The 144,179-nt window shown below is 41.6% G+C and overlaps 2 protein-coding genes across 5 annotated transcripts; both read left to right on the top strand.

Moving 5' to 3' along the window:
• Window positions 1-34,238: 34,238 nt before the first annotated feature.
• On the top strand, window positions 34,239-108,546 carry med13a (mediator complex subunit 13a). Of its 3 annotated transcripts, XM_029447424.1 has the most exons (31): window positions 34,239-34,626; window positions 34,740-34,842; window positions 41,795-42,029; window positions 51,736-51,904; window positions 69,172-69,317; window positions 77,005-77,205; window positions 77,300-77,494; window positions 77,639-77,801; window positions 79,562-79,672; window positions 81,192-81,932; window positions 83,834-84,050; window positions 88,167-88,197; window positions 88,630-88,751; window positions 89,091-89,181; window positions 90,547-90,752; window positions 91,627-91,823; window positions 94,494-95,413; window positions 96,075-96,242; window positions 96,608-96,831; window positions 97,304-97,493; window positions 97,763-98,198; window positions 99,023-99,254; window positions 100,822-101,013; window positions 101,821-102,044; window positions 103,583-103,725; window positions 103,883-104,041; window positions 104,994-105,182; window positions 105,519-105,661; window positions 105,836-106,000; window positions 107,047-107,147; window positions 107,462-107,594. In XM_029447424.1, the coding sequence occupies exons 2-31, from the start codon at window positions 34,777-34,779 to the stop codon at window positions 107,592-107,594; spliced, it is 6,510 nt and encodes a 2,169-aa protein (XP_029303284.1). In that variant the 5' UTR covers window positions 34,239-34,626; window positions 34,740-34,776. The 3 variants fall into 3 exon arrangements, with proteins under 3 accessions (XP_029303284.1, XP_029303283.1, XP_029303285.1); XM_029447423.1 differs by lacking the exon at window positions 34,239-34,626 and having other exon boundaries at window positions 34,777-34,842; window positions 107,462-108,546; XM_029447425.1 differs by lacking the exons at window positions 34,239-34,626; window positions 34,740-34,842 and adding an exon at window positions 43,493-44,078 and having other exon boundaries at window positions 41,941-42,029.
• A 1,263-nt stretch (window positions 108,547-109,809) lies between these two features.
• On the top strand, window positions 109,810-128,740 carry ints2 (integrator complex subunit 2). Of its 2 annotated transcripts, XM_029448736.1 has the most exons (26): window positions 109,810-110,111; window positions 110,643-110,667; window positions 111,010-111,318; window positions 111,488-111,626; window positions 112,210-112,312; window positions 112,539-112,652; window positions 113,753-113,883; window positions 115,882-116,052; window positions 116,994-117,214; window positions 117,449-117,574; window positions 117,864-117,935; window positions 118,800-118,914; window positions 119,360-119,428; window positions 119,951-120,085; window positions 120,195-120,371; window positions 121,021-121,135; window positions 121,865-121,969; window positions 122,314-122,478; window positions 123,118-123,319; window positions 124,648-124,773; window positions 125,231-125,432; window positions 125,798-126,079; window positions 126,702-126,809; window positions 127,013-127,118; window positions 127,443-127,619; window positions 128,147-128,740. In XM_029448736.1, coding segments are annotated over exons 2-26 (3,654 nt in total). In that variant the 5' UTR covers window positions 109,810-110,111; window positions 110,643-110,665; the 3' UTR covers window positions 128,329-128,740. The 2 variants fall into 2 exon arrangements, with proteins under 2 accessions (XP_029304596.1, XP_029304597.1); XM_029448737.1 differs by lacking the exon at window positions 110,643-110,667.
• The last annotated feature ends 15,439 nt before the right edge of the window (window positions 128,741-144,179 follow it).

Raw genomic sequence — 144,179 nt, 5'->3', positions numbered from 1 at the left:
ATCTGATATTTCACACCAGTTTGTTTGGTCACTATTCTCCTTAACATCCAGCAGGTGGTGCTGTATGATAAGTGATGAAAGAAAGCTTAAACTGAGCACAGACGACTGATTCTTTCAGTAGCACACAATATAACTACCCAGCCACCACTGCTGCTAAATGATGAGTGTAAACGATTCATATATTTTTAAGGCTGCTAATTGATTCTCAACAATGGCCAGACGAATTAAGGCCCACACAGTGATGTATTGTGAGATGCAAACACAAGTGTTTCTTCTTATAATTGACTGTCTTTAATCAGCCATCACAAATCATCTGAATTTACTGAAACACATAACTCCATATTAGCTCCAAAGGGAATAAGGTATATATATATATATATATATATACACTGTATATATATATATATATATATATATATATATATATATATATTCAGTATATATATATATATATATATATATATATATATATATATATATATATGTACTGTATATATGTATATACACACATATATATATATACTCTATATATGTATATATATACTGTATATATGTATATATATACTGTATATATGTATATATATATATATATATATATATATATATATATATATATATATATGTACTGTATACTGTATATATGTATATATACACACATATATATATATATATATATATATATATACTGTATATATGTATATACACACATATATATATACACACATATATATATATATACACATATATATACATATATATATATATATATATATATATGTGTATATATATATATGTATAAGTTATTTTTTGTATTACAAGTTTTCTGAAATGTTCTGTTTAAATATGCAAACGAGACATAATTTTACTGAATATGTGCTGATTTGCATACATTTTTGTAGCTTAAATCTGGTTAGAGCCAGGTTCAAAATTCTCGTTTCATGTTTGTCTGTAGTGTCTCTTCCTATTGTCGTGCTGTGCTCTTTGCACATCCTCACGGCATGCAGTCTGTGGGCACACCGATGGCCACCAAGGTGAAACGAATGGTTCCACAGTGACCTCTGTGTGCCTCTGCTTATTCACAACATGCCCTTCCACCTCCCCTGTCCTCCTCTTCAGGCCTGGTAGCCATTTATACTAGTACAATGCCACTGGCACAACTTGTCGTCCTTTTCCTTTTCATCTTAATAGATGGGCTTCTCACCAGACTCCATTGGAGAAAAAAAACGTATCTGCCACAACACGGCCTCTCAATTGTCAATCTGATCGATGTGTGCAGCCTGGATCTAGGCCACTGCATTAGTTGTGGAGGCTCCTAGCCACTCACCATGGATACACATCGCTGCCCACATCTTGTTGCTGTTGTGATGTAATTGTTTTGTTATTGCTGCCCAGACTGGGTATAACACGGTGTCCATTTAAATGTTCATATAGCACTGGTCGGCTTAATGCCCATGACATTTGTTTAATGTCATCGTTGACAGAGACACAATGGAGGTTCCAGCTACAAACAATCTACCTTTATTTGTTAAATAGAGTTTAGTGACATGATACTGAGGAGCTATAATACATTTTGGTTCTGTACTGTTGGCTGATTGTGTGCATTCATCTCAAATTGGAGGTCATATCCAGTGGGGGAGTGTAACTTAGTACATGTGGCTCTTTACTTTTCATGCCACTTTCTACTTCTTCTCCATTACATTTCAGAGGGAAACTCCACTACATCTGACAGCTTTACTTTACAAATGAGGATTTATGCAAAATGAAAATTGCTGCATTTTCTTTGAATTATTTTAAGAAATGTTTTATATTTTTGAGGTTATTTACTGTTGGTTGGACCAAACAAACATTGTGTCACTTTGGGCTTTGTGTGAAATTGTGAGGACATTTCTCACAATTTTCTATTTATTTTACAAACCAAACAATCAATCAATTAATGGAGAACAGATTAGTTCAAAATGAACTCCACCTCAACCAACTACAACAGTAAAATCCTGCTTTTACATTAATACATGAATAGGAGTACATTTCCCTGATTGTACTTACATACTTTATGTGTTTTTATTGTGAGTATTTTGTAGTATTAGTACTTTTATTCAAGTAAAGGATCTGAATACTTCCTCTGCCTATGGTCATGTATTTTACTTTCCATTAATTGAAACCTCACTCCCATAACTTTTAAGCATTTAACAACCACCTATGGCTGTCAGAGTTAAGAAAGCTGTGTGAAGAAGGCACCTCAATCAACTCAAACACGGGTTAAAAAGCTCCTGCGGTCCTTGAGAAGCACCATGATGTTTTGTATTGATAGCATGTAATATCTCAGCAATGGTCCTCCTCTTCCACCACCTTCTCGCTTCTCTCTCTCCTTCTAGCTGGAGGCCAAAAGCCTGGGATGCCATGCCAGTCCTAATAAATCCTCAGCTGAGAGTGGCGGCGGCAGCAGCAGGACTGCATTCTTCAGGAGCCAGCACTTCCCCTAATCTGCCCCGGAGATGGAGCAACAGTTGGCCGGGCCTGTGGGGAAGGAAAAGGAGAAGAGGGGAGGGGGGCTCCCTGGTGACAAGAGCATGATGTGTTTGTAAAAACATCGGGAATGGTGGAATTGGATACGCTCACACTCTCGCACTCCCTTAAGCGGCCTTGTGTTGAGATGCAGAGGCTGATTTTGGCAGGGATGTTCATTTTCTCAGTGTCCTGTGCTTAACACAGAGACAAACAGAAAGCATTACCCTACCTGCCACACGTTTGTTTTTTTCCCATGATGTTCGACACTTTGATCCCATCTGGTGTGTGTGTTTGTGTTGGAGAAAGCATAAGCAAGAAAAGAGAAGAGAGATCTCAGAGGCACTGGACTAGGAAATGTCTTGCAGATGTGTGCAGCAAAGTAACCATTTGTGTCAGCCAAGAGATTTTTGTTGGCGTCATGCAGGGATTGAAGGGTTTCATATACAACATGAAATAGCTGAATTGTATTTGCATCTCTTTATAAGTGCATGCCATTAGCTGACTGAAGGTGATTAACAGACTGATTATGTGACATACCCTGGTCAATAGGCACGGGTTTTATCCAGTTATATAGCTGACACAGCCTGTGCGGTCTTTATAGAGGAGATCAGGACCCCGTGAATGAATTCCTCTCTGCTGGTCTCTAGTTTCAATTGATTGCTTTAATTTGGCCTATAATGAGTAGGATGCGTCCTGCCTACAATTAGTGTATGTGTGTGTATACTTGTGGGCTGTGTTTAATTACTGCAGTAGATGGATACTGTGTGGCCCAGCAGGAGCCTGCAGAAGGATCCAGGACTGCGCTTGGCATCCACAGACACCTCTACCCTCAGTGTGTCAGGGCCAGGACTTACCTTAATGCCTTCCTGTCTAAGGGAAGTAGCCAGATTTTTTTTAACCTTAATATCATGAATCCCAGTGTTTAACCTGGTGAACTAAACTCCGATAGACAAGCGTCTTGAAGTTTGTGAATCGGGTCAAAGTGTGTGTGAGTAGAACATTTCACATATCTTTATCTTTTTGTTTTATACAATTAGACCTCAGCAGCCGAAGATCTGGAATATATTTATCAAAATAAAAAAGAGGAATTGGTGTGATCAAGTAGGAGGTGTGTCCTGCTGGTTCAGTTGGCTACAAACCATAAACTCACGGCGCCATGGATTCAATCCACCACATGTTTAAACACATTTACTCATATAGTTACTAGTTATGCTTTGACTTAAGATTTTTCATAAACACATTATAAGCTTATAAAAATACAACACATTGTTAAAGATTAAACCAGTGGTTTCCAACCTTTTTCTCTTGTGACCCCATGCAAAGAAGCATCTAACTGGTGCCCATTGTCACATGTCAGATATCTATTAGTTGTTAAAAAAGAGAAGTGAATGTGTCAAAAACTAATTGTTCTACAGGTTGTATATAAGTCATTTTAAATATTTTTCAGACAGTAAAACATAGAAATACATTTCAGTCGGTCCTGTGGAGACACAGCCACACCGTGAATACTAATATTACATACAGAAGTTTACATAAAGACACTGCATCTGTTATTGTGATTGTTTGCTCAATTTTGAGTGCATGTAGCAAAACAGGAGGGAGTTTATAGACACCAACAATGACAATTGTGAAACCTGCATCCAGATGGTATGTTACTGAAGGAGCTCATGTCCTCAGCATAATTAGAACAAGATTCACCCCCAGACACCCTCCCTCTGTCTCTCATTTGTCTCCCTATCACTCTGTTTGTATTTAATAAAATCCTGCTTGCTCAATAGTAGAGGAGGCCGGGCGTCTTTCTGGGTGACACCAGCAGCAGCAGCTCCCTTGGGGGATGGTGCTGGTGGGCTTGGTTCTGTGTGTGCCACTGCTGCTATCGGTCTGTAGTGAATGCAAATGAGGCTCTGCTCTCTCTCATATACTCTCCGTGCACTAACTTTATCTCTTACTATCACACTCTCTCCCTCACTGTCTCTCGTCTCATCTATCTCAAGGTCCTGAGGGTGCACACACCCTCCTCCACCTTTTTTAAAATCATGATAACAGGGTGCACTTTATTACACTGTAGGCATGCAGATTACTTGTTAGAGATACAAGATCGTGATCATGCAGATCAGGAATGGTTTTTGACACAATGCCTGACAAGGTTGTAGTAATAGTCCGGCCTGACAATATATAATAATGCATGACACCTTTCCTTGTTTCATCATTGGATCCCAGACAGTGGGGCACTTGCTCCCTGGTTCTAGTTCATCAGGTTGAAGGAGTGAAACGTCATAGGGAGAATGGAACTGTTCCCCGGAGTCCTTGATCGGATTTGAATGCTCGTATTAGCTGTAATCAAGTAGACCTCTCAAGCATGAATAGCCCATCTTAGTATGTGGAAATATATTCAACTTCGGATGATTGTTTATGCCTCATTAATGAGCGACTGTGATTATTTGTTCACAAATCTCCTATCTCCAGTAGGCATAACCTCCACCTCAACTTAATTATGTTCGAGCTGCTTCATGCTAATTTGAAGTGTAAAGCAAGCTTCTTAATGATGTTGTGTGGTTGAAGCTCCTCCAGCAGTAGGATGGATACCATTTGTTTTTCTCAGTCATTAAGCAGATAATCTTATGTTGATTGCCAAAAGCTAATTACAATAGCCAATGCTGGAGTATTCTGCGTAGTGTAGAATAAAACAGCCATACAGGTAAAGCTAAAGAGTTTATTGCAGCGCGGCCCTGCTGTTCCGCTCTCCATATTCTTTTTATGATCCTCATAAATATGACTTATTGTTTCCAGAAGAAAAGGAAACCATATAGCTTTTTTTATTCACTGCAGCTCATCAGCAGCGCAGACTTGATTGACCTTGCATCCAAATGTGTTTTTATAAGATAGCCTACAGGACCTTTGTGCCCAGGGAGACTAAAATAAGAATCATTAAACAACAGTGTAGTCAACTATTTATGACCTGCTCAGATCGTGTGATACAACCTGACACAAGGAAACCATATTGCAGATGAAAAACGTGTTCTTTCTCCAAGCTGCTGGTTATTGAAAGCATATATAATAGTTATCATGAAGTCATGCCACTGTTATATTTTACAGTGTGGATGTTTAAGTGTTACATGGAAGTTAAAAAGATAAGTCAGATTAAAAAGAGACTGTCTAAGGTCCCTCTAGAGGTCTTTATGCCTTTAATGGAGAAAAACTTGTGATTTGATTCGTCAGTTTGAGGCAAAACATATTTTATGCTTCACAAGAAGTTGAGTCGGCTCTAAAATATGATCCTGTCCTTGTACAAAGTTTGTTCCTCCATGCCGTTCTCACAGGCCGGCAAAATGATAGTATTATCAGTGACCTCCAGCCGTACCTGCAGCGGCGATGTATCTCTTTAAAAGCAGGGAGAGGATGCAGCAATGGCCAGCCCTAGTGCATTCAACTCAGTCAAGTTGTGACATCAGTGATAAAATATTCAAATAACAAGTCGAGTCAGTTCTTCTCAAGAATCTGACATGTTATCCTTATTCATTTTTACAAGTTTTTAAGTGTTTAAATGTTTGCACCATTAATGCAGGAGGAAAAGGCTTTTGGTTTTGGTGAAATCAACTTAAAACCATTTGTATGTCAATTACTCACCCCATGTAAACCTTGAATTTGTGAAGAAATCTTTGCTTTTCTGGCATGCCTCTATGGTGAATGAAGAATCCAAAAACGGAGAGTTTGTAGTTATAGTTTGCTGTCGTTGGCCTCCGTTTACTTAAATTCATCTCTGTTTTTTTCTCACTGTAGAGGTATGCGAGAAAAATGTTGTTTTCTTCAAGAATTCAAAGGAACAGAAAACGAGTAATATATATACCAGTGGTCATTTAGTTGATGAAGTGTTCCTTAAAGCCAAATAAAATGTGGTCAGCTATCATTTTTATGTGTTGTCGTGGATTAAATAATGATTTTAAGTCATAAATAGATTCAATCTTTTATTTTTACAGTGTGCAAAAACACTCAGTGTTTCCTGCGATCCTCCTTGAGTGTCTGCGGTTATTTCAGGACATCCACTGGCAGCCATTCACCTTAGGGGAAGTCTTACTAGTCTTATTTTCAACAACTCTCTCTCTTTCTCTTTCTCTTTAACATTCTCTTTGTGTATGTCATCCATTTATCCCCATGTTCCAATCCCTCAATACCATCATAATTGTTGTTTTTGCCCTTGGCCTCAGCCCTGGTGGCAGATATCTCTGAGATAACAGCTTACTCTATCTCTCCTCCTCCGTCCTCAGGGACAAACACAGACTGATGCTCCTGGCCTTGGAAAACACTGGCTAGCAGGACGGTAAAACATTCCTGTTAGTGTAGCGTACCTATGTAAAGGAGTACTTAGTGTATTTATATTGTAAGATTAATCACACTAACTAGAATGGATTTAGTATGCATCCCAGTATCTAAAGCATGAGGGTAATGCTTCCATGCAGGTTAACTGCTTGTGTAAAGGAATGCAGCAATGCACAGCAGCGCTGCACTGCTGTATAAATAGTTTGTGTGTGTTTGCAAATGAGCCCACACAGCAAAAAATTGAACAAAATAGATGTGTGCGTGTGCTTTTGTGAACTTGCACTTGCACCACATGCATTTGTCTTTGCACCTGTGTGCGTGTGCGTGTGCGTGTGCGTGTGCGTGTGCGTGTGCGTGTGCGTGTGAATTGACTTCTCTCGCCCGGCTGTGTTTTTATAAGCTGAATGTTGTTGCCTCGGAGACCTGGCCCTTCCAGCGCCTCCAGCTGTGGGCTTTAACCCAAGTTGCTTTGGGCTGTGTGACCCACCACATCAAACACACACACACACACACACACACACACACACACACACACACACACACACACACACACACACACACACACACACACACACACACACTCATGCATCTCTAAACACACATCTTAAACTCTAATTTATGCTATCACTGCTCTCAATTTACATACATTACCATAGATCATACATGTTTAGGCTGCTTGCAAGGTCAGAGCTGAAACGCTCGCTCCTGTTTAAAAGGGAGGATAACATGTATGATGGCTGCAACAGTATATCCATGATTTATTTAAGAGCTCGTGCCTGGGATTTCTGACACTAGAGATAGAAGTAGCTGTGATATGCATAGACCTTATTACCACATAATTGCAGGGTGCACCAGTGAGGATGTCTCTCTTAGCATAAGAGCCCTTAATGTTAAACAATGGGATGTGTGTTTCCTCAGTGAAGGTATGTAATGGCATGTGAGTTGGTGAAAAAGGGGGCTGGAGCCAGTGATGTCACCCTCATTCCCCTTTTCCGATCCCTACTTCCCTCCCGCCCTCTCAGCTGGTTATTATGCATTTCATTAGGCGGCCTGCTGTTGGGGAACCATGCTCTTTTGGCCCGCCTCCTCCGCGTGGCTTCCTCCAGGATCAGAAATAATGATTCTACGAGATGGCAGCAGGTCCAAGCCCACTTTTTACTTTGCATCCAGCCAGAGAGGAAGCTGTGGATAATTCACCTCTCCCCACTCCCCTGTCTCTAACTGAGATGGATGCAGATGAGCTTTCTATACTCCCATTATGTGCGTGTGTGTGTGTGTGTGTGTGTGTGTGTGTGTGTGTGTGTGTGTGTGTGTGTGTGTGTGTGTGTGTGTGTGTGTATGTGTGTGTGTGTGCGGGTGCAGGTGCATGTGTGTGTAGGAGACGGTGTGCCTTAAGCCAGAAATGGATTGGTCTGTGTCTTTAGACTGGGCCCGGTGAGGCAGGCGGAGAGTATAATCTGATTTAAAGCATGTCAAGGATTGTGAATAATTTCCTCATTACCCCCACCCCTCCCGTTATTTTCGGGGCATATTTAATTTAACAAGAAGAAGGCTTGTGTGTGTGTGCATGCATGTATGTGTGTGTATTCGTGCATTTCTCTTTGTGTGTATGTCACGTCTATGCTGAAGACTGTCTCCTATCTTCCCGCTCGAGGAGGAAAGAATTACTCCTTGCATACTCTCTCACTTTGCCTCTCTCTCTCTCTCTCCGACCCCCTGAGAGCTACAGCTGTCACAGTGTCACTTTTTCCATCCATAATTGAGGAGTGCGCACTGCACAAAGCCCATGAAACCATGTCAACCACTTCCAGTTGCTCCTGTTAAATAATCAGGCAGAACCAACAGTGCCAGGGGAGAATCTGCCTGCACAGCTGCCTGTATCGCTGGCTTGTGCAATCAGTCCTCAACTTCCCCCTCTTCTATCTTTTCCACCCGACTACACCTTGCACTCACCCCCAAACACGCAAGATGCAAACCACTGGCCCAGTTGCTAGACTTGTGCAGTCAAAGTTGGGTCACAGTGTCATGGTGAAGTTGAACACTAGCTTTGTTTGGTTGTCAGGTAACACCGGGGAAGGAGTGGAAGAGAGAGTCCACGGTGACATTAAGACTAAGAGCAGCAGCCCCCCTCACTGTAACGCGTTGCCACTTCACATGGCACTGAATCGACGTGTGTATTGTAAATAATAGTTCAAGCACACATAATGTAAATATAAATGTAAAGAGTGGGACCTTTATCACTATCTTAAGTTCAGTAAATACAGTATTTGTCTATTACGCCCTAACCAATGGAAAGAGCTGAATCTCACTTGTCTTCATTGTAAGATGTCGAATGTAGAAAGAATTTCCAGACTTTGACCCACTCGTGGCTCTGGCGGAAAATTCTTAGAATCACCAAATTCATTTTAATGCATCCTCTAGGGCAGGGGTCCCCAACCTGGGGTCCATGTAACCCTTAGAGGGACGCCAGAGATCACAGAAGGTGCACCAAGATTTGTCTGCTCTGAAATTGTCAAAATTAGACATACTTACTGGATATTTTAGACAAAAGTCTGTATATAAAATTAACTTAAAAGATATCGGGTTTTTTGGTCGTCTCTTGTAAGCTACCTAGTAGGGCACAACTCTTGACCTCTCAACCTCTCAGCGCTCTCAATCACTGTCATCACGTCAGCCAGTTAGAAGCTCACCCTCGTTTTTCCTGCAGTCAGAGCTGTTTACTAATCAGTATCAAAAAATTAAATAAAGCATCTTGAGAGTTACCTTAACCTTTTTGTCTGTACAAAATATGACGCCAATCCATCTAATACTAAAATATAAGCAAACGATGCTAACTGTGCACAATTTCAAATTTAATTACTGTTAGACGTTAGACTGTTAGAGACGAGTGTAAGTGGGGTTGAGTTGCTTTTCTATAACAATGGAATTTTTCATTTTTCCAAATTAAGTCTGATAATTAGATCACTATTAGCTCTGTTTTGTGAGCCAGGTATAATGGGTTTTTTTTGTTTTTCTCACCTTTTATTTATTTTTTATCCCTGCCTGTCATCACAGTCGCCGCCCGCATCCTTCTGTTTACATTTCCTTCTCAGCCACCCCTCTTCTCTCCTGACCCCACCTCAGTTTCTCTCTCCTGATGGCAGGTTCTCACCGGCATCTTGCAGTGTCAGGAATCAAAGCAGGCGGAAAGCTCCCAGGAAGGCATATAGCATGCTGTGTAACAGGCGCCGAGCACCTACCCCTTCCCCGCCCCTCCTTAGGTCTCTGTATAATTAAGCATCACAACCTTCACCGAGGAACTGCAATGACTCACACTGTTTACAGATACAGCATCCATTAGACTACCTACCCTGATGATTGTTAGACACACACTCACGGCGAGGTCGCTTATTGGAGTGCGTCTTAAGATAGGAATAAAGAAAAAACAAAAGCTGTGAGTAGCTTGACAAGAAAGCAAACCTTCAATCAGTTCAAAAGTAAAGAGAACAGCTTACATTTAGAAAAATGTGTGATCATAAGAGCTGTCTAGAAATGTACACCCTCTACTACAGAAAGGTAGACTATGGAGAGGGTTAGTGAAAGATCTGTAATTACTGTGTAGTGAACGGTAATGGTAACCTCCCACTCTACAGGCTTTTGACAGCCCTACAGCTCTCTCTGGGGAGCACGTATTTCTTTATATAACAACGCTCCGTATTCCAAGTCCTATAGGAGCTGAGATATACTATGCCAGGCACAGTCTGAAATGATCATTGAACACAAACTGGGTACGACATTGGAGCAGTCTGGTGTTGAGAGCATTCTGCATTCTTGGTATTTATCCTATAAGGGAATCACGCACTGAGGGAGAGATGCCTGAAATACATTTTTGGTACTCATTTTATTATTATATTATTATTTATTATTAAGGCTTTCTTTATAAATACTTTATAACTACCATACTTCTCACTTAACACTGGTATTGTTATTTATATAATAATGTTATGGTTAATAAATACATTTCTGTAATTAATGTCATAGATTAGTTACTAAGAAGAACAACATGGGTTGCCATGTTGTGAAAAATCCCTTTCCTGGTGTCTAACCTTTTCTAGTTTCTAAGTTCAAATTTGAGGTACTTGTTCTGCTACTTTATACTTATATTCCACTATATATCACATGACATCATATAAAGTAGGTAACATTAACTTGACGCTGACCAAATACAGTAAATTGAAACTTCCATTCAACATCTACTTCCATTCACATACCGGTTACATAATACTGTTAGAGTCACATGGGCCATTTTTCTGCATGGCTTATGATTGCTTACGTAATTAATTACATATGAACTAATTAGTTTTCTTCCTTTGATAATCAATCAATTCTGCAGTTGTGAATGTTTGTAATTATTCCTAGTCCTTATTACTGATTTATGAAACATTTATAAATAATTAATTAAACATTAATAAATAATAAATTGTGTTTGCGTTGTGTCAGTACTTTTAGTTACATTTTGATAAGCCATTATTCAGTGTTTCTGACACAGTTTCTACAAAAATTGCACTTTTACTTTATGTTGCACAAGCTTAGTATTTATCAGTAGCATTACAATGTATTGGACTGCATTACAGTGTGGTTGTCGTTTTGTTCACGAAATCCACTTGCAAGCCTCCAGTACAACTACAGTCGTTGGTCGGATTATTCACAAAACCAGGTTTTTCCAGCTGGTGCTCAGAATCAAACCAGCAACATGTCTTTAGTCCTGGTGTTTGCTCTTCCTGAGACATCTCAGTGATCTTTCATATCGCTGTATAACTCCATTGCTTTTATACTGTATACTAATATATTGTTCTTGTGTGATGAATTTCTCTATGATCTGCTCTTGTATGTAACCTGAATGATGATGTCTGGGCCACAGTGCCTCCCTGCCAAGCTACTGCTTTGTTGTTATTTGCAGTGACACATGCAGGGACTGCAAAAGGTCAATGGCTTCTCCCATAGAAGGAAATAAGAGAACCTCTTGATCATAACATCTGCATATCTACAGGCCACAGAGAGGGGCTGTGACTCGCTTCCGTGGATTTATTGACTAGCATATGAGTGTAAATGAGGAGTCGTAACTGTGTGGCGACGAAGAATCCTAGCAGGCTATATTATGTTAATGTGGCGTCTGCTCGAAGAGAAGAAAGGACTGTGTCCTAGTATTAGTGTTTTCCTGCCACTCAGATTCTGCATCTCATGAAAGCAGTCAGCTTCAAGGTTTTCGCTCTCTGTGTGTACTAACCAAAGCTATTCATAGCTTTGTTGCCCCTGAGCAGAGCTTTGTCTGTGAAAGTGACTTACTAAACTGTGCAAGATGCAATATGTCTGAGGAAGTGCTGTGTTTGTGTCATTTATTTTTATTTCGGTGTGTGTGAGAATTTATTAATGAATAATTTATTCATTTTTAGGAATTATTTTTAAGAATTGGGAGTGATGTTAAACACACAATATGTCTTTTTCCTCCATTAGGGGTCTTTCATCAACATTTAGAAAAGATGGAGTCGTTGTCTTCATCACGACTGCCGTTCTTGAGGCCGTCAGCTTCTCCCGGTTAGGACACCTTCAGTATCGTTCAAGAGGTTTTTGCATGGAGCCGATATAATAAGTGTAGCATAAAAATGTGGCTTAAAACTGGATAAAAAGTCAATTTATGGCTTCTGGCAGCGCTGACACATGCTCGGAGAGGATACGTCAGCCTTGCAGAAGACCAAATGAAACTCTGAGTGAAAGAGCTGACTCCCCGAGAACTGATCTCACAGCTTATGGTGTCTGTTCATATTTGCGTGAGGCCTATACTGTGTAATGGTGTCGACATGTTCAGTGACTAGGTCTGTCGCCATATACTGGTATTGACAATAACTGTGATATTTAAAAACTGAAATATCGATTTCATACACATGAGATGATATCATGTTGGCAGATGTCAAGCCTTGTGGATTTTTCTTTTATCAGTTAATCTGGTTGCCTTTTCACTATCCATTAGTGTAATTGTTCTCTTTGTATGCTCTTGTACAGTTACAGGTCTGTCCTCTGACCTACACTCGTATTTTGAATGCAATTCATTTGTTAAAATAAAAAAATAAACAAAGTTAAAGATGAATTGATAGCATTATTATTTTTAAAAGTTTATCACAATAATGACAATTATTTTGGCCACGATAATCGTGTTGTGAATATCTGATATTGTAACAGCCCTAGCAGTGATTGGACAAAGTAGTAAGACTATAAGAAAATATATTGTTAAAAATGTGCAAAAGGGCAAACTTGAAGCACTCACACGTAGAGGAGCAGGAGTGATGTGAAGTTCTGTTTAAAAGCAATCACCTTCTACCGTAGCATGTCTTCATCAGCGTTCAAATCAGGAGACATAACTGGAGTCTTTAAGTATTGGACAAAAGGAGATTATGAGTGTCATTCAGAAAATACTGCCTTTGCTTCCCTTCATTTTCTGTTTTTGATTTATTGTTTTTAAAGGGTTTTTTCTTTTTTTGGTTTGTGGGTTTCAGTGAAGCTCATTCTGAACGCTGCTCATTATCCTCCCACCTGTTGTGCCCATTCACTTAATCACTGAATGATTGCATAAAAAGACCAAGCTCTGATATGTTCTCCTGATTTAAAGATTTTAACCCTTGTTTTTCCTCTCCAGGAACCATCACCTTACCGTGGTGGAGAGGTTTGTGTGTCCCTATGAACCTGAGAGCTGTGTTGTCTGGAGCCTTGTGCTCCTGGTAGGGTCTCCCAAGGCAAATTGGTCTCAGGCGAGGGGCCAGACTAAGAATAGTTCAAAACAACCTCATGAAAAAAAGGGAAAGAGAAGGAGAGACCCTGCCCGGAGGAAGCCCAGGGCCCCGTCTGGAGCCAGGCCCAGAGAGACTCTGAATGGAGCCCTGTATGGTGCTCCAGTAGGGGACTCCGTAGTCTTGCTGGGAGACTTTAACACGCACATGGGAAACGATGGAGAAATCTGGAGAGGCGTGATTGGGAGGAACGGCCTCCCTGATCCCTGCGGAGCTGTCAACTGATCACCATCTGGTGGTGAGTTGTATCAAGGGGTGGGGGAAGACTCTGAACAGACCTGGTAAGCCCAAACGGGTAGTGCGGGTGAACTGGGAACGTCTGGAGGAAGACCCTGTCCGGGAGATCTTCAACTCACACCTCCGGCGGAGCTTTTCAGACATCCCTGTGGAGGTTTGGGGCATTGAACCTGAGTGGGCGATGTTCAAAACCTCTATTGCTGAAGCTGCAGTGAGGAGCTGTGGTCTCAAGGTCTTAGGTGCCTCAAGGGGCGGTAACCCTCGAACACCGTGGTGGACCCTGATGGTCAGGGAAGCCGTTTGACTGAAGAAGGAGTCCTTCTGGGTTATGTTTTCCGGGAGGACCTCCTGGAACCTCAAGAGGGTTACATTGTAATTCTTCAAATATTATATTTTGGGCTTTTTTTGTGCCTATAATGGATGGAACAACAGTAAAGAGATACGGGGGGAGAGAGAGAGGGGAGGTTGTTGTTAGATTGCACCTGGTTATTTTGTTCACACAATGCAAAGGAGATGGATGAAATATAACAAGAACATGTGTTTGGGGACCCCCTCTAGATGCTCATACATATTGCTGTTGAATAGACAAACCTGTCAAAACATTGAAACTTGGCTTTCAATCTCAAAACAAAGGTGAAATTAAATTGTAATTTTTACAGTCACGTTTTCCCCTGACAATGCCTTATATGTGCTAATACACAGGTGAGCAATCTACATTTCCTGTGAGTATGTGTAGCCTGGTCGGCTCAGTAAAGGGCAGATTGGGTTTAATTAGGGATGCATGATATATATGGGACAGATAACGGGAAATAAAAATGATTATGTATTATTCCGATAATGAAATTCTAGCTGATAAATTATCGGCCAATAATAAGAAGCGTTGCTTTAATTGACAGGTGTGCATAAACTACAGGTTATGAATTTATTTAAAAAAATACAATAATATGAGATTATCAGTTATTGTGTCTGTATCGGCCATGAGAAGCAGGTTAATTGTCGTTTATCGCTATTGGCAGAAAGAAATCCATATCGTGCATCGTGGTCTTATTGTGTGATTGAGAGAAACAGATATTAAAAAAAATTAATAAATAAACAAATATTCTCCCAGTTTTGCGGGAAGCCTTTTTACACATTGCTTCACAACCAAGCATTTTGTGTGCCATGTGTGGGATTAGATGTGACATGGCGGCGAATGGCAGAGATGTCATGGTGATTCCTTATGCGTTGTTTGTGTGTGCGTGTGGTTGATCATTGTGTAGATCGGGAGGCTGCTGAGCACATATGTAAGTACATATGTAAGTATTATTTAGAGGTCAAGTTGTGTATCATGAGGCGTACTGCAGGGGCCTTGCACAACATGATGATAATCTGATTCAAGTGTTTATTCAGACCATGGGGATAAGATCTGAATATCACATTACAACGTCCAGCTTCCTTTTTACAGCTTACTCTCTCCATGAATTGCCCTCAGGTAAACATTTCTCATCATAACAACCAGTTTAGGAGGATTATTTTGCTTCACACAGGGATGCTTTTTTGCTGAGATGTGTGTCAGGATCGTTCTTAATGACTTCCTTGTGTTGTCAATGGCCCACCAGTCAGTGTGTCCTTGACTCTGTCAGCTGCCTGGAGAACATAAGGAGAATATGATCCTCTGGGTGTGCGTGTGTGATGTGTTTGCGAGAGAGAGAGAGAGAGAGAGAGAGAGAGAGAGAGAGAGAGAGAGAGAGAGAGAGAGAGCTATCTATATGGAGTGTGTATGCGTGCTTAGTATGCGTTTGTCTCTTTGTGTTTGTGTGTCTGTACTGTGTGTGCAGCCAGTGCAGCAAGCCCGTCCTACACTACAGCGCAGGCCCAGGCTCTGCTCTTCAGACATCTTGTGCGTCTCTGGTGAGTAATCAGGTAATTGATCATACAGACAGGTAATTATTCCTGTGCCAAGCGCACTGGCAAATGAAAAGTCTGGCAAAAAGCATCCGTCTCATCCAACACAGCCTGGAGTAAGAGGACAAGGAAGGAGTAAAAATCGGGCTCTGGGAGGATAGATGGCCAAACAAAGAGGCCTTAAATAAGTGAGGTTTTTAGGACGTTGAGTTTAGAAGTATTAGAGAGGTGTCTGTTCCAGATGTTCATAACCACTACCCTTTGATACAGAGATTAAAGGGGCGGATTCTTAGGTCATTCAGAGCGGCTTCCTATAGAGTAACTTGAAAATACACTTCAGTTCCCATAGTCACCCTTTAGAGGTTTGAATAGAAGCCTGAAATCCAGTCATTACAACATTTCAGTGGCCATGTAGTGTGTTTTACTTGCGCCTGCATTCTTGCACAACCCTGCACTGGGTTGTAAAAGGTGAGCTACTGTTGGTGTGACAAAGTGCTTACAGGCAGAATCTTACCTCCCCCTGCATACATCTGTGATCTAGATTGCTTGCTTCATTGGTGTCATTTAGGTTTGTTCTGGAGCAGTGAGTAAACCAATCTTCTTACATACACCCCTGTCTGCAGTTTGCCTTGATTTATGAACAGGGAATAACCCAGCCGAACTTGAGGCTCATTTGTCACCTGTCATTAAGATGTACTGGTAAGGTGTTTTCCTGTTACAAATAGCCCCCCTCAGCCCCCTCAGTAGTTGTGCTGTTGCTGCTGCTCCTCAGGCTGTGCTGTGGAAGAAGAAGAAAAAAGTGGAGCTTCGCTGCCTCTCCAGCTGTGTGTAGCTCACACAGAAAGGAAGGGTATTATGTGTTGTCCAGTTTGTCTGCCCTAATTGCATCGCCGTCTACACCAGAAGATCTACGGTTCCCCTCGCGCCGATCACTCATTGTCATTTTTTATCTTTGCGTGTGAGTGTGCAGGGCATTTTTCTCCCTCTCCTCACCTCTCTTCTTTTCTCCCCCCCCCCACACACGCTTCCTCGCGCACCCCTCCACCACGCACAGAAGTGGTTGCGCTCTTGTGGGCTGAAACTCCCACTGGAGACAGACACTTATTTGGCTCCAGGATAAAGCTAGATGTGTGCTGAATTGTAATGCTAAGTCTAGCATGAAACTCGTAGGCCATGGGAGACTAATCAGTTGTTGAAAGGCAAATAAATAAATAAAGGTACACTGCAAATCTAATTTAGCCTGGACGTATGCTCCTGCATGTTGTGAGCCTGACTGCTGCTAGAGCCTTAGTTGTAAAACACAGGCAAGTGCATGAGTTTTTTCCCCGCTTTGTTTCAGTGTAGAGTGATGCCCCGGAGAGGTGACGTAGGCAGAAGAAGGAGTGAAGCTGTGAGTTTGAAAGAGGCACAGTTGCAGATTTGTCATTAAATATGTATTTCCTTCAGCAGAAAACCCTCTGTACACACTCCCTGAACTGACATTCAGTTAGTATCCTCCGAGCTGTATGGAGGGAGCGAAGCGGGTGGAAAGAGAGACACAGACACACAAAGAGAGAGAGACATACAGAAAAAGAGAAAGACAGGAGAATATGTTTGACAGGAATAAGAAACAAAGGCAAGAGAGGCTGAGAGGGGGAAGCTGAGCCAACAAACCAGTTAATGTATATTATGTTAATGTAGTCTTAAATATTCAGAAAGTAAACAATGACAGAAAATCTGTCAATGGAATTGGAGCATTGCTAAATGCAGCTTCAGCTCTTCAAGATTGTTCTTTCCAGTCAAAGCTGAAGCTACTGTTCCAGGAGTGAAATAACTGGAGCATGTGTGACAGCTAAGATTACACACAGCTAACACTCATTAATATCTGAGCCTAATTATAGCATTCAGAATTGAACTTGTAGGCTTAACAGAGGCTGTCAGTGTGCGTTCATTTACCTGTTCACACAGCACACAGGTGCTACGATGACTCCTAACAGTAAAAAGGGAAAACTTCAATGGCTTTTTAAAGACATACAGATGTGTAACAGTAAACAGATTTGGGATCAATCCCTCAGACTCAAATAACTTGGGCTTCCTTCCAGATTCATAATTTTGCATCAATATTCAACAATCATGCACAGAGGAATACGCCATGGAAGATACGCATGAATTAATTTCTCCACCTGCAGGAGCCTCAGTAGCCCAGAAGGCATGTTGACTTTTGAATGACACTGAAAACTAAATCTCTCTCTTTACAAGACTTTACAACGCATCCACCTCAGGTCGTGAGAGGGACAGAGGAGACATAGTGACCTGAGGTCCTCTCTCTCTCTCTCTCTCTCTCTCTCTCTCTCTCTCTCTCTCTCTCTCTCTCTCTCTCTCTCTCTCTCACCATCTCTTCTCTCTCTACCTACAGGTAAGACGACAACTGAAAGCAACATCTTAAAATCCATTCTTTGGTAGTTGATCAAATGTAGAACATTTCTAACATGGGTTAAGAGAAACTTGATTAACCAAAAAAGTTAATCAACAAGAGAAGAATAAATCCAGCTTTTGTACGCAGCCATGAAAGCGGAACTGCCAAAATAAAAAATACAAATAAATAAATGACTTAAATAATTATGCCATTAAATCTACCAAAATTTCATTACAATTTAACCATGCATGTTCAGCATCATGGTTAGGCTTGTTAGCATGCTAACATTAGGTAGGCTAATTGACCAACACAAAGTACTGCTGAGGCTGATGTGCATATCATTACTTTTGCAGGTATTTGACAATAAACATAAACAAAAGTATTGGACAAACAACAATTGTGACTTGTCCAACTGAAATGAAATTGCATCTTTATGTCTACAACAACATACATATCTGCTCTTTAAAACACTTGCCCTGTGTTCTCCTTTGCCCCCGTAGTTTAGCATTAATGTTAGCATCAGTAGACGTGAGGAGTGTCAGTACCTGTTACTTACAGTTTTTTACAATTGCTAAAACACATTTCTTGAAATCTTCACCCATTTTCTCAAAACTTTAAACACAAAACACAAAAATCAAGCTACATTCACAAAACCACAGACTCCTCTGGCACAAATCAAACAATGCTTTCAGATCATGCACTTTTCCAGTCAAAATAGAAACACCTACATAGCATTCATTAGACACTACATAAAACAAATTAAAACACTGCATCCAGTGCATGTAGTTTGATTTAGTTTGTTTAGTTTGCAAAATTAAAGTACAATTATCCCAACTTATATATATATATAGCAGCATCACACCTTTGTACTGGTTCCGGCCAGAGGACTTCATTTACATCACATGCAATGTTTTCTCTTGCTAAGCAACGAGGGAAAAATCCTCTGGCATGGCGGATCCAGGCTTGACAAGCATCCTATGTCATCACAGGCCAATGTCATTGCCTGTAGGAGGTTTACCCTGGTGTAGGGGTTCCAGTCAAAGACCCTCCAGCGCCACGCAGAAAAAAACTCCTTTATATGAGCTGTATGGTGGAAGGCAAACATTTATGAAGCGCTGGTTGATGTTGAATTATTCACATATGCGGACTGCACGGTGAAAGCTGACATTGTCCCACACTACAACATAAATAGGATGCCCAGCCTGATGAGGAACCTGAACCTCCCGAAGACCACTCAGATATGTGAGAAGATGCTCGGTGTTGTAAGGGTTTCATGATGGTGGAGAACCCGCCAATTACTTATGGCCGCACAAAGGGTGACATTACCACCAAGCTGGCCAGGGATTTCCACAATGGCCCGTTGGCCAATTATGTTCCTGCCTCTCCTTCTCCTCTTCGTCAGGTTGAACCCTGCTTCATCTACAAAAATGTATTTATGGGGCCTTTCCATAGTATCAAACTATCTCTAACTGTACCTGTTTCCTTCTCTGAATGCTCTTACGATGGTGGCCACAGAGAACCTACTCAAATTGTGTTGCACTCTTTGTCAAGCCATGAACAAGAACATGGTCTGTAACCGTTGCTCGGATTGCATCTGAAATGATGGTTCTGGTTCTTCCTCGGCCTTGATATCTTCATCTTGGCCCACCACCTCTTACTCGTACTCTTCCTCCTCTTCCTCCTCCTCTGCTTCCACCTCTTCCTCCTCTGCCTCTCAAAATGTTTTCATCCATTGTCGGTATTCACTCTGAACTTGCTTATATAGTGAGTTAAATCGGTTGATCTCATCATTAGAAACAAGCGTGTCCAATTTTGAGTCGTGTGTTTAAATGATGACCACTGTGTTGTAGTTGTGTTCAACTTTAGCTGCCTGTGTTTGGCATTTTGCAACACATGTGCATCATAGTGGTAATTGAGTTTTATAGTAAATGAGAATGTGTTTAGAGTTTTGCAAATAGTGTCTAACTACTTGAACTTGTTTAGGGTTTTGCTAAAAGAGAGGTTGATTCGACAAATGGGTTTAGGCAACTGATAATTTGCTTCAGAGAATGGGGTTTAGTGTTTTAGCAATTGTAAAAAACTGTAAGACTAAAGCTACCAGACACAACATGAGGATCTATGTCTGAGGAACACACGCCAGAAATAATGAGTGGTAAGGCACTGGGTTCCATGTTTGTAAAAACTACAAACTAAGAGACTACAGTTTATATAAGTGATGATCCATTTCCTTTCTATCAATCAGTGGTATATTTTAAGCAGAGCAAGCACAAGGGAACTTCAAGTTTCTTTCCAGCCCCTTTATTTTTTAATGTGTCGGCCATTTGGAAGCATTACGTCCATATCACATGTATTAACTTGCTATCCATAAAATAGTCAATTAGAGTATCCCTGGAACTCATGAAAACGGCTGCTGATGGAGATTAATTGCTTATCATCAAGGATCACCTGCTTTCAGGTATGTGCCCCAAATGTGTAGCATGTAATGTCTTCTACATGCATTTAACATCTTGTGAGATGTGGCTTCTTCTGTTTTACTGTATTTATTTTTTATTTAAGAAATTGCTTTTGCTATTTAATATACATTTAAAAAATGTTCGCTAACATTGAAATGCTGGCATGACATTATTTCATGCCAGCATTGTTCCAAAGAAGGGAATACCAATCTTATTCAATATTTACATAAACTACCAACTCAGGAGAGAGCTGTCTGAGTTAAATTATTTCCAAAAGTTATTTTCTGCCCAGGCATATAATAATGCCCGAGTGCTGACTACATGACATGTGTTGCAGGATCATATTTACAGTAATGACTTCCAGTGCAAGCTGCAGCGTGCAGTGATTCAAGTGCAGTCTGACTCACTGGCAGTTCTAAAAGTTATTGCATGCAAGATTGTTAGAAAATGTCCGCTTCAAGTCAAAATGCTTCATAGAACGCTCGGAACATTTCTCCTAAATGATTTAGCACTCACTCCGCTCCTCCGAGGTTCCTTCATCTATTTCTATAGGGAAGTAAAATCTACATTCTCCTGACAGTATAAACCAATATTTAAAATGCATTGCAGTGCATACATACACACAGATTTAATATCCCTGTAGAGAGCTGAATGTCGCAAATTCTCCATTAGAAAAGATGGATTTGTCATTTAAGCAATGCAGGGAAATGCTGTATTGGTTTATTTAAAGTCGTTGAAGGCTGAAGTTAGGTACTGCTATTGGAAGTATGTGACGTCACAAAACTCTATTTACTAGTAAGAATGATAACCAGTGGTGGAGGAAGTATTCAGATATTTAAGCAAAAGTACTATTACCACACTGTAAATACTCTGTTACAAGTGAAAGCATGTCCTGCATTGAAAATGTTTCTTCAGTAAAAGTATGTAATTATAATCAGGGAACTGTAGTTACAGTATTAAAAGTACTAAATTACTAGTATAGTAAATATTTCATTAGATTAATACTACTCATGCATTAATGTAAAAGCAGGATGTTATTGTAGTTGGTTGAGATGGAGCTCATTGTGAAATATTAATTTATGATTGGTTTGTAAAAATGTGTGACACCTTCACAATGTTTGTTTTGTCCAACCAACAGTCCAAACCTCAACACTATTAACAATACATTAAACATTAAAGCAACTCTTCACATTTGAGAAGTTGGAACCATGAAATGTTAGTTTTTTACTTAATAATTATCAAAATAGTTGCCAATTATTTTTCTGTTAATCAGATTATTTATTAATCGACTAATACAAGCTGTACTTGTATATACTGTTAGGTAGTTTAATTTATTAAAAAAAATGAAGTACAAGTACTTCAAAGTTTTACTTAAGTACAGTACTTGAGTAGATGTACTTAGTTACTTTCCATGTACACTCCCACACTGCGCTGAGATGAGGTGTTAACAGGTCACATAACTGAAAACACGTTGGTGTTGGTGCTGTAACTTCCAGTATTTGCCTTCCAGCACCCCTATGTGTTTTGCTTTAGGAAGTCCACCTCCTCTTACTTTGCAGACCACAAGAAGGCAAAGCTGTGGATACTGGGAAAGTTTTTGTATTTTAATCTCTCAAAGTGAAACGGGGAAGCAGGTCTACCGCTGTTTCCCTCAGAACTGGTATTTTAGCTTTTCACTGCTCATCTTGTCAAAACAGGCGTGAGAAGGCCAGTGAGTGAGGGTTTTAAAATGCTGTCTAAAGGCCAGCTCCTGTTCTGTGAAGGGGTTTAATCTTGAGCTGAGTGCAGCAAGACCTCTGTGACTGTAAGATGGAGCTCACCCTGATAAAAGCAGGTCGTGGGCTTCCAGTTTGCATGGCTCCCTGCTGTGACTGATGGTTGGACAAACATGGACGATGTATTCACAGGCTCACTGGGAGCTGCTCCATCCTCCCTGTTGATCCACAAACCCCAACTGTTTAGTACCAAAAATGGCTTTTTTCTGTTCCATTTTTCCAATCCTCACAAATTGCCCAAAAAGCTTTTAAATAATTGTTTTGATATGCCATATAATTGGCAACAAAATATCTGTAGGTGTGGTATATTTTACATATCTGCTCTCATAATGTTTCCACACATTGTGCTATTGTAACTACATTTCATTAAAACATATAGACTGTATATTAACTCCGACTGATTCTGCAAAGTCTGATGGCATTTCATTTATATTCCTAAAGGTTTTGAAATATTTAAATATTAAAAACCTTTGTTTTCATTTTGTTAGTTTTTCTCATAACATTATTTTCTAAACACAGCTATGTGCTACAAACTCCCAAATAAATGATTTTTTCTTTTAATGCACTTTTTATTTATTCAAATAATAGTTCTGTTCTGTTTTGTTTGAAATCTGTTTTTACTGTAAACACCTAATGAATCCAAGAGTTTCTCCTACTGCTGGTCATTAAAACTTATTTCAACAGAGAGACGTTGTTGCCTCTTCAGTCCCCGGGCACAAAGAAAAATATCCGCCAACGGATAATTTGAATGAAAATAAGACTTTATCTACATCATGTGATGAACAAACATTATCAGAGATCTTATGGAAACATACATCATGGGAAAGTATAATGTGTATTTGACATACAATATTGTTTGCATTAACCTCCACCCATCATTCATCCTCCGCTGGGTCCAACTCTGGCTTATCAAGTCACACGCAGCCATGAATCAGAGAGAAAAGGCCAGAGAGAATGATGTGTGTGTACGGTGTGTGTGGGCAGTGGGTGGAGGTGTCAGGAGCACAATAAAAGGTTTTAATATGTCCTCAAAACCACATCAACACACAGCCTCCGTGGCAGAGAGTATCGGGCAGATGTTTATCTCTAATCAAAATGAACACAATGAGATTGCAAAGTCCTATCATCTGTCATCTTTTACAGCGTGGCTGCAGAACATATACTGTTGTCTGCACTACCTGTTGTGAGGGGAAAAACCTGCAGCAGAGAAGGGTTAGCTTTGAGTTTCAGTGGCAGTGGTCCAGTCAGAGCTGTGGTGGTGGTGATGATGAAGCAAAGTCATCCGACTGTGACAGGCTTTGTAAGTGCTATCATGAAAGCACTCGAACATGTAAGGGCATATCTGATTTGCAAACCAAATACCCTCAACCCTCTTTCAGTTGTTCACAAGTGGAGTATATTAAAGAACCATTTGACACTAAATGATATCACTTACACTATGTATACAGGCTTTTTTTGTCTGCAGCTGCCACACGCTGCAGATAAGCTGACAGAATGAGGAGTTAAACATTTCTATTCCATCTGCAGGCATCTTGAGATCAGAGTGACGGAAGCTTTAGAAATAAGACTATTGCCGCTGTAAACATGGTGTGGTTTCCATGCTCTGCTTTTTCATACATAAATTGAACATGTGCATGATCAAGGCTGACAATTTAAAAACATGCTCTCTTAAAATGAACTTGCCTTTTTTCAGATAATGGACACTCATTTTGTAAAAATAATGAGACAATACATCCAAAGCTAACTCTGGGTTTATGTTCAGTAAATCCCATTCGGAGCAGGAAATGGTGCAGGCTGATCACACACATTATGCCAACCATATTGCCCCTCAGAACAAGACACTCTACACAGTAAATGTAAGACACAGATGCAGACATGCATAATGCATGAGTGTTGAGCAAGTGTTCACATTGCCATGCGAGTTTGCTATGTTGAGAGTACTTATGGCATATTGAACTGTGAATAACGACTCAAAACCCACATATACACACACACACACACACACACACGCACATTCATTTGCATGTTCGCTAATGCTTGCACGGCTGCAGACACACACACACACTGAACAAACTAGAGTCTGCTGGCAGCACAGACGGATGTCTTCTTGACAGCTTATAACCCATATCAAACTAACTGCTTGGCTTGCACTGAGAAAGTAATGCATAAACATGCACACTGTATTATTCCATGCATTAATAGAAATGTACACTGCAGTCCTCGCCAGGTTGTCAGTTCTAGTCAGTGTTAATAATGAGAAGTTATTACTATGCTGTTCTTTACATCCATAAATGATTTGGTGTACTGCATGTATTGATCAGTGAGCAGAGGAGGATGCTGTATCTGTCAGTTTTCTCTGTTGCGAGGAGGTTGTTTACGGAGGCCTTGGCTGCCGTACTTGGTAAACTTATTGACCAGTAACTAGTATGTTCCATTAAACCCTGCTCATGAATATTGACCGACGTCACATAAAATGTTGATGAGTGTGCTGTGCGGGTTCCTTGGGTGTGTGTTTTTGTTTGTTTCCCTGCAGACCTGTACTTAGTCTAAAAGGTATTATTTAGCTAAATGAAAAGATTAAAAAAAAGAGAATCATTTTAGTCGGTCACAGTGTTTCTGTACGATAAAGAATCTTCAAGCTGTTTCCCGAGCAACCTTCATTTCTTTTTACATTTTATTAATCGTTTAATGGCTCAATGTTTTATGTTATGTTATGTCTTCATTTACAGACCTAATGAATCCTGAAGTATCTCCTGCATTTCTGGTGAATTATTTGAATGTGGGTTTCACTGAGATTATTGAATCTTTAAAGTAGATGTTACTATCACAGATACAACTTTAATAAAGCTCATTATGCATCTATTCACTAACATTGAATTAAACTTTAATACAAGATTACAACTTTAGACATGGATGGATTACTGAACGCAGGCCCAGTAGGCCCAAAGTTCTAGTGGCCCCCCTGGCCCACCTTCAAAATGATCACTTTGACTACTTACGTTATACCAAACTTATAATTTATTATCAAACTATGATGATAAAAACTGAAACTGCTTGGGACAGACAAACCAAAGAAAGAAGTATTACAAAGAAATACCTTTACGTGATGTCAAATACAGTGATAGTGATCATTTTAATATTTAATGATAATAGGAATAGGAATTGATGAAATGTTGATATATATCTAACTAAACATAGCTTGTGACATAAGCAAAAGTCACATGATATATACTTTGATCTTACAAATATGAAAGCTTTGAACTTTTAATGAAACTTGTAACATACTCTTCATCACACTCTAAACGTGTGGCAGAAGGCATTTGACCCCACTTGTTTCACAACTTGTGACTTGACTTGACACTGGAGCTCACACTTTGACATTTATGAGCTGGAAATTGAATTGAGACTTGGACCTCACAAGTTAAGTGACTCAATCAAGGCTCGTTTCATCTCACAGCTGTTGTTTGTTTGAATAAGAGGTCTGGTGATATCCATCAATCACAGAGCTACTTTCATTTACACATTTCTGCAAGTGTTGCATTTTTTTGCAGCGTGATCAACTAATGTAATGAGCTCAATACAGGAAGGGGGCGGGGGTACTGATGTGTTCCTGATGGGGCAATGAAATCCTATGATGAGGGCTGGAGGCTTACTGGGTGGTAAACAGGCCTTCATATCAATCAGCTGAGGAGGAGAGGAGAACACTGGAGCCTCCTCCATCCCACACACAGCCTCCAATTAAACAATTAGGGGCCGAGGCTTCTGTAATTGGTAACATGGCTGTTCCTGTTGCATGAGGGCCTCCACTCCATCAACAGCCCCTTGGCAACACTACTCCATGCCACTCAGCATGCCCTTGAGTTGAACTCTAACAGCCCCATTGCACTCTGTCTCACTGCCCCCTCCTCCTCCTCTCTCTCTCTCTCTGTGTCTGCTTGTCTCTCTGTCTGCCTCTCTGCTTCTGTTTCTGATCTAATTACAGCAGTCCATATGAATGTTGGGAAAACTGCAGCGTCTGCAAACCTGGCTATGTTTCCTGTGGCGGCTGTGTCCTTTTTTATGGCACAAGCTGCTGTAAACCAAGAGTATAGATTCAGGATTGCATGTGTACATTCTGCACAACACTGGGTGTAGCCTCCTGCATGTGTCCTTTTAAATCGAACTTTTTTCCAAGTTAGAAGATATCATGACAAATATTCATGAAATCCACTCAATTAATGTATTTTACTTTGTTTATTTCTTTCATTTTCAGTGTATACATTTAATGAGAATTAAAGGATTTGTGTAATAAACTCAGTCTCACACCTTTTCGATCAGTTTAAATTTGCTATAGTTTCTCAATATTTCAAAATGATGTGAATGAAGGCAACATTATATATTATATATTTTATATATGTGTATTTTAGTTGAATATGTTGACAACAACCTAAATAAACAGAACAAAACTAATCTTGATCTGGAAAAATAACCCAGCAGACCTGAATAATCGTACCACCTTGAAACGCAATGTGAATGCTGCTTCCTTGGATGTGGTCCGTTCCCTCAGTGTCACTGGAAAGAAAATGACAAAGCACCATGTCACAGAGGAATGCCGGGCATGTTGTAGCCAGTCACCCAGGTCAGCCACCTGACAGTGAGGCCAGTTTTATGGCTTTGCTGACTGCTGCTTTTGATGGTGTAATTGTTACAATGATCTCATTCACTGCCTGCTCTCAAGGAGCCCTGTGCTCAGCCTTCCTCCCAGAGGCTGGCAGTCAGGAGGGAGAGGTGGGGGTGCACATTTCATTAGCTTTCAATTCATATTGAATTTATTAATCCCATGCTGGTTCTGCAGGATGGGAGGCTGCTTAGGAAGGGGGGAAATTTCTTCGATATAGACACCTTTCCCTCCATCTGCTTGCAATGTGTGTGCAAAAGTGTATGAAAGAGAGGAGGGGGGGAGCAAGAAGGCGGGAAGGGAGACTGAATAACAACGACAGACTAACAACAAGGGCTTGTGAAAAGACTGCAGCGGGGAAAAGGTGTGTCAGATCATTTACCAGCGGGGATGCACGACTTCACCTCTTTAAAGGCAGCAGCCCTGCAGAAACGCTCTTGTCTAGTCAGCACTGTAACAAAGGCACAGCTATGGCTTTATTTACGCGCCTGGAATGTTCCTATGTGCACCGGGGCAGCACCAGAACAACTAACCCTCAGCTCCATCAAGGGAGGGAACATGGCGATAACCTCAGCCAGACCTCACCCCAGATAGAGAAGCAAATAATTGTTGCAGCAACTGAGCTGACAAGCACGTCACACTATTTAACTACAGAAGTGACTCAACAAAGAGGAGCTCTCTGCCTAACTGCCTCTGAATAACACTGTTTGACGTCCTTCTGAAGAGACTCATGTTGTAGCACAGTGGTCCTGATACAAAGCAGGCTGTGGAGTTGGATTTGAGCAGGTGTTAGCTGACAAAGAACTCAGGTGTATCCATCCCGTGTGAGGACAGTTTACAAGCATTATTTTTTCATATTATATATTGCCTTGTTGACCTGCAGAATTACCAGGAGACTAGTTTTTCTTTGCTTGGAGTGCTTTTGGTTCACAATCTGCTTTGGCTGACCCCTCACTCAGCGAGCCTTTACACACTCCACCGGCTACTCAGATGGAGGCTGAGGGCAGGGAGCCAGCCCCTCTGCATCCTCAGCACTCTGCAGCCCTCTCAAGCTAATGATGAGGGCCGCTCCCACTTTGTCATACGAATAAAATCTCAATTTGCCATTTCTGTGCTTGTGTCTGAATGTGGCAGGGACGGGAGGGACGGGAGGGACGGGAGGGACGGGAGGGACGGGAGGGACGGGAGGGACGGGAGGTTTAGGTTCATTCAAGTTTAGGTGGTGTGCTAGAGTAAGTTCAGAAACTGCTGATACAGGTGTTGCCTTACAAACCTTTTAATGTTGATCATAAGACTTTTTTTCTGCACACCTAGCACCTGCCAATCAGCCGCCCCCTCACAGACTTGATCTGACAGCAATCAGACTGGAGCTGCAGGCCTCACACCAGCACACATCAATGCCAGATATTTCTTTTCATTCATTAAATTATAAACAGGTTTTATGGAAGATTATTGGGGCCAGGCAAAAGGGAAAGAAATCGCACGCAGTTTCTTATTTTATTTTGCATTTTGAGAATAAAGTGGAACTTTCTAACTAACGCTAGTAGTTTGATTTATTTCAGTTCAACTTTGATCTTGAAATGTCAACATTATTCTCGACATTTCGACTTTATGCAAAATATAAATAAAATCTTTCATTAAATTTTACCTCGTGCCTGACCTTAACAATTGTCCGTAGATTTAATGGGATGTTTTACTTCAAGGTGTACCAACAATTTAAAAAAAAAGCAACATTTATTCTGTAGAGATCGTCAATAAGAGAAGACTGCATGTTTATAAATGTCTTGAATATAAAACATTATTTTTAAAAGAAACCAAACTTTCACTATTGTGGCTTGTATGTAATATAATATGTTTGCACTTCCTATGCATATTTCAATAATAACTGTATTACTGGTTAACACAATGCCAAAGGACATTGTAGTAATAGGACCAGAGTGATAATTTCACAAATATCCCATGCTCTATTCCTTGTAGCAGGAAACTTGTTCACTAAAACTTAAAGAATACCATTTTAAATACATCTGAACTTGAGCCAAACGAGAGCCAATTAAGTGTTGTGCATGATGTTTTCTGTTTCCCTCAGTTCACAGGTCAAGTTATATTTTTTAGTATTTTTATTGCCTTTATTGGCTCACAGCCAACTGCGTCATTATGTTTTATGTTGCAGTGCAAGTTAGATTTACTCTGCTCATTCCCATATGCAACTTCATCAGCAGACTCGAGAACTGAGGGACTCCAGAAGTGGTGCTTTTATTTTCAAGTTTCATTTTTCAGTCTCCTCCTTTTGATAAGACACTGCCTAAAAAAATCTTTATATTTATTTATTAATTTAATTTTTTATTTTATAACTGAACCGTATAGAGTAAGTACCTGCATCTCATGCATCTTTATATTTATTATTTAAAAAATGTAAACAATATATCATTAGAATTCACGCACAACCTTGGCTCTCAAGATGTTTTTATTTCACATTTTAATAACTTTGCAGTCACAACCAAGTGCCATTATGTGAGTAAATGAATTGAATAAGTGCTTGTTCTCATTATTTTCAAAAGCTCTTCTCAATCCATCTTTACAGACCAGGTTTGTGAGTGCTCAATAAGCAGTGTGCATAAGTGTGTGTGTGTGTGTGTGTGTGTGTGTGTGTGTGTGTGTGTGTGTGTGTGTGTGTGCTTGTGTGTGTGTGTGTGTGTTTGTGATTAAGAGAGAGAAAGGCAGAGGGCAGGAAAGAGGTGAAAGCAAAGAGCACATATCTCTGTGTGCGTTAACACAGGGGCAGGGAGGAGGGCTACTTTATTTGAACATGGCACGCTTATTGACCCTCTTCATAACTATTCCTCCTCTGCAGAGGCCAAGGATGGGATATTACCACTTAGCCTCTGTAAACACAAGTTACGCTGTTGAACTATGCCTCAGCTGCGTCTGCCAGTGAAGGGAAAAGCCTTTCCTGTCTGGGTGGTCAATTGTATTGATTCTTTTGCAGAAAGCTTTTCAAATAAATCATGTGATTCTTGTGATCTTTCACAGCGCTGTTCGTCAAGTCTACTGCCCTGCATAGCTACACGTGCACACACACACGCGTGCACACACACACACACACACACACACACACACACACACACACACACACACACACACACACACACACAACGTTGCAGTTGTAGTCTATTTATGCTAAACATAATGAAACAAAACAAAAACAGTAGTGCATTCCTGTAGTGCATCTTTTGTATTTGCATCAGGAGGAATGTAAACAGCAGCAACAGAAAATGTATAATGTGTTATACAAGCTGATTATAGCACTGTATAATTAAGCTCATACTTATAAGGTCGCTGACATTTCTTTTGCAAGGATCATAGTTTGTTATAATTCCCATTGATGTAATACATTATAATCTTTTTATAATGCATGATAATATAATGATTCATAAAAAACAAATAAAGTAAGTACTAAGTATTTTTAATAAACTGAGTACTGGTTCTAAACTAAATGATGGACATTTGGTTCCCCAGAAAACTCACTCTAAACACTAAATTGACTCAAATGATTTAATGAGAAGAAAACAATGACCACTTATAACCTGACTGACTTATAGCCATCTTATAATGTATTATATCTGCCCATCTCTCAGGAATGTAATAACTTCACTTAAAGCCCCCAGTTATCACTTAGAGTAACTAATAATCACATTATAATGCATTATATCAGTGATTATTATTATGTAAATCATTATAAAATTATTTATAATGTGTTATGAATAATTATAAATATTTATGAGGGATTACAACTATAATTATACAGAGCTATAAACAGATTATAATGCATTCTGAGTATCTGTATAGTGTATTATAGACATGGGCGTCATAGAAAGTGCTAACTAATGTTCTCCTTTTCTGACCACAGGCTTTCAGCCATGTTCTCTTTCTGGTTAAATCTCAGATTTATTATTCACTTTCTCGTGCAGGGTTTAGTCACACAACAGTGGGACAGGGCTCTCTGGCAAATGTTCCTACAGCAGAATGGCAGGGACCACAGAGCATGGCAAATCAAATGTCAAAAGAGCAGTTGGCCAACTCCAAACTATCTCACACTTTCATTCCCCCAATATTCTTGAGTGCTGCTGGGATAGATATATATGACAGAACGTCTCTGTGGGACTTAGATAAGAGGGAGCTGGAGATAAGTGAGAGAAAACCATCAGCAGATATGATAGCAATCTGGTATCCACATTAGTTACCCTGCTGTGACAACTGTGCTCATCGGCTGTGCTATTAGATGTTTTCTCTGTTAAACAATCTTATGCAGATGGTATCATGGCACAATTGTTTTTTTGTATCAAGGAGAGTGGTGATAAAGCGTGGGAAGCACTGAATGTGAGATTATCATTCATTCCTATGGGGAGATTTAAGGTTGAGAAAGCTGCTCGATCCTTTGGGATGACATGAAAGACACAAGGCTTATGTCGCAGGGCCTTGGAGACGGCACAATACACGCACAAAACTCTTGTCACACATTGTTTTGGTAATTAGTTTAAAGTGCTTGCGTTATTAGCATATCTATGTCGGATCAGATAATGTCTATCTTTCTATCTATTGAATGAACAAACACTGTATGTTGGCAAAGGAAGAAATAGTTGAAGACAATGTTCACATCATTTTTATCCTCTGCAAGTCAAGTTGTTGAAGTAACCTCCTAATAAATACTTGGAACAAATTGATTCCCTCACATGTTGCTGTACAGTATATCACTCTTTAGGCGGCAACAACTTCATGACTCCATCAGCGTTTCAGGAGCAGACCACTATCAGGACCTGCTGTCATCACCACTTTTATGTCTTTTTTTTTTTTACCAGCTCTCAATTTCAGTATTGCAATCATGACATATTACTTATGATTCTATATTTCTTTCTAGAAAAACATATGGTTGTACAGCTTTGATTTATGGACACACAACCATATAATACATACATATAATATTAAACACATTGACTTAAATAAGAATAAAGGTTTGGATTAGAATTACAGAGACATTTTGTTATGTTGGGACTACATGGCAAAAGCAGTGGAATTACTAGAAGAAAGTACTAAATACAAGTTGCACTTTAAAGGAGAGTAATTATGCATTAGTGAATCATAACATAACAGATTGAGTTATGGGCTAGATGGCCAACCTGTTGCCATTTATTTCTAAAAAGACAATACCATGACTAATGACATCTTACATTGTATTATAATTAGGAGACATTGCACAATGATGGGACAAGGACTTGCTTAAAACTCATTAAACCTACAGCGCTCACACTTGGAATGAGAGGAAGTAATATTCTGGCTGAGAGTGTGCCCTGGGGTGAAAATGGAAAGAAAGTTCTGTTGGCTGAATTGAGTTAAAATTCCTGGGTTGCCTGAATAATTGATTATACAAAGCAGAATATTTGAACCAAATAAATAAATTAATTAGAGAGAAAATGATGGAAGAATATTTCTAACTATTTTGTATATACAGTATAATTTGTAATAATAGTTTATCCACAGTATAAGGATTTTATTCATTGTTGAAATTAGCTATAAATGTCAGCTCCAATAGCACTGACTGTACCAATTATTTGCTTGCACAGCCTACAGGGGAAAACTCCTATCCCTGGTGGTAACGCAAATTCAACTGGACACAAAGCCCCTCTAAAATCAGTTAGCCTTAAGCTTAATGCTGATAATGCTGAAAAAACCCTGATTTTATTGGTTTCTCTTACAATTTGCAGCTGTATTGAAGCCCTTTTGGTTTGGCCCAACACCAGGTTGGATGCTGGTTGTATGAGATCAGAGTTGCACCTCTCAATTGTGTAATGTTTTACAATATTTTGGAAAACTTATATGCATGACTTTTGGGCTTTTGGGAAGTTTTTCCTTATCTGCATCAAGGGTCTAAGTACAGAGGGTGTTGTATGCTGTTCAGTTTGTAAAGCCCAAGGCAAATTAGTGATAGTGGGCTATATAAATAAAATGTGATTGATTGATTGATAACTGAGCTTATTCCAGAGCAAACCATATTTAGAAGGAAGTGCTGGCTGCAGCCAAATAAAGAAGTAAAATACAAATTATATCCTGAAGACAACTGTTCATCCGGCTAAATTGAGCAAAACATTGGTTTTATTGTTGCTGATTCAAGGCAGTGGCAAGAAAAACATTTTTTTTTTAGATTGTGTAAACTTGTCAAGCAAAGTGATCAAATGTGACCAATTAAGTTCCATTTATTTATGTTGTGCAACAGTTACGGATGTTACATGAAAAGAAAAATCCAAACAATATGTAAGTATAGAGGTGGCTAGATTTCAGCCATACTGATGCCCTGAGGTTTGCTAATAGGAACTGTACTGAACAGAAATATATAAAAACTGTTGCCTGTTGTGGCCCTTATTGAGACATTTTAACTGTTCTCTGCCCGTTTTTATTGCAAGTGTCAGCGAACATTTTTATTTATGTGTTGAACTCAGTTTGTCCTCTCGATGTAATTGCTTCTTAAATGTCTTCATTAATATGCATTTGTTTTATTTCTGCAGTTCTGCACCTTATAAGTGTTTGATTTTACTGATTTCTTTATCTCACTCAAGCCACACTCTGCAAAATTGAGGTGAAATGAATGTATTTGATTGAAATAAAACAAAACAAAGGGCGCATCATTGCATCTTGGTTGCACATTTCAATTGCAAGTGGTACATCACATGCGCTAGGTGGTGCACTGTGTAAGTGAGCAAGTGTATATGGTTTGATCATTGGTAACAAAATCTGTTGCTCAGTAGCGCCACTTGCGCTGGCCTAGCGGCAATACCTATCAGTCTTGTGTTATTACAGCCCTCATGACCACGACAGTGTCAAGTTAGCCATACTAAAGCACGGAACGCCTTGTCAGGACTGTCAAAATAAAACGCACACTGTTTGTTGCATGTTGCAGCACCTTTTCATGACACAAAATACAACAAAAACATCTAATTTATTATTCAATAATAAAATATAATTCACAATTTTAGGTTTTTCTAAAGCAATTTTTATAGCATTAGTAATAATATTAAAACAAACTAATTCTATACTTTTACTTTTTCGGAAATGTTGCCTACTTTCTGATGTGTGTTGATCTCTCTTCGGTCGGCTTGACAAAGCTTTGACCGCGAATGAGCCAATAGGCTGTGGAAGGCAGAGTTGTCCCTGTGGCCGCCATTAAAGAAAGGAATCCATGAATTCAAATGGAAACCAACAGGAACCGAGGCTGAAATAATGACCGAAATAATCGTTAAAATATAGGCCGATGGCAGATTTCGAGAGGTTTCCACAGGATGTATTCCGTTTTTAGACACATTTTTGTGATGGAGGAGTAAGGCAGGACGTCTTTATTTTTTTAAGCAGAGACCGTTTTAGGGCTAAGGGGGAGGGGGAGAGTTGCTTCTTTGCTCTCCTTTTCTTTTTGTTTTATGAACATTTTCCGCTTCCTTTAATGAGTTTTTACTCTATGCTTTTGAGATGTCGACATAAAGCCCACACGGTCTCTTTTATCCGCTTTTAGCTCCGGCGGGGAAACTGCATTTGGAAGGTTGTTGAATTAACTATCCTCCAGCCAAATGTTACAAAAAATATTTCTCGTTGATTAAGCCTGCACATCTTTGAAAAGACACATTCGCAAATTGCTCTTTATTTCCCGGGAAGTGAAATGATGGAGAGTTGGATCTCGCAGTGAAGAAGGATGAGTTCTTGTTATGTACCAAACGGGGCCAGCTTGGAGGATTGCCATTCCAATCTATTCTGTCTGGTAAGATATTTAAAACTAAAGGAAAGCAGCCATTTTTAACTAGCTGAACAGGGGCTAAGCTAACGTTAGCCACACGGGCATCAGTTGATAGGAGCTTAGCTAGGTTTACGGCCCTGTCGAGCTGACATCATTTCAGGGCAACAAGGTATCCCAGTTCGCTAATGTCCCCGTGTTCCCTTGTTTGAACACTTTGTCACTTAGCCTGGTTGTCACGGCCTGTCTGTTATTATCTTCTTCTGCTACATTTCCATTTTTCTATTCGCAAACCAAACATTAAAGGTTAACACCACTTGCTTGTTAAGATTAATTTACTAAATTTCTCAGGATACACACTGCAACATATCGCCTGTGAGCACGGACACAAATGTTGTGCATTTCACTGTCAAAAGCATTACTGCGTTTCCCAATGAGTTACTTGTTGTAGCACTTTCTCCCTTTCGCCTCAACACCTTGTTTATTATTAACTTGCTATCTCGTTCTTATTACATTTCCACTGTTTTTATTCAGTAGTGACCCGTAAACCAAACACCTCATGCACTTTAGTTTGCAGCGTTAAGTTGTAGCGGAGACTGGGAAAGCACTGAGCATTCGCTGTGAAATCCTGTGTTTATGCATAACACTGACAACTCCTGGAGGGACGAGTGTCAATGCCAAACTTGCACACCTTGTCGATAAAAACACGCCCCTTATGCTTTGCAGAGAACGCTCTTTTTGTTGTTGTTGCAATAAGCATGCAACACACTTATTTGTGGAAACAGTAGTTGTTTGCGCACGTTAAATATTTATGTAATATGTCATCATCTTGTTTGTCAGTGGCTTAATCTCCTTGGACTTCATTTTCCAGTATTCACACCAACTAGGGCACAGGCCCCAGGCTGATTATATAATGTTTGGCATGCATTCCTGGGCATTACAAACATCTAGGTAACTACATATCTAAGCTACACGTTCTACTAACATAAACTACACTATACATTAGGATGAAGCATATATTGTATTCCCCTTTCTCTATCTTCTTCATCATATCATGTTGTCAGTTGTGGCTAGTGGACATTACACTAAACAGTTGTGGTTTTGCTCCTCCCCACTTGGAGTTCACAGGTATTCTTTAAATCCCTTGTAAGATAGGCTAAATAGTGCAGTGAGAATCCACTGTGTAGTCCACAATCTTCACTTGCATATGGAAAAGTGTTGATTGTGTGTACAGTTCCTCCTCCTGGCTGTATAATCAAGAACATGGTCTGAATGTGTTTGTTGTTGCAGTTATTAGGTTTGTCAGCAGGCTTAACTACACTTTGACTTGTAGGTTAGCTGAAGAGTGTAATGCTGCCTCCATGAGCTTCTCTAAACATCCTGCTCCCACAGTCGGAAGTTGGAGATGTGTTTTGTCCCATGCTAAAATGTAACCCTTAGAAAAAGTAGAGTCTTGTTATAGATTAAATGACACAGAACCACTCTGTGGTGCAATGCCAGAAGTTAAAGACCACAAAGTGCATCGACCCTAGATTGATTTGTTAATATATGCACAAAAAAAAAAACGTTTTGAAGAGTTGAGTGAGAGTAGAAATTCATCAATAGTATCGTTGACATAGAATGTAGTATTATAACAACATAGTGAAATGCTACACTGCTTTTGCCACAAATTTCCACAGCTTCCAAGCTGTCTGCCCCCTTAAAGGTAACATTTCATTGCAGATAATCCCCACTCTCTCAATACTATTTAGTTGGGTCGATTGTGTGTGCTGAACTTGTAATTACTGTGTTTACAACGGCACTTGAAGGCAGCGTTGGCTACAGTGGACAGGCGAGGAGGCTGGTAGTTGTGGTGCTGTGCCTGTCTGGCTGACATTTTCCTGCACACTGAGACTAAGCATAACACCACTGCTGTTATGACTCATTTGCTGAACAGACTCCACTTTGTGGTTTTATGGTGAAAGAATGTGAATACATTGTGGTACTTTTTTCCTTCTTCATTTTTCAGTTGACTCCTCTCTGGAGTATGATACTACTTGTTGCTTACTTTTTATTTTTTATTTTTAAAGTGGGCTTATTGGAATTAACTTGATGTGTACATTTAGTTTCTGCATCATTAAGCATGCACACATGTAGCTGGCTTTTCATGACGTTTGTAGTTTGAGCCTCCACGCATTCTCAGCACCGTGTGTTCTAACCTTTAAAAAAGCTTTTGGTGACAGCATTGAGTGTTGCATACACTAAATTAACAATAGTGGTTCATAAAGTTGCTTGAATGAAACTGATTGATTTTGCATTCATTTTAACAAAAAAATGCAAACACTTGTTAGTTTCATGTTTGCTGCATGACAGAGTTAACTAAGGGTGAGAGGTGACAGACAGGAAAAGAGACTTGGGAGAGGAGCATCTGTGACATGATTTGAGCAGCTTCACCTGTTGCTTGTCTCATATCTTGAAAGGCAGGAAGGCAGCTGTTTGAACACAGTGTTCCCTACTGAGACCCGGAACCCTAAGTGGCCAGAGGGAAGGTGAGCAACTGTCTAAATCAGGGGTCGTAATCCCGAAGTACGTGACACCTTAGGAAAACTTCCTTGTCGTATCCAGTGCATTTGGCTGTAGATTATCTCCTGATACAACAGTGTGATGTTTGGCTCTGGCATATGAAAGATATAACTTCACATACTTGAGCATTTATTAAATACACAGGCATGTGGAAAAACTTGCCCATCAAGTAACATGAACATCAGAAGGAAATGCACAGAAATCTGTGGCGCCCTCTGTTTTTGCACACAGGCTGCCACCAATTTATTTTGAAACGAGAGAACAACTGCAGAGGACCCATTTATCCTTGATAGAGCAGCATATTGTTGATGAGGAGTGGAGTACTGACGTGTCCCGTCTTTGACAGAGGGGCTATTCAGTTCTGCCTCTTCAGGCCCAGAATATGTACGGACGTAAATTAATATTTTGTCCGTTTGTCTTCAGTTTGTTTTTATACACAATGTATTTTGTGCAACATCTGAAAACCAAACAGGGACAAACGATCAGAAGCAATCTGACTTAATGTTTCTACACCGTAACCTTTTATGACTTTTTTTTTTAATGCTATTGAAATGGCAGTTTAACAGCAGTTTAAATAAATAATATAGCCTACTGTTACCGTACATCTGTGTAACTAGAAAGAGATTGCTTGTTTAAGAAGCAGTCTTTTCAAAGACCTTAAATGTTTCACAGCATTGAACTAACAATCAGTTAATGTAATTTGTTATAGGGATCAGGATGTTGTAGAAGATGCATTGTGTTGCTAGAGTTAATTGCAAGGCAGATGTTTCTTACAATGCTTGCAATCAGTCAGTCAGTTTCTGAAACCCAGTGTTGCCACCCAGCAGTGCTGCACAAACCTGAACACATCATCTGTGTCTCGTTCATAATGTGCAAATAGTTACAAAACAAAAGTTTAGTGTTTCAACAGGGACATTTGGTTTTATTTATTGTTGTAGAATCATACATTTTATAAACACATTTTCTGTCTTCATCATGCGTTGCATCCACTATGAATCAGCAGTGCAAATACTTGGCTTATATCCTGTGTAAACAAAACAGATCTAGCTTGAAGTCTCGCAGGAAGAGACCCGTTTCATTGAAAGCAACTTCAGACATTTATGTCTAATTCTCCCAATTAAGCTTAGCAGGTTTAGACGCGTGTCATTAAAATGAACTCATCCAGCCCTAGAGCTGCTTCAGATCCTCACTTTCTCACTTTGTGGGCTTAACGTGTGGTCATACTGTATACTTGGTAAGACTACCAACTGACCCAAACTCCACAAATGTCTGTTTAAGTGACTTTAAAACATTCTGGGGTTTCAGTTTCTCACCACACACACAGTAATAAGCTCAGCATCTCACTGGAAGGACTGGAGGTAAAACTGGTTGACCTTTTTGCTCTCCTAGCATGTGACATTTTCTTGTATTCCACATTTGCTAAAGTGAAGGTTTTTGTTGTGGGCCATGTATTCTAAAGGAAACATTCATAATGTATTTAATTGCCTGCTTGGCAGAGACACTGCAGCGTCCTGATGGTGACAGAAATAGTTGCAAAAAAGGTGATAAATCGATGTGTAATGTAAAATGAAGAGTCTCACCGTCTGCTCTTGTAGGCTGTTGTATTTCATTGACTCATTAGCAGCGCATCGGCAGCATTAATCAGTATTCTAGCTGTGACTGCTAATACGGTATCTACATCTCAGAAATGAACCAGATCAAAGTTTATGTACCCACAGGATGTGGGCAGTTGGTTCAAGTTGCCCCGCGTGTACAGTTGTAGCACAGTAACTGTAGTCAATAACAAGAAGCATGTCAGTGTTTTCACCGCGTGCCATTTTTAAAGCCACCTGATACCAAGCGGACTGTTAATTAACTATTTAACCTTCTCTTGACCACATGCACATAAAGTTGCAAAATTATGACTCTGTGTTGTGGATCCGTGCAACAGTTTACACAAATGCAACCTGTTTGTCAGCTGAGAAAGTCTGTAATCATCAAATGTTGTTTTTGCTATTGTTACTTCTTGAATAATTTACAGTAACCCATGTTGTCATCAGTTAATTTTCAATTGATCGACTTAACAATTAATGAACTAATTGTTTCCGAACAGATTGTAACTGCTTAATTGCTGTAGTCAAATTTTATAGGCTACAGATTGGACCGAGAGCAGTTTGCATTGCCCTATAAATCTTTGTTCTTGTAAATCTAGCGTTTACATGGATGATACTGTAGGAAATGACCTTTTAACTCTATATTTATATGTGAAAGGGTTTTTAATATGACTTCATGTTGATGCAAATACAAGTCAATGCACACTCCCTCAACAGTAAAAGAAAATGTCAAGGAATTATGTTACAACTGAATCCACTTTACTACTGCATTAGATCTGTAAGCATGTAAGAGCAATCTCAATATCCTTCATTAAGTGGTCTATGTTACAGCTTACTTTGAAACATGAAGTGAACTCTTAAGGGGCAAAGTAAGCACATATGGATAGTATTAGGAACATAAATGTAATTTATTTATATAAATAAAATGATTTGAGGCACAACAAAAAGGGTGGAAGTGGCTACAAAAGAGTGGCGAGAGTTCCTGAAGCACTCATTTAAATAAGAGTCATGTAGTTCAAAGCAAAGTATCGGTGCCCTTTCACCAGCTTGATGTCTGTGTGCAGCACATAACCATGTTGTCACAAAATGTGATACCAATATCGATGAGGAGGAGAGGGCAATAATGAAATCTGTAGGCCACATCTTTTCCACCACAAAACGCACAATACCTTTGGGGAATACCCATGGTTGGTGAGATTGGGGGGAGGGGGGGGTTCACTTGCTAATTGACTTTCTGTACTGCTTATGATCTGGTTTCATAGTTAACCGTTCTCCCCACTCTCCCCTTGCATTGTGTGCACAGATGTTTCCTTGCGAGATGCAGGTGTAATGTAGTGCTTCTCATACTCCAGCAGGAAGAAGCAGCCTAACTGCTGCAGCTCTGTCATTACACACAGACCTGGCTCTGCTGTTTGCACCTTGGAGCTTGTCCTCAGCAGCTGTTGAATTCCTTAGGAGCCTGATTGTTCATTGGAGGTCCTGATATTTTGATCATGCATCCTGACTGCTGTGCTAAGTTATGATGACACTTTATGTATGTGTATGAGCCAGTTTTCCCCTCGACTTAGTGGTGGAGAGCAAATTAAACACATGCCTTTTTGTTTATTTATGATATACACAGTATATACTTCATAATTGTGGAATAACAAGCTTACCAGTACGCTGCTGTGGTGTATTACTTGCACAGTAATATAGTCAAAACTATTGCGTGCTCACTTTTTCTTATTGCTGACCTGTTGTGATCCAGCTCTGGTCCAGCTGACACCATACAATGCTCTGTTTTGACAGTCGCCAACCTACCCCCAACCCCCACCACCACCATTACAACTAACGCCACAAATCTCCTAGCTTATCCCTAGCCAGGTGAAGGACTACGGCTTCGCCATAACCATGGGTAATCACTTGTTCAGGCTCAGCGCCTCTGCACTTGAGTTAAGATATCCCCTGAATTGTAATGGATTAATTAGTTGTATATACAGAGGGACAGCTTGCCAACTCAGCCTGAACGGAATAGGACTAAATGGCGTGAAGATGAGCAGTCCCTTGTTCGCACAGATTACTTGAAATGTCTACAAGGATAGATAGAGGACCAAGATTGCAGGCTGGAAATGGTGATGTACGCCTAAGGCATCAGGTGTGTGTTTTGTGGTAGTTAGTGTGTGTATGTGTGCATGTGTTATAAGGTAGATATGGGTAGTCTGTCGGCGCTTGGATGATTAGCAGCAGTACTAGCTAGCAGTGGAGCGTAATGTTCCTGCTTTAACACTTAATAACCCCGCCAGTGATTTACTGCCTATGAGGCTTTTTCCTGTGTGTTTTGTTCCCTCTATAAAAGCCAGACAGCGTTTATAGAAAGGCAAAGCACCCCCCCAGCACTCACCAATAATGAGGATTAAGGTGGTGAGACCATATTTACCAGCATTAGTTGTTTTTTTTCGAACATGTTGTTCGTGGTGATATTGAAAGCACCTGAAGTATCAGTACACAGTTCTTTTGCAGAAAGAAACAAATGTCCCAATTTAAGGGCAATATGTCTTTTATTTGATTTTTTCAAAATACAAGGGTGCTCTGTTTTATTGTAATTTACAGTGTATCATCACGTCTTTAATTCTTCTCGTTTCTGTTTTTTCACCCTCTGGTTTTGACAGCCTGGATGACTTGTTGTCAGAAGTAGTTGGTGGTTGAACTGCCCCATAGAAGAGGATTAATACCTACTCTTTACACTGTGCTCAGCACACGTTTACTCTGAGGTGCTGAGTGGATCCTGAAGCAGCGACTCTGCAAACTGACAATCTCTTTCTCTCCCCCCCCCCTTTGTCTTGCAGGCTGACTTGACAGGGATCAAATGGAAGAGGTTTGTGTGGCAGGGTCCCATCTCTGCACCCATCCTCTTTCCAGTGACGGAGGAGGACCCCATCCTATGCAGCTTCAGCCGCTGCCTGAAGGCCGACGTGCTAAGCGTATGGCGGCGCTGTCAGCGGCCGGGGCGGAGGGAGCTTTGGCTCTTCTGGTGGGGGGATGACCCCAACTTCGCCGATCTCATCCACCACGAGCTTGCAGGTGGGGGGCGCTTTGCATACACATAAGGGCTTGTCATTTGGAAAAAGCAATGTATGTTTTATTAAGCTGTGCAAGTACATGCTCATTATGCTGCTCCCTCACTACGTGGAGGTCAGAGGTCGGGGTCAGATACTGAACAACACCCAGGGTGCTAGTTGGGATTCATTGATTGAGTTCAAAGGAGCAGGGAGAGTGCTCCTTGACAAAGACGTGGTTGTTATAGTTAGGAGCAGGTTTCCTGCTGCTCCATGATAGTTTGGCAGATAATCAGTTAATTTGTTTTTCTAGTTGTTTTGTCAAATTAGATGATTAAAGAGAGCAGGAGATGACTGCTATTCTATGTCTAAGTCTCTGCTCCAGCAAGAAAAAATAATCTATGAATATGAAATTCACCTCCTACCAATGTTTGATTCATTCAAGGTTAAAAGCTAAGAGCTAAAAGAGTGATGGTTGTAAAAGATAACGGGAAGTGTGGAGGGCTTGCAGCTTTTGTAATAGAAGCACTTGAACATCGATCACCCTGTCAAGATGCGTTATTGGTTGTACAATGAAAAATGATACAGATTCCACTGCTTGATTGTCAGGTAGGCACAGGGGATGTACCCTGTAAGTGAGAGCCTCAGGGAAGTGTTTAAAATCTGTGTAATCTGAAACCTCCCCAATGCCCCTCACCCTCACCCTCCCCTGACTGATAAACTAGCCAGCAAAGCTGGTAGTGCCAACACCTGTAGGGCAACTCCCTCTCCCTGGAGACACTGGGCATCACGCTGTCTAATTATTTCATGTGTGTTTGAGAGAGGGTTATCATATCTAAGCGACTGCTGCCCTAGTCACATTGATGATGAAGAAAAAGGGATAGGAAGCTGAGCTCAGTCCGTATATAACTTAAGTAAGAAATACAGCATGCAGAAACGAGGCAAATGCATACACCCCCCACTTTCTTGTTTTCCCTCTTCAGTAATATTAGCGGTGGATGATGGAAGGTGGCCATCTTTATTCATGCTCTTTGCCATGTAGATTGAACTTTGGAGTCTGAGCCAAGCACAGCCCGCCTGTGACCCTCCTTCATTATGGGACATTGTGCCTGAAGTGGACTCAAAATGAGAGCTCAAGGCTACGATGGGCAGCTCATTCAGGCCTAACGGGTCTTGGTAATTACCTGAAGCATCTGGCCCAGACCCTCTAATAGAGTGTGCTATATTTCAAGTAGGGAGGGTGGTATGGAGAATCTATATTTGGAAATTGTTGGAGTCATTGCTATGTTCTTCTGACGCTTGCTTTGGGGAGATTAAACATGGTACTGTTTGTGATTCAGGAGATAGAAATTATATAATTGAATATTGACCAAAAAATCTGCACTGTGTTTCCCTTCCAGGTATTCTAAAAGTGATGAATCATGTTTTGGCAGAAATTTTGGCAGGTCTTGTTTCTGATGTGGTGTTCTTTTGAATTTTTACATGTAGATCACATCTTTTCCTCTTGAGAATGATGTTGACGTGGACAGTCACAGAGACATGCATCCCCAGCACCTGATGTGATTTTTCACATTCCCCACTCCTCGTGTTTCTCAAGTGTTTGCACCCTGACTCAACAGTGTCTCGGTGTGAATGGTTCCCAGATGGGCGGTGTAATCTGTGTTTCCTGTTTTGGAAGCTTCGGCTCCTTTCTCTCTTGTGGAAGACGTCCTTCCTCCTGCTTCTTGAGCCTTTCTCCTCCTGTAGCTGCTGTGGGGCTCCGCCGGTGAAACGAAGTGGAGCAGCCTCTCCCTCTCAAGATGGATCTAAAGTCAGCCAGAGGGCTTCTTTTTCTCCTCCAACCTCCGTTCTGTAGCTGCTGATCAGTCTGTTCAGGATGGTGTGTCCTGGGACCTGATTACACAGCTGAGACGGGGGATGAAGGAATGTCAGGACCTTTTGTCTAGATGGCTTTACCTGTATGTGCACCTTTTTTTTTACCACTGGAGAGGGGATGCTACTGTCCTCTTATATAGCCTTTTATGGCACACTTATTCACACCCACTTCAGGCCATGATTGGCCAGCTATGCAGAGGTGAGCCAGGGTTTGAATTTCTCTCTCTCCCCTTTTTTCATTCTTTACAGACTTATTTCTGTTACGTTTCAAGTATACATTTTATTGCATGTGTGTAACCCAAGAAGTAGGATGATGATTGACAGTCTATTGGGTTTGTGGACACTCCTGGCTGCCTGCATTCTTCAGGAGGTGTGAATCGACAATTACCAGCTAGCGCTGGCAGGACAGGCCTTGGCTGGACCAGACCAACTCAACTGTTGCCTTTGAACTGCCACAGTTTTTCCACTGGTTTGAAAACCTTTGTGCTTTTAGTTCCAGCCTGTCTTGGAAATGTTTCTTTATTTCCTTTTTGAGTTTTCAGCCTCTTTTTAGTCTTAGTACGATGTTGGCGGTAAACATGAAAATCTGTTCTTTTCCTTTCGTTTCTGCAAGCTGAAATGGTGCTTACTCACCCTCCCCCTTCAACTCCCCTCCACCCTCATTAGATTAGCGGCCTGTGAAAGTCTTTTAATTTTGAGTGCCATTTCTGTATACCAGTGTGCCAGTAATCCCTTCTCTCCAGGGAGATGAGGGGAGAAGGAGTGAGCCAGAGAGATGAGAGTAGTGAAGGGTGGAAAACTTGAGGGATCTTTTAATGTCTGACACTTAATCACCATTGAAGGAAGTGTAAGGGTAACCACCAAGCCCCTTCTCTACACTGTTGGACAATCTTGCTCGTACTAACACAACGAGAAAACCAATTTGAATCTTCCCCTGGCCATGAAAAGAAAAGTATTCCCAACAAGTGAGTGCCATTGATGAATTAAATGGCTTGCCTCCCCCCTCCCACTGGTTGAGTATAGGCATGTATTCTTATGCAAATGAAATGCTCTCTTCATCGTCATCTCCCCTCAAAAGCTGGTGGAATCTCCTGAACAGGGGTATCAAAAGCAAAAGATAAATGGCTGCCTTTTCCTCCCCTTAGAGACCAAGTGATCTTTTTTCTTTGCATAGAAATTAGGAATATATGTCTATCTGTGAGGGTAATTGCTTCGTGGAACATTTCTTACTAGTCTTTCCTGGCCCCTTTTCCCACCCTCCATAGCGTCCTTCCCTTGTACATGTCCCACCGGGGCTTCCACTGCTGGCAGTCTGGCACCACGTCTCCCTCTTGGGTCTTTCTAGTTCGCTCAGCTGCATGTGACTCTACAGTGGTGGGCTTCATATCGCATTCATTTTTTACCTTTCTGATTTTATGTCTAAGGGGAAAAACGCAAAGAACACAGATGGAGAGAGAGAGAGAGGGAGAGAGAGGGAGAGAGAGGGAGAGAGAGGGAGAGAATAATCTCCACCACCAGTTGATGAACTCGTGTTTTGGAATGTTCTTTTGACAATCGTTTTTGCTGGTATGCGGTAATTCTTGGATGTTTTTCTGGCTTTGCTAAGTTCAAAGTTTTTTTTGTTCTTGTTTTAGCACTCTCCTCTGTGCCTATTTGAATCAATGGTGAAATAATAACAACCCTGCTTTGCACCACAGGGCAGAATATCCAGTTCCAAAGGGCATATTTCAGTAGTCTGAGGGCCATGTTGTCTCCTTTCTTTCCTGTCTTCTGTGAAAATCTCACAACTTCAAAATTATTGAACTGCCCTCATATCTGTGAGAGATACTCTGTTTGAAGCTCTACCGGCAGAATACAGATGTTTATTGACGACACATTTCCGCAGCATTCAGATACCAAAACATCCATTGAAATTATAGCTGTTGTTTATATAATGATGGTATGATGAGTAGGGGTGTAAATCACAAGTTTCATCATGGTACAATATTATATCGATTCTTTGGACAACAATGCGATATTTGCCCATAACACAGTCTGCCTTGATAACATAACAGATAATATAACTAAAGTTATATGATTTTAAAATGTTATTACTGGGCTCTTCCAGACATTTAAATGGAAAAACTATCTAGTTTAATAAAAAATAATAAAATTGGACTGGACCTGTTGTTGGTCAAAGCTGGTGAGCAGCTTGTCACTAACATCTTGGTATTCTCAGAGTCGGATTATTCTTAAAAAAAAGAGTTGGTCATCAACAATGTTCCAAATGGCCACACTCTAAGGCAAGGTGAAAAGTGTGCTGTTGTAGAGAGGGGCAGGGGGCGTGATCATCGTTTATTTTAGGGATAATGCCGCACATTTTCCTTTTTAAAAAGAAAAAGCTGTGAATTTAAAACGGCAATTGTATTATTTCAATAAATTCTGTTTATTTTATTGGTACTGCTGCCATGCAACCACATTTTCTTTTGTTTCCTGGTGCTTGTTTCCATAAGCCCATTGGTACTAGTATCTGCTTTGTCCCACTTCGTCTGCATTGATAAACTTGTCTGTGCCTTTTTTAAGTGTTAATCTTTATGACTTGCCAAATCTTGACAATAGGAAGATGTAGGATCATATTTGTCTATTACACGGCCATATTCTTACTGCAAAAGATTAAGCCATCAGGTATGTGGTTGTGTGACTCTGCACTTGCAATCCTATTTTAAAGATTGTAATATCATTTTTGCTCTCGGGGATAGAGACACGAGCGATGTCGCAAAACAAATGAATGTGATTCAGTCCCACAGTGATGCAAGGCCCGTTGTATAAACTGCAGCCCAGTGGATGCCCCAGGCAAAGGATTCACACGTTAGCTGTAAACATGGAGTCCAAAAGCTTTAAAGTGGACAGTTAAGTGTTTGGACCATGAAGTCCTGACTATGGCTAAAGCTAATTAAGAAACTGACTTAGAATGTATAATTATGACCGTGTGTATAATTCTGGAATGGCATTTAAACATCCTGTTAATACTGTGAAAGCTTTATTTTCTCTTTCCAGCAAATGGCACATTCTTGTTTTCTATACCATTCGATTACTACTAAACAACACGGGAAAGAATCAGTTTTGGTGAGGGTTTGTTGGTGTGGCTGTGGTCACAGAGAGGCCATAGATGTGTACCAAAGATAATTAGCTAGTGGTTAACCTTGGCTCAGGATTTGTGGTGCTTTTTTTCTTTTCTTTTTTTCTCCCTTCAAAGATGGTTCTAAACTTCAGTATGCAATACAGAGAATGATGAATAGATAAACCCAGACCAGCTCTTGGGAGAAAAAAGTAAAGGAGGCCGATGGCTTTTGTGCTTGGGGATCAATTTTCCAGGGCTAATCTCCTGCCTGTGAACCACCCTCTACTTTCCTCTTTTCCTCCTGCTCCATCTCCCTCTCCTGCTCCCTCTGATAGATCTCCATTGACTGGCACAGCGCAGGGACTCGACCATGCATGCAGCTCTGGCCCTTGGGTGCAGCAGTCTCCCTCGCCCCTCTCACTATCTATATCGCTTTTCCCTCTGCTCAAAAAATATTCATTAATTAGTAATGGAGCTTTTACAGAGCACCACTGGTTCTCTCTCTCTTTCCTCGCAGATAAGGAAGAAGAAGAAGAAGAGGAGGAAGTGGAGGAGAGGAGAGAACCTTCTGGCCAGGCTTGGTAGAATCCCCCTGAGCACAGTCGATCACAAGGCATTAATCTTGCTGTTTAATGACCGACTGCTGCTCTAATTGCTTATACACAGACGAGCAACTGGGAGTGGGGTTAAAAATGTAGCCTTTTACTAAACTCCATAACTTTAATGTCATTTTTTTTATGGACCCCAGAAACACCCATGTGCCATTTTGTGATAACAAGGTGTGTTTTGTTTTGGATAAGCAGAGTACTGATGCATTGTGCGCTTTTATCTCAAAAGGTGTTTCCTTGCTAGTGGTAGATGTGAGTATTCTTGATAGAGCCGCTGTGCACCCGCTTAAAAGCTTTTATAAAGGTCAGCTCATCTGGGCCTGCTACACAGGAGGCAGAGACATGAACGTGTCTCCGCCATCATCTGAGCTCATAAATCTTTGTCTAAATGAGGCCACTCATCTTTCGCCCTGCTCTCTGCCCGCAGCACACCATGTCCTCAGTCCCATCACATGTGCACCCACAGATCTGTCGTCAACAAGATTGAATTTTGGGTCACGGATTAAAAAAGTGTTCATTATAACCATCTACTACACTTAAAAACTGCATGCGCACACTGGAACCGTTAAGGTGAAAATGTAAACAGAAGGTAGCCCTGAAAAAGCACATTAAGGACAGTTTAATGTGAATGCTAATGTACTCCTTCACTAGAGCTGAAACTATTAGCAGATTGACTGAAAATGAACTTCTTCTTCTATCGGGATATTTACTATACAGTGATCACGTCTGTCGGGGTCAAGTGGATGATTATTATAACCAAATATTTTTTGTTTCTCTTTATTTTTCATGCAGATAACCATCTAATTGACATTGGTATATTTATCACATGAATACAAAGAAATTCAACTTTGACTTACACAGACAACATTTGTTGCAGCAGGCGTTGCATGATGAACGCGAGGTCGTTAGGAACACTTGATGTTAATCAGACGCCTGTTTTCGAGCTGCTCGGCACTCGAGGGAGAGACTGAGGAGGAACAAGTGACAGGGAGGAGGAGGAGGAGGAGGAGGCACGGGGCAGATGTGGTCTTGGCAGAAGATAGCAGATCCGATCACCATGGCAGTTGATGTACGAGTAGGTGTAGGCAGATTTCTGCCATTTTTACAGAAGAGCCGTCATCCACAGAGTACTGAAGTAGCACTGAAGGTTTAACTGCAAAACGGGTTAATGTGTCTCTTGCCATAGATTTGAGTCCTGCTGCTCTCCTCATTTCTCCCTGTCTTTCAAACGTCACACTGATCTCTCTCTTCAGCCAGCAGTTTGGCCTACATCTTATTTTTGTTTTCTTTTTTTTCCTGTCCTTACTTAATCTGCTGTCAGTGCCTCAGTGCCTTTCTTTTCTTGTTGACTTTTACCCTCTTGCCTGCCTTGTCTCTCAGGATGGCCAGACCAGCTGCCAAATCACTCAAAGCAGACTTGGGGAAAGTGTTCTTGATCCCAGGCATGCATACTCTTATCACATCCACATTTACTAGAAAGTTAAATGGCTTTATAATGTTGTTGATTATTTATTTATTTTGTTCTGCAGTTGCTGTTACTTTTGAATGGGGAAATTGCAGTTTTCCTTCCTTTTTCCTGCCTTTGCCCTGCATTTCTGTGTTCTAGATCTTATCCCTAGAGATTTGTGTGCACCTGATGAATTAGTTTGTTGTTTTCAAAAACATCGGGCACGTAGCCCTCTTGACTTGGCAGCTAGCCTGAAGTTGTTTTCCATTTTGTTGGCTGTAATGTTTTAAAGGCTAGCTGTGGCATTTGTAAGTGGATGTAAGGGGGTTGGGGATACCTTTTTGGCCTCTTGAAAATAGAATTGACCCTCCTTTAAAAATTTTCCATCATATGTTTGTTATTGTATCCACGCAACATAGCTTTCTGTTAGCTTTTATGCTTTTCTGAGTTTGAGCAATCAGCATCTCCCTAAACAAGCATTTCAGCCTGCCAGGCTGGTCCATGGTGTATCTTTTGTTTATGGAAGGAAATCAATGTAATTTCCTGTTTTGATGGCCTCAGAATCATCTACATTTAAAATATCTTTATCCAACTTCTTATTACAACAGCAAGCCAAGGATTCACTTAATAATTCAATACATCTTGATTATCTTGAATAGCTTCTGGGCTGGCTGTGGCCTCCCTGGTGCCAGCTGACACAAAGGGTGGGTCACACCCGGTATTTATTTCGTCTGTGCTCAGGCAGAGACGGCACACTTGAGATGTTTGCTGGAGACTTGACTGAAAGGAGCTTAAGTGCTGTATGATGTGAGCAGTGGCTGTTAATGAGATTAGAGCAGCATTCAGGCCAGCGCAGAATGTGATTCAGAAAGCAACTCTGATATCGGTGTAACGCTACATTTATTCACCCTGAACAGCTTGCTATAGGACACTCAGTTTGGCGTGTGACTCTTTTTGGTTCAGTGCGCCATATGAATCAAATAATTATAGTCCTGTCAGCCTAATGCAGTTTAATTACAGTTTAACTCTTTGCAGGTGTGGAACAGAAACTCAGGAGTGCAAGTTCTACCCGAGTGTTGGCAGTGTGTCACTTTCTGTCTGTTAGCTAAACCGTGCTAGTTTGGCTTCTCTTTTGCGTTGTTATGCAGGCTGGGATAACCAGAGAAGACCATCCCAAATCAAGCGTCTTTGAGTACATTTTAAAAGCGCTCTATAAATAAAATGTATTATTATTAAATCACTTCCTGTTCCGGAAGCATCATGGCTTTCCACTAAATGAAGGCATCACTGAGCAATGAGTAGTACATTGGAAAGGAATTGAGTCTCGTAACATTGTTTTGTGTCTGGAAGTGGCGACATCAAACATATTCTCTCTTCTGCGAGTCGCGACAGCATCACCTGAATATATCAATTAGCAAAGGGCTGTTACACATGGCAGATGTGTTACTGTAATCAGTTTTGTAAAAAAACATTTAATTTATGCATTGTGTGTGTGTGTGTGTGTGTGAGGCACAATGTATTGTTCCTACATGTGCACATAGATGTGTTGCATATAATTATTGCTTTTTGTAAATGTATCTGTAAATGTCGAGTGTATATACATTTTTTTACTGCAAAATGCAAAATAAAGGATGGTTTTTCCCACTGTACCAAAAACAAATCCAGGTTACTATTGAACTGTGACTTTGTGTACTCATTAACCCTGGTATCAAAACTCAATGTGCGGATGAGCAGAAAGCACCTAAAACGTCTAGAACATGAAAGCAAGTTTCTACTTAACCTCTCAGTGAGGAAAATGTTTGCATTTTCACTGCCAGTTTACAATCTTTTTGTGATATGATTACCAGATGTCACTTTAGAAATGACTTAGCATTTTGCATTCCAGGAAATGTGCAATTTCTGTATCAAGGTGTCCAACTGGCAGGTCCTTGAAAATGACTTCTCATGCTTATCGGATTGCCAGAGGGTGACCATGTCACAATTTAGTGATCCCTCAGTGATTATTCCTGCTGCACAAGATCCTGTTTACCTGTGTGTTTAATCGCTCACAGCTTTGTCTACGTTTAGAATAAAGTTTGTCAGACTAGAATTGGAAAGTGTTCGATAATGTGATCCATATTCTTTGATTTGTGTTAATCGCTGAGATTGTCATTGTGACCCAGAGTTGATCATCCACATGAACGATGTATAAAAATACTCTTGAACTACCTTCAGTATGTGGAGAGTTATGTTTGTTGGAGTTTGTAATTTGAGTGCTGCCTTCAAAAAGACTGAACAAATGGAGTTTGTGATGTTTGCTGTTTAATAAAAAAACACTTTTACCAGTGAGACATTTTTATGAGTGTCATTTTTTTACTTAAGGTAAAGCAGTGATAAAATAATTCAAAGCTTGATATTGGTGATGCAGTATAATGTGACATTATGGTTAATATGACATTTGCTGGTCCCATACTTAAGCTTGTAAACATTGAGGACTATCCCTATTAGTGACTGTGCCATGTGAAGTGAAACGCTGCTTCATGCTGTGCTTCTACCCTAGCCAGCAACAACATGCAGCGTTCTCACTATTATTGTAAAATTGAGTTTTTGCGCTGCCAAGAGTGTTTGCCCTGGAGAGTTCTTAAAGAGGTTGTAAAATTGGCCTCAAAACTCCTAAAGCTTTCTATTCCTCTCACATTTTTCTGTCTTCTCTTTTCCCCAGCCGAGGATGTTGGGTTGTGGGAGAACGGGCTTTCCTACGAGTGTCGCACGCTGCTGTTCAAAGCCATCCACAACTTGCTGGAGCGCTGCCTCATGAATCGCAGCTTCGTTCGCATCGGCAAGTGGTTTGTCAAACCCTACGAGAAGGATGAGAAGCCCATCAACAAAAGGTACGTTGGCACTACTTGTTCCGCTGAGTTCTTCTCAACAATGTCTCTCCTTCATGGCAGTGCTCTGCACATGTACCAGCACGGTGGATTTTTTTTTTTAATACCATTTGGCCCTTTTTTAGGCACGTTATGTCTCTTGTTGTTTGTGATGTGGTCTGGTGCGGCTCAGGCTGTGCACCGCTCCAGCAGACACAGTTCCACTGGCAACACTTGATAATACAAATGTGCTCGTAAGGATGGAGTCAGATATTAAATAGCATGTATATGGCGCAGGTTCTATTTAGTTCCTCTCCTTTCCTCCACTCTGTAGGTGTGTGTGTATGTGTGTGTGTGTGTGTGCGCGTCAGGTGCGAAGCCCCGCCCTTCACAAGACGGAGCGAGGGAGAGAATGCGAATGTTTATTTAATAAAAGAACACCTGTCAATGTGAAAAGTGAGTTGTGAGAAAAAAAACCTTGAATTTCAGGGTGGTCCATTGGCGGGGCGCAGCGCCCGTCCAAGACAATGGTAGGGGAAACACTGGAGCGCAACTGGCCACTTTTGATAGCTGCTGTACCCAAGGCGAACAAACCAAGGATTGTAAATGGATCAGGCTTTTATATGACTGTATCGAAACACTCTCTGGATTGGCCCCAGTCCTATTTTTGCGGATCAGCGCAGGACTTTTCTGCATTGTAAACTACATTACAGTTGTGATATGAGAGTTTTAAAAAAAGGTGAAAGAGGTGCTGTTGAGCGAGCACCGTCTGTCTCCTATCCCTCCTCTCGCTGTGAGTGTGTTTGTGCACAGCTGAGAATCCTCCACCTCCTCAGTGCTATCTGCTGAGCTGAGTGTCTGGGTTTATTGATAAGAAATGGAGATGTGGTCAGTGAGGAGAAACTGACCTCACTCTGTCTCCACATTCAACACATTGTTCAAAAAATAAAATGAGTTTTTATGCGGTTTTGAAAATTATAAGAGAGTGAGGTGTGACAGATGTGTAACACCTGAAGGGCAGTGTAAAAAGAAAAAAAGAGCTTGAATCACAGAGGGAGTTTTGAATCCATGTGATAGCTTTCATACTCCCTGCTGTATTATGTCTGTGCTTGTGTCAGTGTGTTATTGTTTTTGGAGTTGTTTTGGTGTTGTTGCCAGATTTCCCAGTCAGGTGATAATGGGGGCCAGGCAGCGACATAATCGTGTGCGTGTGCGTGTATGTGTGTGTGCAGACCAGTTGCTCTGTCCAGGATAGAAATGGCCAGAACTCTGCTGCCTGCTTTCTGCTTGTCTTTATCATCACCGCAGCCTGGGCTGTCAGATCAGAGTTTTTCAGGGCCTTGCATCTGTAGACAGACTCATCTGTCAGGAAGTGTGATAGATTTCCACTTAACTTGCAGAATAATAGACAAAAGGTTGGACAAAGTAACACTGAAGACAGCCACTTCTCTTTTAAGCTATATTCATGGCTTGTTTTTTAGCCCTATTGCCTTTTTACCAAGTACGCTGATCACAGAGGGCCTCAGTCAAGGAAAAAACTAAACAATGGTCTTTTCCTCTGCTCTGGAATTCACAGGCCACCCTCTGTCTGTGTGTCTGGTTTTCTTTCTACTCTCTCCCCCCTTCCCTTCATCCCCCTCTGCTGTCACAGAGCAGACTGGGCAGGTTATAAATAGTGGTGCAACCACCCTGAATCTAAGTTGTCGTCAAGGATGTTTTTCCTCTCCCTTTGGTGTGCTCCAGCCACGCTGGGATTTCAACAAACAGAGCACCACAAAGCTGTGACGGAAATTTACAAGACCCCTTATGTGTTTTTTTGTTTTGTTTTTTTATGACATTGCTGTGTTCAATCCAGCTGGTCTGACACCAAAACATTTCCTGATCTGTTTGATGTAGTGCTGTGGTATTTGTAAATATTAGATCGCTCAAGTAATGTTGGTTTTCGTTTCTGTGTGACAAAGTAATCTGTGATGGGTCACACTCTCGTATGCTTGCATGTCATACAGAGTTTCTCTACCTTTTTTCTTTTTATGCGGCTTGTCAACATGAAGATGCTCATAGTAGATGCTCGTACTGTAGTCCTGATCGTTATATATACTGTTACCGTGATATAAAATGTAACATTACATTTTATATCACGGTAACAGTATACATAACAATACAGCAATGGGTCCTATAAATTAAATTACAAAATAGTATTTTTTTAAACAAACCGTACTTCATCACATTTGATTATTTTCTATTTTTATTTAGAAGTCTCATACAAAACAAGAACTGCTTCACACGAGGCAACAATTATTTTCAAAATGGAAGCTTTAAGGTTCCTGAGAACAAAAATGTCAAGAGTTTTGTCGCATGTCTTAAGGTTACCAGATACAAATAAATACCAACCTGACTTCAGTCAAAATCACACACATTTGTACTTTAGAGTATACCAAATTATAAAGAAAAGACTTGACCTTTCCTGCAGGATTTGTTTATCTTTCATTTCAAAAAGCGGACAAATAACTGTCAAAATAAACTACAGTGTGCAAAAGTTCCTCATCTTAAGATAGTTGGGATGCCTTTTTCCGCTCTGTTTTTACAAATTCACTTTCCTCCTCCATGTCTGCTCGAATACTGTACTTAATCGTCCTTCCTCTCTAAATACAGAAACACAATAGTTAAGTGTTTGCTATCTCTGCATCTGTCTCCTCAAAGCACCTGTTCACCAGTCATCAAGAATTAGGCAGGCACTAGTTAGTATTGCATCTTCTTTTAAATCACAAATGGATTTGCAGCAAGGAAAATGAGTGTGCTTATGTGAAGCGCTGTCTACCCCTCTGATCATCATCATCAACTCCTCTGCAGCATCCAAAGTCTCCAGTTGGTGGAGGCTGTGGCCAGCTGACAGTGTTCATAACCTCAACCCCAGACCTCAGTCTGTGTTAAAATGCTTACATCATCTCTCTCTCTCTCTCCTCCTCCTTTCTCATGTTATCCTGATATGTGTGGTGAGCAGTAGGCAACAAACTGAAACCTCCAGTTGCTCCTGTCGTATTCATTTCAAGCAGTTAGTAGGAATTGGCCATATTGTTTTCAGACATTCTGAGTTTACAAGGAAACAAAATGTCAAGAAAAAATGAAACCTAGAATTGAAATCTTCAAAATATGTTAATTAATAGGTGTATATTGATCGAAGCCTTTGTTTTTAATGTGAACTGCAAATGCAGCAGTGTGTGTTGATGCAGCTGACAGCTATTCTCTTTGTCTGGAGTACAGGCGGCTCCAAGTTGTGCAGCCTGGTTGTTTCTGTGAACCTTGTGCTGCTAGGTAGACTGGCTTCAGGAAACAGAGAGAGAGAGCGGGAGAGAACACAAGGGAAGGAGGGAGGGAGGGGTGAGGGAACAAGCAAGGGATAGCTCTTCTTGGTTGTCATGGCAGCAGGGAAATGCACCATGGGATCGTGTGTTTCCAAGGTGAAGCAGGATGCTCGTGCTCTATTGGTCAGCTTAAGGCAGACTAACACGTTAACTTGCTCCTAATTGGCTGCATTACCAAAATTGAGAGCAACATTACATCCAGCCTGCTTTGATGTTTCACTTTAATCAGGACAAAAATGATTTATTTTTATCTGCTTGATGTGCGATTTGTATAAAAATACCTACAATGTAGTCCAACTGTGTGCAATCAGCAGAGTGTTAGATTACTACTCTACTGTATTTAAATATGTTGTGCATTTAGTTGTTGTTGTCTGAAAGCATCATTAACTAATAAAGCTGTTATGAAATGAGGCCAGTGTGCAGCAGCTCATGTTACAAGAGCAAATGATAATGAATTGAATGCATAGTTGTCCAGTACAAATATGCTTGTATAAACGCATGCGACTCTCTGCATTTTTCTGCGTGACTGCGCTATGTGGCGGAGCACATTCTTCTTCTATTGTTTTGGTCCGATGTTGGGAGGTGAATGTGCGAGTCCTGGTGCGCTGTGGAAGGCGGAAGCAGAGAGCAGCACTCTGTTAAGTAGGACAGTGCAGGATAAAGGGCCACTGCCTCCAGTCTGGGGCTAAAGCGCTAAATTTATCCCCTCCCTGCTCCCAGCACAACACAAACACACAGGGAGACGGCCACACAAACATGCTCGTCAACAATCTGCATGTGAGCCAATCCACACAGAGGGCAGCCGAGGACTTGGCACACGATGGAATTATTGGTGTAAGACACGAGACACGCAGCCAGACAAAACTGCATGTATAACATGAGTGTGCATGCAGACTAATACTGCTGATGTAGATCTACAGGACTACTCAGGACCTCTTAACTCCCCCGCCCCCAACACTCGACCCCCTACCCCCTGGTCTTCTCTAGCAGCAGGAACTCCAGGGAGACCGGGCTGTGGAACCATGTGACCCGGTGCTCTGGATATATCATGTTGCTGGAGAGATCCTGTTCAGAGGATAAATATGGCTCTTAAAGGAAAATATCAGTGTTTTTCATTGGTATGGTTCATTTACTTAATTTGCTGCACTATATATATATATATATATATATATATATATATATATATATATATATATATATATATATATATATATATATATATATATCTATATCTATATCTATCACTGCATTTGCATCACTGACTTTACAAAGACCCTACAATTTGTAGCTATCAGCCAATATACTTAATTTAACCATATGCCCCCAACAGAGGCCGCCTGAACCAAATATTTTCTGTCATCGACTGAATTTCTTTCAACAATGACGGAAAAATCTGAAGGCCGTCCATCATTTTGACAGATTAGAACACTGAGGGCAATCTACCGTAACTTTCAGTAGTTCACAGCCCGTTGTAGAGCTACAGACTAGAGGCTTTGGAGCTTCTCTCTTTCCTCTCCTCTCCTCTCCTCTCTTCGCGCCAGTAGTGCAGAAGGAGTGCATGCTGCAAGATTTCCTCCAGGTGCCTTACAGGATCAGAAATCCCACGTTTAGAGAGTCTTCCTGACTTCCGATCACTTAGCTGAGAGAAATGTTGGCTAAACTTTGGCTGAGGTGCTGCTGCCTGGTAATTCCAGTGCAGCAGAGCAGCACAGGTTCAGCCTTCAGAACAAACTGACTGCCATGAGAAGTCGTCTGTCCGAGGCAAAGAAGCAAAAACAAGTTTTGTAAAAGTGCATTGTTCATATTTGCCTGTTTAGACACAATGGCCGCAGTGTTTTCAGTGTCCTCTGCTGTCACTGCGGGGGGAAAAAATCATTCATCTGCTTGGTGTGTGTTGACGTGAAAAGTGACCGCACGGTCTCTGCTCATCTTTTCTCCCTATTCCCTTTTAGAAATGTATAATCTAAGATTGTTTTGTATATTCATTGTTAAAAAATGAGTGAAAATGTAATTCTATTATCATGTAAAAGATTGAAATGACAGGTATGAATAGATTAGGATATTTTTACAACGGGCTCAAAGTAAATGTTGTTATTTATATTCACATTGGTTGAAATAATTAGAGCTGCACCGAATATTATTTCCTTTATATTTGAAGCTTCTATTGAGGTTTTCCTAATGAAGATTTGTCAAAGATTATGATGTCAACACCAGAAAATCCTTAAACAAAATCCTCAATTTGAATAAAGTGATAAATCGGCTTAAATTAGTTAGTCTATTTTAATAAATCATCGTTCTTTAATGAATTCAACAGTCAGTGCGTGCCTTCCTTTGTAGACGGAAAGCGGGAAAGTTTTTCTGACTGCAGTGAAATTGTTGTTTTTGAAATGCTAAACCCCAACAAATATTGATTGAAGCAGAATATTTCGTTAGATAAAAACATGTTGTGAATTTTGGAAATGATTACAAAATCTTTTTTTCAATACATTTTGACTTTTGACTTTGCGACGTTCTGGAGTATATTACTGATACATTTAGCGCAGCATAATATTTAATAATACCTGGTTTAAACAAAATGAATAGACATTGAATGTCAATGTTATGAATGAAGCTTGAAACTGTTCAGTACAACCCTAGAACAAATATTCATCCATTAACTTATTTATTACCTGAAGTTAACCATTTGTCTTTAAAAACATTGGTGTCACTCAGTTGACAAGGATGGATTATGGCTTTCTATCATGATGAACAAGGTATTGCATTTCCAAGTGGATGAGACCTATGATCTACAGAAGCCAATATGCCATTGGCATATCTCATGACACTGTGTGCACAGTGAACAAAACACGTACAACGTTTCAAGCAGTGAAAAGAAACAAGAGACAATCCAACAACTTATAGAACCTTATTAGAATATTTTTCCACCAATTTTCGCTCCTGAATGCCCGCCTCATTTCTTCTAATGCCAGCGAGAAGCCCTGAGAGAACAAAGCATTTATCTCTCATTACTGAAGGGAGTAGGGTTTTTATGTGTTGTGGCACTGAGGAAACTCGTATTGTGTCAGCAGTGGAATTCAACGGTAGCAGCAGGGACACATTTCACTGTTCATGGGGCGGAATCCTGTGTCCTTACGTGTCCCCTCTGTTCCTCGCACCCTCCTGCCTCCTCGGCCACTGTAGCCTGCATTCATCCCATTCCTCCCATCTTCCTTTGTGACCAGAGGCTACGGCAGTGTTGGGGCCAAGCAAAGGTCTAAAGAAGTCGTCATAGTTAATCCGTCGGGCGTCCCTCCCTCTCCTTTTCTAAGTAACTGTGATTGCTATGGTTCTGTCTTTAATCCAGAGGTTAAGACTGATGGCCACATTTAAATCTAATCCCTTATATGGTGTTAGACCTTTCACCTCAGCTCTGTAGACTACAAGGTGATTGCATTGCATTTACAGATTTACAGGAACCTCACCACAGGGTATGGAAAACTCCAGAGAAACCTTGAAATGACGTTTCTCCAAACAGATGTGTGCTGGGACAGCCAAATTTAGGTTTCAGTTTAAATCCACAGTAATGCAACTTAAGTGTCCTGAAGACACATTTGAGGGTTGCAGAATACATAATCCTCATTTAGAGCCCAGGATCAGGGGGCTGTTAGTGATCCTGTCTTTATGTTTCTTCTCACTGTTTAGACAACACTGCGCAGACATCAGCCAAACGCGTCAAACTTCATCCTCTTTCTGCAATTGATTTAACATGGGATTCATTTTAAGGGTTTATAAAAGTGGTTTAAGATTTACTCCATTGTGGGAAATATTTTTGTGTGTAATTTTGAAGTAATATTTAAGAAGTGAATGTCATGCAGTTTTAAATTGAGTGAGGCAAAATGCATTTTAACATGTTGGATTAAAACTTTGTTTTATCAGCTGAGTTGAGGTTATTGCCCACGTTCCACCTTCTTTAATAAAGAATATAACATACAAATACAGATAGTAGTTGTTCTGCTGTGCTGCTGTATGCGCTGTGTGACTATAAATCTGTTGTCACCTCTATGCCACACACTCAAGTGTTATTTGAGTGTGGTTCGTGTTTTCAACGCACCAAAAAGCAAACTGCCACTGCCATGCACAGAGCATGAAGATCATCTTAATTGTCCACGAAGAGAAGCGGACGCTTTCTTGATTAGTCGCCTTGCTTGGATTATACTGACGCCAACACGCATTGTTGATTTACTTGGAAAAAACTTAAATAGTCGTATCCACTGGAGCTATAGTTGCCAGCTAATACTGTAGGAAAGGAGATGTACACATAAGCTTTACATCTGGGGAGGCAAAGTAAAGTACAACCTTTTCTTTCTTGAGTCCTTTTTTAAATGATGAATTCAGTAAATGTTTACATGCACTATAAACTGTTAACCTGATATTTAAATCTAATTTCACTGCACAGTCACCGCCTCTGACATTTATTCTGATATTCTTCAAGTTAATTAATTTGTTCAGTAAAACAAAGGCATTGTGTCGCCCTGTTAACCTTTCTTCGTTTCTCTGGAATACATTCACAAATGTGGTTATGGCATTTAGTTACATTTCTGTGTCACAGCGGGCGGTCCAACCACAGGAACTACAGTATAACATGATTTTCAAAAAGTGTTTCAGCTAAAGCCAAAGAAACGGAGCAAATGTAGGCCTTGTCTTTTGTGGTTTAACTGCAGAAGCCCAGCTTTAATCCAGGATGGGGTTGACTAATTGGCCATGGCTCTGGGTAATGAACCTTTTATTATCACAACTGCACAACTCATTACTAAGGGCATGATGACCTAATGACTCAATGTGAGAATGGCTTAAAACAGCTTCCAATCCCATCCCTTTCACATGCCACCATAAGTGTAGTAATCACTGACCTGTTTATAGGAAGTCTTATGTTACACAGTTAAGACTGTTTGCAAGTATGTAATGTACGGCTGAAACAAAATATTGCTTTCATTATTGATTAATCTGCTGATTATTTTCTTGATTCATTATTTGATCTATAAAATGTCAGAAAATAGTGAAAAATGTCCATCCCAGTTTCTCAAAGTCCAAAGTTATTCAGTTTAAAATGATGTCAAACAGAGGAAAGCAGGACATCTCCATATTTGAGAGGCTGAAAACAGCAATTTCTGCATTTCTGCATGAAACATTACTCTAATGGTTAATTGATTATCAATCGACTATTGAGTGACTATTTGTTCAGATGTTGTTTTATTGCCATTTAAATGCATATTGCGCTGCAGTGATATAACAAGTGCCTTTTTCACATGAAGCAACAGATGTGGCATCACAATTGCAAGGTGATAATGTGAACATGGTAATGAGCATAATTACTGAAAAAATGTTTTCCCAGCAGAGCAAAGGTATCTGGCAGATTGAGACAGTTTCCTTTAAGGTGTGTGTGTGTGTGTGTGTTAGTGTGTGTGTGTGTGTGTGTGTGTGTGTGTGTGTGTGTTAGTGTGTGTGTGTGTGTGTTAGTTATAGCATAAACCGTAAGGGAGCTGCAACCTGACTTGTTGTCAGGGTTATGTCGGTATTATCTTCAGCTGTATCTGTGTGACTATGATGGACTTGCAAAGGATTGGATTTCTCCTTTTTTTTTTAATACTCTTGTCGCTCTATCTCTTTCCATTTCTCTCTCCTTTCCAAGTTTAATCTGACTTATATAAAGAGGCTCACCCCCTCTCCATTTGTGGGAAGGAAATCAATTCAAAGTAATAGAGCTCCGAGTGTGTAAGTGAATGTGCTGGCCTTAAGAGTTTTACTTCAGTGTTCTCTAGCACCTAGTCTCCTGTGTGAGCTGTGTGTTAAAGCCGGAGCCGCTGCGTCTCGCAGGGCTCTGTGTGTCTGTGTGTTTGTGTTCCTTTGGCAGCAGACAGTGCTGTTGTTTCCCACTGGTCAGGTGGCTAGACAGTAGGGGAGATTATATCACCCTGGAAATGTGTCCTCTAATTCAATGTTGTTTACCACCTTCATTCTTTCTCTCCTCGCCTATTTGTCCTATCACTCTTAATGCCACCCCATTCTTATGAATTGGCATCTTTCTTGTTGTCAATTACTAATGTGGCTTTGATCTGGAATTTCACACTATGTTTTGGACATTTATAAACATCACTGTGGACTTTGAGAAACTGGGATGGACATTTTTCACAATTGTATTGACCAATCATTTAATCAAGAAAATAATCTGCAGAATAATCAATAATGAGAATATTAGTTTTTTGCAGCCCTAATTATTGCTATCATTAAAACAAATAATGCAAACTCCCTCGTTGCACGGTTTCAGAAAAATGGTCTCCTGGCTCCTTTTGAAAACTAACCATGGTTTCTTGGCAAAATGTCTTTTACTTCACTGTCTATAGTCAAACCATTAATCCCTATGTATGTGATAGCTGATTGTCATTTCAAGATTTAATTCCAGAAACATTGTTTGATAATATAGTGCCATAAACTGTGCCAATGCCAGCATGTCACTGCTGCAGCACACGAGCAATTAAAAGATGTTTACATGCCCCGGATGGTAACAACAAGCTGCCGCAGATGGCAGATCTCCATCTACACCACAGACCAGAGGTGACGGCTGTGTCCAGCAATGCAAAATTGTCAGAGCTGGAAGGGTGACTCTTCCCAGTAGTGGGGACACTTGCTGCTGCTGTTGTTGTGCTGAGGAAGTGTACATCAGCTAAACGTAAGCTCGGCTCGTACAGTGCTGCCAGCCGAGCCCAACAAACATCTGTGGAATGTTAAAGCTCTGCAGCCTCCTTCCCTTTTCTACCCTTCATATCTTCCACGTGCCGTCCTTTCCCCTCAGGCTCCGTGGTTTCCGTTTCACTTTTGATTCACCTTAAATCAAGTTTCATATGTGAGTGTGCTTTTGCATTTATATGATTCATTAAAAGAAAAGCATGTGACTCAGTGTTCAGTAGCTGATGGTCATTTTCTTCTTTAGCAACAAGTTAAAAACAGATTAATTAAAACAATAAAATACTGATACAATGCCTAAGTTATTTTGTCATTTTGATTTAGTTAAAAATCTCCCAGGCTTGTAGAAACAATTCACCTTGAAGCAAACAAAGGAAGACAACCGAAAAGTGTGAAGCTGGGGCACAATAGTGTTGGGTAACACAGAACATATTTTAGAACAGGGCAACACAATTGACAGGACTTGGGAAATAAAACTCGATGAAAATGCCACCAATGCCTGAAGATTTGGCAGGAACGTCACGTTGATATACAGCAGCTCAGACAGTAAATGACTGCATTTGGATGCCTGTAGGTAAACACTGGCAACTGCTTTTGCTGCCATTTTCTGTAACAAGCTACAAATTCATCTTCTGGCAAGAAGATCATGAGATGTGGTTGCTCACTGAGTCATTGTTCTATTCAGGAAGAACAATCCTCTCTATGTACATTACTGCAGTTGTCCACTATTGGTCAAAAAAAAAAATATATATATATTTTCAGTAGACATAATGTCACGATTTCATAACTGTCAAAATTGTAGAAGCGGAGGTATCTATGGTGTCCTAATTCCTACATTCCTACATTGTTGCCCTTTTGAAAACACATCTCGCGAGTCGCATTGTTTGTGTTTGCGGGGTAAGCTCCTCCCATGCGTCTCACGTAACACGTGTGGGCCAGTTAGTTTCGTGTGCGAGTCGTGCCACCACTAACTTAATTATTTAAAGCTGATTAACTAGCTTAAGTTAAGTTGTCTTAATATAATTTATAGTTGTTGCTTAATTGATAAATCAATATAGGCAATTATTTTGATAACTGATTAATCGGCAAACCAATAACAACAGAGAGTTTGAGGTTTGTGGCAAACGGTAGAAAAGCATTTAATGTAAAGTTGATACGGAGGATGTGTCAGTGAATAAGCTCTCAGTTAAAGTGTCAAAGGGCATATTACTTTCTGTAAATAAATGTCATATTAAAACTTCAGGATGGTTAAATGGCTGATCATCTGTTTGTGTGCGACACAGCAGACCCTCCATGTGACACTGATGGAGGCTGTCAGCCCCACGCGGCTCGCTCCCTGCAGCCGCACGGGACTCCGCTGGCCTTTGGCACCTCATTTCCATGGCATGCCAGCTGAAAGCAAATGTGCCCACCTGCCCTCCTTTGATTGTGGGCCCTGCTCCAAATCCTCGCTGAATTCTTTTATTGTGTCCTTTACTGGCCATTTGCATCCGAGAGGTGGAGCAGGGAGCGCCTCTGTGGACAATCACAGTGGCGTGTGAGCGAGCGTACGCTGTGTGTGACGGCGAGGAGAGGGAGAGCAGCTCACAGAGCAGCCCAGTCTATTTAGCCAGTTAACAGATGAAGAGGAGAGGAGAGGGGAGTGGGAGGAAAGGTGGAGACGGAGAGAGACAAGATGATTAAAAGATCTTGTAGCTTTTATATTCTCTCTCAACACAGAGAGAGAGAGAAAGAGAGATGGAGATAACAACGTGTGATCCCACACAACTAATTAATGAACGTTCTGACAAATATCTAGTTGTTTTGAAGGCTGTTAAACGGAGTATTTTGGGTACGCGGCAGCCTGGTGTATCTCATATCTTCTCTCAATCATTAAAATGATGCATCTAATTCCTCTAATTATAGAGCAAACAGAGAAAATGAGAAATATTTATTTGTTTAAAGAGGGATTTATGCGTCCATCAGCTCATGCACAGTGTGCTGCTGACAGGTGGTGTTTGGATCACACGCATGCAATGTTTTCGGTGTTGCTCAACACTGGCCTTGGGTTTTGGCCTTTTTTTGAAGTGCAAGCAGTTTCTCGCTGCAGGGTAGATGACATTCTAAAATCCCTGAGAACCTTGAGGCAGGTTTGACATACTTTAACAGACACAATGTGTCCTGGAGGAGGGCCCCCGAGGGCTCCCTCAGGGGGTTCCTGGGCACCCTTAGGCAAAGTAAGAAATAGTTTTCAAATAAAATCATAATTTCATTATGATTTAATTTGGAGTTAAGACGGACGGGGAACGTTACAGGAAGGCCAATACTTGTTCAATGCTAAATGTGCCGATGACACGGAGGTTGTTGGTTTGATCACTGAAGATGAGGAAAAGTATCGTGGATGAGTAAGCTTTGACCGTTTGGAGTGGACAGACTGGTTCTCTTCTATCCATCGTTTGACTCTCTGCCTTATTGCTTGGTATTTCCCTGAGTTACTAGTTATTTTGCATATTCAGATTAACAAACTAAACAAGATGTTTTCTCATTGTATTATCTCAAAAGCTCAAAGGCTTCATTGCACGAGTGCACTTGATCACATGTACGATTTTCTCTTCTCTAAGAATATAGGAAAACCTTGGTGAAATCAATGGGTACTAACAATTAAGAAAAAATTGTGGATACGATCAAAAATAAGAGGAAATTTGTTTGTATATAACTTCCTGCATGAGGCCCAATATATATATATATTATATATATAATTTTTTTTTTATTCTGTATTTTCCTGTATATATTATATGCAGGAAAATGATTGCTAAATCAGTGTTTTCACTTACCCATGCCTACACATGGCCTGCTCACCTAATCTCTGCTAACACACGCACACGCACACACACACACCAGCTGTTGTTTGCCTGTCTGTGTGTTGCCCTCATATGGCACGTAGCTGCGTGTTTGTCACACATGTGGACAGTGGACACTGACAGATCCAACAGGCTCGTGCTGCAGTTTGTCACAGTGCAAGCTTTACTAACTCCTGCTCCTTTTGTGTGTCAGTGAGTGACGCAGTGGTGTTGTTGTCTTTGTTGATGTTTCTTTGCTTACTCGGTCAAGTGCTAACAAGCACCTGTTGACATCTGAACCACTCCTCTGTTGGCAACCACTCTGCAACATATTGGTCTAAGTGTCTACTTGTTCAATAGTGTATAAAAAGCACAGCATTTAATGAGGCTGCCATACAGGATTATATCAAGTGTTTAGATAACCTGTGACCTGAAATATCACATTTCCATAAGCAAAGAGTAAAATCAATGACACCTTGTCTGTTTCTCAACTGCACATTTCATGGTTATACAAGCAGACGTCAGATTTCAGAATCATTACGTGACATTTAGATGTGTTCAATTGGGCTGTGTATTGGCTAGACTCAACACACAATCATACAATACGTATCATGCTACAGGGGTTATGACTCAATATATTGCAATACTGTAAGCAATGTGATATATTGCAATTGAAAAATGTAATTGAATAAAGAACACTCCACCATATACATACAATCTGAAGTTTACTTTTTTTATGCAATCTGAACAGTGGGATCTGTAACATCCAACATCGTAGCACCGCTTTCTGTACAATTCAAGCAGAGAAATTAACATGTGGCTATATCAGTAAAAAATAAAATTGCTTGCAGGGTTCTTTAGATGAAGAAATTAAGTAAATAAATCGTAAACAGACAGTGAAACAGTCAAATCATTACAGTATATCACAACATAATATTGCGATCCTTAAGTGTATTGATATTTTCTTACACCCCTAATTTTCATGTAAAACATGTCGTCCTCTAATCACTACTGGATAGTAATGTGATCATTTGGCACGTGACAGTTTTAATGTCAACAGCTGGCATGTCTGTTAATCTCCTCAAGCAATCGGCTGACACACGCAGTATCATACCAGATTTAAATCAATTCTTAACAAATGTGATTGTACAGACTGCTCTGTGTGAGGGAGTCGGGCTGTACTTCTGCCTGCTGAGCCACAGATGGCAGCCCTCCACCTCGAGCTTACAAGTGCCCTGTGTGAATGTGTAGTGTCAGGTTTGTGAGAGGAGAATGGTTAGACTGCAGTTCTGTTGAGGTCTGCAGAATACAGCAACACATTTTGTCTCCCTCTGTTGTCGTCTATGTCTCACTTGCGTTTTCCTTTCCTCGCCTTGACATTCTCTTGGCCATTTTCCCCTCTTTTCCTCACTGTACATAAATTCAGCACAGTGTTAGCAGAATGGCCAGTTGGTCATCTTATACATTGTTGTAATGGCAACATAAACATGGCTTGACATGCTAACCAGCACATCCATCTCACACAAAAAGAAAAAGGTTTATTCCTTTCAAGTGAGCCTTAAATAACCCAAACACCTCTTTCTAGCAGAAAACACACACAACAAACATAAATGCATTGTGAGAAAAATGATACTTTACATTCTTGTTAACACATTTGTTTTTCATCAAACCATTATTTCTTATAGTATTATCCATTATGAAGCATAAAGAGTAAATATAAATGTCACACAATTAGACATGCATGTAAGTTATATTTTCACTTAAAATGCCTTTCTTTTGAAACTGAAATTAATATTGAAAGATTTTAGGCTGAGTCTTTGTACTGTATTGGTCCATTTTAACAATTTGTTGTATTTGTCATGTGCACATAATAATAATCTTTTCAGTTTTAATTAAACCATAAAAACTTCATATCATCTTTTGTGGCATAAATATAACAAATTCAGAGGATTGGATAATACTGGGAATTTGTTTGTCATCTGACAAAGCTCAGTCGCTCCAGGTCTGGAGAAGGCAGACATCTCATAGATGGTAGTTTGCTCCACGACTTAATCTGGCCTGCATGGTTTTCATGACATAACATTTCTGTTGTTCATCCTTTTTAAAGGATGGGGTCATATTTTTTAAAGGATTATTTTTAAGTTATTGGTTGCAGTCATTCCTGCTGTTTATATTGGCCGTGACGTAATCCTTTCATAACTCAACTCCAATGTTGAGCTAGGAAGGATGGGGGGGGGCAGTTCTTGTTCGGTGCAATAATGTTCATCTCAGGCTGACATGAGGCTTCAGCAGTCCGAGCAAGTGGGCGTTCAGACCAAAGCAGCCCTGCACTACCACAAGATGCACGTTGTTGGGGGTGTGTGCACGAGTTTAAATGCCTATTAGATGCCAACACACTGCAAGGATTTAGCATCTCTGGAAAGGTATCACTACAGCAATCATTTTATCTTTGTGTGATAGTGAGGTAAACAGCAGAAGTATGCTGTTCATGTTATAAAGTAATCTACCAGGAATGTGAGCATACATGTATTTGATTGACCTTGCCGGATGTTGCCTTGTGGTCTGGCAAAAGTTGAGTGAGGTCCAACTTTTCCGCTGGACGACCCTGCATTATTTGCAGCTGCATGAACGCAGTGGCCTTGTTCAAATGAATGAGGTGTCTGCGTTCTAATGTCATCCAAATGCAGCCTGAGACAAATTAATGGACACTTTCTAAAGTTGTTCTCTTAAGTGTAAAGTTCCCTTTGTGTATTCCCCTTATGTGCAGCTCAGCAAGGCAACACTGTGTGGAAACCTAAAGTTAGAATTTAGTACTAAAAAGACCATAACTTTGGAAAATACCCACTTGATTTGTTTAATTCAGCCTCATATTCGCTTCAGCCAAACTACAGAACTGAGGGCAGTTTTCTCTCCAGTTTTACAGGATGAGGACTGTGGGGCTTTGTCTGCCACGTCTAACATTGTAGTCACCCTAAAACAGGATTGCTCAGTATAACCAGGAGGAAAGATTACAGCGATCAATAGCTCTTTCATTGTACATTTCAGCATGTATAGGCATGTACGTATTGTATCGGACTTGGCAACGTCTGAACCTATCCTTACATTTCATGGCAGTACATGCATATTTAAGCCTCCCTCTTACTCCGCACACCTTCATTAGCCTACTTGCTTCCAGCTGTCAAATATGAATATTGTACGTTCATAGTAACGCCTAATTTTTTACTAAAAAAGAAAGTCAAGTGTAAGATGAATGTCGAGCTCTGGGGGGCTTAGGGCATCTCTTCACTACGTAGGTGGAATTATCTTATTGAAGTGCGCTCTCTCTCTGTCTATCTGCCTCGCTCCCCCTCTCTGTTCCTTCTCTTTAATCCTCTGCAGAGTAGGTGTGCCAGAGAGAGAGACAGGGAGAGAAGACTGATATTTGCTTAACCAAATCTCTGGAGGAGGCAACCCTCTTTGATCCACTTCCAAATTCACAGCGTCCACTTTCATTTGGTCATCCGTCACTTACACTGTCTCTCGCGCTCTCTGCATTGGTGTGATTTTGAGTGTGTTTGCGGGTGTGTATGCTGGACGAGAGCGGGCTAAAAAGAGAGAGGAATCCGCAGACAATGGCCTTCATTTTGCTCTTCCCCTCTCTCCTTCTGTCTGCTGCGTCCTTGCTTTCCGTTTCTTCTTCCACATTTTTGTTGTGTGCTGTTGAGGTCAGACTGGCACAGGCAGGCGTTGTTGTAAGCAGAAAGAGAAAAGTACTGTTGTAGCGGAGCGTATTGGCTAGAAAGCCAGGGTTAGTCAGGGCTTGCCCCTTTGTGTTACACACAGCACTAGAGAAGCACACACACTAACCACCTGTGAGCACCGCTGTGTTGACTTACTCACATCCTGACCGTTACACTGGTCGGTTAATTCCTTAAACTCAAATTTCCACCGATATGTGCCATTTATTGAGGGGATAACTCTTTAACATCACACAGGAAGAATGCAGGCACTTCATTATTGTCTGTAGCAATATCAGAATATAGACTTTAGACTGAAGAACAATTTGATACAGATTTATAAGGCATCTTTGTGTCACCTGAGGGTACACATATTAGTAGCTTCTTCTTTTACACCTTTGTTTCTATCTCTGGCTTAATCTTTTCTATCAAGAGTCTGTCCTGTTGAAGCAGAATATGAGTGAGAGGAGAGATTACATTGTAGTCTATATTATATTTTCTGTCTCTAGCTTTCCTATCCCTGCAACTAGACTGTCTGATCTGTTCCCTTATTCGCCGCAACAGTCACTTCTCCCCCTCACACTCTATTGGAGTTGAACATAGTAGTTATTTTCAAAGGTGCATATTAAAATAGCCTGATCTCAAATGACTCATCTCTCTCTTCTTCCTCACAGCGAGCACCTATCCTGCGCCTTCACTTTCTTCTTGCATGGTGAGAGCAATGTGTGCACCAGTGTGGAGATCAACCAGCACCAGCCCGTCTACCATCTGACGGAGGAGCACCTCACTCTGGCTCAGCAAGCGTCCAGCCCCTTCCAAGGTAGGTTTCCAGTCCACTACACTGCTGTTAGTTTGTGAGCAGTAGGGGAAAAGTTCCAATTCACTCTTGAAGCTAAATCAATTAAATCACGCGTGTTACATGGCAACAGCAAACACTGCATCTTTGGGGGATTATGCAGCTCATTTGGGCAGTTAGTAACAAACTGAATCTATCCTCGCACTGATATATAATTATGTGGCAGGTCTGCCTTAGGTCATCTTTTTATAAAGTCTGGTGCTGGTAGACATCATACCCACACGTTTCCTTCAAACCTGATCAGCGGCTGGATAAACAGATGAACAGTGTTGTGCTGTAATGTGTCACTTTGATTTGACCCTCAAGTGCAGAGACAGTTATGGTGAGACACATCCTTACCCTCAGGTGCAGAGACACAGTTATGGTGAGACACATCCTTACCCTCAGGTGCAGAGACACAGTTATGGTGAGACACATCCTTACCCTCAGGTGCAGAGACACAGTTATGGTGAGACACATCCTTACCCTCAGGTGCAGAGACACAGTTATGGTGAGACACATCCTTACCCTCAGGTGCAGAGACACAGTTATGGTGAGACACATCCTTACCCTCAGGTGCAGACACACAGTTATGGTGAGACACATCCTTACCCTCAGGTGCAGACACACAGTTATGGTGAGACACATCCTTACCCTCAGGTGCAGAGACACAGTTATGGTGAGACACATCCTTACCCTCAGGTGCAGAGACACAGTTATGGTGAGACACATCCTTACCCTCAGGTGCAGAGACACAGTTATGGTGAGACACATCCTTACCCTCAGGTGCAGAGACACAGTTATGGTGAGACACATCCTTACCCTCAGGTGCAGAGACACAGTTATGGTGAGACACATCCTTACCCTCAGGTGCAGACACACAGTTATGGTGAGACACATCCTTACCCTCAGGTGCAGACACACAGTTATGGTGAGACACATCCTTACCCTCAGGTGCAGAGACACAGTTATGGTGAGACACATCCTTACCCTCAGGTGCAGACACACAGTTATGGTGAGACACATCCTTACCCTCAGGTGCAGAGACACAGTTATGGTGAGACACATCCTTACCCTCAGGTGCAGAGACACAGTTATGGTGAGACACATCCTTACCCTCAGGTGCAGAGACACAGTTATGATGAGACACATCCTTACCCTCAGGTGCAGAGACACAGTTATGGTGAGACACATCCTTACCCTCAGGTGCAGAGACACAGTTATGGTGAGACACATCCTTACCCTCAAGTGCAGAGACACAGTTATGGTGAGACACATCCTTACCCTCAGGTGCAGACACACAGTTATGGTGAGACACATCCTTACCCTCAGGTGCAGACACACAGTTATGGTGAGACACATCCTTACCCTCAAGTGCAGAGACAGTTATGGTGAGACACATCCTTACCCTCAGGTGCAGACACACAGTTATGGTGAGACACATCCTTACCCTCAGGTGCAGAGACACAGTTATGGTGAGACACATCCTTACCCTCAAGTGCAGAGACACAGTTATGGTGAGACACATCCTTACCCTCAGGTGCAGAGACACAGTTATGATGAGACACATCCTTACCCTCAGGTGCAGACACACAGTTATGGTGAGACACATCCTTACCCTCAGGTGCAGAGACACAGTTATGGTGAGACACATCCTTACCCTCAGGTGCAGAGACACAGTTATGGTGAGACACATCCTTACCCTCAGGTGCAGAGACACAGTTATGATGAGACACATCCTTACCCTCAGGTGCAGAGACACAGTTATGGTGAGACACATCCTTACCCTCAGGTGCAGAGACACAGTTATGGTGAGACACATCCTTACCCTCAGGTGCAGAGACACAGTTATGATGAGACACATCCTTACCCTCAGGTGCAGAGACACAGTTATGGTGAGACACATCCTTACCCTCAGGTGCAGAGACACAGTTATGATGAGACACATCCTTACCCTCAGGTGCAGAGACACAGTTATGGTGAGACACATCCTTACCCTCAGGTGCAGACACACAGTTATGATGAGACACATCCTTACCCTCAGGTGCAGACACACAGTTATGATGAGACACATCCTTACCCTCAGGTGCAGAGACACAGTTATGGTGAGACACATCCTTACCCTCAGGTGCAGACACACAGTTATGATGAGACACATCCTTACCCTCAGGTGCAGACACACAGTTATGGTGAGACACATCCTTACCCTCAGGTGCAGAGACACAGTTATGATGAGACACATCCTTACCCTCAGGTGCAGAGACACAGTTATGGTGAGACACATCCTTACCCTCAGGTGCAGAGACACAGTTATGGTGAGACACATCCTTACCCTCAGGTGCAGAGACACAGTTATGGTGAGACACATCCTTACCCTCAGGTATGCATGTGACAGATAAACAAACAGTGATTTACAGGGAGGAAATAAATACTGCTGCTGTCTTGCTTTTGAAAATTATTTTCTACAAGACGGCCGTAATTAGCTGACAAGATGCAGTAGAAGCTCTCTGACATTTAGTTTGTACCCATGCCTGTGCACTCAGGCCGGGCCAGACGCTCTGGTAGTGTAGGAGCTGAGGTGGATCTTTCACATGATGCAGCCTACGAAAAACACATTTAGTCATAAATAACCAAATGTTAATATTTATTTATGTTGACCAAAACTACTTCTACTTCTAATCAATGCAACGTCACAAGACTGTGCAGAATGGCCCAGCCGGACCTAAAGTTGTGATTTGGGAGGAAGTTTTCCAGTGCCACTAGAGCAGTGGTCTGAGTTTAACCTTTTTTTAAATCAGCTGTGCATTTGGCTTTGTTTAGCTATATATTGAATTAAATAAGGATAATGCTGTATTGTTGGCTGAGATGTTTTTTTCACACATAAATTGGCAAAACTTGTAAAAGTTTGTTTTGAATGGGTTGAAATGCATCGTTGAAACATAAATAAATGCATCTCCGCTGATGTAGGGTAAACGATGAACAGTAAGGGGTCGTGGCATTCTTTAGTCCCATTCATGAAAGAAAAGCCAAAGAAACAACATGCCCAATACTAGTCAGATATTGAAAGGTCTTACATGCAGTGGATGTGCTGCAGCTACTTTTACTTTCAGGAAGCAGATTCAACCACAAAAAAATAATTACTGCTTGCGATTAATCTAAGAAATAGCATCTACTAAAACACAAGTTAATCTTCAGGATTCAAAGACCCCACTTGGCTCAAAATAAGTTTAGGCTGTAGAGCACAGCACCCTGAAGAGATAGGGTGAAGTATATAAGGGAATTATGCTTTCAGAAGCATTTCTTGTAAACATTAAATGCTCAGTGCAAGTGTAGGGGTGTAGTTTTATTTGAATATAATATTGTGGTAAGCTGTGCGTGTGCTGTGTTTGCTGCTGTTGCCAAGATAATGCATATACAATCTTCTGTCAGTCTTTCATTACAGATTGGCTCGCAGCCAGTTAAAAAAAGAAAAGCCTCTGTAGTCACTTTAGATTATAGTGTAGTGTAGCTATGAAATGTGTGGCTCTAATGATATTTCATCATTGGCTCTAAATTCATTACCCCACCCTAAGCCAAACACTTTGTAATCCCAAAACCATTGTTTGCTTGCATTTCCACTCGCACAGAGAAATCTTAATGTAATGACTATAATATACATTTACTTTGTGAAGGGGAGGAAATGGTTTCTGAGCTTTCTGAACCACACTATTGGAATAACAATGGAAAGTATCACACACTCATCCTGTTTGCATTTCTAACAGATGTGAGGTATGAATATCTGCATCAGGTATTATTTCTGTTGACTTAAGAGCATGCCACCTGAACCAGACTCGAGATGATGCACACATTTAGAGCTGCAGCTAAAGATTATTTATATTTTTTAGATTAATAGTTTCTTCACACATCTTCATTACTTTAACGATTAATCAATTATCAAAATAGTTGGAGATCATTCTTCTGACTTCCGCATCAACTCGTCGACTAATCTTTGCAGCTCTACACACATTTTAAACCGATGTTTCCAAATAGAAATGTGCTCCTCAGAAAACTGACAAAGGAGCACTTTGTGAGACTTTTAGAACTATTAGTTTCACTGGAGTCAGACATTGATTCCTTAATTTACTCCTTGATCGACGCATGAGGAAAATTTCTCCTCCTTTTCCTGCTCCTCTATAGTTTGATGGATGTGATTGAGCCCTCCCCTCACTAGACCCCCCCCTCCAGAGTAATAAACAGTGATCTCTTCCTCCACTCACCACAGTCATTTCTGTATAGCCGACACCTTTACTGTGTCGAGAGCTCTCCTGAAGGGAGGTGATAATGTCCTGTCTAGTTAAAGACTAGCGCCTTGGATACAAATAAAATGATTATTGTAACTTACAGTAGCTATAGAGATGTTGATGGGGTTTCTCCAGTCATTTAGGATGATCATATTGCTCCCTAGTCGCCAACTGTTACTGTTACTTCTGATTAATTTTATTGGTCAATGAATGCCGATCCTTTTGGCTCTTAAAATTGTCATGTCAACTTAGTCCAGACAGACACGCACACCTCCTCTTTGTATAAGATATAATGATATCTTGAAATATATAACTATTAAAATAATATTCTCATTTTAAGTGACGCACTGATGCACCCCTTGAGTATCTGCACCCCATGTTGAGAATCACTGATTCTTATGAACCCAAATGAATCAGACATGTCTCTATAGTGTGTACGTCTTTTACAATCAGCTCGTGTTTAGGCTTTGAGTACACAGTGTGTCTATGCGCAGGTGTGTGTTTTCACCGCCGCAGTGCATCTCCTCCTGGCTAACCAAGCATAGCGTCGAGGAAGGGCTGACTTCCATCCCCCTTCATCCATCCATCTCCTCCTCCCCCTCACCTCTGCCAAGCTTGGTTTACTGTGCGTCAGAGCGCTCCGGCAGGCAGACCTCTCCAGGATGTGACCTCATAAAAGGGCGCAGAGTGAATGTAATGAACTCTCAGCCCATTACACTGATCTGAGCACATTTGACATGTCTTCAGGGAGCAAGAGATAGGCTCGCAGTCAGAGAGAGAGAGAGAGAGAGGCAGAAGGGATGGAGGGGAGGGTGCGGTGGGGTAGTGATGGAGAAAACGGTAAACCATTTCCATAATTGTGCTGAATTTGATCTCTCTTCCACAACTTGTGTGTGTGTGTGTGTGTGTGTGGGAAAATGAGTGGAGTTGAATTTAATTGAGGTTAATATGATGGACCATCGCTGGATGTTGTTCGGTACCGCAACATAACCTTTTGTTCCTCCCTCTGCGGGGTCGCTTTTGCTGACGTAGTATGTTCTATAGACGAGGGTGAAACGTTATTCTGAGGGGCATCCAGGATGCATTGTCGAGACAACATGCTTTAGCTTGTTCCAGTATTTAAGTGTTCTGAATTCCACCTGGGTTCATTTGACAGGGTAAATAATCTCTCCAAGTATCAAACTTTACCTGGTAATGCTGTACAGTGCTCTTACACTACTACTTTATTACACCTGCCAGTCACTACCTTAACACACCACAAGTATGTACCACTTGTATGGTAGCCACTGACTCTGTATAAGTATGTGTGTCTGTGTATCTGTATGTATGAATGGGTGAATGCCAACATGTGTTGTAAAGCGCTTTGAGTGATCGTAAAGATTGGAAAAGCGCTATATAAAAGCAGTCCATTTATATAACATATTTCTATCAAACCAGTACTTTCCAAACCTGTCCATTTTATTTATTTATTTAGTTTTTGAGTTTGAGTTGTTTTTTCTCTTCTGTTGAAAGTTGTAATCCCTAAGATTTCAGTCCTGTTTGATTCGGTGACACCTGTGGGCACCGTGGTAACAACAAGTGTGGTTTAATACTACAGCAAACACTCTTTGAGCAGCATCTTTGTCAGAAATACAACAGAAGAGCAGCTGGTGTATCTGTTCAGTGAAGAAGTCGTCAATAATAATAATAATTGTAATCACGATCTGATTTCATGCTGCGCGAGTGGTTTTCCACACAGCAGCAGGACATAGTTAAGTTGGTTACTTTGCAGAGGAGTTGGAGGTTTGCGGCAGCTTCATCTTCTTCCATTACTCAATTGCATACATTAAAAAAGAGCTGCATAATAATACAGCTCTGATGAGGTGTAGAAAGAGTTAGCAGGCTGAGGCTTATATACAAGATAAAATTGCGCTGGATTGTTCCCCTGTGAATCCCTCGTGCTTAGGTAGGCTCTGCTGTAGAAATTACTATATAGAGAGGTAATTACTCAATTAAAAAAGTATTGGGTGTAGCAGATAAATTGCAGACTGTAAATAGTATAAAAAGTGCGGTTTGATTCCATGACAATCTTAAGGATCATAACTTCCTCTTCCTACTCTTTTCTTGCTGTTGTCTCCCGCCATTTACCTATCCTGGGAGCTGTTCTTTGGTCCAGCCACAGGATCAATACAGAGGCTCTCCAGTATAGTAATGACACACTAAAAAAGCAGTGCAGAGAGGGACATGTATGCATTATGCATGTAGTCTATGGTACTATCTGCATTCTCTGGTGGATGTAGGTCTGTTCTATAAGCAGACTGATGAGCTCCCTGTGTAACTCTCATATGTCTGTGCAGTCAAGTGTGTTTGCCGAGGAGTGGCCCTTTTTATAAGCTTCTGTTTATGGGCTCTCAGAGGCCACCACTTGACAATAATTGCCATCTGGATTGCTCTGTAAGTATTTGGCGAGTCAGCCGGGACGGGCTGGGTCCAGCGGTGCTCTGGAAAGGTTAACACTGCTGATTCTTCCGAAGATGACAGAATGACAGGGAAAGGAAAGCATACGGAAGAAGAAAGAAGGGAAGGATGAGCAAAATCAGAATTAGATTGTTGCAAGTGTGAAAATGGGAAGAAAGAAATAGATAACATAGGAAGGCAATGGGAGGAGGTATGAATTGAAAGCCACAACTTATGGAAAGGGCATAAGGAAGGACTGGTGATCGAAAGGAATTGGGACAAGATAGAAGTAGGATAAGGATAGGATGGAAGAGAGATGGAAAGAAAAGGAAGGAAAGCGGTAAAGAGGAGGATAACAGAAGAAGAAGAAAGAATTAAATGAAATGTTCAAAAAGTGAAAGAAAAATGTGAAAAGAATGTAGAAAATGGACCAAGAGAAGCCAGGAATAAAGCGCAGACCTCCGTCAAGCCCAAATGTCCTATCTCACAATGGTAACGAAATGCAAAAATAGTGTGTATCCGCTCCAGAATGTAGTGGGTTCTTCCTTTGCCTATGCTACACCCTTCTGTCAAGTTTTTCATGAAAACCAGGCCAGTAGTTTTTTCCCGTAATCCGTCTGACTAAACAAACAAACCAAAACGAAAACATAACCTTATTGGCGGAGATAAAAATGGGAAAAGGGGCGTGCAGAAGGTAAAGGATACAGAGTGAAGGACAGCAGATGGAAGGTGGATTTGTCGGGTCAGTTTTATTTATTTATATAAGTCACAAGTCACTAATTAGCCCCAAGAGGCTTTACAGTCTGTTCAGCATACAACACCCTGTGTTCTTGGACCCTCGATTCAGCTAAGGAAAATATCTTATCTTGTAAGAAAGATGCAGATTTGCGTCCTCATGCTGACAAACGTTGTCTTGTCTTTCTCTCTTCTCCTCCACACCTTTTCCTTCTGACTAGTGATCCTGAGTCCTTTCGGCCTGAACGGGACACTGACCGGCCAGTCGTTCAAGATGTCAGACCCACCCACCCAGAAGCTGATCGAGGAGTGGAACCAGTTCTATCCCATCAGCCCCAGCGCCAAGGGGGGTGTGTCAGAGGACAAGACGGAGGACATGGACTGGGAGGATGACTCTCTGGCCTCTGTGGAGGTCCTCGTAGGTCCGTTTTTGAAGTATAGTTGATATTGTGATATCTGTTTCAAATGAAGGGCTGACTGCTTTGGTTCCTGAACATCCCACCTCTGTGTGTGCAGGTGGTGTACGGATGGTGTACCCAGCATGCCTAGTGCTGGTACCCCAGTCAGACATCCCCGTTGTGGCCCCTGTGGGGTCCTCCCACTGCACTGCCGTCTACCCGGGTGGCCACCAAGTGCCTGCTTCCCAGCGAGAGCCCGCCATGTCTTTAGTGACCCTCACCCCTCCCACGTCGCCTGAGGAGGCACAGACAGGTAGTGGGATAAACACAGTGTAAATGTATAACTGGACCATAAAGAACTCAGTTAAATCTTAAGGGTGAGGCTTGCTTTTGTAATAATATGTATTGTTGCATATTTTTGTCAAATGACTGATAACTTGGCTCTTTCCCTCCCCAGTGGACTCTCACTCGGCCCAGAAGTGGGTTAAGATGCCTTCAACATCTGATGCGTTCAGTGTGGACAGAACGAGTCACCACGGAGGCAAGATTCCTCGGCGGCTAGCCAGTCAGGTGGTGGAGCGCGTGTGGCAAGAGTGCAATATCAACCGAGCCCAGAACAAGTACGTCTGGTTTTGTCTATAGAAAGTAGCACAGATTGATCAGCCATGCTATAAATGAAAATTGAACCCAAAAACCAGCGACTGCTTTTACAGAGACAACCAGTGTTGATAACAATCCCTTTATGTGCATAGATGATGGTCTTGTCCAATGGTCCAAACATAATGCCAGAAATGTTACTCTTTAAAGGTTCAATGTGTAATTCTGAGCCACCTGCTCCAAAGAAATAGGGGGGCAGTATTTCACCTCTAAACTGTGTTCATACGATCTCTGATGTTCATATTTTCGGTCAAAAGAAATCTGCTGTTTTATCATCTTCACGTGGGGCATCTGTACATCTGTGTTTACTGGGCACTAATGTTAACCGAGGGCTGTAGTCCGTGTAACGTTGCGTTAGTTTGTTTATTGGACTAAATCCAAAGTGGCAGAAACTTGCCACAGCAGCGGGGAACAGCAAACTCCCTGTTGCTGCCGTTACACAGGTCCACCAGCCCGCTGTGACTGGCGCCGATGGGGCTTGTTCTGGCTGAGCTCAAGTCTCTTCGGCAGCAACAGGGAGTCTGCAGTCCGCTGGTGCTGTGGCTGAACTCGAGCGAACTGCTAACTGAAGCTACGCCCGCTTAATTTTCCAGGGTTGCCAACCGCTATACACTCGGCGAAACAGCCTCCTGGCAGCAGTGACGACGAAGCGAGGTGGTGCGGGTGGTTTTCTTGTTTCTGCCACTTTTGAAAGTAATTGCATAAAAACAGACACGGAACATGGCTGTAATATCTACAAGAGACTGTACTGAGGGAAGACTGGAGCTAAAGTGACTCACTATCACCTCTAGAGGAACAAGTGGTATTACAGACTGGACTGAGGGAGCTGTCAGTCAGATGCTGATTTCAGTAGATATCTCTGCAACACAACACAGAGACGTCTTTGACATAACGTCAACACTGTTACCTCTTCATACTCTGTTGATAATGTTAGTTCATTGTTTTAATATTTTAAGTTTAAATTCTGGCAGATCTAACATATTGAACCTTTAACTGCTCATTTAGCAAGAAATAGTAAGTGACAGTTCACAATTGATTAATTTAACAAGCTGAGCAAAGAAGAACTCTGTTGTGTACACTGTTCAAGTACTCTTGAAAAATGTAAAGTCTAATTTTCAGTTTAAAAACAATACAATTAACCCGACAACTTGAACTGGTTCGTTCAACTGATCCGTGTGACTGGAGACACCTTGGTGTGTTTTTCCTGCACCTCTGTTATATATAAACTACATTGACACAGTTTTCCATAATGTTTTATTATTCATACAAAAATACCAGAAAAAAATAGATTGAAATAATAATCAGTAGTAATTAAAGTAAGGGTTAGCTTGAAGTTTTGTCACATGGTGTGCTGTATTTGTCACCATCAGTGAATCTGACACATTGGGAGCAACCCGGGATCCGTTGCCCCTTGACCAAGCACAGAGTGTCGGCTAGAGTTAGCTGTTAGGCTTGTCAGCCAAAATATTATTGCTCCAAGCAGGGCGATGAAATCAGCCTCAGCACAAAGCTCTTAACATTCACCACAATACACCAGGGAACATCAGAAAGGGCATATTGTTTTAAGGATTTTGTGTCACAATTTAAAGGTTTGTGTTTAAAAATATGATACAAAAAAAAGAGGATGGGTCTGTTCACATGATTCAGGAAAAAGAGCTGAAATACTCATTGACAAAATTAGCCTTGTAGTAGAATTGTGTTAAGTAGTTTTTTCCCTCCCCAGGCGGAAGTTCTCAGCCGCAACCAACGGTACCTGTGAGGAAGAGCTGAATGAGAAAGCAGGAGCCTGGGATTTTGTGGAGCATTCACAGAGGTCATACTGCAGCTGTTCCAGGTCAGTCACTCCCCATGTGGATGCACAGTATGTGCAGGTATTTCTCATGTGTGTGTGCTCAAAGAGGTGGTAAAGAGTCTATGGAGCGTTGAACACCAGCACAGAGTGCCGTAGTCTGCAAAATATCTGCAAGTTATATACACGTCTAGACTTTGAAAGGCATATTTTTCACATTTTTCAATTTATCACTATTTAAGTGACAGCCTTGCTGGGGGTGAAACCTCTCCCGGGCTGTGTGTTTGTCAGTCAGACATTTTTATTCCTGCATTGATGGGAATAGTTTTTAGGGAGAAAAAATAACTTGACCTCTGATGCACTTGGTGGTAAAAGAGTGCATGCTGCTCATAATGTTGACAATTTTGTTTAAAACATGTTGATTGAGTTCATTTGTATTTGTTTTATCTACTAGGACAGATAGGTGCAATTGATGCATATTGTCAGGACATAGGCAGGGAAAGGCTACTGTGAGCATGAAACCACTCTGTATTTCTATTGCAAGTATGTATGATTTATCATCTGACACCTTAATGATAATGATATTCTTTGTTTGTTGTCCATGCTAATACCTTCACACCTGTATTAATTCTGGTGTATGACTATTTTTATAAATTCAGCCAATTCAGTAGTGTTTGTTTTCTTGTTTGTCACATTGTGATTTATTGTCTTGGAAAGCTCATCATTCTTTAATGAAACAGTAAATCAGCCGCCCCCTGCATCCTTCAGTCTTCAGCTTATCATCCAGTTCGGCCAACCACAGTTGCACGCACCTGCTTTACTCACATGGGCACATGTAAACACACGCTTGTGCCATCCACTGCAGACTGCAGGTCCAATCAGGGACAATGGTTAATGAGCAAGTGCGATGTAAACTGAATTGTGTGTGTTTTGATTGGCTGTGGGCATACTTCCATCAGGGAATCCTTTGCAGTCGGCTTTTTTTCCAGCTAGGGAGAGGAGAGCCAGCTTGGGCCAGTCAGTTGGAGCATGTTAATTTGTTGGAAACCACCCAGCACTTTGGCGACACAGATATGGGAAGCTCTGTGTGTTGCCAGTTTTAATGGCCATTAGCTTAGTTTTGTAGATGGAAGCCTTCCGTGTGTCTGTTTATCTTGACATCTAATTGTCAGCACACACCAGTACCCTGGCCATCAACCAGACGGCTTCCTCGTCAACACTCTAATGTATAACCGCAGCAGTGGGCTGAGTGGTGACCCAGCGAGAGGCTAAAGAAACACTGATGCTGATCCAAAACACGGTGGTGGTGGTCAGAAAAGGAGAGCACAATGGCTTGGTCTCAGAGCTGGTACTCCACAGGGTAAACACACAGATCCTGATACCCACGGTATTATTTATTTATTAGAGATTTTACATAAACTCTCTAAAGATCTCTGCGCATCATGAACATAAAATAATTCTCATCACGCCGTTTCATAGTTTGATAGATTATCTCTGTCTTTGCTTAGTGTCAGCAGTGCATCATAGTCTCACCATGTTTCCCTGTTTGTCTTCTCCCCTGCAGATACAAATCAGTGAAGCAGCGAACAGGCAGCACCCCAGGCCAAACTCCGTCAGCAGGCCAGCCCTCCTTGACTCCTACCAAACACAAAGCTGGGGGAGAAAAGCCAGAGAAAGGTGACAAGCAGCAGAAAAGACCCCAGACGCCCTTCCATCATCGCAGCCTGACCAGCGACGACGCCTCAATGGAGGCCGAGGCAACAGCTGGCCAAAGGTTATCCATGAGGGGCCAGGACGGAGGAAGATTTACTAGTATACGCTCTACGGATGTGTCCGGCATCCAAAAAGTCCCCCAACTCCATAGTGGGGGGGTTAGCGCTGGGCCGTCGGAACAGGCCAACTCCCCCCAACCCCCACCACTTAGCCCCCACCCCTGCGAACGTGGCGAGGACTCAGGGGAGGGCATGAAGAACCCTTCAACCCCCAACAGCCAACACTTTTACCAGCCACCCTCGGAACCCTGCCTGGTCGGGGGGAAGGGTGGTGGCGATGAACCCGGAGGACCAGAGGGTCTAAATCAGCACTTTCACCCCCACTCCCACCACGGAGCTTCGTCCTACTCCGAGCCTTCTGAGCCCACCGTGTATGTGGGCGCAGCGGTTAACCTCGAGGAGGACTGCTCCCACGCACCATGGAGGTTATTCAACCTACCCCGCAGGAAAGAAGCCGAGCTGCCCTCACTACTGCGGCCAGGGGACAAGCTGAGGGACGAGGCATCACAGGACAACCCCGTGTCGGTCACAGAGTGAGTGACACCTGTCCATAATTACATTTACTGTTACTATTGGATATGAAAGAAGCTTCAGCCATTCGCAGACTGACTAAGCAGTTAGGTAGTGTTCATTTTGTCAACAGTTTTTTAACTTGGTCACTTATCCTGCACTTTGGTCTCATCTTAGTCAAAGAAAACCCAAACTACTTTAGTATAGTTTTAATCAATGGAAACTGTAGTTTAGCCAAAACCATATTTAAACTTATTATAAACTTATTTCAGGTTCAGGACTGAGACATGAACAGACAGAGACTGCAGCGCTCGCTGTGTGTTTCACAGAGAGGGGAAGAGAAGGTGGAAGGTGATGACAGTAAATAGAGATTTTGGCAACGTTTTTATTTTATATAAGTCTCGTCTTCAATGAAATTTCATGTTGATTTCTCACCATTTCCCCGGTTACAGAGTGGCCCCAGGCTGCGCTAGTTTACTTTAAATAGTCCTGAAAAAATTGCTTTGAAAGAGTAATGATACTAAACCCACCTCAGTCTCCCTCCCTCATCCCTCAGCTTCAGAATGTTTGTTATAGCGCTTAGCTGCATACAGCATGTTAATCTCTTGCTATGTGCCCTTTGACATCAGACATCACCAATGTGCAGGGCAAGCACTACTCATCGATTACTACACGCACATACCAGAGCTGGGAGAGAGGACGAGTTATGTTCGGGTTAGATAAAGATAAACCTCTCCTATTGTAATACAGTTGAAGATGTAAGAAATACGGTCTGCTGGCTATCAGTTTGTCAGGCTCTGGAGAGACACTTGCACCAAGAAGAAGCTTCTAGCCAGGAAGATGATCACAGACAGATGGACAGAGCGAGGGGGCCAGTCCAGTGTGAAGGCAGGCAGAGTGACCACCAGGTAGGGTGGCCGTAGTGGGAATTATTGGCGGGGTTATGCAATCCCAAGGGGCCAGTCCCTTGGAATGGCTATTCTAGTGAGCTGTAATCCTCCCAGCCATAGCTCTGAATGGCAGCTAATCTCTGGCCCAGGCTACTGCACACCATCACCTCACATCAGAGCTGGACAGGCATGACGAGAGGACTGAGGTGCAGAGAAATATAGCAGGCAGTGAAGGGAAGGGATAACACACAAGTTGGGTCAGTCAGTCCCTCCTCTCCTGCCGAGCAGCCAGTAGTTTTCTCCTTTCCTCCCGGTCCTGTTACATATAAGGAACAAGTAGGCCACAGTCATAGCCACATAAGAGATTTTGATGAAGTCACACTAACAAGTGATACATGTGTCTGTAAGTATATGAGTGTCAGTGTCACCACGTCTCCATAAATCTGCTAGAAATGTAATTGTCTGACAACAAACATGATGCATCCGGATCTTCTGCCTGACAGCTGTCAGAGTTGTTTGCAATCGCTGCCATTTCTGTTTCTGACAGACAAAAAACATGGGAGCAGCTATGACACATGATATCCGGCAGCATGGTGCCAAAACAGAGCAGTAGAGGAAATGTTCCTGTTCCTAATTCAAAACATAGAATCATTTTTGAAGTAGTTTGTTTGACCTACATTTGTGTTTTCTTTCCAAGAACTATGATTGACGGCATACACAAGCACTTTTGTAAATGGAAAATTCAATTGTGTGTTCATATACATATCAGAGAAGAATGTATTTCTTGCTTCTTCCCTGTTGGTCTGAATAAGTTGCTAATTAAAGTTGCTTAGAGGGTCTGAAAAGTCGCCACATTGGCAACACTGTTTCAGTCGCTTACAGTAAACATCAGATATCAATCTCTTCTCTGATTAAAATGTTCTGTAATATAGCTCTAAAGTGTTCATCTGGAATGACTAGATATTATCTGTTGCCTGTGAATCGTAAATCTATCTGATGGTCGTTCTCACACCTCAGTGTTTCCATCTTCCCAGGGTGATGTCCACAGCGAAATGGCCCCTGAAGGTGTCAGAAGAACGCATTCAGATGTATCGAGCCAGGAGGAACCAGTACCTATCTGCTGCCATAACGGACGGAGATCACGAGCCGGAGGTGGACCCCTACGCCTTCGAGGAAGGAGATGTCAAGTTCACATTCTCCAACAAGAAGGATAAGGCGGGCGGGGAGCGTGAGCCAGGCAAGAAACATAAGGTGAGGCAAAGCAAGTGGAGGAGTGTTACTGAACTGGTGTCACTCGTCTAAGCCGCGCATTATTTAACGGCTGTATTGTCCCGCCTTGGGAAAATGTGTCCCTCCTGCTCATTGTTGCTCTGGGCAAGAGCATCAGACAGAGACCAGATCAAATGTAAGGTCATGTTACAACTTTATAATTGTTTTAATGTATTATCAACTAAATGGTTTACAGATACATTGAAAACAGGGTTTGCAACTGGTTTCCATAACAACAAACAGCAGTACCTTTCTGTACCTTCTCACACATTCGACTGCATCTCCCACAACATATGCTCGGCACTGCGTCTTATTTAAACAGACTCAGATGTTTTATTACACTCAGGTTGATTTATTATTTTGCCTTGATGCTATTCTCTGGAAATGTTCTTTTGATTTTAAATGTGATTTTCACAGTTTAAATGACGACTAAACTTGGATTTGAACCTCGATCACGGAGACCAACACAACACATGGTATTCAGGACATCCTGTGTTTTAAGCTCTGCAACTCGAGAACAATTTAGGATAAAAGCGTAATGCTTAAGACCACAAAACCCCGATTAAGGGTAGATTATCTCACAAGATATTTAGGCTTCATGATTCAGCTTAGATTAATCACCTTGTAGTGTAGCTAGTATTATGGTGGGATATTTCTACAGCTCTGCTACACCTTGGAATGCTGCTGGTTCATGTCATACATTTCAAATGTCATTTCATTATTGTGACTAGTTGACATGAAAAACATTGCACGTTGAACTCCGCTCTTCCTACAAATAAGCCATACTCATGCCTTTTCCAAGTTGGCTGCTTCCAATTCAGTTTGCAGCCACACCCCTTTGGATTTAATGCAAAGAAATGCAGTGGCAGCTTAGCGTAGTGAAGCTTTCCTGCAAAAGAAACTACATAATTCACGCCTTCCTCACTTGTTGCCCAGGGTAAAATGAGGACAAGAGGGCTGATTTTAAGATCAGGGAGCAGGCGAGGTAGAACATAGGCCATCAGCATCCTCTACGATACTGCACTAAAAATAACAATAAGACCGCTTTCTGCATACGTCCGCTTTCACTGCCCACGTCTAACTAAGCAGGAAGCTATCCCTGAATCTCCATTGTTAGTTGAGCCCAGAGGAACACCGAATACTTAGCCTGTCCAATTTCCTTTAAGTTGTTATGCTTTTCCCATTTGATCTGCCTCCTTCCTCCTTCCCCCTTCCCACCGTATTCCTCTGCTCGGCCTCTGGGGTTGTTGGCTCCGGCTCCAGACATGGGCCACCTGTTAGCTGTGGATCGCCCCCAGCATTGAAAGTGTGTGTGTGTGTGTGTGTGTGTGTGTGTGTGTGTGTGTTTGTTCGTGTGTGTGTGTTCATGTGTTCATTCCTTGGCTGAATGTTTGCAGCAAGCTTCACAGAGCCTGGAGTCTAACCGTGGCAACAAACCTGGCTTACTGAACCATTAAGCTTAAAAAGCGCACTCAAATATTTAGTTTCTCTTGTGTCCCCGGTCTGTGCTGGAATGTAAGGGTGAAGGCAGCTCTCAGTGGAGTGGAGAGTCCCTGAAGAGCAGTCTGTGCAGCGAAGCCCTTCCAGCTTTTATGTGGTGTGTGTGTGTATATCCACCACATGTGTGTTGGTGTTCCTCTCCAATTTCTTACTTTAGATTGATCCTACCATAGTGTTCGGCCTTTTTCCTTAAGCATCTTATTCATTCTTTGTAGCTGCAAGGTACTTAACCTCCTACCTGGCTGATGGGGAATACAAATCTGGAGCACCAAGACAATTTCCTCTTGTTGAATGTATTATGTCAAAGTAAAAGTTTGGGATTCCAATAGGGGTGTAAATGACAAGTTTACGATATATATATATATATTCTTTGTGATAACAGCATTGTCCAAAGTCTGCTACCATTCGATTGTGAGTAGATTCAATTCAGGGGCCCGAGATCGATGCCCACTTAACACAGTAACTCACTAAAAGCAACTCTAACTACAATAACTATTACTGGGCTCTTCCAGACATTTAAATCTATTTTTTTTTTAAAGAGGCGTGCTTTGATGGGAATAGTGACATAGACTTGCCATGGGAATTTCAAAATAAAGGCATATCTTAAAGAGGATGATATATATATATCAATGTTTTCACTTTGCATCCTCTATATTGGATCCTTGATCATTGAATCAATACATTGATCCATATCGATGTATCATTGCATCCCTTTATTCCAGTTAATATTCCTGATCATCTTACCCCTTTTTGTGAGTGTGGAGCTTGACCAGCTTTAACAAGTTGCTCAGCAGACTATTATACCACTTACTATAGAGTGCAGAGACCCAGTGTGAACATGAGCATCTCCAGCGATCAGAGTATGAAATCATCAAACTGGAGAGGTATTGGCTCTGCTGCAGGCCATGTGACACGGTACACCTATGTTACAGCCTGCTGAATTATGTAGTATAAGATACATGCATGAAAAAAAGCCTCAGATAAATGAGGTAAGCAAGTGAGATGGAGAAAAAGGGTGATGGGAGGCTCTCCTGACGTAGCCTTGGACTGGAACAAGCTTTTGCAATATGTAAAGACTCCACAGATGCACTCTCCCACCCAAGGCCAGGTTATTAATAACGAGGGGTTAAGGCGTCATTACCACCTCTACATTGTGGCCTTGGTGCGGATGTTGTGCGCTGCTGTGGATTGGTCCTTTTTAAGGGAGACAGATTAAAGCCTGCGTTATTCAGAGAAAAGCCCTGGAGCGTAATGAAATCAATGGCCAGGACATACCATTCCTGTTCTCCAGCTAGAACTGCTCAGTGCACACGCAGCCCGTCATACAGTAAGCGCACACACACACACACACACACACACACACACACACACACACACACAGACACAGACACAGACACAGACACACACACACACACACACACACACAGAGAGAGGCCAGATATTGATGTCTGGATGGGAGTCGAAGAGGCCATTCCTTGGATCATGATTTCACTCTGGTCCACACTGGAAATCTCATTTGCCACAGCAGAGGCAAGCAGTCTCTTTTCCTCTTTTCTCTTTTCTCTTTGTTCTTGATTGGAGAAAAAAGCCCCTTTTTGTTAAAGAATGTACAAACAATCAGCGATACTATTTTAATGAATAAAGGAAAATATAATCTATATCAGCAGGTAATAGAAATAATAATAATAATAGAAAAACAAAATAAGAATTGTGGTGACAGACATTAAATGCTTTTCTTGTTACAAATGTAAGAGACTCAAAAATACATTACTTTTCAAATACAAACTTAAAACATGGGATTGAATTAAGAAATGTAGCTTCATGACATTTTACTAATAGGATAAAAAAAAAAGTTAACAATAGGACAAACTGTTATCACATTCAAAAATAAGTGATCTAATTTTTACCTTTAATACTTGCATGTATTGTTTTGCACAATATATATTTGTCAAAGTCTTTCCAAATGTAACGCAAAATGGCAAACTACAATTGAAATATAGTTGTTTGTCTTGCAGAAAGAACAGTTTTTATTTGTAACAGTTACAGATGTATTTCTCATTTTGTTTGTGATGGGGGATTTGAAAGGAACACGCCTTGCACCAGTTAATGTCTGTAAAACGAGCATTTCCAGCAGTAATTGTCCTGGTGTTGTAGAGACATTTCCTTCAATACCATTTTTATAAAGAGTACATACAAATCTAGGAACATCATGTTGAGCTGAGCTGAGGAAACCCCTTTGTAAATTGAATGTAACTGCTTGATGACACGTTATTTTTTGTGTTATTCTGTGTTGTGATTTATCCCACCAGTCAAATGTATTTGTATAGTTCTTAATCACAGTTATGGGCTCAAAGGATTTCACACACCCACAGTGTAATGAAGCGGACTCTGCTCAGCCACGGGTCCTCATTAAGTGCAAGAAAAAGCTTCATCGACATGGGATTGGTGTCAAATTATTACAAACAATGTCTGGACTGTGCATTCTGAGCTTTGTTTAATCTAAATATTCATTGATTGATGGATCTGTCGGGTTGCGTGGGTACGTGTGGTTTGTTTTGTTCCTCCATCTAACCTTCCCATCTTTCTTTTTCCTCACAGGGTGAAGATGGAGGAGCTGGTCCGTCAGATGGTAAGGAGCCTCCTTATTTACCAACCACCCCCTTGGCTTTTTCTATGACTTGGCTTCTGTCTCTCATACACACGCACACAACTTTGCATATCGAATTAAATTTGCCGGTAAACTTCCCAATTCAGTCTTTCCAATACGTCAATAGAAACTGGATTCATTCACTAAATAAGCAACATTCATTCTTTATTATTTTTCATTTAAAATTTCATCTAAAAGTTCCATCACGCCACAAGCATTTCACTAATTGAATTGCTAGAGAATCTACTTTCTGAATTGATCCAGAAGATAGTGAATTGAGGCTAACCCCAGTAGTCGGTTGGCATAAATGATCATAGTTCAAAGTAAGATTGTTGCCTTTCATTGAGTTCTCAAGCAACCAATATCTACTTGTGGACATTAATAATTTAACAGCGAGTGTGCTTGTTCATGCAGATGCTCAGCGGGCGGCGGCTCACAACCGCATGGCTTCCACCAGCCTGATCCACGAGACGGACCTGGTGGTGTCCATCAACGACCTGGACAACCTCTTTAATTCGGACGAGGATGATCTGGCGGTTAGTAGAGACTTTGGCTCACGCAGCAATTACTATCTAATTTGTGTGTGTGTGTGTGTGTGTGTGTGTGTGTGTGTGTGTGTGTGTGTGTGTGTGTGTGTGTGTGTGTGTGTGTGTGTGTGTGTGTGTGTGTGTGTGTGTGTTTCCACTGGCATGCATGCAGTCACTCTGCCCATCATCAGCTGACACTTCTCACTACCCACTTACCAGTTAGATGTCATGTGTGATACAGACTTGCAGGCCCCACAGGTGTGAGAAATCTAAGCAGTGTTATTAACTGACACTTTGAGTTACCAAAATGGTCAGGTGCTGAAATACTTTTTTTTTGTTTGTCCACAGCCTGGTTCCAGGCGACCGGTGAACGGAACGGATGACAAATTTGGCAGCAAGGAACCAAAGACATCCACTTTGGACCCTGTATCCTGCATTAGTATGTATCTCTTCATCTGCCTCTATTGGTGTCTCTCTCTCTTTTCCCCGAACACTGATGTGCCGTGTCTCCTTAAAACAGATTTACTTCAAATGTTAATCTAGAATCAGATTTGTCATACCCCTTAGCCCCATGGAAATTAAGAATGGTTCGCTGAGATTTTGCCAGAAGCCACTTCAGTTTAAAACGTAGTGTTCCCCCGGCTCACAATTTCAATGAAGTGAAACGGCATCATATCCTTTTATCCACTAAATAAAATTAAGGTTTTTACTACTCAAGCATCATTCATGCTCAATCATGGCTTTGCCACCTAGTGGTGGACAATATGGCTGCAATTAACTTCACAGTGCATCAGTGTTACGCTGGGTCTCCCTTCACCTGCTGCCTCCTTTGTTTTCTATACTGCAGGACTTCTATGCTAACAGTCTTGCCATAAGGTTCCACCTTATTTTGTTGACTTGAACACAACGGTACCAGACACTATTTTCTGTGTTGTGTTTTCATTTAGTTATTTATTCCTAGGTTTGAGCTCCGGGACAATAATGTAGAGCTAAAGAGAATTTAAGGACACTATATTTTACTGTGAAGCAAATTGGTCTCAGATCTGCCATTTTGTTTTAGTTTTTATCAACAGATACTTTACAGTAGTCTCTGCCCTTTTACCATGAGTTGTGTTTGTTAGCCCCCTGGGAGCATCTCACAATTACAAATATTGTTTGCGAGTCTGAGGCTTGGATATTCCCCACATAGTCTCTGGCACTCTTTACTTTACAAGGAAACGTGTCCTTCTAGTGTAGAGTAGAACTATCTTAAGAAAATGAATGCAGTATAAAAAGAAGACACTCCTGCTTTTACCCTTTCTACTTTCCATAAAGAGCTCTGCTGGATCCTGTAAATATGCCAAAATATATATTTTTAAATGTGAACAAATATGCTAAGGTAACTGTGACAAACTATGTAAATGTTTCATCAGTCGTGGGCGAGGTGCCTGTCAGACTTAAAGTGTGTCTAATGAGTATTCATCTGTTTTGTATTTACATTGTAGCTGCCTATAACAGCTGCTTGTCATATTTGGTTGCAGAACAAGAAAACCTCCATCAGCAATCATCTTGACAGAAGCCGTAGTAACAAACAGCAGAGTCCTAACAGCTTAAGATTACACATCATCTACATGATTCACATAATTATCTTAAGAAACGGTTTGTGGATGCTGTTTGTAGGACAATTAAGATATTGCAAACAGAATTTAATCATTTTATTTTGTTATCAGCATGTGTAGCAGTGTAAGCTGTGTGATGTGGGCAACAGTGTTGGAATAAACATTCTGTCATGTTCTGATGGCCCCTTGTTCTTCTCTCCCACCAGGTTCAGCAGACCTGATGTTTCCCACTCCTCCCTCCCTCGAGCAGCACATCATGGGCTACTCGCCTATGAACATGTGCAGCAAGGACTACGGCAGCATGGAGGCCAACTCGGGCATGACCTCACTGGACGGCACCTCATCTCTGGGAGGCCACTTCAAGTTTGAGGTGGAGGAGAGCTACTGCAGTCCCAAGCCATCTGAGATCAAGGTGACCTATCACATATACTCAATGTATTGCAGCTTGTAGATATTTCATTTTTTTTTTTACGCTGTATTTCAGAATTTTTTTTAATTTCAATTGTGTGAATAATTAACTTGATGAAGAATAGATTTTCAAAGAGCAGTCTAACGTTACATTACACCACCTCATGTTGTCACTCGGACCCTCTAAAAAGTCATCGTACAAGCTGTGTTCCCCTTTTGTGTGATCATATGCATCAACGGGGTTAAAGCAAGTTATGGTTGAGATAATATGAAAATATGGAGATATACATTGTATATTGTGGCATTACCTATGATTTATAAATAATGTCATTACCTAAAAATAATGACATTATTTATAAAGTCATATCACCCAGCCCTAGTGGGTCTCTAAATCTGTCGGGTATTATTACAGCGTCAGTTACAGCTGACTGAACCAATGGGTCAAATTTACTGCCAGAACCAGTAGATGTCAGAGTGAATGATTATCGATGGATGTGTTTTCCTCACATGCTCATTTTCAGGCACATGGTCAGAGGCTGACTTTTATTATAGGAACACAGCATTCAGAATTATTCCCCAAGTCAACAAGCATCTGCTTAGCTAAAGGTCCCATCAGCTTAATCCCGACCAGTTCTGTATTTACTGAGATGAAGCTGCCACAGATGTTGTGTTTATGGGGCTATAAGGAGGCAAAGTGTCGGCTAGGAATGTCTTGATTTATCTTTCGTATTTTTTTGTTTGTTCATCCTATTTTCAACAAGGTATTCAGATGTCTGCCCTTACCTTCATAGAAACTAAAACATATTTTGTTTGCAAGGATCTGTAAAGCCGTCATTAGTTCTCTGCCTTACTCTGCCTTCTGTTTTTCTATCTTGTAGGACTATTCATTTGTGTACAAGCCAGAGCTGTGCCAGCCGTTCGTAGGCTGCTCCATGTTTGCTCCTCTAAAGACGTTACCCAGCCAGTGTCTCCCGCCTATCAAAATCACAGAGGATTGCATCTACCGACTAAGCTGGACCATGGGCAGGGAGATGCTCAACCCCGTGCCTGTCATGACCTTCCTCAACAAGGACAGGTATGCTGCTGTAGTGCTTTTCAATTAGGCTTTTAATGAGTGGGGGGTTTGTCCTCAGGTGTTGCTGTTATCACAGCTGAGATCTTTAATGTGAGAGTGACACCACATCTGTGAGTAGGCAGTAACATGCAACTAGTGAAACGATCGACATAAATTAAAGCTTAAAGGTATAGTAAGTAATCTTTCTGCATTAAAAACATGTCTATAAATGACACGGTTATTTATAGACATGCTATATATTTTGTTGAGTTGTGAACTAACATCATCCCAATTGTTTCCGAACTATGTTCAACGCCAGAGTCATTTCAATCAAGGTAACGGTCCGTTTAATTTGGCCTTCTGTAAGGTTAACGTCCCCCTAACACATGCGTCAGTGTTGTGGTTGTCTGCCAGAAGCTGTCATAAATAGATTTTATTATCCAATTTTAAGGAAGATTTTTAAGATACTTAGTTGTTTTTAACTCTATATTAACCTGATGAAGAATGAAATGAGCACACTTCAGTGGCAGCTCTGCTCGCAGCCCCTCCAGGACGTCCTGTGTCCACCGAACAGCACAGGAGAAACACTGACTTTTCATGTAAAGCTGTGTCAGTGTTTTTACTGGTTTTACTCATCGGCTCCATTTGTTTGTTCTGCGGACAATTCGGCTCCCGGTAAAAACCTCCTGAACGATGAACACTAAAGAAACCCTAACCGGAGGAAGCTGACTGCAATGACAGCAGTGTTGGTGAAGACAACAAGACCCATGAACCCTTCACGATATCGACAAACTCTGTCTTTTGTTCAACAGAAAATGACATATAGTGCGTTTAACAGAAGCGCATCAAGTGACTCCAGTGATGTCGTGCTGGGCCGTGCTGACGCTCTTCTGCGTGCCTGGTTTCTATCTCGCTCATTTCAAAGATTCTTAATCATTTTATCATGATGATCTGGGCAGAACGTTACTGAGGCATTCTAATTTTGACTTGCGGAAGAAATGCCAAGGCTGTGCTGGCTGGTTTTGCATTTTGGGTGCACAGAAGCATACACTCACACTCTGATCCCTTTTCTGTCCACACGCACCCTCTGCTCTCTCCCCGGACACCCCCTTAGCAGGCTGCTCAATTTCCCATGCATGGCTGCCTCAGGCGGAGCAGGGAAATGAGTGTAAAATGCCAACTTGGTTGAAGATGAGGATTATCACTGGAGTGGTGAGATGGGCCCCCACCATGCCCCCTCACTGCTCACAGCAGCGCGGAGTCTTTAGGATATGTCACTGTTGCTCTTCACTACACACAGCTACACCTCGCCTACTTTCCACACACATGAGAACTTCTTATCGCCATGTTTATCAGAAAACTTTGTTTTGTTCTATTGATTTTGTGTGATTTATTTAGACCCTTTATACATTTGTAAGCACATAAGTGCTTTATACTCGTGTGTTTCATTGACTCTAAAGCATAACATCTGTCATGCTTGCTTCTGCTCTGTTACAATTTTATGCTGCAAATGCATGCAGGCTGAAACTCAACCCTGTTGTTGTTCCGCCAGGAGATGCAGTGACGTAAAACAAATGAGAGTAGAAGAGCAGTGAGCAAGGGAAAGTCTGCTATCCGTTAGGCTACGTTATGCAGGGTAAAATGCCACAGGCTTAAGTTAATACTGGTGACTGTTGAGATTTTACATTTAGACTTTTGCTTGTTGGTTTTGTAAGAGAATTTTTGAGAGAATCTTTCTTTTTAATCATAGTACACTGGATCTTGGCAGGAAATGTAGAGCAGACCATGCAATCCAGGTGGTCAAATTTTAAATACGAGCCGGGCTCATTATTTCCTTGAATAATTGGATGGATTGTGCGGCCAGGGAGAGGCCTCTGCACTTGACTAAGCTTGGCAAGTGTCCCAGGAGTCATTGGTAAAGATCTTATAATATTGTGCTGGTGTTGCCATGTTGAACGTGTCCTGGCTGCAGGAGAGGAGTTGTGCTGGGACTTCCTCCTAATGGGTCTGTTCCAGGAGTTGTCCACCCACATACAGCGAGGGACATCATGTGCTCCCCTCTCCCTTAATACCTCACGTTTCTTGCCAGCCCAAAAATAAACCTTACCTCAGAGGGACACTCATTGAAATGTTTATTGAATGTCTTTCTCTCTGCTGTCACTCCCCGTTTGTCATTCTCTGTATTTCTCACACATTCTTGTTCTCTCATGTGTAAACATGTGTTAGTCTAAGCTCACTCTGCATTCCTCTTGTAGTGCATGTTGTCCTACTGCCTTATTACTCAAACTTCACAAATGCAGTGAGACTGTTAGATAATCGTCTTTTGGTTGTTCGAAGCGATGTACTGAACATTACTGCTCTGGTTTAAAAACAGACCTGGGAAAACAAGTATGTTCTTCGTGCTAGTGCTCCCATTGTCATGCCACAATTGGATGGTACCGTACCACAGCTGAGACTTTTATCTTTTTATGATGGCAAAGGAATAGTTGACATTGGAAGCTATAATTAGAAGAGTTATTCTTATTTGTTGTCTGTTTTCCAAATGTCCACAAGGCTCTGTTTGGTGTCACAAGAATACTCCTAATACTTCACCCACAAAATGACCATTTGTATATCAAGTACTCACCCCTTTGCCTTCTTTTAGTTCTAGCGCTGTTTCTAATTCATGTCCTCTTGTCTCTCTGCCCACAGTAACATCCCGAGTGTGGGCAGCACCATGGACCAGGACTACAGTCAGACCTACACCCCTCAGACTAACACTTTCATGTCTAACAGTGCTCCACCAAGTAACAGTGGCACTGGCATCCTGCCTTCACCCGCAACCCCACGTTTCTCTGCCCCCACCCCACGTACGCCACGCACCCCACGAACACCTCGAGGCCCATCCAGCGTCCAGGGCTCGCTCAAGTACGAGAACTCCGACCTGTACTCGCCAGCGTCCACTCCCTCCACCTGCCGACCGCTGAACTCGGTAGAGCCGGCCACCGTACCCTCCATCCCCGAGGCCCACAGCCTCTACGTCACCCTCATCCTCTCCGAGTCGGTCATGAACCTCTTTAAGGACTGCAACTTCGACAGCTGCTGCATCTGCGTTTGTGACATGAACATAAAAGGGTCGGATGTGGGCGTGTACCTTAGCGACCCCGTCGGCGAGGCTCAGGAAACCTGCAGCTGCGGCTTCAGCGCCGTGGTCAATCGGCGTTACGGGAACGGCTCAGGCCTCTTCCTGGAGGACGAGCTGGATATCATCGGCCGCGGCTCAGATGTCAGCAGAGAGGCAGAAAAGCGCTTTGAGCAGCTGCGGCTCTCCTCGCTGGAAAGAACTGGAGTAGGGAGGTGTGACCGTGTCCCAGATGAGCTGATTCTCCTCCTACAGGATCAATGCACCAACCCTTTTTCGCCCATTTCAGTCCTAGAGCATGACATAGTGACACGGGGGCCAAGCGGGGCCCCTGTACCGCCCTGTGTGAGGGTGGAGGAGAGGGACTACCACAGCGACTGCTACATGGCCCTGGAGCACGGCAGGCAGTTCATGGACAACATGTCGGGCGGCAAGGTGGACGAGGCGCTGGTCAAGAGCACCTGCCTGCACCACTGGGCCAAACAAAACGGTGAGAAACGTTGGGCATTCTAATTTGTTATGCATTAAAAAAAACTGTCTCAGCTGGACACCCAATTATGTTTTCTTAGGCTAGTGTAGCTTTTTTTAATTTAACCAGTTGAAAGATGCCGTCTGCACATAAACATTAATCCAAATCATGTATTCAACACAAAAGCAAACCTTGGTGGTTACGTCGCGGTATCATTCAGGACCTTCAACTCGCTCAGAGACCATCTTTAACACTAATTGAAGAGCAACAAAATTAAGGCGACAGTTACGACACTTTCAAGCGTAACAGAGAACAACAGTGGTCTGTAATTTAAAAACACAAAAGGTCCTCTCTAGAGCCAGAGTTTGGATTGTCCATTTTGCGCTACTGTAGAAACATGGCGGTGCAACATAACGTACCCGCTCCCTATGTAGATATGAAGCTTTCCTTCTAAACTAAGGATTCTTAGTTTCAGGTGATTATACACTAATGAAAACATAGTTATGAATATTATATTCCATTTATGCTAATAGATTCCCCTAAACAATACTCACCTCAGTCACACTTCTCTTCAACTATATTCACATTTAGGACAAAAAGATTTGTTGTTCTTTTTTTAATGTGTTGAGTTTCTCATGTTGTGATTAATCTGAAGCTTCCCCTTCACTCATCCGTTTTCCAGCAGTGGACGTGAGTGCGCTGTGCTCTCAGGATGTGCTGCGGGTGCTCATGTCCCTCCAGCCCGTACTCCAGGACGCAATCCAGAAGAAGAGGACTGTAAGGTCGTGGGGCGTTCAGGGTCCCCTCACCTGGCAGCAGTTCCACAAGATGGCTGGACGGGGCTCTTACGGTAGGTCTGGGGACAAACTGGGGAAATGAATTCACTTGATACAAACTTCTGACTGATGCTTGCTACCATCCACTTATACAATGGAGGTATCAGACTAACTGTGTGTAGAGAAACTGTGTTTGTGTGTGTGACTTTTGGAATGTGTTTCTTGGGGTAGAACAACTCTGGATGTTGTCAGGTCAGTAGGCAGTGTGCTCCCCCTGCTGTGGTCCAGGTGTCAGCTCTGTTGGGAGGAGCTGTCAGATAGTTTGGCGACATCACATTCTGATGCGCAGTGGAGGGCGGAGAGAGGATGGCTGACACCTTACCTGTAAACCGCACTTGCTCACCGCACTTGTCACTGTTTCCCCCCTCCCCCCGCACAGGCACAGACGAGTCCCCGGAGCCTCTGCCCATCCCCACCTTCCTGGTGGGTTATGAGTACGACTTTGTGGTGCTGTCTCCGTTTGGTCTGCCCTACTGGGAGAAACTGTTGCTGGATCCCTTTGGCTCCCAGCGGGACATTGGGTACCTGGTAGTTTGTCCTGACAACGAGGCCTTGCTCAGCGGCGCCAAGAGCTTCTTCCACGACCTCACCGCTGTCTACGAGGTACGACTCTGAAGAAGCGTGCACACACTTCAGTGTTAACGCTATCCAAATTAAACAGTGCTTTACTTCTTTTGCCTGTTGGTATTTTATAAGGCCTTGGTGTGGTTTTTATGAAGATTTCTATTTATTTATTGATGCCGTTTGTTTGTTTTATTTGCCATGCAAAGCTTTCCCTACGGGTTCATCTACAAATGTAACCTGCAATATTTCAGAAAATGCAGTTTAGCCTTTGGGGCTTTAAACATATATTTTTGCGAGTTGGAGAGTGTGTGGGAGTTTATTTTCAACTTTATATACCCTTGTTTCTCTCCTACACACCTGTCAGGTGTGTTCTTCTGGAACATAGAGAGACATGCACTGAGCACTGCTAATACGCTCAAGCCTCCTTTCATTAACTATTGTCACATGAAATATGTTTATGTACCAGTTCACACACTCATGGTCTATTCCACATGTGTCTGTTTTTCTACAGTCATGTCGACTGGGCCAGCACCGGCCCATTTCCAAAGGCTACCCTGATGGCATTGTCCTTGTCGGCGGCAGCGGTGCCAAGAACCTCGTTGATCAGCCAGTCAGCGATTGGTTCCTCAAGGCTGCCAGCAGCAACAGCGACGCCTTCACTAAGCTCAAACTTTATGCACAAGTGTGCCGCCACAACCTCGGTACGTGTCATTTCCAGCCTGATGGGTTACTGCTGCATGTTTTATTATTCTTCTGTCGCTCAATGCTCGTCTAGTCAGTACTTTGTTGCTGAATTTCCACCTTTGACATCACTTTGTTTAGTTCTAAAAAGACTAGCTAGATAGCCTTGACTGTTTGAAAGAGAGCTTGAAATCAATGTCTGAGGAGTTCAAGTTGAAATGGAGTATCTTTTCACTTTTAGAAAGCGTGATTGATGTTATTAATGAATGCTATGCTCCCTCCCTTTTAGCTCCATACCTCGCATCACAGCCATTGGACAGTTCCCTCCTCACACAGCCCAGTCCCCCGCCCTCGTCCAGCCAGTCGCCATCCACACAACTGTCTAGCTCCACCTCCAGCTCAGTCAGCCAGCAGGGCTCAGTGAACACTGCAGGCTCCTCCCTTCCCAACAACAACAACAGCAACAGCAGCAGCAGCAGCAACAGTGTGTCAGGAAATGGCTCCGCGTCATCCAACAGTCTGGTGACATCCTCAGGCCAGCCTGGCAGCGGGATGCCGTCTGCCAAGCCCAACTCTTTTCCCCCCTTTGGGAGCATGGGCCCCCAGGGCCAAGTAGGTGGCCCCCATAGTGGACAGCTGGGACAGCAGGCTGGTACCCAGAATACTGGCACCTCAGGGGACAACTCTAGCAGCCAGGCCCCGGGGCCCACAGAGCCTCCTGAAAGGTACTGCAGAACACACGAGCCTGAGCACCATTTACTGTAAAACAATAAAATCAGTTTGTACACAAGTGACATTAAGTTACAACAAGCATTAATCTACTATATGAACTATTACTAAGTATTTGAATGTTGTGAAACCAAACTAAGCACTTCGTAGTTTAGCAGTGGTTCATTTCTGCTGTGAAATTATGATAAACACAATAATGATCTAATGATTACATAATAAAGTAAATGTTTATTTTTTGCAAAAGTCCTTGAACTTTAGCAAAAAGGTTGCTAAGTCAAACTTAAAGAGATGGTTGAGATTGTTTGAAGTGAGGTTGTATGACGGTACTTAGCAGTATTAACGTATTTGAGCCACCTAAAAACAATCCATATCCTTTTAAGTGTACGCTATATTTAGAATACTTGCCTTGCCAGCAGACAGCCCTTTCTGACGGGGAACTGAAGCCGTTGTCTATGTTTTCATCGAACCCACCAGACTCCATGAAACATTGACTTAACCTCACAGAACACGGGACATGTTGGTCTGCTGCTGCCTCCATCAGTTGCATCTCTTTTTGTCAAAGAAGTCTGGTGGCTTTGAAGAGAGCACAGATAACAAACTATCACTTTCATCCATTTTAGAGTATATTTTTTAACTTTGCTATTTAAATACATGTTATGTAGTGATGCATATGGTTTTCTAAGATATATCTTTCAGTGTATGTCTGCTATTCAGAGGCTGTGAAAAACTAAGAACCCAGCTGAAGGCGAGATTGGTTTAATAATACAGTGTGTGTCTGTGTGTGTGCGTGTGTGATCCTCCTGTGCTTTCCCTTCCCCAGCACTTTGGAACGAGAGAAAGTAGGTGTTCCCACGGACGGGGAGTCCCACGCCATCACGTATCCACCTGCCATCGTTGTTTACATTGTGGACCCCTTCAGTTACGAGGAGGCCGACGGTGGCCATGGGCCAGTGCCGGCCCACTCCAGTGTGTGGACGCTGGGTTTGCTACGCTGCTACGTTGAGATGCTTCAGTTCCTGCCCCCACACATCCGCAATTCTATTTCTGTACAGGTAAAGTCAGTTTATTGCATTTCATAATCATGAAGTGAAAATGCAATAGTTGTGTATTAAATGTCAGTTACTCTTCAATGTTCAACAGATTATGCATTAGTTGCATCATTGCTGACATATCTATCATCATCAGAAGTAAGTTGTTTATGATGGCTAACGGTGTAACCTGAGTGACCAGACAATAGAAACACCTTAACAATGTAATGCAATACAAAGGACCTCACTTAAAAGGCTCTACATGGAGTTCTATGCTCCGTGGTTGTATTTCGGAGGGGTTGTGTTTGACTGCACTGTATTGGAAGATGTTTCTCATATTTTGGGTTCATCCTATCACCATAATTGGAATGTTTGTTTCCTTCCTCGCGTCCTGGATCCGCCGTCATAAGACGCCTGGGAGAGTTGCGAGGACAGAAGAATCCTCAGTTGGGAAATGGGATATCCTCGTCACTTTTGAACAACGTCCTTTACTCATGGAGTGTGCACAACTGTATCACCTGCCACTGGGCCTAACGCTAAAGAAGTCCTACACAGACACTCTACAATTTAGATTTGTATATGTTTATTGAAATTCTTTTTATTTATGACATTCAATGTATTATTTTCAAACGGCTTCACAGTAAATCAGTTTTTGAACTAAATGTACAGATAGCCTTTGTGTGCCTCAAAACATTTCTATACCCTGATGAAATACATCACAGATAATACATTTCCCCGGATCTGTAAGCACTTACATTTGTGAAGTCGTGCTTGTCCCAACATAGCTTTGTTTAAATTCTGCCAGCTGGGGGTGGAGCATGGATATCCTCGCTTTTCTCTCTATCCTCGATGTCTCCGAGCGCATTTAAGGAATTGTGACCTCCTTCAAGATGGCGGCTGTGATCGAGGAGAGAGGAGTCTATGAGGGATATTGGGATGAACCCATTGTGTACCTTTTTATATAAACGGAGGAGCACAAACATAACAATATAATGCATCACTACTACGCCAACTACCATAAAGAGAACCAACAAGGATTAACACATCTCAGAATATTTATACGAGGGTTGTACCCGAGTCGCCTGTGTTTACCACACTTTTCGAGGGGAACACATTTAGTATTTGCTTGTGGTTCCTGCTTTTCCGTGTAAATAGATACTTTTTCATGTAATGCCTTCGTTTCACGTGTTTCATGTAAATTCCACACAGATCAGAAAGGAGTCTCTCCTGCGTCTCTTCTCTGTTCAGTTAGTTTCATAGTTTGGTCATTTTGAGATGAGACTCGATTTGTTGAAAGTAAACCTGTCGTGCTGTTATCCTGCATTACTCTGTGTACAATGAAGCAGCTAAATAAAAGGGCAGCGCTTTGTTTGACAAATTGAGATTCAACTTCTAATCATAAACATTTACACACATTGGTTTGCGTTGTAGTGTTTTTATATGTTCATCACTTGCTTATGTACGTTTATGCAAAATATGTATTTTGAGATGTGAACTGAAAATGAGCCATAAAGTGGTAGAAAGTGCATTTGTAGACGCACTGTTGGAGAGAGTACAGAGAGTGTCTAACAACTTGTCTTTTCTGCCTCAGATTGTCCCCTGCCAGTACCTGCTTCAGCCAGTCAGAGGTGAAGACCGTCACATCTACGCCCAGCACCTCAAGTCTCTTGCCTTCTCCGTCTTCGCTCAGTGCAGACGGCCACTGCCCACCTCCACTAATGTCAAGTCACTGACGGGCTTCGGCCCGGGCCTGGCCATTGACACCGCACTGAAGAGCCCAGAGGTAAATGTGGCACATTCTCACGTTGTAGCAGTTGCACTCCTTAATTGTTTTGACACAATCCATGTGTAGAGACAGGTGTCCTTGCGTGCAGTTCAGCTCTTTAGCTGATCAGTATCGGCTGTGTGTGTTAGCATTAACATGCGGGCATTGTGCTCTGATCGATAGGAAAGCAAACAGAGGCTGACACCGCGACCCTCGCAGCAGCATTTCAGTTGCTTTCAGCTCTCCTGCCCATAATGAACCTGACCTGATACGACCCAGCCTTTTGCCCCGGCTGTGTTCAGTTCGCCACTGAAGAAAAAGAAGGCAATGAGATAAAGAGTTTTTAGTGCTAACCATCCTCGTAGTTCTTTATTCTGGAACAGGACCAAGGGAACTTGTAACCCTCGGCTACTCCAGAGTTTTCTTTCCATTATCTGCTTGGTTAACTCACTGAGACCTACAAAATGGGGTCGCGACTTCAGGTTTAGACAAACAGGCACTTTAGATCAGTGGTCGTCCATCGTTACAGCCAGCACTACCCCTTCCCTGTAGCACACTGGCAAACCTTGAGCTGCCTTGCTGGGATATGAATGGGACAATTGGAGTGACACAAGGGACATTTTTACAATAATGTGAATTCAGTAGAAGTTAGGATTGAAAGAAGGATATCTTGCAGCTGTGAAAGTCCAGCAGCCAATCATGCATGCACAACATTTACATATATGGAGCACGTCCAGTTTTGAATCCATTTGTGTGGAATGGCTGAAATGTATGTTATGTTATCCTAAATCATTTATCCTGACAATTTCACCTCCCAATCTGCAGAGGCCGGAGTGTCCGCGTCTCTATACTCCTCCATTCATTCTAGCACCGGTAAAGGACAAGCAGACAGAGCTCGGGGAGACGTTTGGGGAGGCATCGCAGAAATACAATGTGCTGTTTGTAGGATACTGCCTGTCCCACGACCAACGCTGGCTCCTGGCTACATGCACTGACCTGTATGGGGAACTCCTAGAGACCTGCATCATCAACATAGATGTTCCCAACAGGTAGGACTGCCACCATCTGCAGGATATCAAAAAGTCTTTATTACCATCAACAGGAATCAAGTAATGCCACTGGACCTCCACACTACTAAACTCTGTACACGAAGAAGCACAGAGAGTTGTACGTTGGCTCGCCTTTTAGTTTGAATAAACTAAGGAAAATATTTTTACAGATAGTTCCAGTTCAAGGCCATTGTAAAATACTCAACAATATAATAAAAACAAACAGCTGTGACCGCATTACATCAGTATTACTGCGCCATTCAAGTTGTTTCTAAATGTCAGATGGTGTTGTTAATTTTGATTCACTGCCTGAGCTAAGGGTGGATGAGTGGTGGAAAGAGATGTACAGGATAGAGGAGGAAGATCCAAAAAGAAAAGAGATGCACTGAAATTATTGAGAGAAACTGAGCTGGAAGCCGGGACCGTGAAACAGACTCTGTGGTGTGTTCACTGTGTTCACACCGGGTGTTGTGAGAAAGATCTGGCTATTGATTTTTAAACAATCACAAAAAATGGAGCTGAACCAGGCTCTCAGTCAGTTTTATGCCACTGTGAAAATGGGGAAAGGTGAGCCCTTTGGTTTGAGCAGGTATGTTGGGCTACGAGCAGGACTTTACCGGAGAGAGCAAATGCTGGAGCATCAAACAATGAAGAAGCACCCGTCCAGAGTCAAACTGCCCTGTTCCAGCAAAGAGGAGTGCTAACTTAATGAACACTACCTCAGCAATTCACAATGAATGGCAATATCCAGATACATTTTAATCATCACACTAATCTTCAAACATCCTCTCCTCTCAACCATTCTGCCAAATGTCGCTGCAGAACTGCATCGCTTAGCGGAAGAATTATTATTTCTTATAAATAAGTTATTGCATTTTTTGTAGCTGTGTTTATTTTATGGAACATTGCCAGGTATATTTAGTGACCGCGTGGTGCCTAACAACGCCCCTCAGCTGTAAAGTAAACACAGCAACAGACTGTAAACCACGGCCTCTCCAGGCATGTTGCTTAAATGACTTTTAGCTGACGCTTTAGTCCAAAGCAACAATAAGTAAATAGCTTTCATGTTACAAAGTGTCAGCTGAGCTGCGTGCCACGTAATGTTTTTGTTTATAGTGCAGTTATTGGTCCATCACATTTGTATGCACACTATAGCACTCACACCAGGCTCGTACACTTGACTGGTAAAACCTTTCTCTGAATATCCCACATCCAGTCACAGCTGCACAACAGATGTCTGTGACCTTACAAAAGGTGCTCGGCAGCTGTCGACAGTACTTCAAATGTGTGCCTGTAATGCATACTAGCTGTCAAATGACACGTTTTACTTTAGTTTAAATTAGGCCTGAGAGGGAAGGCACACAGCTGTCAGTCAAGCATGCTCTGCACAGGCCCACACAGGTTCACCTTCACCTACATGTTAAACCAGCTCTATTGATCACCAGCTAAGCACTACTCTTGACTTCCTGCCTTGCACTTCTCTCGATGTTTGTTCTGAATACTTGGTTTTAACATGCGAGTCACTGCGTGTTTCACAGGGCGCGGAGGAAAAAGGGGTCTGTTCGGAGGCTCGGCCTGCAGAAGCTGTGGGATTGGTGCTTGGGATTGGTGCAGATGACATCGGTCCCCTGGAGGGTGGTGATTGGCCGACTGGGCAGGATAGGACACGGAGAGTTGAAAGGTAAGGAGAACTAGTTTACGATGAGATATATTAGTCTCACAGCGGGGAAATTTAATCATGCTAAAATACTATTTCGTGACCAAAGAAATGGAGCATTGAAGTGGTTCCGTACCACACGTTAATCCCTCCCTGGTGCTCTCCTCTCTTGATGTTCCAGACTGGAGTATTCTGCTGAGCAGGAGAAACCTCCAGTCACTGAGTCGCCGTCTGAAGGAAATGTGTCGAATGTGTGGCATCTCCTCCTCGGATACTCCCAGCATCCTCAGCGTGTGCTTGGTTGCCATGGAGCCCCAGGGATCATTTATCATCATGCCAGGTAAAGTGTGTGCACATGGCAAAGATTATAAATACACTTATCGTGTGTTTTAACGTACGCTCTTCACTCCACCAAGAGAGGCAGCACAGAGTTCATGTCTGTGCGTGTGAGTGTGGGACGTGATGGATGGCAGCAACACATCACAATGCATGTCCCCTCCTTGTCCAGAGCAGATTGATGGCAGGGGGAGATCATGTACCTTTCGCTCATAAAGCACTACCTCTCAGATGCCCATTGATCTCAATGCGGTGTGATGGAGAGCCAGATCGATAGGTTTATTTCAAGGAGTGGGGGATTGTCAGTGCATCATACCAGGATTGTGTTGAGCGACGCTGGGCTGAGGACAACTCCTTCTTAAAAAGTGTCTGAGGCTGAAAGAGATAAGCAAGGCTGTGCCTCAGACGGCTATGTTTGGTTTTGTTATTCACTCTAACACAGAACCTAAATGTAAGAGTCTTTTGCACTCGACGTGAACAGCTGTTCAGACATTTTAAATCTAGTTTCTTTTATGATTATCTAGAACACAAGCGGAGACCTACCACTGTGAACTTATTAAGCTTATGCAATCAATATTGTAAAATAAATACATATTAATACTTTAAGAGTCATTTCATACATTTTAATTTTCTTTAGCTGATAATAATTTTTTTTAATCACAAATGTAAAGCTTTTACTTGTTACTCCACTAAAGCTGGTACTTGTATGTTATTAACATTTGCATGTTGCAATGAAATGTAATCTATTAAAAGTGGGAAACAAGTCGTGCCTGGAAAATTTCAATGTCCCGGACAAACGGGACGAATTCCGGCAGATTATTATTCATGTTTTAAGAACAATTGATAGGCAGTCTATATAAAGAATGACATCATCCAGAGGACTAGATGTAAAGATTCTTCTTATCCGCACTGTTTATTGACCCGTCACTCTCTCCTCCCTCTGTGCATCCCATCAGACTCTGTGTCGACGGGCTCAGTGTTTGGCCGCAGCACCACCTTGAACATGCAGACGTCCCAGCTGAGCACCCCACAGGACACCTCCTGCACCCACATCCTGGTCTTCCCCACATCCGCCTTCGTCCAAGTGGCCAGCTCCAATTACACCAACATCGACACCAACATCGACATTCTAAACGCCACCACTGGTCAGCCGTGCTCCTTCATTTGTCTTGCACTCGTTCCCTGGGATTCTCTTGTGTTTTACTTCAGTGTGGCTCAACTTATTTGCTGGCGCTTAAACAAAGTCACAGATATTCAAGGGAAATGCAGCACTTACTCCGTTTCCCCTTTAATCTGCACGGTTTGTTTCCAAATCCTTTTCCAGTCTCTTAGGATCTGTTCTATAGTAGTGTGTGCTTATTTCTTGTGCAAACAGAAGACATTTCATTAAAAGCATTTTGGATGCTTTTCAGAGACACAGAGTGTATTATTAATTAAAACAAATCTTACCACATCCTTTATAATTCTCCTGTTCTCCTCAGATGGGTCCGATGCTATGGGGATCATTGATCTGCTGGACCAGGAGAACGAGTTAGTGGACCCAGACATCATCAACATCTCGCCCACCACTTCACCAGTACACTCCCCTGGCTCGCATTACCACCATGGAGGTGATGGCAGTAAGGTGAGTCAACATGCACGCAGGCCATGGTGTGTACTATATACTTATATGTTGCAATATTGAAAGTAGCCTTGGATTAATGTCACACCTCATGTCTACAACATCAGATGGTCTGATTGTGTATTCTGTCATGACACATGGAAACAAAGCTAACCTCCAGTGTCTACCTTGTTGCAGGGCCAGAGTACGGACCGTATGGAGTCTCATGAAGAGGTCCCTAACCTCCTGCAGCAGCCCCTGGCACTTGGCTACTTTGTCTCCACAGCTAAAGCTGGCCCACTACCTGACTGGTTCTGGTCAGCCTGTCCGCAGGCTCAGAACCAGTGTCCACTTTTCCTCAAGGTACCAGCTTCTACCCCTCTCACAGGTTTTATTTAATAGGCTTCTTTTAGTGCTGCCTATTTACACGAGTGCATGGTGAAAAATAAATGAAACTAAAGACAATTTATGGTGCTTTCACAAGCCAACATTTAGTCTGTTTTAATCAAACTTTTTAATCAAATTCATTTAATTAATTCATCATTTATTTGGTCCACTTTAATCTGTGAACTGTGAAACCAAAGCAGACCAAATAGAATACAAACGAAAGTATAAATGTTACTCTGATTGGGACTGTGACTTGTGTAGTTCTGAGCCACCTACTCCAAAGAAATAGGATTCAGTATTTTACTGCTGGGTCTATACAATATTAATTTACAGTCAACAGTTATTTATAAAAAAAACTTTTTTAAAGCCTACTATAGTTATAGTTATCTTATGTTTATATTTTAGCTGTAGTAGTATGGTATATTTATATTATATTCTAATTATTCTAATCTAACATTTTGTGTAATTAACTGTTCGATGACAAGAATGATACCTCGCATGTCTGTCCATTAAATATGAAGCTATAGCCAGCATGTGATGTTAAACATAAGTGGAAACGGGGGGGAACAGTTTGGCTCTGTCCAAAGTAACATCTGTCTACCAGCTCCTCTAAAAGCTCACACATGAACATGTTATATCTTGTTTGTTTAATTTGCATAACACAAGTCTAAAAATGACACCGGTGTTTTTTTATGAGTGACTATAGTGGAGTATTTTAAGAAATGGTACAGCACACACTACCCCATTAAACCACAACTGTCAGTGGCCGCTGATACGCACGCCATTAATGAACTGTGCTTTTGTGGTAACCGAACACCTGTGTGTAACCAAAAATGGTAGATGCAAGAAAACTCTAAACTTGCACTGATAGCCCTTGCTTCTAGAATGATCTACAGACTCACTGCCGCTGTCACTGCTCTGAGAAGAGAGCTGTAATTATTTAGATGAGATGTAATACAAAGTTTAATAACTTCATTATAATGCTATTGACAGCACCTCTTTATCTGTGCTCCCTCTCTAAGGCCTCTTTGCACCTCCATGTGTCTTCAGTGCAATCAGATGAACTACTGCACAGCAAACACTCCCACCCCCTCGACTCCAATCAGACCTCAGATGTACTCAGGTAAACAACACCGTAACACACTCCGATACAAGTCAAGTGCAGTACTATAACCACCCCGCTGGCTGCTTTCAGGGGGGTTTTGCAGATTTAATTCAGACTGAAATGTTTGTTTTGGATTCAAATGATGACGATTTACAAGAGCTAAACATGCTTCATGTGCACACAGTTTCTTATGTATTAAGGTTAACAAAAGCCCAGGATGGATCATTTAGAAAAATATAGGCTTATTTATTTATATCAATTTTTTGAATCCCAGTGTCCACAATAGTAACAAACTAAAGAGTAACTGCATTTCCTTTGTGTGCCTTAAACAGATTCGTGCTGGAGCAGTACAACGCCCTCTCCTGGCTTACGTGTGACCCGGCTACACAGGACCGACGATCATGTCTACCCATTCACTTTGTGGTGCTCAACCAGATGTACAACTTCATCATGAACATGTTGTAGCCAACAGCCTGTTACAGGGGGGGGGGGGGGGGGGACATTTCAAAGAAGGAAAGCGACAACACAAAGGGGCGTTTCATCAAGCCTGAAGAAAAGTGAAAGAACCAGAGCAGCGTACAGCGCTGGATCCTGCACCAAGACGGCATGACACGGCCGTTACTGGTTAAAACAGTCCTGTCCCTGTGATTCAAAGACATGGGAGTAAGGGAATAAAGTTGAGTTGCAATTATTGAACGTGAGAGAATGACAGATTGGTTGTCATGGTATGTAGCATGGCAGCACAGTCACTGGCCAGTCTGTATCGGAGAGACGAGTCTATCTGTAAAGTTATTGGAAGAAAAGGGACATATTTGATCAAAGAAAAAACTCAAGAATGGATCGTTGGTTTTAAGACCTGAAATTCCTTTTTTTTCCTTTGGATGAAATAGTATCCAAATGAAATGCCTGCATCTATCTTATTTATTGTAAGTTTTTAAATGTATAATTTGTCTTATTTCTTAACCTCTTTTATATATAAAAAATCAAGAAGGTTTATACCACCTTCTTGCTTTAAAGCAATTGGTCTAAGATATATGTAATCGTCTTAATTAAAAAACAACCAGGAAAAAAATCTCATAAAAATTAAAGTCCCAGTAGGTTGCTTTTAGAGTATTATTTTTTGTAATGGAGACAGAATATTTGTATTGTCACAATGTACAGAAGAATTAGAGTGGCGAATTATGTTCCATGCCTTTGAGCATGAAGGACTTACAGCAAAGCTGTAGCTACAGAGGACTTGTACAGCAATGAACTTCACTGTGTTCAAATAAAGAGGTACATTGTTGTATATAATATTTTATACCACACATTTAGACACAAAAACCAAACGGCAATATATATAAATAATTATATATGAATGCCATGCCAGCAGTTGGTGGTGTGGCTTCTGTTTTAGGAATAAAGTGCGTCAAATTATTTTTTCTGTGCTTGTGCTTATTGCTTTGGGGAGGGGGGCCATAAAGTGCGATTGGACAAGGACGCCAGTAGTGGAGTGGAGAGAGAACTATTGGCATGCAGTGTCCTTCTCCGCACATCCCTTTAGTTTACTATACCTCGCCTTCACGCTGACGTCTGAGCCACCACTTCTGATATGTTATGGATACATTTAGACCAGTCCTGTTTTACTTCAGTGTGAAGCTGTATGTGACGTGTAAATGAACTTTAGCCAGCTATGGATGGCTGCCCAGTGGAAAGGCAGTGTTTATGCACAGAGGAACATCTACTGAGGGAAACTGCAGTTGGTATTGCTCTTAACATTTGTTGGCTTAATAGATTTGACCATTAATATGTGTGTGGTCTTCTTAGTGTAGAAAATATATTCAATATTTAATATAACTATGAAAAAGAAATGTTATTTCCAGTCCAGTGCCATATTTTCTTCTTGAGAAATCATGGTAGTTTGCAGTAACTATCTGCTTACAGTAGGTCTTCAAGCTTGTTACAGCACTCACAATTCACAAGTGGGAAAGGCATTAGGTTAACCCTGCATAATAAATTGAGTCCGGTATCTTGCATGTTAATTGCTGAATTTCCCCGAGGTCGTGCAGTAGCTGCTGGCGATTCATTCTTTTGAGAATTTGCTGATTTAGTCGCTGTCTGTCAGCAGCCTTTAAATACATGAAGGTCCTGCTCTGTTATCCTTCATCCCTCTGCCACTGCTGTCTATATACCCTTGGAAATGTAGTGGAATTCACACTGACATGTCGATGACTGGGAAGGTCCAAGTCTACGTAATCTAAGAAAGAAATCAAAGTTGTTACAAATCGACAGACGCTGCTGGATGTTTGTTTGGCCTCTAACTAAAACAGAGTATGCCATGTTACATTAATTCTTAATATGGTGTAATTTAGATATGGCCCTTTTAGATTGCAACACATTCACAATGACCTGTGTGTATTTTGTATTAATGTCTTCACTTTTACCAGATAAAGACATCAGGGATGTCTGCCCCAAGAGCTCGCAGATAAGGATTGGATTGGTTATTAATGGTGCAGAAATGTCATGATTTCACTATTAGGAGATATGTTGCCTTATCCAAGGAGCCGAACAACTTACACATTCTACTGGAGCCATTGCTTTGTTCTGCAAACAAAATAAGTTTTCCATCATACTTTTATACAGTGTCAATGTTGCCCAGCCCCTATATATCCCAGCACTGCCGTGTCGAGCTGGCTCCGGTCACTGTTACTGTCAGTCAGCGCTGCTCCACGGTGCTGACGAGACCCTCACTGTCACACTGATATAGTAATCACTGTAGATAAAGTTAAGATCCAAGTGGACATGCGGAAACTATAATAGACAGAGCGTTACAAATACAAAGATATTCCATAAACCTACCGGAACAGCTAGGACTTCTCTCTGTCATTGGCTTTCGACTCCCCTACAGCGTTATAGGCTGACGGTACACAACAGTGCGAGGTCTGAAGGCCTCGATGGTTAGATTTCTTTTTTTAAAGACCAAGTATCATCATAATAAGTGAGGTAAGGTGATTCTTGTCGATTTATTGTAGTTGCATTGAATGTTTACACGGCAGAGACGGACCAGACAGCCCATGCGAGTCTGAGAAGTTAGCCTAGCTGTTAGCTGGCTAGTTGCATGCTAACAGTCGCTCAATAAGCAATGGCACACTGAATGAGTGTTAGCTACTGCCGGTTAGCTATTAGCTAGCTTCAATACCTGGAGTTGGCTGTATCTTACCATGTTGTGCTTGAAAAATATATATTTAACATGTATAAGTGCTACTCGTGAAAGAGAATAATGTTTTGACTTGGTGTAAGCAAATTCCACGTCAATTAAAGTTAACGGTATGTAAGCTTCCCAGTATTAGCTAGCATTAGCAACACTAACATTAGCGTTAGTTAGCCGTGATAGACTGCTTTTACTTTAAGTTAGCAACGTTATAATTAAATTATTATTGTCTCGAAACGTTACACAGCAACATTAAAATCCTTTGAACGGGAGCTATTTGGTGTTGGGATGTATCTAATCTTACTCCGTTATATTTGCTCTAGCACCTATCCTATCGGGCACTGAGATGTGAGTCTTTTTCATCCTTTTAATGATATTTGTAGCAACTGACTAACCAAACCTCTGGAAACATTAACTAACTACACATTACTTATGATCCCAATATTTACTAACGTTAGTAAAACCAGAAATTAATGCTTTGGCACTTTATGACTTCCTCTGCCAGTTGAACTCTACTTGCCTGACTTTTTATAGTTTTGCAGAGTTTCTGTAGTGTCTGCTAAACCTTTCCTTCAGTGCATCTGCTCTTACTGCACAAGATGCCCTTACTACAAGACTGTCCACTTTATTTGCTTCAGATGACATCATATGCTGCCTTTTTAAATTGTCTGATTTGTCTGGTACTTTAAGGTTTAGTTGCAGAGAGATGGCAGACAGTGCAGGGCTGCAGTTTGTCAGCTCCTATGCTTTTGAAGCCATGCAGAAGGTGGATGTGGGGCAGCTGGCTGCCCTAAGTGACCCTGAGCTGAGGCTGCTGCTGCCCTGCCTGGTGAGGATGGCTCTCTGTGCTCCAGCTGATCAGAGCCAGTCCTGGGCACAGGACAAGAAGCTTATCCTCCGCCTGCTCTCTGGAGTGGAAGCTGTCAACTCCATTGTTGCACTTCTGTCTGTTGACTTTCATGCCTTGGAGCAGGATGCAAGAAAGGAGCAGCAGCTTAGGTATGTCTGACTTGCATGTAGTGATATGATTATTGCTACAGTCTGGTAATGATTCGAATGAACTACCTCTGTGTCATATGTACATTGCTTGCTTCACAAGAACTCGATACAACTGATCCCTAGTTTCTAAATTTTAGAGGTATAAACAATGAGCCCTCTTTTCCACTAGGCACAAGGCAGGTGGCTCTAACGGAGAAAGCATCCTGGTGTCACAGCTACAGCATGGCCTGACCCTGGAGTTTGAACACAGTGATCCCCTCAGGAGACTCCGTCTGACCCTCAGTGAACTGTTGGCTATCATGAATAAGGTACAGTCGGAGGTCCCCACATGACTCAGTAAATCAAAGGACAGTGACAACATGAATAAATTTAGCTTGAAAGGTAAAAAATTGTTAAATATTTTATGAATGAATTCCAAAACATAAGAAAAGACAAGAATATGTGCTAATGATGCTCAATTAAAGAAATAATAAAGATAAATGAAATGTATACATTTCATTTATAAAGGTTGTTTAAAATTGATTTTAAAGATGACACTATATGTCTCCCTAAACTAATTTGCCAAGACACCGCAGTGGTGATTTCAGCGGTCTGAGATGATGCCTTTTGTATAATGTAGAGACATCTTTCATACTTGAATATAGAGAGACAGAGTTTTATTAAAGCATGAATGATTTAATACAAATTACTGAATGATTGAAAATATATTACTTGTGGAATTGGATCTCATCAAAGCTTAAGTTGGCATCAGAAATGATTCACTGTCTGGCAGCTGCTGTCACACAAATATTTATTTGTACTGCAATTGCCCTTCAATACTTTGATCTTCACCTAGTAGGATGACGTGGATGATTGATCCACATCGTGTCCCGTTCCCTTGTTGTTCCTCAGGTGACAGACTCAAATGGAGAGTTCTTCTTGAAGTCCTCTGAACTCTTTGAAAGCCCTGTTTACTTGGACGAGGTCGCTGACGTCCTCTGCATTTTACAAGCAGGTGACAAAGTCCTATCATCTTCTTAATAGTTTTAATGTAGGTGCTGTAAGAGTGGGATGGTGCTGCATATAATGACTTTTATACACATATACTGTATATAAGCAAACAATAGCTGTATATGTTAGGAAAAACATTCCTGTAAAGCAGCTTGAAAATAACCCTACCTCAGTGATTTTGTCCTCTGCAGTATTTCTAGCATGACTGTTTCTTTTTTTCTTTTTCTTAGAGCTGCCTTCCTTACTCCCCATTGTGGATGTGGCAGAGGCGTTGCTTCATGTCCGCAATGGAGACTGGTTTCTGTGTCTGTTGGTTGCCAATGTCCCTGACAGCTTCAATGAAGGTAATTCATCTGTCTCACAGCACTGCACATGCTGTCATCTGGTAATGTGAGACAGAGTGGCTCTTTAATTGCCGGTACGAGCTTCATATTGTTAGTAAGCATACCTGCTGTGGCAGAAAAAGGCCTTTACTTAACATTACATTAGAAGTTTTCTGTGGTGGCTTCATTATAATAATATGCAGATTTCCTCTTGAGTTGCCATCACATATTTTCTTACTGAGTTTAGCTGTTTCCCCTCAAATGCTAGCCATGCCACGGTCCCCAGGCTGCATATGTATTGTCTTTGATTGATGAGGAACATTATTGTCTTGCACTGGCTCACAGAGTGTGCTGTGTGTGCTCGGAGATCCATTGTAGGAAAACGGCCGCCGTCTCCATTGCATCCTTATCACACAGAGGGTCAGGTCTAAGTCAATAGCTCTTTGTGTGTGTTACATAGCAGGCAACATTAAGGAATCCTTGTGGCTTTGTTACAGAAAAAAACTTTGTTTCATTGAATTGAAAATGAAATTAATTGTGACGTGTGAAGTGTGGGACATGGCTCTGTCTAGAAGCATCACGGTCTGTCATGTTGAAGCTGATAACCAGACCTAACTCCCCTGCCTCATTTATTAAGAAATAATCCACAAGTGTCAGTGATGGAAACTAATATAATTTCATTGCATGCCATAGTCTCAGCCAACCATGTCTTCTAAACTGTCAGCTGTGGAAAAGTACAAGTAAAAAGTGAGATGAGTAGAAATGCTGTCTTGTGATGGATCTTCAATCTTATTTACATCTTGTATTTATAATGAGTCATGAATCTACGGTTTAGGGTGTTTATGGAAGAACATGACTTGGCCATGACATTAGAGAAATGATAGTCTTATTGTGGAAACCTCAAGGCAACAATAATGTTATTAAGCAAACATGACATGCAACATTAAAATGTATTGATTGTATGGTATCTCCTTTACTTTGTGGGAAAGTCTATTTCGGTCAGTATGGTGCTCAGATGCAGAAAGTCACCTGATACAATTCCACAGTGAATATTATTAAAACATTTATTAATGGTGTTTTATGATACTTGTTTACTTTAATATGCATGTCTGTCTTCGCAGTTTGTCGGGGTTTGATCAAGAACGGAGAGCGTCAGGATGAGGAGAGTGTGGGTGGTCGACGCAGGACTGAAGCCCTCAGGCAGCTCTGTCAGATGAACCCCTCACAGGCCCTCAACATCAGAGCCATGGTGGTCAGTAACACCATTAATAAAATCACAGGACTCCAAACGTACATCACAATCCCACTGAATCCATAACCTCCCAAAGTTTATGTATTGGCTGTCCTGACATTTTCATATTTATTATGCAAATGGTAACTTGTCAGCACAACTCTTAGCATAGTGTGAGTCAGTTTGTGTGATTTGCTTTTATATCAAAATGTTTGTGTAGACTTGTGTCAATTTTTGCAGATGTTTTAAATTATTTAGCAGTTTCTCTTAACACCTAAAACAATGAATGGGGCATTGCAGCCATTTATATCTCCTTTTAGTGCCATGGTCGTGAGTTTTCAAATACTTAACACAGGGGCTTTAAATGACTATAATCAATACTTTTATGATAACAATGTGAAACCAATGTGGCTATGGAAAAAGGTTCACTCGTAATAAAGAACCCACAGAGAATTCTCACCTGAATCTGCAGCTCTCCTGGCTTTACGAGGTTTACAGAGAGTTTCAACCCATTGTTCAGCTTCAGACCCACAACTTCCCTGTTGGGGTTCACTCTCACTGCTCTTACAGAGTTGTGTTGTGTTCAGGCAGCTTATTTCAGTGAAGGCTCTATGAAGCCACTATGTGCTGGTGAACACAGTGGAGCATTTAGCAGCTACAGAGACGGACATTACTCTCAGGAGTTGGAAGAGTCTAAACATGGAGCTAAAAGAGAGCATATTGGACTTGCATTCAACAGGTGGACACAAACACGATCTCAAGTGAACGATAATGTTGCTCTGTAACTGCTGGGGGAATGAATAGCTAACAAGTTTGCCATATAAACTTAAAAAGTAATGGTATGTCAATGTGGTCTCAACTTGTTCCCACATGCCATTTGTTACACAGCTTTGTTGGTTAAGAATGATTTCTCACAAACGCACGTTGAGCTGTTATGTCTGAACAACAGGCTTTTACAAACACATTGTTTTCACCACAACAGAGCTGAAACTATTAGTCGATTTATTCGAATCGTCGTCTGACAGAAAATTAATCGGCAACAATGGTTTCAGACTTTTTTTCAAGCAAATATGACAAATTTTCTCTGGTTCTGGCGTCTTGATTGTGAGGATTGATATTTTCCTTTGTCTTTTGACAACTTAATATATTTGGGTTTTGAACTATTAGCAGGGCAACACAAATCTTAACTTCACACGTTAGGAAATGAAGAGCGCCATTTGTTACAATGTTTTGACATTTTATAGGCCAAACAACTAATTGATTAATCAAGAAAACTATAAGCAGTTTAACTGATGATGACACTTGACTAGTGACGGGCTTTGTTTAGCCATTTTATTCTCTCATTTCATTAATGTTGAAAAGATTTTTTGTCTTTACTGATTTATGTTGTGATGCACTTTGTGATACTATCCCTGAGGGGAGAAATATGTCTTCTTGTTCCCCCCGCTCTCAAGAAGGTTACAGCACAAGGTCAGTTATCGAACGATGCCCGAGGAGGTTGTAGAAATTAATTGCCTTCCTGAAAAATGAATCAGCAGGACTTGTACTCCACGAAAACATGTTCTGAGAACGGTCAAAAGAGCAGATAATGTGCAGGGACAAGTAACAAAGGATGCTGAAGAACGATGTATAATGGAGCTAAAACGATCGGTCGATCAACAGCAAATTATTTCGCAGCTATTTGATGATCAATTCTCTATTCATTCATTTTTCAAGCAAAAAAGCCCAAATATTTGCTTTTCCACCTCTTTAAACTGTTTATCATTGTAAATTGAATATTTTCTGGTCAGACAAAATAAGACGTCTACAAAGAAGCCATTTTTTATCAAATCACAAACGAGGTGTATTCATTTAATTGATGAATATATTAGACGACATAAATGGGTAACATTGGGTTGTAGTACAAACGGACGCCTCCAATTTATTTTTATTTTTCAACGAAACTTAAGCCATCAGAAAAATGTACTAACATATATTAACGTAATTTCTTTTGTGTTTGTTTATTCTGTGTATTCCCAGGTGGAGGAGTGTCACCTGCCTGGTCTGGGTGTTGCTCTGACTCTGGACTACAGACCAGACACTCCAGATGAGGCAGTCAGTCCCCTCGTCTCTTATGTCAGCGGTCTGCTGCTGGGTACCAACAGCAAAGTCCGTACCTGGTTCAGCATGTTCATTCGCAATGGACAACAGGTGAGGCACCAGGCTTTATTCTGTATTGCATTAAATGTTGTTTAAGTAGGCGCACACAAACACAACAGTTTGCTAAAGTAGACACACAACTGGTGGCTGAAGTTAGTTTTATGAGTTAACATACAGAAGATTGTAATGCAGCGAGATCCACTTCAGTATATTGAAAACGTGTGATACTTCTCATGTTGAGCCAAACGTGCTCTGTGTGAGGTGACAAGACAAGATGTTACTCGTGGAGCACGCTACAAGAGTCTCATTTGAATGCACTAGATGAAATGGGGTTGAGTTGAACTTATGAACTTTGATTAGAGATTCAGAACAAGGTGTTAACACAGCAGGAGTAGCATCACATCAGTCATGATGAGTCTTTGATTTCTAATGTGCATGTCATCATCCTGAGTGTAAAACTATGGACACATTCTCACACATGTTTTTCTTTCTCTACTTGTGAGGACACTGATTGACATAATGCCTTTTCTAGCCCAGCATGGGACCTTTTGTTTTGTGTCACCGCCCGTTCTTTTCTGTCATCCTCACTTCTCATATCTTCCGTTAAATTGTCCTAAATTAAAGCCATAAACAAAATATATAAATTGAATCTTTCCATCTGCTGGCATTTCTGCTAGCTTATTGACACAGTCAGCCTTTTACTACAAGTGTCATTTTCCTTTTCTTTAGACAATAAGGCTCTCCATCCGCTCTGTAGCCTCTGCAGTATGGGGAGATGTATTGAAAAGATCTGTCTAGATTTAGCTTTGTTTTGTACACTACAACATTCATCCAAGTTGTTGCTCAGACGAAAAACAATTAATAGATTAACAATCGATCAATTCATTGACTTGTCATTTATCATTAAAAAAAAGGGTAAACATTCCCAGTAGGAGCCTTAGTGTAAGCACTTGGATGGCAGCTGACGTATGTCTTTCTCTTTGTGCCGCCAGCGAAAGAGAGAAAGCAGCTCTGTGCTGTGGCAGATGCGCAGGCAGCTGCTGCTGGAGCTGGTCGCCATCCTGCCACGCTCACGCAGCACCCACGTGCCCAATGACGGCGGTATGGAAGAGGAGCCAGGCTCAGGGTACTCTGGCCTCAGAGAGGAGCATGTGGTGAAGGCCAGCGCTCTGCTCCGCCTGTACTGCGCCCTCATGGGCATCGCAGGACTCAGGTAGGTCAAAAAAGAATGAAGTAGCCCTCCTGATGTTTGATACTTGTGTGATCACGATTTTGATGTGTATTTGATAGTTTTTAGGGTTTTATTGTGAAATATGAAATGTTTTGCCTGTTGTTGCTTTTTGTGTTTGTTTTTTAACTCTGGCACAAATATTAAAAATTAAGTATTTGTTTTATTCTAAAAAGTTCATGTCTTAGAGATAATATACTCAATGTGATCGCTCCACAGACCCACAGATGAAGAGGCAGAGCAGCTCTTGCAGTTGATGACCAGCCGGCCCCCGGCCACTCCTGCGGGGGTCCGCTTTGTCTCCCTGTCCTTCTGCAAGCTCTTGGCCTTCCCTGCTCTCGTCAGGTACGTGGAGCTACTCTCATTGACTCCTACTTTAAGAAGTCTTTTAGTTTTTGATTTTCTGCAGAAGTCCTCTCTGCATCTTTTGGGATTGAATATTGTGTGTGTGTGTGTGTGTGTGTGTGTGTGTGTGTGTGTGTGTGTGTGTGTGTGTGTGTGTGTGTGTGTGTGTGTGTGTGTGTGTGTGTGTGTGTGTGTGTGTGTGTGTGTGTGTGTGTGTGTGTGTGTGTGTGTGTGTGTGTGTGTGTGTGTGTGTGTGTGTGTGTGTGTGTGTGTGTGTGTGTGTGTGTAGCACTCCAGAGCAGGAACAGCTGATGGTCATGTGGCTCAGCTGGATGATCAAAGAGGAGGAGTACTTTGAGAGGTAAGGAGAATCTCTATACAGCTTTTATGATAATGAGGCGTTAATGAACAGACCTTTTGTGTGGAGAAACTGCTTCTTAGTAATATTGTAAAATATGAATAATGGATACATTTTGTACATACCTGCCATCCATTAATTAATAATATTAACAATCCATTGACACCTGTGATACAATGAATATGCATTTCTCAAAAGCAGTACCTCTCTTAAAATGACTGGAAGGTGTATCTGGGTTTTGCATTACAGCAAAAAGTGTTAAACATAATAACTATAATAATAAATCGTCTACACAAGAAGCTGTTGTGAAACCATAACACACCACCTGTAAACCTCTAAAGCGAGAATGTAAATGTAATGTAAAAATGTCAAATGTAAATGATTGTAATGTAAAAAAAATGAATGTAAAAAAGCATGTCAGCTACAGAGTTTATTCAAACTTAATAACAAATAGGAGAGATAATACTTGCAGAATAAACGTGAGTGAAATGTGAAATGTGAATTGTGCTACATCCAGGTCTGAATTCATACTTGAATGTGTGTTTGCTTTGTTATTACCACTATTTGGAGGCATTTGATGTACCCTCTGATATTTTGTGGAAATAGGCTGTGAACTTGGCAAAGCTTTTGTTTGAATGTTAAAATGAGGTTTATATGGCCTGTCCCAACAACAAATGATAACTGCAGCAGTGCATATGAATGTGTGCTTGTAACTGTAGTCCATAGATCAGGTGTGTGCGTGTGTGTGTGTGTGCGTGTGCGTGCGTGAGATCAGTTCCTTAAAATTCTGTCCTGTAAGATGCAGGATTAAAGACAAGTCTAAGTATCTTTTCTCACTTGCCTTGCATATGTGTGTCCCCCTCACAGCGCTGCAGGCGTAGCTGCTTCTTTTGGAGAGATGCTATTACTGGTTGCCATGTATTTCCATAGCAACCAGCTCAGCTCCATTATTGAGTTGGTGTGCTCTACTTTGGGGATGAAGGTAAGGTAGTAGGTGGGAGGGAGGCTATGATCAATACATCAGTCTGGCTGACCAGCGACTGGCCCCACTCCCCCACTGCAGCAGTGGTGCAGAGAAAGACTATAGAACTGATGAAACAGCATACGCACATCTACCAAGACACTCTATACCCTCTGGCCAATTTGCTGTTTTATTACTTATTAAGTGCACTATTGTTTCCTGCCTGTGTGCTAAGTAGTTTTCCTGTCTCAGTGTATTCTCCACTAAGATGTGTAATGTAATTGGATTTAGAGCCTGTTTGTTGCCGCCCCGAGGGCAAGCCTCTCAATTCAATGTTGTGCCTGCCATGTAGAATATTTCTTATGAAATATGAACGGAGGGAATTACAAAATAGCAGCACTGTAGCCTTCAGGTGGTTTTCACTCACTGCCATTGTTGATGTTCTGTTTTGTTCAACTTTCTACAGATTGCAATCAAGCCCAGCTCTCTAAGTAAGATGAAGACTATCTTCACACAGGAGATCTTCACAGAACAGGTACACAAATATCATTGCTTTACATTCAATGCTTCTACTGAGGTGTTCGAATGAAGCTCTGTATGTCTGTCATCCTATTCTATGACGTCATTGTCCTAATACAATTAACATAATCCTCAAACAAAATCCACAATTTGAATAAAGTGATTCATCGTATTAAATGAGTTAGTCTTTTTTTTTTTTTTTAAATCAACTTTATTTAATAAATGTAACCTGTGAGTTTCGTCAACATAAATATATTTGTGTTTATATAAATGTAATTCATGGTGCTGCTAGACTGCCCCATTAATACAGGTGCGTGCCTTCCTTTGTGAGCAGCAAGAAGAGAGCAAGCATTGTTTTAAAGTGTGAAAGTGTAGTTTGAAAGAGCGCTGATGTTAACAAACTCAGTCGTGGACAAAAGAAGCTTGGTAGTGACCGAGCCAGAAACAAAGAAACGACGTTCACTAATGTGACGTTGTGCTACGTCTGTTTTCCATTGTTGCTTTTTAGATAATTAGTTTGTTTTCTTCTGGCTTGCAGGTGGTTACAGCCCATGCGGTGAGGGTTGCAGTGACCAACAATCTCAGTGCCAACATCACAGGATTCCTCCCCATTCACTGCATCTACCAGCTGCTTCGGAGCCGAGCCTTTACCAAGCACAAAGTGTCCATCAAGGTTGGAGATGTGCACTCGATGGCTCATTAACGACTAGCTGCTAAATCTTTTAAATCTGTTGTAAAAATTAATTTTGCCCTTCGGTGCTGTCCTTGTGTTCATCTTCCAGGATTGGATCTATCGCCAGCTCTGTGAGACAACCACCCCCATCCACACGCAACTCATTCCCCTAATTGACGCCTATATCAACTCCATCCTCACTCCAGCATCCAAGGCCAACCCAGAGGCCACCAACCAGCCAATCACTGAGCAGGAGATCCTCACGGTCTTCCAGAGCTCTGCTGGGGTGAGTCAGCCTTCACAGAACATGGCACTTGTGTTATATTTATGGTGTTCTTCATTTTACATATGCTATTTTGATGTATTTGAAGGCAACATTATCTCTTAAGTTAGTATTAGTTTGTTACCTCTTTTCAATGGCACTTTACAGGATGTTGCCTTTTTAAATATCAAAACTTCTCTTTCAGTCGTTCCGTCTGCATTTGTTTTAACTTGTTTTTGTCATTACTTTCACACAGAACACAAATATTACGCAGCGACGTCATTTTTCTTTCTAAACGAGGCATATTCTTCTAAGCTTTCGCACTGCGAATAAAGGCATCAACATATCACGTTGTGCAGAACGGATTCAAAATGTACACTTTAGCGTAGATTAGGATTATAAAAGAACAACGCAGAGACTCCGTAGTCAGAACTAATACTAAGTACTGGTATACTAAATATCTTTTGCAGTTTATTTTTCACTCGTTGTATTGTATTTAAAAACAAGTCCTGTTTGTTGCTGCAAATACATTTTGAAGTTTAACTTATTTTTTTGAAGTCAGTGTAAAAGCTTTATATTGCTAATGAATCTTTTGAAAGTATCCATCCCCGCATTCACTGATGATGCTGAGTCCTAGTTGTTGTTGTTGTGCTTCTCTTTTGCTATTGGTTAGCAAGGGGAGGGTAATCGAGGAGGACGACAGCGCTACTCCATCACCACCCAACTCCTTATCCTGTACTACATCCTGTCTTATGAGGAGAACCTGTTGGCGAGCACCAAACAATTGGGTATGTACAAGACAATACCATGTCCCATATAACACTGTGCTGTTGGCTCACTTCCTTTCTATTTCTTATCGCTTTTTCTGCCCGTCTAAAGTGCATCCATTGTCATCTCCTCCGCTGAAGGAGGCATTGTATTTGAGACGGAGGGAATTTGTCAGGCAGTGAGAGGAGAAAGGCAGCTTTTGTCCTCTGTTAAGTTGTAGGAGATGCTCTCACTCTGGATGTGCAGTCATTCATCCTTTTCTCTCTTGGCACTGAATGTTGGACGCTTCATAGAGAATAAATGGAGGGCTGACAAAGAGCCAAGTACAATGACTGCGGGAGCTGAGCTAACTTGGACAGCTGTAGGTTAGATTGAGCATTAGCAGTTAGCCTAGTCAGTGTTTATTCTCTCCCATGACGAGCTCTCCTCTTGCCCTTCATTAGGCTAGATTTATGTGAGAGTTTATGCGCATCTCTTTAATTGCTGTGTTTACCCAAGTGCTCCCGCAGCCTTCAAAGAAGGAGTAATGAAGCCCATCAACAGCGGTAATGAACCCACGTCAGTGAAAAATCACCTCCGCTCCTCTAACGCAGGGGCACAGCAGCTCTGGCGTCCTTACACTGCCAAATAAAACACTTATGCTCGGTCTTGTCCTTCTCTTGCTTTATGTTATCACCCTCTCTATTTCCTGTCTTGTAGTTTCTTTGCTTCACTCACCTTTTGTCTCTTTTTTTAAATGTATTTTTTAGCCCTAATGCAGAGGAAGCCAAAGTCCTACTCAGCAGCCTTGATGGACCAGATCCCCATTAAGTACTTGGTTACCCAGGCTCAGGGACTGCAGCAGGAGCTGGGGGGTGAGACTTGGACTTAACGTTTGGTTACATCTCTATGTCCATGTTTTATTTGACTAATATGGTATTACAGATTACATGCCAAGATTGTAGAAGTAACCTTGCATTTCATTTCACAGTAAATATCACTCCACCTAAAAAGATTCTGATCTGTTTCCCTTTCCCTTAACTATATTTGCTGGGGAGGTGGGGGTTCTGGGCAGTGATAAAAGAATGGGAGCTGGTTATCTCTTCTTGGAAACAAATAAGACTTTTATGTTTGAAAGAAAAGGGAAAATAAAAAAACTGAAAATCCTTGTTGGTGATGATCTAACAAACAACCTTCCTTTCTCTTTCCCTGTTCCCAGGTCTGCACTCTGCCCTGCTGAGACTGTTGGCCACCAACTACCCCCACCTATGTCTAGTGGAGGACTGGGTGTGTGAGGAGGAGGTGACTGGTACCCTGCCCCTGCTGAGGAGGATGATGCTCCCCAGCAACACCTGCAGATACACTCAGAGCCAACTCCACCAGGGTGAGGAGGATGGGGATAAGGGATGAAAGAAATAGCACTGAGGGAGAAGCTTAAAGGGATAGTTTGGATGTTTTTGAAGTGATGTTGTGTGAGGGTACTTACTCAGTGTGTTAGCTATAGTAGATGACAGTTGACATGCTCCTAGAAGTACCAGCATAGAAGCGAAGCAATGTAACTTACTGCTGTGGATGGGGGCAGTAGCAAAACATATTTGAGCCACCTAATATTATCAAAAGTCCTTTTAGCGATCAGTGCCACATATATGCATACGGTAAATGGAAAGAAAACAACACTACAAGAGTTGGTTGGATAAACTCAAAGGGTAAGCTGACATTGTTTAGATTGAAAAGAGAAAAATATAAAGCTTAGACTAAAAACAGGCAAAGTGAATCCAGAAAGGTCTCATTTAGAAATAACTAAGCAGTAATAGTAACCTGGGAGCCAGAGTTGTGCAGGTAAGAGTCGTGTTACCAGACTAATATTGTATAATACATTTACACGTGTAAGTCGTTATCCAACTTAAATCTTATTTCATTGTTTAATCCTTGAAGGTTTAGAGGATTATGCTGTAATGTGTGCACATTGGGTTAACATTTAAAGAGTAATTCAGCTGTCTGTCATCCCCCCCCCCCCCCCCAGCCTTCCAGAAGTTACCATCCAGCAGCCCCAGGCTGATGCGGATCCTGGAGCATTTAACGCTGCTCTCACCCGGAGACCTGATCCCTTATGCGGAGGCCCTCACAGCCAGCATGGCTCTGCTGCTGGAGCCCGCTGTGCCTCGCAGGATACTGCAGACCCTTAACAAGCTCTGGATGGGCCTCAACACTGTGATGCCCCGCAGGTACTTGCTCTGGACACACTGAAATGTTGTTACTGTGACAGCCAGTGAGAATGCTACTGAATGCCACATGGGAATAATACATTGTGGTAATTGGAAAATTAAAGTTGTTTATATTGTGCAAGTTTAAATGTATAATATCCAGATAATTGATATGGAATATTTTCTGCCTTAAGACGTTATTACTATGGCTTAAATTAATGTCATCACCTGAGTATTGGGGCTTAAAATCAATCAAGTCCAAATAAGTATCTTGTATTCACTAATTAGAATTTGGGATATTTTTGCTGAACTTGAGAAAGTAAAAAATTCCAAACTACACACCTGTGAAGTTTCGCGACTGCATCTTCCTCGGTTGCAACACTATCGCCGTGACTAAATCTGTCCACAGACACAAACACCTGGCAAAGTACTCAGAACCGCTTCTGTGGTAGTTCCTGCTACACACACACACACACATACACACACACACACACACACACACACACTGCATGTCATTATGTATTTTCAGTCAAATGCAAACGGTAGTACTTGACTTGGTGTCATGTCTCCCAATGCCGTAGTAAAGTTGCTGTGAGACTCGGTAAATGGATTAAAGGCAGACCTGTAGAAGAAGAGTTGTTGGCCTTAACCCCAGGCTGCCTGCTCAGTGATTATTGTGTGAATAGATCAGAGGTATTGAGCCAAACAACTATGTCAGCCTGTGTGAACTCTCTGCCCCAGGGCCCACCGGAGCACAGTTACCAAAGCTCTGAGCAGACCTAAAAGGTTCTGTAACAAGAAGGTCTCAGGGCAGGAAAAGTGAGGGAGATGTAAGGGATTGTTACCCCCTGCCTCTTCTCTCCCTCACTCCCTTTCGTAGTATTGAATGTTGCAGAAGGCTGGGCTCTGGTGAACCCTGCAGGAGGGCAGCAGTGTCACATTTCACACAGATCCACTGATTGATGCCAGTGCGCAAGCTGCAGGAAGGCTTGGAGCTCCAAGAGTACCCTGCTGTTTATAGTTTAGCATCGGTCTGATGAGAGAGATTGAGGGTGAAATGCTGCCACAGGCTAATTTGTGAGTAACTAACTGAATTAAACCCCTACTGAAGTGTTTTTCTTCCAAAATACAATAAATCCATTTTAGAAAAAAGGTGACATGACAGTTCACAATTAGTTTATTGTTAGTAATTCATCTGGATAAGTATATGTTTGTTAACCTGCCATTTTATTCTCCTTTTTTAAAGTTTAAAATGTTGGACATCTCAATTTGAAATAAATTCTATCTTATGAAATTCATAATACTCAGTGTGATCCGGGTGAAGCTGAAAAGTGATGTTGGTGTTGCAGGTTGTGGGTGATGACAGTGAACGCCCTCCAACCTTCAGCGAAGCTGCTCCGGCAGCAGAGCTACACTCAGAACGACCTGATGGTGGACCCTCTCATCGTGCTGCGCTGTGATCAAAGGGTGTACAGGTAACTACGGGAGATATTCTAAAGGCCATGTGTGGACACATACAGCACATGGATGCACTTCTGTTTATGCTGTTTATTACCTGTTTACACTTTGTTGGCGTGTCCGGTCGGCTGTACGTCCTTGAAGAAGTTTCTGGCTGCATGTGTGCGGCCCGTGGGGACATAAGCAGATAACGAAATGTACGCCCCATGGACCCACTCAAATGGCTTGCATTTCATTTCATAATATATGAAGATGTCTGTCAGATAACTTGAAAGGAATTGTTAAGCTTTTAAAAAACAGTGTTTTCATTTTGTAAGGGATCAACAAATAATTGTGTGTGTTCAGATGTATTAATCTTCTACCATGACAAATGGAATGTGCAAAGGACGTGTTTGTTTATGTATTAAAACGTGTATTTAAATGTGTATTCAGGAAAAATAATTTGATTTAAGGTTCAACTTTTTTTGTTGCCAGGTGTCCTCCTTTGATGGACATCGTCCTTCACATGCTGAATGGCTACCTGCTGGCCTCAAAAGCGTACCTACACTGCCACCTGAAGGAGACGGCTGACTTTGATCGGCAGAGCCAGACGGTCTCAAACCTGGGCGTGCCCGGACAGCCAGACACACCCGAGGTCACCAGGGAGGAGCTGAAAAACGCCCTTCTATCAGCGCAGGTAATTTAACCGTTAACTGACACACAAACACACTTTGTCTCTCTCAAGCCCCTTTCACACATGCACTGCAACCCTGAAATGATCTAGACATTACCTGGAGGAGCTGCGTGACTGCGGCGTAATCAGCGTCATGTGTGAAAGGGTAATTCCGGATAATGTCCAGAACTGATTCTCTGGATATTGCCCAAAGTTCATATGAGAAAACAGCTTTACATACTCAGACTTTATTTTTTATTTTCATGTCATGAGGGTTTGGTAAAGCATGAATGCAGAAATAATATGGCATGAAATTAGACCAAAGAAATATGTAAAAAAGGATCTTTCACACTAATCCATGTTAACCACCTGTTTCTATTAAACCCCAGGACAGCGCAGCAGTCCAGATTCTCCTGGAAGTGTGCCTGCCAACCTCCGAAGAGCAGCAGCTGGGGGCCAACACAGAGAGCCTGCTGAGTAGCATTAGGGGCTCCTTGCCAGGGAAATCGAAACAGAGAAGCCTGGGGCCTAGAGCCAGGGGGGGCGTGGAGGACGCCGAGCCAGAGGGAGGCCTGCTCAGTGACTTGAGGGAGGTGCAATGTCTCATCTGTTGTCTGCTGCATCAGATGTTCATTGCCGACCCCAACATTGCCAAGTTGGTCCACTTTCAGGTAACACAATGGAAGAAGATGAAGTGGGCTGTACACTAGATATTTGTTGTGTTACTGTGACAGTGGGCTGGCAGCTTCAGAGTCACAAACATATAGACAGTGCTGTGACAGGACTGAACCAAAGGCCCACTGCAACATGTGTAGTTCAGGCTCTTATGGCATCCCTGCTCATTAATAACATTACTGCATGGTTACTTTGTATTGCTTCCTTGCAAATGTTGCCATTAGAAAGTAAAGTTGTCATGCAAATACCCTTTGTGTGAGTATTTTAGTGGATAGTGCCATATTACTGAAAATACCTTTTTTGAGTCATTTTTTCCAAAAAGTCAAGTCATGTTGACCCCATTAGTCATCATCACATTCTGCCATGACATTAGTGTTAGTGACTACAGCACTCTCACAAGTAGCAGCCATATGGTGGACTTCATCAAACCAATCCTCCCTCTGTCGTGCTAATCCACCCTGGTCCACACTGCCAAGCAAAAGCTGCTATATACACATGTTTAGCATAAAAGTACTTGTGTGCTTTAATGAAGTTACCGTGTATTCCTTATCCCTCCCTTATCATTCTTGTTTTGTTAGCATAAGATTTATATTTCCTGTCTGTGTGCCTCTCTGTCAGGGTTACCCTCAAGCTCTGCTGCCTCTAACGGTGGCAGGCATCCCCTCCATCCATATCTGTCTGGACTTCATCCCAGAGCTGCTGGCCCAGCCCCAGCTGGAGAAGCAGGTGAGGCCTCCCTCTCATCTCCCCTCTTTTTTCTGGCTTAAAACCCCAGACTTGCCCTGAGCTTGTGCCAGAGCCTCTCTTACACTTAAATGTTCTTTTTAAAGGAGCTTTATTGAGCGCACTCTGCTGAGTGTTTTGCATATTTACTACGTAAATACATGGGGGGAAATGTGTAGCCGTTCTGAAAGTGCGTGTCCACACAGATCTTTGCAATCCAGTTGCTATCGTACCTGTGTACCCAGTACGCGCTGCCCAAGTCCCTCAGCGTGGCCAGGTTGGCCATCAGTGTCATGGGCACCCTCCTCACAGGTCAGTGAACTCTGTTCCTTCTCTGTACAGCTCATACATTCATGCTTTAGGTTGTAGCCACCTTTACTCACTATACTTCTTATCTTCTTTGGTGTCCCCATCATTGAATTTGCCCCCAGCAGACTCCCTCTATGCAGCCTGTACACATTATATCAGCTGTTGTCATACAGCATGTCTTGATATTGCTAACCCTGTATTTGCCTGCCACCATCTGGCCTCCGGCTGTCTGTGCAGGATTCTCTCTCCATTACATAAGAGCACAGTGTACCAGCCGCTGGATTTACACAGTTGTTCAGTGTACTGTAAGCGTGTTCTGTTTTCTAGTGCTGACTCGTGCCAAGCGTTTCTCCTTCTTCATGCCCATCCTGCCATGCCTGGTGGCCTTCTGCCAGGCCTTCCCTCCGCTCTATGATGATGTAGCAGGTCTGCTCGTACAGGTGGGCCAGGTGTGTGCCTCCGACGTTGCCACCAAAGCCAGGGACATCGACCCTCTCATCACCCGTAAGTACAGATTTTATTACTACACTATTTGTATCGAATGTCTTTTTACATTGAGGCTTTTAAATGAAGCTTGAATATCTGTCCTCATATTGAGCAGCTGCTAAAATAAACAAAGTAACAATATACATTGATTGGTGTGGTTATAAAGGAATTCTGTAAACGTAATTTTTTTGCAAATGCATTTATTGTTACACTTTTAGATGTCGATGATAAAGACTAAGAGAGTCTGGACCTTTTTGCTTTAGATGCTTGAAAAGTGTTTGAATTTGAATCTTAAAAAGTTGTACAAACCCTGATGTACAAATCATGTACATTTTGAAAAGTGATGTCACATTGTGCATGATACATGATGAAGAATATTTCTCGATATATTATGTACATACCAGAAACTGCAAACAAATCTGTAGTGTAGATCAGGTGGAACTATAATTATGTAATGGAGACAGATGACAAAGACTATCGTTAGAAAGATCTATCAGTGTTTAAGTGATGACATTAATAAGACATTTATGATTCTCCTGCCTCAGGCCTGCAGTATCTGAAGGAGAAGCCTCAGGGGGCCATGGCCCCAGGAGGTGGTTCCTCCAAGCTGACTCTACCCCAGAGGACGGCAGAGGAACTTGGTGGCGCTGACCCTGATGTTCAGCTCTGCTACTGTGTAGAGGCCACCTTCATGGACATTATCAGCTCCACCCTGCATGGACTATAGACACACACATTCTACAGGACGGGACTGGACTCAAACCAACAACCCTAAACACTGCCTCTAGTAGACATCCATACTCCTGTGAGGGCGACTGCCAACACACATCCTTCCATCTTTAACAAATGGACTCGGACTGAAGTCACCTTTTGTCCTTTGATTTCAGACAATGTAAGGAAAAGGAAAAATTCATCCTCCACCATTTGTAAATAAGTCATGATTTGCAATTTATTTAGAAATGTATGTTTATGTGCTCTGTCAGAGTTTGTAGAAAGTAAAATGTTAAATGGGTCAATTTTATTGACCTCCTATAGACATATTTTTCTAAGCTGTAAGTGACCTTTTCTCAGCAACTGAAATAATATGTAGAGCTTTTGTACTGTGTTTGTTTGTAATAAAACAAAAAACAAAACTTTCATTGATGCTGTATTAGTACAAAGGGGAAACGTGTTGGTTTGTGAGTCCATCTATCCCTTGGTTGGAAATCAAGACGTTTACTATTTCGACTCAAACTTGTCTGGACCCGTTTTGCCAAATACCATCTCTGGTTTGTACGACTTCATTCAACAGCTTCAATATTTATTTAATTATAATTGTGTGCACGCCCGCCGCCTGACCCTGCGATCTTTGCAAGTTTGTGATACTTGAGAATTCCAGCGTTTAGACCACACCATATATGTACAGGCCATGGTTTAGACCGGCATTATTCGAGTAGACGTGTATTAACCCAGAGGAAGAAAACAGCGGCCGTGTTAAATTGGCGACCACTAGCCGATAGAGCCTTAAGTTTGAGAGACTGTAGGCATAAAGTAAAAGCCAGTGAGCCTAACGTGACCAGGAGGAGAGCCTGCTCCAGGGGACATTCTGGACTAAGGCTAAAAGGTTATAAAGAGAAACCTTAAAGTTCACTTATAGGCCTACTTGGGAATAAAGGATATTCATATTTATTTTGACTTAATGTCCTTCAATTTGAGCTCCAGAGCTCTTAAATTCATTGGGACATGTTTTAAGAATTCCTCCACTATCTAAAGCAATACCTGCAATGAGCTAATTTCAGCAGTTGAAGCTGCTGCGTAATGCAATCTGTGATGTTCATACGCACACGGTGTGATGGGGTGTCATGTTACTGGTACATTTAATACAGCGTACCATTGTTCATGGCGAAAGCAGAAAAGCACAGGGGAAATCAATAACATTAATGATGCTCAGTTCCACTAAGTGTCCCAGTGAGCCAGCCTGCACAACACCAGGACAAGTGGAATGCAGCCGTCTTTAGTGCTGTTAAATACACCTGTGCTTTTGTCAAAATGTCTGCACGGAAAAAGATCTATTGTGTATTTTTAATTTCATCCCTATTTATATATTTAAGTATTAACTCATGTTCATTTCCCTTGTCAATTGCTACTGCGGATATTAAATATTTCACGTAAAGTAAATAAACTTAAAAAGCAGAAAAATACTAAGACTTGCAAGAAGAGTAAATCTGTGTGTGTGTGTGTGATTGGCTATTCCAGCACTGAGCATACAACAACTTGAATGTTAAAGTTGTCAACAGTATAATTACATTTCACAATTTATTTCATAACGTTCTAGAAGTTGTAAATGTTTCAAAGACTTCTCCCCTCAAGCAGGAAGAAAATGATGCTGGAGAAATACTGCATCTGCATGCTGTTAAATATGAGGATACTTAAAATATGTAGGTTAAAAACTGCAAAAAGTGTGTGTGTGTGTGTGTGTGAGAGAGAGAGAGTGAGAGAGATTACAATTAAAATATATTAGAATATTTTGTGATTTTAGGATGCTCTCACCATGTCACATACTGATATTTTTACATGCACAAAATATTCCTGTAAAACAATAACAATAATCTTACTAAGCTGTTTACAGGGCTAATTAATAATAATATTTGACTAATATTGGCATTTACATGCAGACAAGTATGCTCCTATTAACGTGCTACTTTACGTCAAAATTGTATTTTTTTTTCAGTATTTCACAGCCTTCCGCTTTTATTCCTTCAACCACATTAGAAGTACAGGAGGTATTTTTCTTCTTCAAGCAAAGTGTGTGCGTGTGTGCGTGCGCGCTTCTTCATGCCGTGCAGCCTGTCGCTCATACCGGGATGAGTTGGGTGCAGCGCGTCGGAGCGCCACCGTCATCCCGCTGAGTCCAGCCCTCTGCCCGGACAGCTGAGGCGGCTCCCCCCCCCCCCCCCCCCCCTAAAATAGGTCGTCAAATATACTTGAGCGCCGTTAATGTACCTTGATGGCCCGCGCAAATAAAGTAAATGTGGTATACTCTTGAATAACAACAATACTGAATGGACACTGTTACAATCCCTGTTCAGGTTTGGTCTCGGAAGAGCTCTTTAAATTGTGTGTTGTTCACATTAGACTTGGCTTGGACTGGATTTAGCTGGTATTGCCTGCAGGCCTGCTAGTACTACAGTTGTTTGGCTCATGGTCATATTATATATTATACATTATCTATAGGTAGATAGTCTTTGTCGTCATGGAGGGAGATTGGTTTTAACCCTCTGTACACATTCCACACAAAAACATCCAGAACAGACTGTCGTTGCAAGCAAGAGCATCCGCCGAGATGAACATCTTGAAATACAGTATTACTCTATTGGTCTTATCTTTGTGGCTTATGTGGTGAAAGCCTCTTATTGCACACAGCAATCTGTTGCAAATGCTTTCTCACTTAACTCATAAACGTGGCTTCTTCTAAAACGGTTTATACTGTATTTTGTGAGCTTGTTAAAGGGCCGAAAGCCTTTTTCACTTTAACATCTAATACCCACTGTCATTAATGTCAAAGATTGCTGTAACTGAAACAGACTGTTAACTGTTATACAGCCTTATTGAAGCGACTGCCTTCTTTTCTTTTATACAACTCACTTATTGCACTTATTACCACACATGAATCCATATTATCGCAGGTGTGCCATCACATCCTAATAGACATATCCTGGTAATTCACCAGAGGGCAGTCTTTCCACACTAAATACAACAGATCCATCCTGTCAGACTAAACCCATTAATGAAACAAATTCTCAGTCAGCACTGAACAACCTGAGAATAGTTTTCAAGGTTTACACACATTGTGCTGAATTATTGAACGATCACTGTTGTCGAAGTTACAGTGTAAAATGGCCTATTTGCTGTGTTTATGAATGATGAGATGTTGCTTCTGAGCCTCGACACAGTAATTCACTCATGACTGAGCAGTGCATAAGAAAGAATTGTAAATAGGCTAACAACACAGGAAGGTACATTTTTAATCAGAATGTTATATTATATGCAATAGAAATTGGAAGATAAATTGCAGTATAGTATGTTTTGTAATCTTTTATGTGAAGAGGGTTGAGTGACTTGCATCTACAAAGACGAGCTCCTCTCCTCTCTCTGTGTTGTGGAGGCATTTATGAAGCACTCTGCAGCAGCTTGTTGTGCTGCTGCAGTTTCCCAGTGCTGGGAGAGATGCCTGAAGCAAGTGAGGCTGAAATCACACAGCAGTTTTGTTTTCACCGGCATTGCCGCCGTGCTTCCAACACCAAGCACACAAAATAAGACCCATTGTAAACTGCAGGAAAAAGTGTGGTGCTGAGGAGGAGACACAGAGAGATGTGTGTATGGTCTGTTCAGTGTGAAGTGCAAGAGAAAACTCGAGGGTTGTCCAGTTAAATGAAACATGTTGAGCTTGTTGTGTGATTGCTGCGGCAATCGTGTCACCTTGGAAACACCTGCTGATGACATTCATTTTTCTAATTAGACACAAGCGCTCATGCTGCAAAGTCTATTAACGAGTCGATGGCATTCCTGAGCTGATTAAGTTGTGAATGTACGAGATAACATAGCTGCTCCTTCATCCATACAATGTAAGCAGCAGATCCATTTATACACACTTATAGAGTTTTACACAAAAGCATGACCTCAAGTCTGACACATGACACGCTCATCAGCAAATCCCTGTGAGTTCTTGTTGACAAATAACTTCTTAAATATGTGTTTTTAAAACAAGAAGTTCAGAAGATCACGGCTTACTTACACGGCAACAGCTCTTTAGTTCACAGCATCACACAGTCTGATTAGTCGCAGCCTAATCTTTAGTCTTAGACTAATCTCTTTGGAGGAAGTGTAAAAGACAAAGACTTATAACCTATAATATTCTACAGAGATATAAAGCATGTCTATTGGGATCGAAACTTAATATTTGTTGTTTTAGATTCAGAATTGTGATATTTAATGGCCATAGAGTTGTAACCAGACTTCTTGTTGATATTCAGACACATTATGGTAATTGGCTTCAGTGCGATGGGGAGCACAGGCTCTGTGGACTTTGAGCTGAATCTCTTTTTTGCAGTGTAGTCTTTTTCTTTCCCCGGCCTTGCACTTTATCCAAGGATGTGTAAACAACAATCTTATTGAAATCAGTTTCACAACAAGGCCTCATTTCCCCAAGAACACCAGAGGGAAGCACTTAAATGGTGTTCTTAATGCACTTAGCTACGTGTACACTACCTCCAGCTATTTCAATTCACATCACAGGTCTATTTGCTTCTGTTTACTTGCTAGTAATAAAAGACGGGCCCTTGAGAGGTAGCAGAAAATCCCACTTCAGCTTGTTACAAGAGTCATTGAGGTTAGCGGAGCATTCTTTCCCTGTTGGCCTCAGTGGCACTTCAGGTATAATGCAGTAAAACACCGACATACTGCTGTGACTACTGCTAAGCCATGCACAAAGCCAATGTTTGTCTCTCTAGTGCTCTTTGTGTATTTGACTTTTTAAATTTGCTCTTAGAATTTGCAAGGACAATACAAAGACAAAGCACCAGATGTCTCATCTACGTCTTTTCCAAACTGGAATTCTGAATATTCTACGAGTATTTTCATTTATTATATAACATAATTCATCTGCGTCTGTCTGTGCCAATGTTGGTTTAGTGTTCTGCCTGTCCATTAGCCATGTTATCATTGTTGGTCTGCTTGCAATGTCCTTCAGTTGTTTGGTTGTTCGGTTGCTCCACTACTCTGGTCCAGACTGAAAGATCTCCACAACTATTGGATGGATTGCAATCAAATCTAGTGCACTCATTCATGTTGCACCCTTTCAGGATGAATTGTAATAACTTTGGTGATCACCTGAGCATTCAGATGGCTCAAATACTAAAGACATTCCCACCAGCTGCACTTTGTTGTGATGTTACGATGCAAACATGCTGAACAAAGATGATGAACATGGGAAACATTCAGCTTGCTTAACGTCAACATGTTAGCTTTATTATTGTAAGCATTTAGTTCAAAGCACCGCTATGCCTAACTACGGCCTCATAGAGCTACCAGCATGAGTGTGTGGGCATCTCAAGTGCTGTTTTGGTTCATGTATGTGCGGCCATGCAAAAAGGCTGGATGAATATAGATGGGAGGGTGTGGTGATTAAATATGCTCTCAATGACCCCTTGGCTTCCCACGCCCATACGTCCTTCATATGTAAAGTTGCGTGACTGCATCTTGCACAGCTGCAACGCTATCATGGTGACAACATCTATCCACAGACTAACTCACTAACAGACTAACTCACTAACAGACTAACAGACTAACTCACTAACAGACTAACTCACTAACAGACTAACAGACTAAACTCCATTACGACAGACTAACTCACTAACAGACTAAACTCACTAACAGACTAACATACTAACTCATTAACAGACATAACAGACTAACTCACTACACGACTAACTCACTAACAGACTAACTCACTAACTCACTAACAGACTAACTCACTAACAGACTAACTCACTAACAGACTAACTCATTAACAGACTAACTCACTAACAGACTAACTCACTAACAGACTAACAGACTAACTCATTAACAGACTAACAGACTAACTCACTAACAGACTACTCATTAACAGACTAACTCACTAACAGACTAACCTCACTAACAGACTAACAGACTAAACTCATTAACAGACTAACAGACTAACTCACTAACAGACTAACTCATTAACAGACTAACTCACTAACGACTAACTCATTAACAGACTAACGTCACTCACATGACTAACTCATTAACAGACTAACTCACTACAGACTAACAGACTAACTCATTAACAGACTAACTCACTAACAGACTAACAGACTAACTCACTAACAGACTAACTCACTAACAGACTAACTCACTAACAGACTAACTCACTAACAGACTAACTCACTAACAGACTAACAGACTAACTCACTAACAGACTAACTCACTAACAGACTAACTCACTAACAGACTAACTCATTAACAGACTAACTCACTAACAGACTAACTCACTAACAGACTAACATACTAACTCATTAACAGACTAACAGACTAACTCACTAACAGACTAACTCACTAACAGACTAACTCACTAACTCACTAACAGACTAACTCACTAACAGACTAACTCATTAACAGACTAACTCACTAACAGACTAACAGACTAACTCATTAACAGACTAACAGACTAACTCACTAACAGACTAACTCATTAACAGACTAACTCACTAACAGACTAACTCACTAACAGACTAACAGACTAACTCATTAACAGACTAACAGACTAACTCACTAACAGACTAACTCATTAACAGACTAACTCACTAACAGACTAACTCACTAACAGACTAACAGACTAACTCATTAACAGACTAACTCACTAACAGACTAACTCATTAACAGACTAACTCACTAACAGACTAACAGACTAACTCACTAACAGACTAACTCATTAACAGACTAACTCACTAACAGACTAACAGACTAACTCACTAACAGACTAACTCATTAACAGACTAACAGACTAACTCACTAACAGACTAACTCACTAACAGACTAACTCACTAACAGACTCACTCATTAACAGACTAACTCACTAACAGACTAACTCATTAACAGACTAACTCACTAACAGACTAACAGACTAACTCACTAACAGACTAACTCATTAACAGACTAACAGACTAACTCACTAACAGACTAACTCACTAACAGACTAACTCACTAACAGACTAACTCACTAACAGACTCACTCATTAACAGACTAACCGACTAACTCACTAACAGACTAACTCACTAACAGACTAACTCACTAACTCACTAACAGACTAGCAGACTAACTAACCCTAACACCTGGCAAATTAGTCAAAATGGCTTCTGTGGTAGTTCCGCTACAGTACGTGTCTCCAGGAGCACATTTTGCCACAATGACACACTAACACACAAAGTGAGAGCAGGACCAGTAGCTCTGTCGCGGCTGGTAACAAACAATTGATAAGAGCTCCATAACGCCCAAGTAAGCTCCACATAGATGGAGAGGGCGAGAACTGGACACAAGGTATATAAGCTCTCATCCTCCTTTGACTGAAGGGAGGGCGACAGGCTGAAGGTCAATGGCAGTGGACTCGACAAAACAAAGTGGCAGCTGAGTGACGTGGTGGCTCTGAGCGCACAGAGAGACACATTTTCCATCAAAGTACCAACGACTGGAATCACTCTGTCTCATTTGAATGAAACTCCCACCTGCTAACAACTTTTTAATTTAGTTTTGAGTGAGATAGTAAAATTACTTAGATTGTACACGCTCATAGTCAGGGTCATAGTGAACAGGATTACATTGAACATTTCAGCAAACCTCTGAAGGAAACCATTTTATGAGAGTTTGAACATGAGGACATTTGTATGTGTTGCAATGTATTTGAGGTTATTTTCCCTTTAATTTTCTAAAATAAACTGTACAGTAAAGTGTCTTGAAATGAGTCAGTCAGGCTCTGAGGCATTGAACATTTCAGCAAACCTCTGAAGGAAAACATTTATTTAATTGATGAAGGAGTTAGAATATAATTTGAGCTGACTTTCCCTGTACAGTAATACATATAGTACGGTGAAACACTTGTAGTCATAGTCAGGAACATTTGAGCAGAAATCTGTTGAGCTTCACAGCAAACCTAATATGGAAAGATTTTTTACTTCTTTGCTGACAGTTTTATGTGGTATATAAAATGTGAGCAGTTATTAGTGAAATGCGACTCTTTCCTTGTCCTTTCTGACTGCTCCAAGAACCGGCACCCTAACAGCACGATGAAATCCAACCGTCGGGTGACTTGGGCATGTTTTTGCAAACGACGGCTCCCTTCACCACAGTGTCCTGCAGTGCTGCTGTGCTGTCTGTCTGTGTGCTGCCAGTCTCCTCTTTCACCCTGCAACGTTATCATTTATACATTTATTTTTCACTGCATGACAAAATGGGCATGAGAGTTGGGAGCCCTGAACAGTTACATGCAGGTAGAGCTGAGAATTATTAAGTATTTCAAGCCCTGATACTATCCTCACTACTGTGTCTGTTCTGGTTGATGTAAAATAATTGTGCTGATATTTTGTTATAGATATTGATATTAGATACCAGGTTTCTGCAGGGCTTTCAACACCATGTAGTTCGTAAGATGTATGCTGGATACAAAAATATAGTTAAAGGTAAAACCACCATTATCCTCATTATGTATCTGTGCTTTAGGCATTACAAACACGATGATTGGTTTGGTTGATTGGAGGCCGATGATTACTGACTTTTTAATTAACAACTACATAACGAAGTGAATGAATATTAGTCCTGCGCAGAGGAGGAGGTTTTCTCTTTATCTACATTTTGTCGATGTGAAAAGAAGCTTGTTTTGCCTGATCAAAGAACAAGGGGAGACAAGTGAGATGATGGTTTCTCTCAGATCTTCCCTCCACCCCGTCTTCTCCGGCTGGTAGAATCTGACAGAATTGATTACACGGAGCAGGAGCACTCTGTCAGGCCTGAATGCATTTTCACAATGTGTTGCGAGGAACAAAGGGACACTATTAAAGCTTTCGTAACATCCTCTAAAACTTTTGATTTCCCCCTCGGTGGAGCAGAAAACGTCAGGAAGACGACGATTTCAAATTAATTGGCAGTGTGTCAGCTGCGTATTTACATTTTGTTCTTTTAAAGATGCAATTAATTACAAGAGATGAAGAAATCTACAGAGATATAAGATTTGTTGCGTTGGCTGCCTGCCTCCCTGCAGACTGTCTTCTGCTCTAAGGGAGTGTAGGCAGGCTTGCCAATTAACCACAGACTAAAAAAGATCCAAAGCTCCCATGTTTCAGCAGGTAAAAAAAGGCCCAAAATGTAAAGTGCTTGGCAGGAGATATAACAAACAGACAGTAGCATGTGATTTGCATACTCTTGTGCTTCAAGCTACACTAGGAAGATGTAGCAAAAATGTTCTCTTTCAAGAGTTTTGTTACTCCAGGAAACTATTGCAAATTGGGTGCATGGAAGGCATACACTGTAAGTGTTGTATGCAATAAATTAAGGGGCACTATTGCTTCTGTTTTTTGTTTTTTATCGTCAAATGAGCTTTTCCTTAAATGTATGTATAACAGGACTGAACCAGGAAAATGTGTTTGAAGTCACCCTCACATAAAGTCTGTCTGGCATTCATCATCACCAAGGGAGCACTTACATCCATATCCCAGTCTTCCCTGTCTAGACTCTTGGACTATTTACATCAGTGGAATAACGAAACACATTTAGTCAAAGAATTGAGGCAATGAAGCTTCTGTGTCTGGCAAAATCTTCTTGTTGATATGTTGATTTCTTTGAGAGCATGCTTCTTAGACTGCAGAGTCCTTCATTTATATTGCAAATGCTTTTTTCTCCTGCATCCCCACTTGTGACATGTGGCTAAACTTTTTCTCTTCCCTCATATGCCCGTACCTCCAGCTGCTGGCCTCCCCAGACTTTTACAGAGAGACCCATGTCACAACAAAGCCAGGGTTTGGCTCTCTCATTCCTTTAATGCTTAAACACAAAGTGAAGCTGTCAAAAATACCCCAAGGCAAAATATGGAGTATTTTTGTTCCTGCCTCTTTCCCCCCCAGCGACCACAAACACGGCGACAGCACCCAGGAGTTGCTGCAGAGCTTCTTTAAAAGCAACATATGCTTTTGTACTGGAAATACATTAGTCATAAGGGGAGGGGAAGGCAGGGAGGGGGGCAATTGAAGTTTTGCAATAACATCTCAAATGCCCCGTATTTCCACTCTCGCAGTAAGTACGGAAAAGTTTGAGAAGAAAGAGAAAGTTTGATGTAAGAACATAAAAAGGAATAATGCTAGATACCTCGGGAGCTTGCTCGTGACGCACATTCCTGTAAAGACCAAAGAGGGCCTTTTAAAAAGCTTGTATAATTGATTCCACCCAGAGCTAACCCAAGGCAATCACCTACAGCACCAAAAGCAAAAACTAAAGCCCTGTGTACAGAACGCCTGTTTTTGTGCCATGCTATTGCTCTGCAGTCCCTGCCATCTTTTTTTTGTTTTTTTGTTGGAGCTTTCATCTGTGAGTGTGAATAACTGCGAAGTGAGGCAAAGCAGAATAAACATGGTCTGAATAAGTGATTGATGGATCAATTTGGGTCCCTCATTTCCTAGTGCTGGTGGCGGCATTCACATTGATTATGTTGCCTGTGATCGCTGGCCAACATACAGTCCTTGAAATGAGTATGCCTGTTGGAAAAGTTCCAGAGCTGCCTCAGCCAAACAGATGGCTCCCAATGCTGAAGTCATATCCATATTAATAGTGTGATTACAATGCATTACAATCGAGAGATCTTGTCATTAACGTTGTGATTTAAAAAGCAATTATTGGGTTTGATTATCCTCCCGCGCAGCTATAAGGTGTGTGTTTGTGTGTTGCTTCGCCGGTGGGCCCGTAGAGATGGCAGACTGATTTCTCAGCTGAGGACTGTGTTTAGCCTCCTGACTGACTGACACCTAATGAGCTGAAATGGTATCTGCATAACAATGAAAGGGAGCAGCATCGAGGGTGAGAATGGAGAACACTAAGGATGGCTTGTATTCACCCAAAAGAAACGTAATATTGTCAAAGCTTAAATTCAGCATTGGCTGGTCCAGATCATCATTTGTATCCATCAACGTCTAATTTGTCTGAAATATGTCAACAACTGTTATGGACGGTCATAACATTGTGTACAGATATGCATGATGCCCAGAGGATAACAGCTAAATGACTTTGGTGGTGCCCTGACTTCATCTTGTGCCACCAGCAGGTAAAAGTTTATCCAGTGAAGTATCTCAACATGTACGAGATGGATCAGCTTAGACATATGTTGTTCCCAGACATGAATCCTAATGACTTTGATGATCCCCTGACCTTTGTTCGAGCGCCATCATGAGGTCGACATCCCCTCAGGATGAGTTGTCATCACTTTACTTTTTACTTTTCTCAGCTGTGCTTATTAATAATATTAATACTCCTAATGAACTAATGTGAATAGATTAAACTAAGATGGTTGACATGGTAAACATTATACCTGGCTGTTAACTAAGCATGTGTTTTAAGTACCACCCCCACTTTGTTCTTGCCTTGAAAAGTCACTTGAAAAACAATTTCACTTCTTATCATTTCAGGATCGTTCACTGGTTATTAAAGGTTCTGGAAATCTCAGATCACTGAGTTAGGTAGACGAGGATGATTGAAAGTTAAATTAAAACTTCACAACCTCACAATACATAAATCAACCCTTTGCACCAAGTGATCTCACCAGATGAATGAGGTCTGAAGGGAGAAGAAGGAGCACAAGTGGAGTTAAGTGAATGTCAGACACTGTGTTGCTCTTTCAAAGCATGTGATATTGTAGGACCTTGTAAAGGGCAACACTGTCTTCCCTGATGAAGAGAAACAGACGGCTAGCAATGTAAAAATGTGATCCCATCATATACCTCCGCTCTGTTATTACCTCAGATGTGTAATCCTTCCCCACCCACGCCGGAGAAGCAAGCGGGCGTGCTCATCTGTGAAATTGTATCTTTTCTGCTCCCTCCGCCCCGTCCCACCAGCTCCTTCCCCTGTCCTCTGACAGGATGGCAAAATGCTTTTTCCCTTGGCTGAATTTTTTTTTTGCCGCTTCCTGTTCCTGTGAGGTGAAGCCGTTCCGCTCCACAGCTGAATAATCATATGCCTTCTTCTGTATTCTGCAGTTAATAATGAAAGGATCAGAAACACCTTGACATGGCAGTACAGGCTGCACGCCGCTGTCACCTGTCGAGATGGCTGACTTCTCACATTACCAGGCGGCTGCGCTAATGTCGTCTTCTCAGAGCTCTCAGAGGAAATTAATCACACACAGCTGAAAAGCTCCACCTGGGGACATTTGAATTGAGATGTAATGAAAGCATGGCAAAAAGGTGCCATCTGTTAACATTACAAGGTAGTTTGAGCGCATTTCTAAGAGCAGTCTGCGATGTTGAGGGGCTGCAGTCAGACAGCATGAGGCCTGCTTGCCTAATGCTACGCAGCTCTTCGGTGGCTTCTCCCATGGCTTGTCAGCGGTGCCCTACTTTCTCTGTGGCTTGCCCTGTGAGAACAGATCGATCTTCCACATCTCAACACTGCCAGAGGTGCAAGAGAGCAGCACTCCGCCTGGAGTTTTATGGCTCATACAGCGCTGCCCTTAACGATGACATGTCACAGTGCTGGAATACATAAACCAGAGGGCTCCCCCTCACATGCCAGATACTTAATTAGCTTTTACTCATTAAGAATACAATAGCTTTAAATCACATTTGAGCTAATTTCATCAGGGGTTGTATGAGAATTTGTCACAGGGTCGGGTTCATGTTTTAATCCTTAACATTTCAGTTGATTTGGCAACACTCATGAATGTTGGTGGAATGTTGGGGTTTAATACTCCAGGTCCCTGCAGTCTGGGGTAAGCAACAGCAACAGGTGCTCTATCTGTTTACAGTGCAGCAAAAATAAAATCATGTTATTTTAATAAAAAAGTCAAACAATTAGCCTTTTCCATCATAACATGAGCAACCATGATTGGATGTCATGCACACAGCGGGAGTCCTTTCCCAAACATTAGCATAGCACTGTAAAAGTCTTTGGTTTCCTTCGGAATCCCTGCATCGAGCAGCTCACTGTGGCTCCTGACTGTCCCAGCTCTCCCTGCACGATTTAAAATGTATTTCTGTTGTAGATGCATTTTGATAAACAATCACTGTCAGCGCTGACCTCTCAGACAACTGCTTTGCTTTTGGTATGACTTCTTCACAATGAAAGCCACCCTGTGTTTTGCCAGTTGAATGTTTTTAATGTGAGCTAGCATTAGCAGAACATGGTTTGCATTAATAACTTAATACAGCTGTGATATGGCTGAAGCAGTGTTAACAGTTAACTGTGAGGCTGATATCAATGAGACTGTAGCAGGATTACTTGCTGTGTGTAAAGGAATTTAAAATCCTATTGGTGGACCCTGCCATCGAATACAAAAGTTACTATATAGAGATGTAATTACAGAGGGTACATTGATTGGCTATTGCTAAGAAAACACACACAAACACTGAACATTGAACAGACACAGCTGTGAAGTCAGCTTTTTCTATGCTGATGGTTCCCCTGCACTAAAAGTGATGTTGGTGCATGATGCATGGATCATTATTATCGCTTGTCTGATATACCACCTGGAATGATTTTCAAAGTGTGAGCTTATCCCACAAGTGTGTCTTTCTCATGTGTGATTTACTTCCTCTGCAGCACAAAATGTTGGTGAGACAAACTGGGTGCAATAAATTCTTTCCCCATGAAAATGTTTCTGAGGAAACATAATATTCTAGCTTTTAAAAGATGTGGTAATAACACCAGCGTGGGCATTTTTATGTGGTTTTATAGCCATAGTAACTCAGAGTACTGAAGGCTGCATCAAAATGCCCATAATACCAGTAACAAGAAGAGGGTTACATCAATTAGTACATTTTAATAGAATAATTTAGCAGATTATGATTTAACAGAAAAATGCTGGAACACATAGCATAGCTGAATCTACTCATGGTAATATCATGGTATTTCATATGCTAGCACACATGCCAATAACTATTTCTTTGGAAGCCTTTCAACAGGCAGCATGATCTCCAAACTCTTTAAAACAGCATATTGTTTCCCTCCTGCAGCCCTCAGTGGAGTGAGGCTGACAGTGGGAATGCCTGCAGAATAATTCAACAGGACTGTGGGGAGAGCCAGAGAAAAGACAAAGCCCTCCAATATGATCTCTGAGGACCCCGCAGCAATCCACTGTTCTCCTCCTGCCAACGCCATTACTGACACTATTGATTATGGCCCTGGGAGTGATGATAGCATTCGGCTCTCCCCCTCCAGCGGAAGCCACAATCATGCCGCCGTGTTGCCGAAATGATAGACTGTCTCGGAAATGAAAGAGGAGGTGAGGGCTGGAGAGAGAGATAAGGGTGATTGAGAGAGATAGGGGAAGGAGGCGGTAGCAATATAGGCTAGTGGTGTAGGTGGTGGTGGTGGGGGGAGTATTAATATGGTTGGGCTAGTTTTTCAAAGCAGCTGAGAAATGTAATGTTCCTGTCGGCCGTATTAAAACACAGGAGCACGGTGTCAGTTGTGTCGGAGGCAGCGGGGCCTCGGTGGATACATGAAAATGGCGTAATTGCCTCTTTGGCTGTTTGAATTTCTAACAAGGGAGCCTGACATTTTCAAATGGTCCTGATTGCAGAGAACTCCGGACACCCAGGCGGCCGAGGTTCTTATGCTATCTGTTGCTTTTAAATGACACAAGAGGCAGCCTGCTCGTGCATATAGAGAGAATAAAAAAGATATAAACTGGAATATCATCTAAAGGAGTAGGACGTTTTCATACACACACACACACACACACACACACACACACACACACACACACTCACTCACACACACACACACACACACACACACACACACACACACACACACACACACACACACACACTCACTCACTCACTCACTCACATCATCTAAAGGAGTGGGACGTTTTCATACACACACACACACACACACACACACACACACACACACACACACACACACACACACACTCACGCACTCACACACACACACACACACACACACACACACTCACTCACTCACTCACTCACTCACTCACTCACTCACTCACACACACACACACACCCACACACACACACACACACACTGCAGGTAGCTCCTTGATTTAATTAGCACAGTGGAGCTCCAATTAGCTGCAATAGTAAATCAGATCATGTTTTCTATCATGGCACCGAGCTGATGGGCCCAGTAGGACTGTATTCTCTGTCTCCTCCAGGGAAGACAGTGGATCACTGTCAGCCTTGAGTGGTGGATTATAGAGGGATTATAAATAGACTTCACTATTTCAGACTACTTCTGTACGATGTATGTATCTTTGTCTTTAACCTTCAGCAAAGAGTCCCTGTCAGGAACAGGGAACTGGGAGCTCACTCACCTTTGGTTGGTTGCTTTAAAGTTAGGTTCACCGCTGTGACTTGGATACTACATACTGTATAGAATACAAAATAAAGCACAGGGCACCTCGGTAGCTCACCTGGTAGAGCGGGCGACCCATATGCAAAGAGTCCTTATTGCACCCGACCCGTGGCCCTTTGCTTCATGTCATCCCCTCTCTCCCCCTTTCCTAATCTTAACGCTTTACGGTCATTAAAGGCACAGTATCACGTGCAGTTGTCACAGTATTTATCAGCAATGATGGAGGCATGACACCCAGGTGGATGTGAATGTACTAAATCAAATCAACAATAATTATAATGTACAAAACATACAAATATTATGCTCCGCCTAAATACACCAGACTACTCTAACTTCTTCTTCAGTCTTTCCACTGTTCCAACAATCTCTAACTCTGGTTTAAAAGTTGAAAGAGAGACTGAATAAGTAACAGATATATAAAGAGAAGCTTTCCACTGTTAACA

The sequence above is a fragment of the Cottoperca gobio genome, chromosome 14 (assembly GCF_900634415.1).
Source record: "Cottoperca gobio chromosome 14, fCotGob3.1, whole genome shotgun sequence".
In the NCBI taxonomy this organism is placed as follows: domain Eukaryota; kingdom Metazoa; phylum Chordata; class Actinopteri; order Perciformes; family Bovichtidae; genus Cottoperca; species Cottoperca gobio.
This window is presented reverse-complemented; position numbering and strand designations above follow the sequence as displayed.

Coding starts and splice junctions, on each gene's coding strand:
- ints2 (XM_029448736.1), top strand. Junction 117,575..117,863: donor GCCTTCCCTGCTCTCGTCAG/GTACGTGGAGCT, acceptor GTGTGTGTGTAG/CACTCCAGAGCAGGAACAGC. Junction 121,970..122,313: donor ACTGCAGCAGGAGCTGGGGG/GTGAGACTTGGA, acceptor CCCTGTTCCCAG/GTCTGCACTCTGCCCTGCTG.
- med13a (XM_029447423.1), top strand. CDS start 34,777: ATGAGTTCTTGTTATGTACCAAACGGGGCCAGCTTGGAGGATTGCCAT. Junction 99,255..100,821: donor GCAATTCTATTTCTGTACAG/GTAAAGTCAGTT, acceptor TTTCTGCCTCAG/ATTGTCCCCTGCCAGTACCT. Junction 105,662..105,835: donor ATGGAGGTGATGGCAGTAAG/GTGAGTCAACAT, acceptor ACCTTGTTGCAG/GGCCAGAGTACGGACCGTAT.